The sequence below is a fragment of the Acomys minous genome (assembly GCF_964271855.1).
Source record: "Acomys minous genome assembly, chromosome: 4".
NCBI lineage: Eukaryota > Metazoa > Chordata > Mammalia > Rodentia > Muridae > Acomys > Acomys minous.
Window position 1 is genome coordinate 39883740 of NC_140486.1, and position 143837 is coordinate 40027576.

Here is a 143837-nt window from a genome sequence, read left to right on the forward strand (position 1 = left end):
AAATAGAATAGCACACATAATGATGGATATTGTATAGGTAAGCAGGCTTTTCTGCTGTTTTAAAAAGAGAAAAATGCAGCAGTTGCTTCTCAACCATGCCTGTCTTCACCACAGGTGAGGAGAGCTAAATGAGTCTCGTGTCACCATAGGCTAGTTAGTGACTGACTAGTAGTTCTAGTCACTTAACTGCAAGTTAACACTCACCACTAAGCCATCTTAAAACTCTCTCTTTCTCTCTCTCTCTCTCTCTCTCTCTCTCTCTCTCTCTCTCTCTCTCTCTCTCACACACACACACACACACACACACACACACACACACACACACGAGCAAAATGAATTCAGGTGTCTTGCTTACTAACCTCAGATGTGACAGTGCATAAGGAATAAACACGTCTTCGGCCCTTTAGGATTCTTAAAGGCTAGATCACTACTCCCTAAATAACAAACAGATTAAGAAGAGAAGTTTGAAGATATTGCAGATTTGGCCATTGGAATTCTGGTATTAAAATTCTATCTACTTAGCTGTGAATGTTTTAAGCACCAATGTTAATGGGATTGCTGAGCATGGTACATGTAAAACTCCATGTCTGGTTTCCGGTGGACTCTTTAGATACTTTAACTATAACTAAATGGAGTCAGGTATAGATTTTGCCAGGTTTGGCATAAGTAATGCCCTCACTTATTCTGTGCCTCTCAAAAAGTCATGATAGTAAACTATTACTATAAATCATTTTTAATGAAACTGAGTCAGATTTGAGATAAGCAGTTAGCCATTGTCAGAAGTAGTCAGAATTTAGTCTCCTCTCCCAGTAGCTTGCTAAGTCTTGACAGTTGTCTGTTCAGCTGGTATGATACACATATGAAAACACATACCCGTGCATAAATGCTGGGTGATACTCTTTTCCTCCTGTGACAGGATTCATAGTTTGTCTTTTTTCTGTAATTCTTAGTAAGCTGTTGCAGGAGTTTGAATTCCCCAAATATTTTTGTTTGTGGTCATACAACTTAATACATATTTGAATATCATAATTGTATATAATAAAGTAGAGTAAATAATGGAAAGCAGCTTGATACATGAGTTTATACTCAAATTTCAGCTGTGTAAAGAGATGTTTTAAGGTATTGTTTTGCTAATAATCTAAACATTGTTTTATTCTATTAAAAAAAAACAACAACCATAGTTTGTGGCTCACAACTTTTCCTCCGGGCTCAATAATCACCTTTGAAAATACAGTGGACTGAAAAGCAATTTATTGAAAGGTTTCATTTATATCTCTGTACTATCCATTTTTTTTTTGTTGTTTCAATTTCTAAATGTAACATTTATGGTTAAATAGGATAAAGCTGACTATGACTTGTTTTCAAAAATGAGACAAATTAATATATAAATAAGTCAAAGGATTTTTCTTTACTTTTGAAAAAGAATTTTCTCTAAATTAAAGATGGTTCCACAGGATTGCACCAATCAGTTCCATGTAAAATAAAATAATGATAATAAAAAAACAGAAAACTGACTTCATTTGTTTCTATCAGGATTTAATTCTTTCTGAAACTCCTCAGAAAATACACATCTCTACTACTGTGTTAGACTGGGTAGTGTTAGTAATGTGTTACGTGGTTTCGGAGGACAGAAAAGACGGAGATTAGCCAGTTGTATCATGGTAGTGCACACTTTTAATCCCAGCACTGGGAGGCTAGTCTAGTCTACAGAGTGAGTTCCAAGACAGCCAGAGCTACACAGAGAAACCCTGTCTCAAAAAAACCAAAGAGAAATTTGCAGCTCGTAACAATAGTGTTTATTTTTCATTTCATAAAGATATATGAGGACAAACTGACCAGAACAGTGTAAAAAAGAGGCAAACCACTGCCTCATTTGTTACCTTTATAGTCTTTAATAAAAATGTTGACAGAAGACACCATTAGTTGCTCTAAAAGGTTCCTAATTTTTAAGTCAGTTAACTTAGATTGTTTTAAACCTGTAGGATTTACTCACCGCCCGCCCCCCCCCCCCATAAAGCAGTCAGAAGAGACAGTCTGATTCCTGGCAGAAATCTGCAGAAAGGGAAATAACAGCATACAGACTGGCGTTTCTTGAATATTTACTCTGAGCTGTGTTATATATATGTCCTTTACAATTGCTGCTAGGAATTTTGTTTCTATCTTTAGACAAGGCATGGTGTGATTTGAATAAAACTGGCCCCCAGAGTACTATTAGGAGGTGTGGCCTTGTTGGAGGAAGTGTGTCATTTTGAGGTCGCAGATGCTCAAGCCATCTCAGCTATGTACTGATCTGGATAGAGAACTTGGCTCCTACAGCACCATGTCTGCCAGGGTACTGCCATGCTTCCCACCATGATGCTAATGGACTGAACCTCTGACACTGTAAGCCAGCCCCAATTAAATGTTTTCCTTTCTAGGAGTTGCTGTAGTCACAGCGATAGAAATCCTAATACTAGGCGTGGTGGCACACACCTTTAATCTCAGTACTCAGGGAGGCAGGAGCAGGTAAAGGGGCACAGGGTGGGGAAACTGGGTGGAACGCAAAGTTAATTCATTTTTTTAAAGTGTAGGTTAATTACGGTTCAGTGGTTTAGCTGTGGAACCCTTGAGCTAAATCAAGATTGTATGACCTTGCACAAGTGATTTCATTAAATACACTCATCAGTATTTCTCCTTATCTACCAAAGTAATGATATTTAATGAAGCTATTTATGGCCAGGGTAGCCAAGGTTAACTAGAAAAACTGTATCTCAACACTTTATTTATTTAGTGCCTCATGTATGTTAAGTACTTATCTTTTTATCCACCCCAGTTCTGGTCTTTTGGTCTTCTGTTCCTAAAGCTTTTATTGTGCACGAATAGAATCTGACTCTCACATAGTATGGGACAGACATGAAAGTGTGTGAATGTCATCAGCATAATTACCTGCTAAAAGTTTGAAAAATTAAGATCGTCTGACTGACCTCCAGGAACAAAACTATTGCAGCAGGTGACCTCAGATAGGTGCCACAGAATGAAGAGTGTACACAGAGCAAAAGGTCACTCGTTAAGGAGTTGGACTTTGTTTCGAGCAGTGGACGCCCATTGTCTGTGACTATGCCAGTAACTGAGTAGTTCCATTTCTTGTTCAGGGATATATGGGGTGTCCCAGTCCTTGTTGCTACAGAACTATTTTAGCTTTGCTGAAAATAAAGGCAAAATTTGATCTCCTGAGTGATTTCATCTGGCGGATATGTATATGGGCTAAGAAGCACTCCAAAGTTCAAGCTGACTAAAGCCTGGCTTTATTTCATCTCCATATGCCGCAGTGGCCTTCATTCAGCCAGTGATGCGCAGAGGGCTTGAGCCATCAGTTCTCTTCTGCATGAACATAAGCTTATGACCAGCTAGGAGTGTAGTGATACCTTGAATTCTCTTGTGTCCTGTGTGCTTGCAGGCTTCCTTCCTGTCATGTGGAAATACACGAGTTTCCTGAGATCTTCAGTGGCTCTCATTTCCAAAGTCTCCCAGCTAAGCCCTCAGCCAGTCCATTGATGTGATGCTCACCTTGTGTCAGATGAGTCTTGACTCATATAGCCTTGGGCTGTCCCCATTTATTTCTGTTGTTGCTTTTTGTTGTTGTTTTCTGTTTTTGTTTGTTTTTGAGACAGGGCTTCTCTCTGTATCCTTGGCTGTCCACACACTTTATAGATCAGGCTGGCCTCGAACTCACAGAGATCCATCTGCCCCTGCCTTCCTGAGTGCTGGGATTACATGTGTGCACCCAGCTAAGTTTATAATTTTTTAACATAGTTATCAAACTATACATTGCTATCCAAATCAGGTTAACTTGGCTTCTAACAGAATACTTCCTGTTTTTTATTGTCAGCTGTTGATGCTGTAGTGATGAACAATTTTGATCAGTTTTCTGTGTGATGGTGTCTTAGCTTTACCATCACTAAAAGTCTCATTTACTTGTGGCATTTGTTTTTAACCTTACACTAATAAGTTAGCCTACTTCACAGATGCTTACAAAAAACACAGAAGTCTTAGATCTGAGACAAAGGGCTTTATCTCATGGGGAAACAAGCAGCACGCATCACACATTACCAGCATTATTTTCACTGGTTCCTCTTGCTCACAAGGTCCATCTAAGTGATAGGAGAGTCAGTGACTAGTATACCTGCAGTGGCAGAGGACTCTGCCACCCTTAGAGCAAGCACTAACCTAGTTTTTATTTGTTTGTTTGTTTGTCCTGGAGGAAAATATCAATATCCTCTCTCAAGGTTACTTACATAAACATTAACTCAAGAAAACGGTGGCCAGGGTCTGGCATGTTGACAGCCCCAATGAGACAAGTAGGAACACTAAAGGCCTACAGCAGACAGCATGGTTCTGATGGAGTTAATATCCTCCACTTTTTTTAGACATCTTTTGATCTGCATTGATATCTGCTATTGTTGGGGGAGTGTATTTTTTTTTTTTCAAGACAGGGTTTCTCTGTGTATCCTTGGCTGTCCCGGAACTCACAGAGCTCCACCTGCCTCTGCCTCCAGAGTGCTGGGATTACAGGCATGCGCCACGGTACCACAGTGCCTGGCTATATCTCCTTTTTATATCCAGTATAACTGTGTCTTCTCGTTGTCTCTCTTTTTCTCTTAAGCGTGTCCCCTGGTACTTTATTAGTTTATTCATCTTTTTCAAGTAACTATATTTTGCTCTTTTTTTTTTTTAAAGATTTATTTATTAAGTATACAGTGTTCTGCCTGCATGTACACCAGAAGAGGGCACCAGACCTCACTGTAGATGGTTGTGAGCCACCATGTGGTTGCTGGGAATTGAACTCAGGACCTTTGGAAGAGCAAGCAGTGCTCTTAACCTCTGAGCCATCTCTTCAGCCCCTATATTTTGCTCTTACTGAGCCTATTTTATTTCTTTTTTATTTTCTTTAAATTCTGGTTTTACTTACATTTTTGGTGTTTTCTTTACATATACATTTACATTACTACACATACAAACTACATACAACAAGAAGAACCACAGAACAATCAGGTGTTATATTCATGTTACATTCATAGTGTTTGGCTGATTATATTTGGCTGCCTTGAAGAAAACATTTTCTTGGTGAGTCTAAAATTCTGAATGTAACTCAATATCTATCATATCTCCTCTCTATCAACTTAAAACATCTATCTAGACCCAAAAACATCCTAACCCCCAGACAACCAAGTTTAATTGTGAAACTAAACTATTCGGTCTTCAACCCCATCAGAGACTTGAGAAGGAGCAAAATCAATCACCTGAGTAAACAGGAAGTGTAGGTTAGCAGCTTCCATATTAAAACAAAAAAAACAAAAATGGCAGAGACAGTTTGCTGCCTGGAGAGTTACCCATAACTCTCTAAAACATTAGAGCATCATCTTCAGCCTTCTGGCCCAGTATATCTGACCAACATATTTGTGAGGCAGAAACTATGGAGGACTTGCTTTCCCTGTCTTGGCAGAGTTTGGCCTTCAGCTCTGCCTGCATCCAAGCTTACCAAGTTTTAGGCAGAATTCTGTCAGTGGTGGAAACGAGGACATTTTGCCCAGTAGCTTGTTTGCTGCATTAGAAGCCATCTCCATAAGGAGATTCGCTGATGCTCGTCATCTTCCCTGAGGTAGGCGAGGTGCTGCCAGGAGTCAAACTGTCTTATTGTCAAAGAATCATTAAAATAATGTAAACATCTTTAAATGCCATATTCTGTAGGACTCTGAGGTTTTTGAAGACCTTATCTAAGTATTTTACCTTATCTGTTTATAGAATCATACCTATTGTTACATCTAAGATGTATATTCTTGTGGTAGAAAAGACTAGTTGTTGGCTCCGATTCCTTAATGGTTCTACTTTATTAGGAATTTATTAAAGGCGTGTACCTCCTTTAAACCCGACTACCCTAAATAGGAGGGAAAGGAGATTAAGGAGAGCAAGAATGACACCTTCTGGGTATCAGTTCCGTGGGGCAATTCCCCTGGCGGAATTCTCAGCAGTCTAGCAGATCATCCGTCGGACAGAAGAAGCCACACTGACCGTGGACCGAACTCGGAGGTAACCCCCGAGACCGCTGCCACCGCACATCCTGAAACCCCAGGCAGGGTGAGTAGGAACCTGCAGGTTCCTCTCTGGTTCCCCAATCTTCCTCTCCTCTCTCTCCTCCGCTACCTCCTCCAAATCGATGGTGGCCAGCCCTGTCTTGTGTCTTGGGCTAATCCTTCCTCCCTCTCAGTCTACACTCATATGTTCATCAGTTTGAAGAGACAAAGTCTCAGTGGGGTCAAGCATCCCAAGACTGTTTTCACCTTGGGCCCAGACTTAGGCAAGATTACATTCTCTTCACAACTAGTAATTGAAATGACCATAATTTGATCAATTGACAATTAACTTGTCTACCTTACGTATACTATACAGTCTATCGTAGGATTTTCAAAGAATCGGAGGTTAACTTTGTATTCTACTTGAGTTGTATGGGTACAATACCTCACATTAGAGTAGAAATATATATAATGAGTATGAAGAATAATCTTAAACTTGAATTCTATATCAATGTATCAAAATTAAACTTATTTTGCATCAATATACAAATTTCTATACCAGTGAATTAAAAAATAACCTTGTGAGCATAGTTAAGGCCTTAGGTTGAGGTATTGACTCAATAATCTACTTTTTGTCCTATCATCCCTATATACTTCTATATTCGCATTTTTGTTCTTTATTTGAATCCATGTCCCGTTTATTTTCATGGTGTGAGTGTTTAAGTAGTTAATTCTCAGATTCTCAGACTTCATTTCATTTTTTTTTCTCCTTTTTACAAACTTAAGTTTACATGTATGTATGTGTGGCCTATTTAACTTTTTTTTTTTTTTTTTTTTTTTTTTTTTTTTTTTTTTTGGGCAACACAGTATTTGCCTGAGTGCCAGTTCCCCACGGCGTTTCCCCTCCTCCGCCCTTGACCATCTGCTTCCTCCTGGTGACAGTGCACCCCCGCCCAGTCTGCCCAGGCCAAGCCCCACAGGGCACATAGAGCACGGCCTCTAAAGGTGAAGTACACCACCAAGGGCTCCATGGCCAGCCCTGGACGCCCACTGCAGGCTCAGTGGTGGTTGTGCGGAGCCGAACTGGCTTTGTTTGGGACAAGATCTACAATAGTCACATGCTAATTTTCAGACCTCTGTGGCAAGTGACCTGTCCGCAAGGGCTGACTCAGTAGGAGAGGAAGACTGAAGAGCCTCGTGGCCAAGCGCTTCGCTTCCCAGGCAAGTTTATGGGTGGGCTGGGGAGCAAGGGTGCAATCTGGGTCTGTCTGCATGTCTGCGGGGCAGCCCCAGCGCTTCTCCATCTGAGGGCTGCCTCACTCTGAAGGGAAAACCCGAGCACTTGTTTGCCAGTTGTGTGTTTCATTTTACTAGGAAACTTTTTTTTAAGAGACATGTAGTCGAGGCTAGCCTCCGTGTCGTTCAGTCTGGCCTCAAACTCCAATCCTCCTGCCTTAGCCTCCGGAGTGCTGGGAACGTAATTTTGAAAAACATGCAGAACCACGAATGTCTTAAGTGGCTTTGAAGAGATCTCTGCCTGCTTCATTCAGCCCGCCATGCTGAGCCAGATGCAGGAAGTTTTGTGGGTTTCTTCTTTATTCTTTCTGCTTTTCCAGGGCCAATTTGAATGAAAGTCATTTGTACTGGCAGCTGTGAGCTAGTTTCAGTATTGTATTACTTAGGACTCAAGTTTTCTAGAGCAGTAAGCTTTTAAAAAGTATTTAAAAATAGGTTTTGTTTTTTTTTTTCGGGACATGGTTTCTCTATGTAGCCTTGGCGGTCCTGGATTGCCATTGTGGACCAGATTGGCCTCGAACTCACAGAAATCCGCCTGCCTCTGTTTTCCATGTGCTGGGATTAAAGGCCTGCGCCACCACTGCCCACCTAAAAACAGGATTCTTACTCACCTAACACTTTGTTCAGCAGTGGTGGCACATGCCTTTAATCCCAGCACACGGGAGGCAGAGGCAGGTGGATCTCAAGAGTTCGAGGCCAGCCTAGTCTACAGAGTGAGTTCCAGGACAGCCAAGGCTACACAGAGAAACTCTGTCTCACAAAACAAAAAACCTTCGGTTTAAGGGGCGTGATGGACATAAATGAAGTTAGCTCCATTTATATCATTTCTATCGGAAAACAGATGAGCACAAATAGAAAAATGGTTTATATGTGAGGCAAAGGCAATGTTACTATGTGGGACTTGGGTGTAAAAGCCAGGTTTATATTGTTCAATCACATCTCATTTGCTCCTCATTGGGTGGATTTTTTTTATTCATTAATTTAATAAATGCTAATGTTAAATACCACCTCTAAGTGATACCCCCAGGACAGAACCATTTCTTGATGTCCCATGAAAGTCTTCACTTACCAGGAAACTGGGACAGAGGGGAGGACATCCTATTGGGACTCTAGGTGAGAGAAGCATAGGAGAATAGAGAAATAGAAGGATCCAGAGGGTTCTAGAAACCTACAAGTAGAACATTATGATGGGCAGATCTGGACCCAGGGGTCCTGCTCAAACTATGGCACCAGCCAAGGACAATACATGCAGTAAACTTTGTTTTTTATTAAAAGGCCTCTTTGAAAGACTTGCCTCTGGGCCTCCGTTCCTACTTCTCCTATTTTTCCCCCTCCCTTTCCCCTCACCAGCTCTACGTGTCATCAGGGACAGCCAGTCTTGTGAAATCTGGTGCCTGTCCACAACTCTCGGTTCTCCTCTTTCCCGGCCCGTCTTCCACGTGCTCCCCCTTTGTCTTTCTTCTTCATTTGGCTTGCAGCTTATTGAATTCTTCTGTGCGCTCACCTTGCTGGTCACGTAGGCTTCTCAATCACATTCCTCTAAGATGATTTCTACTCACAACCCTTAGTCCCTGCGATAGGCAACATCTATGAGATGATGGCTTCTGAACTGTAGTCTCTAGCTTTGCTTCTCTTTAAGGTTCGCCAGCATACATCCAGGTCTTTTGACAGGTCCAACCAGCAATCGGATGTTTAAATTAGTATATGCAAACAGCACTGCTGATGCCACACACAGCACACCCCAGTCCTCCCTCTCGGATGCTTTCTTTTAGTAACCTTCCATATCTCAGTAAAAGCTTCCGCCATTCATGTGAAGTCACAATCCAGGAATTGTTACTTTCTAGTGACTGAGCCTTGTGTGTGACTGACAAATGCCCCACCTCTGAGCTGTCTACATAGTGGCTGGCAGGCAAGTAGCGTATACAGTCATCTGATATCTACATAGTGACTGGCAGGCAAGTAGCATATACAGTCATCTGATATCTACATAGTGACTGGCAGACAAGTAGCGTATACAGTCATCTGATATCTAAATGGTGACTGGCAGGCAAGTAGCATATACAGTGTGGATATGCCAGACAGAAGGATGAATCAGCTTCAGGTAGGACACTGCTCAGAACAACAAGAAATTACAACAAGAATTATACATTTCTAGGTTTTTCCATTTAAAAAATTTTAATTGTGGCTGACCCCATGTAACTGAAACTGAAAAAAAACAACCATGAAGAAGCATGGACTGCTGTATTCTGTGAAACGATGATATCTTTTTGTTTTGTTCGTTTTTTGTTTTTTGTTTTTTTAAAGACAGGGTTTCTCTGTGTGCCCCTGCCTGTCCTGGACTCATTTTGTAGAACAGGCTGGCCTCAAACTCACAGAGATCCACCTGCCTCTGCCTCTCAAGTGCTGAGATTAAAGACATCCACCACCATGGCCTGGCTTGTTTTATTTTTATTTTATTTTATTTTTTAAGATTTATTATGTATACAATGCTCTGCTGCATGTACACCTGCAGGCCAGAAGAGGGCATCAGATCACATCATACATGGTTGTGAGCCACCATGTGGTTGTTGGTAATTTAACTTAGGACCTCTGGAAGAGCAGACAGTGCTCTTAACCTCTAAGCCATCTCTCCAGCCCTTGTTTTGTTTTTTGAAACAAGTTTTGTGTGTGTGTGTGTGTGTGTGTGTGTGTGTGTGTGTAGCCTTGCCTATCACAGAACTTGCTTTGTACCAGGCTGGCCTTAAACTTAGAGATCCACTTGACTCTGTGCTGGGATTAAAGATGTGCAAAGCTACCACTTCCTCTCTAAAGTTGTGATATCTTTAAAACATCAACTTTGCTGCTAATGTTAAAACTGTATGGCAGTCCTTCTTTTGAGTATCATTCTGACACTACCTTGCCTTAAAATTCTATTTTTTTAAATAAAGCATCTTGCTTGTTTGGAGATTTTTTTGTATACAAGTTCTCATTTCGTCTTCTAAATACAGAAAATGAAAGAGCTAGAAATGGAGCCACATGTCCCTAACCCCGGGACTTTGAGTTTGGCACCATCATATTTACCAAATAGAATTGGCAATAGTTTGCCAGGGAGTGGGAAGCAAATCTGAGACAGATTTCCAAGATAAAAAAGTAGATGCCCGGATGAAAATCAGCTTTCTGTTTCTGTCCTTGTACTCTGACAGAGGCAGTTTTTACAGTAATTAAGCATTTACTTTCTCTAGGGCCTCCTTGTGCTGATGCTTATGTTCAGGTGACAGAGTGGTGTGTATGGTTGTGGAGGGGACTAGAGAAGCTCTGGGAGCAGGATTGTTGTAGGATTAGCAAGCCCATGCCACTGAAAAATTTACATATATGTAAAAAGATAAAATATAGTTAAATACAAAGATGGCTTAACCAAGCTATATGGGCATTAAATTAACATGACCTGCATTTTAAGACAAAACCTAGAAAATATTTTTAATATATTAAGCCCTTTTTCTTCATATAGTATAATCCTTGTAAAATACACATACTTATGTGTGTTTATGTATGTGAGGAATATTTATGTGTGTTCATATATATATATATATATATATAAAAGCAAAGAAGAGTTACATGTCCTTGTATATATAACAGCCACAGACAATCAGTGCTAATTTTTTGGCATAGTTCTTTCCTTTCTATTTTAATTTGTATTCTGTATAACAAAGCTGGGATCATCCTATATGTAGTATTTTATATCAACTAATTATTATGGGAGGGTTTTATACTTTAACTACATTTATTCATAAGCATTGCTAATGGTTTAATAGGATTCTGCCATAGGAATATATAACATTTTGCATTGCTATTTGCCAGAGTTGGGGTCTTTTTCTTTCTTCAGTACTAGGGATGAGGCCCCAAGCTTTGCATGTGCCAGGCAAGTCACTTAGTTGTTCCCTTAGCCCTCCTTTCATTTTTGACACAGGGTCTTGATTAGTTGCCCAAGTTGGCTATGAAGTCGCTCTGCAGCCCAGGCAGCCTAGAGTTTGGGACCTTCCTCCCAAGTAGCCAGGGTTTAGCTGTGCCCCTATGTTAGTTGCTTTACCAAATATTCGGCAAAAAGCAGCTTAATGGAAAAGGTGTTTCTTTTGTCTCACAGTTCAGAGGCTATCAGTCCCTATTGGCTCAGAAGGCATAGTATAGAGATCCTGCGCAGTTGGTCAGTCTGCCTAGTCAGGAAGGCTGTGCTCCGCTCACCTGCCCACCCACCCATTCAGGAGGTTCCTTCCTCCTCGGAAGTGAATCATCAATCTCAATGGAGTATTGGAAAGCCAATGTACTAGGCTCCTGTTATGAGGACGTAGACTCACATTACTCACACTACAAACATACAATAAAAACGCCCTCACAGTCCTGCTGTAGGAGGAACTAAGCCAGGCAGAGAAGGAAGCACTGCCGGTGAAGCCCCACAGGCTGAAGCACTGAAGGGGTGAGGAAAAGGGTTGTAAGCCGAGAGTGGAGCGGAGGGAGCCGTACAGGACGTTATTGGTCATGCTAGTAAGTACAGTGGGTCGTTTCAGCATTGCAGATGGGGTTAACCTGATCAGGTATGTGTTTGGTTCCGTCTGCCTGCTGGTTGGAGACTGGGCTAGATATTAGGAGAGAGTGAAATATACATACTAAGGGAGATATGTTGATCCAAAACTAAAATAAGGTAGAGAAAGTGTAATGATTTGGGAGGTATTGTGGAAAAAATGGCAATAGGTCCTTTGGAGCTGAAATTACAGGCAATTCTGGGCTTCCAATGGATGCTGGGAACTGAACTCCTCAAGGAGCCCAGTATGAGTCTGTAACTACTGACCCATCGCCCCACATCTCTGCTCGTAATACTTTTAAGTCTCTTTATTTCCCTTACCCATCTCTCCTACCACTGTTTTCCCACCTGTACTCCACATGTGCAGACTTGAACACTATAAATGTCTAGTGCAAAATGATTTTGACATAGTTGGGTCTCTGATTCCTGAGTGCTTCTGGGAATTATGCTCTCCTGGGCCTTGCTGCCATGAACAAGCTGCTCCCTGCTACAGATGGCCCTCCTGAGAGCTCTGCGTAAAGCATGGGTGCAGTGGGTCCTAATTCTCTGTCTGTCCATCCTGGCTTCACGTCCTTCAAACCCAGCAAGTCTAGGTGTAGACTAACTTTCCAATAAAACCTGTAAACAACAATAAAGCATTTATTAATAGCAAAACATTTGTCAGACAAGAACTGGTTGATTTTACATATCTCCACCACAAGATGGTGCAGTTCAGATAGGAAAGAAAAAAAAAAGTCTGGCTCAAGTGTCACAGACATAGTAGGATTTTAAATGCATTACATTTCAAAAGTACTCATTTAAATATTTAATCTTTTCCTGTGAGAAACAGGCAGGAAGGCTGACAGCTTTATGTGTATATGTATTTTTATCAAATTATTACTTATTATTTTACTCCAACCATTTGAGAGCCTCTCTTCCCAGGTGGTCAAAATGTTTTTTGAAAGATGAACATTAAGGTTTAACTGAACGACAGGAAGCTCTTAGGTAAGCATTCTATCAGCTAAGCAACCCCCAGCCTTCCAAGGGAGATTGTTTTACAACAACAGGACCAATATGGCATACATGGAGGCCTGGAAGAAGGATACATTTTAAAGGATTGGTTTGCAGGACTGAGAGGGCTAAGTAGGGCGAACTAGGCTGAGAATTCAGAGAATGCATTTCTAGGGTTGGGAGTGTATCTCAGTAGTAAAGTGCCCCCCCCCAACTCCCCAGCAAGTGTTAGAAACTAGGTTCAATCTTTAGTCCAGAATAACGACAACCAATAATAGCAAGAACGAGTTGCTGCATTATTTGTTTAAAGGCTGTGTTGCTTTCTGCTGGCCTTTTGGGCATCAGCTGGTGTGATGCGGCCCATCACATCAGAGTTCATGGATCCATAGCATTCATCACCTTCGTAGATTGGTATTTCGCCAAACACCCAGCTACCAAGGCCTAGAGAAGCTAACCATCCTGAAGAGCTGAATTGAGAGACTAAGAACTCACAGTACTCACGTTCCAATAATGGGATGGTCACACTGATGTTTCCGTCTTTAGTCATGGGCAGGACTGGATGGCTTGCAGCTGGACCGTCCCAGAGGGAGCTCCTGGGAAATTTCTGTAGAAAGAGAGGCTCTATTGCCCTGGCTGCTCTCCTTCCTAACACAGATGTCCTCTGGGCAGAAAAGGGAGCCCAAGGCTCATCAGCTTTGTGGCTGGGGAGGAATAATAGCATGCAGGCATGTTATTTCTCCCCAACAGGCGCCTCCTGTTACATTTCAAAACAAGATTGGAGACAACTTGCAGAAATGTCTTATTCCTGTCTTACTGGCAACAGTGAAGAAGAGACCTGCAGATACCACCACTATCTACTGCTGAGACACACACACACACACACACACACACACACACACACACACACACACACCCGGCTGAAACCATACCATTAATCCTGCCCATTTACCTAGCAAAGGCTGACTACTCCTTCCTGTCTACCCAGCATACCCTTGCCTGCCCCTTACTTCATGCATGAGTTAATTTACTCCTAAATACCTGCTCTTTGCCACTGATAAGCATCTTTATAGATGGTCCTCTCTAGGTATCCCTTCCCCTCCACCAGCCTTACTTCATTTTTCTACCTTTTTCCTTTGTGATAAAACTTTTCAAATGCCTTTTTAGGGCTCGGGAGATAACTCAGTCAATAAAGTGCTGGCAAGAGGACCTGGTTTTAACCCTCAGAACCCATACCAAAAAAAAAAAAAAAAAAAAAAAAAAGCCGAGGCTGGAGGTGTGCTTTTGTGATCCCAGTAAACTTGGATCACTGGAGCTTGCTGGCCAGCCAGCAACACTCTTAATTGTTGAGCTCCAGGACCCTGTCTCAAAAATGATGCATGTAGCCCCTGAGGACTGACATGTCAGGTTGTTTTTCATCCTACACACACACACACACACACACACACACACACACACACACACACACATACTTTTTTTGCTTTTTCTTTGCCTTGTCTTTGAACTCTCCCTAAATTGCATGTCCCTCTGTGCCAAGTCAACTCATATCAATGGTACGTCTCTTTGTTCTCTGTATTTCTTAGTGCTGGTTCCCTTGGGGGACGCTTCCAATAAGCACTGGAAGACAGCTACTGTACTCTCTCCTTTAAGGATTTCACATGGCCTTTAGGTGTTAAATACAGCATGTATGAAGATAAATTCCAAATGTGCATCTCCCGGGCTAGCCTCTCTCCCAACTCCAGAGTTCCGGGTGCCTACTCAGCATCTGTTCCTTTCAGTTCTGTTTTCATAATGTGTCCTAAAGCCAGCCACTTGCTCTACTGCTGCTCTGTGTTAAGCCACCATTACTTTCTGCTGGGCTTCTCTGACAGACTCTGACTGGGGTTCCTGCATCTGTGCTTACTCTTTCCCTATCTCCCCTGCTCCCTCAGCTCACAGCTCAGTTCATGCTCCACATACCCCCCCCCACCTCCTGTTGCTCCCCAGATGCCAGGCACAGCCCCAGGACCTGTATGCATATTTGCTGTTCTCCACCCAGAATGCTCTCCCTCCAGACACCCACAGATACTTCTTGTCCTCATTATTCTTTCTTTATTCTTTATCCTTTATTCCTCAACAGATGTACTTAGAAACAGAATGCCCACCAGCAGGTTTGTTTGTTTGTTTGTTTTCTTTTGTTTTCTGTTTTGGTTTTTTTCGAGACAGGGTTTCTCTGTTTAGCCCTGGCTGTCCTGGACTCACTTTGTAGACCAGGCTGACCTCGAACTCACAGAGATCTGCCTGCCTCTGCCTCCTGAGTGCTGGGATTACAGGCGTGCGCCACAGCACCTGGGGCCACCAGCAGTTCTTATTCACCTTTTCTGCCCTAATTTTCTACAATTCTTAATATTAAACACATATGGACACACATGATGAAAAGTGACCTCATGAGACCCTCACCAGTAACAAAAGGCAGCAGTGAGTCCTAGCCAGTGAAGATTGGGTGAATCAGTTAGGTTTTTTTATTTGCCCAGTATATGGGCTACATTTTAAAGTGGCACTGTTAGTCGACTAGCACCTTGGAGCCTGGCCTTAAAGTACAAATACCATGACTGACAAGCAGTGGCCATCAATTCCTTCACTAACCAGGGGCGCATATATATATATATATATATATATATATATATATATATATATATATATATATATATATCCTGTATATGCACTAGATTGTGATCCTGGATATGTTTTTCCCAGCACTGTCACCACTTCCAAATCAGAATTAATTATGTATGTATAACTGAACTATTTAGGTTATTGTAGATGTGACTGTATACACCAATACAGTGGTATAATCAGAGAAAGTTAAGAAAGAGAAATATAGCCCCAAGAATGTGTGTAAGCTGGGGAAAGGCATAGGCTTAAAAGCCTAGTTTATTTTTGAATCCAGTCTTTACGCATAGAGAATAAGGAATATAGCTTGTAGCTTACATTAAAAAATATGGAGGCAAGATTTGTCTATCCTGTCTCCTATCTTTTGATAAAAGAATCTCCAGCATCTTCTGACGCTATTTAAGTTCTGTTCATGTGGATTACTTTTCTTTTGTAGCTGATCTAATTCTTCTAATTCAGATCTGAAGTTCTACCATTTCTTTCTGAAGTTCTGGAATTAGAAATGAGTGGAAATGATGTCATTCTTGATTGGCTTCACCGGAGAAAACAGCAGATCTTGATTTCTAGATTCTGATCCAAACTGAGATGTCAACTTTGCTTGGGCAGATATGTTTTCTAATGTTCTTAGGGCTACCTGGAGAAAGATGTTTATATATCCTAATTTCTTCTCTGTCACTTCCAGCACCACAGTAACACAGTGCATCCTGAACACTGACATTTCAGATCTCTTGGTACTGACTCAGTAGAGCAACTGTCAGTCATCTTTGGGATATTTGCATCCTGTTTGTATTTGTGTTTGTGACCAAAAGGTTTCCCTTGTCTCTGGCACCCTTGTAAAACTCAAAAAAGTCTGATAGTTTTGTTTCTTGGTTGTCTGCCATTTCTTTCGTAGGCCCTTATAATATGGTCTTTTTGAGGTTTCTTTTTTTTCCCTTAGTTTGAACAACAGTTTTGTTTTAAATGTTTTGACTAACGATTAATATTCTGCTTTGTTATTTTCTTTTTTTAGACTGAAAAGAAACATTGATACTCAAGTAAACGTTCCCTTTTCTGCTCCACCCGTCTGCCATGGGTGTTGGGAAGTCTAAACTAGATAACTGCCCTCTCTCTTGGCATAAAAGACACAGTGTGAGTGAAGACCATGGGTGCCAGGAGTCAGAAGCCAAGAATTCTGAAGATGTGTCCTTGTGTGGTTTCATGGAGCACAACAATGGAGCAGGGCAGCCAACAGGAAAGCAGGAGGGGGCTGAGGCAAAAGGGGAGATACCTGAGGAGGACGCTGAAGAAGAGTTCCTCAAATTCGTGATACTGCATGCAGAAGATGACACAGATGAGGCCCTCAGGGTCCAAAATCTACTACAAAATGACTTTGGCATCAGGCCTGGAATAATCTTCGCCGAGATGCCGTGTGGAAGACTGCATTTGCAGAATCTCGATGATGCAGTGAATGGGTCTGCATGGACGATCTTGTTACTGACTGAGAACTTTTTAAGAGACACCTGGTGCAACTTCCAGTTCTACACCTCCCTGATGAATTCTGTGAACAGACAACACAAGTACAACTCCGTCATACCCATGCGGCCCCTGAACAGCCCTCTTTCTAGGGAAAGGACTCCCTTGGCGCTACAAACCATCAATGCCTTAGAGGAAGAAAGCCAAGGCTTTTCTACACAAGTGGAGAGAATTTTCCAGGAATCTGTGTATGCGAGGCAGCAAAGTGTATGGAAAGAGACACGAAATGTGACGCGAAGACAGTGTGTTGCCTGAGATGAAGCATCCACCCGCTTGCTCCTGTTTTGTAAACAAAAAGACTCATCTTCACTTAAGAAAGCAGTTTCTAAGAAATGCTCAGATGTAAGTGAATCTGCTTCCAAGAAATCCGTGGAGCACAAGAACGGTACATGTCTACAGGCCTAGGGCTGCGGTACTCTCTGAGGATAAACTCAAGATGGGGAGAGCTTCTAGCACTTTTCCTACAGTTTTCATAGTCCGTGAATATTCTTGACTCATTTCTTGTGTTGAACCATAAACTGGCATGTGGGGACAGATCGCATTTTCAAAATACGATATGGAAAATTCTCAAAAGACATGAAGAAAATGACTCTGACCGCAAGAGGCCAGACCACCTTCCTTCCTGCTTCTCTCATGAATATTAGTTACCACAAAGCATCCTGGCACTGTCACCCAGAAACATGGGTAGCCAGAATGGGACACATGCACTGTCGATGCACACGAGAAGGAGATCAGAAGCAGATGTCAGAGCTGGGCGGTGGAGGTGTACGCCTTTGATTCCAGTACTTAGGAGGCAAAGGCAGGTGGATCTCTCAGAGTTTGGGGTTACTCTGGTCTACAAGGCAAGTTCCACGGTAGCCAGGGCTACACAGAGAAACCTGTCTTAAAAAACAAAAGCAAAAAAGTGGCTGTCAGAATGGTCAGGGTTTTGGAAATAAACCAGCCACATGTGGTTTTGTTTCTGCTGGAATTTGGAACCAGTTCCCACCTCGAAATTGCAATCCTCTTGAAAGTATGGTAGCTAGAGACTCTATGGTGGAGCAAGGGACCTTGTTAGCTGTCTTCTGTGACCAGGGCTTTATTCAAAGAACTTGTGAAAAGTATGTGATTCACCAGCTGTACGCCTTTAAAATCAATAACCTCTCATGTTAGTCTTTAGAAATGTCCCTTGTACAGTGTTTAACTCAGGCAATATTTCTTACCTAGGGTGGTCTGATTGTGTGTGTGTGTGTGTGTGTGTGTTGTGTGTGTGCGCGCGTGCGCATGCACACGTGTTTTTATGGATTGGTTCTGAAAACTTGAGGTAGAAGCAGAGAATGTATTTTTTACCACCTCTTCTTTCAGGGGCTCATGTATATAACAAGCCAGGGAGGCCCACACAGACCTGTCCTTTCCCCTCATAGACCTTAAGCCCATTTGAAGCAGCGTGAACAAGTACAGACTGGGCATGTGGCTAAGGGTGAGTCATGTTAAATAAAGAGAAAGCGCCCATTGGGGGCCAGGAGACCTACTTGCAGTCCAATCTCTGCCACGGAGGATGAATGTGCCAGTGGGCAGCTGTTCTCTTTTGTCTGTGAAATAAAAGGGTTGGATTGATGGAACTCTAAAGCCTTTTGTCCTCTCCTGGAATGGGAAAAAAATGAAGACAAAAAGTAGTAAGCAAAGCCTTACATTTTTATGAGGTGATACATAGTGTAATCATTGCAGAACACATAATGCATGCTTATAATGAACAGATATTTTTGTGTATTTGCATCATCATTGATATTTAATGCAGTCATAGGAAAGAGTTACTAAACATACTTCCTCTGGTTTTTGGGTTTGGTTTTGTATAGGGTCTCACTGTGTAGCCCTGGCTGGCTTGAAACTTGCTCTGTAGACCAGGTTGGCATCAAATTCACAGATCCACCTACCTCTGCCCCGAACAGTGCTAGAATTAAAAGTATGCTCCACCACACCCAGCTACTCAGGTTTTTTAAAGCTATGTATTTTTATAGGAACCTGTGAACAAAGATATTTTTCCTAGTTTGTGTGTCCTCCGATTCTCACTTCTCTGAATCCCAGGCTGCTACTGTTCATTTCCTTACAGCCACAAGCAACTGTGCCCCAAGAGGGTCCCACAAGTCAGTCAGATCTCGTGTTCAAGTCCCAGGGTAGGTAATTGCTTTCATGCTGTTTTCTCAACCTTCTGTGTCATGGTAACTTACTACTTACTTTTTAGTTTTAGTTAGTATCATTATTATTATTATTATTATTATTATTATTATTATTATTATTATTATTATCACCACAGTGTTTTCTATATATCAAGTGTCATGTAATAAGAAAACATTAGCCACCTGCCCTTCACATGGCTGCCAAACTCAAATTAATACTGGATGGCATTTCTTAAATAAATGTTTTTATTCTTTATGGTTAACTAAACATTCTCATTTCCAATGAAGACTATGGAAAAGTGTTCTGAGAAATCTGTGCTTCTTAGCATGGCATGGTGTCCCAGGCAACCTGGAGTTCAGCCTTTTTTTTAATGATGAATAAATAAATGTTGGGTGCTGAGTGATTGTAGGTAATGAAATCAGCAAGAAATGATCATCACAACAACTAATGATAAAAAGAGGTAGGGGCATGGGCCTTCTCTTGGGTCTGTGTTTATGCACATCCATAGCTTTAGATATACACACCAATCATTCTGAGACATTCTGCCACATGCCAATGAGTTGTCACCCACATGGAGCTGCTGTAGAAGGAACTGAGGATGCCTAAGCAAACAATTCCCTGTGATCTAAACAAGTATAGTTTCACTAACTCAACAAGGCATCCCAGAAGGTATGGTGACTTAACCGGGTCACCTAAAGCCCACCTTCTTTCATGCAGTGGGATATTATACAGACTTTAAAAATAATAAAAGTTTGACATATGCTAAAACATGAATGAACATTCTGTTTTTTAAAAAAAATAAATATTGAGCTGGGCACAGTGGCACACACCTGGAATCCTAGCATTCAGGGAGGCAGAGGCTGGAGGATCTCTGTGCGTTGGAGGCTAGCCTGGTCTACAAAGCAAGTCCAGGACAGCCAAGGCTACACAGAGAAACCCTGTCTCTAAAAAAATAAAAAATAAATAAATAAAAACCAGATAAATATTGAATTATTTCACATGTATAAGGTACATTCATAGAGACCGAGTAGCTTGGCAGTGATGGTGCACACCTTTAATCCCAGCACTGGGGACGCAGGACAAGCAAATCTCTCTGAGTTTGGGCCAGCCTGGTCTATAGATTGAGTTCTAGAGTTCCAGGACAGCTAAGATTACATAGAGAAACCTTGTCTCCAAAACCCAAAAAATATAAATATATAGATTAATTAATTTTAATTAAATTAAATAAAGAGAGACAGAGTAATATAAGTTGCTAGGAGCTACAAAGGAAGAAATAGCATGGAAAAATTTCAGCAGCTAAAGAGTTTGATTTGGATAATGAGCAAGTTCTGGAAAAGCCCTGGCTGTATACATTGTGGATATAACTAATGCCCTGAAACTGTACACTTAAAAATGACTAAAACAGTATACTCCCCAGTATGCATTTTGCCATAATAGCTTTAAAAAGTAAAAACAAAAGGGAACAAAACAAACAAACCAAAGACACCTCCCCAAAACCAACCAAGCCAACCAACCATAAGCCCAAGGCCTTCTTATCTTTTTGGCTTGGCAGGTCTCTGTTTTTCTATTGTGTTTCAGTTTCCCTCTGAGGGTTCTGTGGCTGCTCCAAGTAAGACCCACACGTAGACATGACAGGACTGGCCTACTAAGTCCATGGGAGTGATCCACCCAAGGAGAAAGATTGTTTCATTACTGTGTTATTAAAAACTGATAATATGTAGTAATATAGATCTATTCTCACTTCTGGCTAATTTTATTGGTACCTTTAAATTCTTTCAACTTCTCACTGGACAAACTCTTCCTGCTATGTATCTACCTCAGCACACCCTGGGACACTGCCATGAAGTCAAACTCCCTGATCTGAATCCCAGCATGGTCCTCTAGTAAGTTTTTCCCAGAAATAGCTTTATTTTAAAACAACACCTCCCCTAGTATTTTTTAAATAAAATTTGGAACTGAAGGTTAAATGTTTTAAGTGCTAACTCAGTCATTATCAAAATGCTGCAGTTAGCAGAGCTTTGCTACAACTAATATTAAAACATGTGTGAGGGCCAAGAAAGCTACACAGAGGACCACTGTGGGGTCCCTCGGCCACTGAAGCAGGACTCCTCAGACAGGACAGTCTGTACAGAAGGGAGCGCTCACTCTTCTGAAGCCTAAGAAGTCCAAGGTCATGGCACTAACAGATCTGGTGGCTGGTGAGGACCAGTTGGCCAGAGACAGCCCCTTTTCACTGCATCCTCACATGGAGGAAGAGGACACGGGTTCCTGAAAGCATCTTTAGTCAGGGCATGAGTCCTATTCTAGAGGGCAGAGCTCCCTTCCCCAGTACTCTCTCAGGCCTGACCTCCTAACACCATCACACTGTGGGTTAAGCCTCCACATTGGACTTTGGGGTGTGCATACATATAGTCAGCCATCTATAAACCTTGCTCAATCTCAATGTTCTTCTCTAAATGTAAAGATTAAAAAAAAAAAAAAAAAGGTACTCTGAGCATTATGAGTGGCTCACACATTTTCCTCGCTGGCTTTCTGTCGCTGTGATAAAGCACTAACTAAAGCCAACTTGAGTTTATTTCATCTTAGGACTCCAAGTTCAGTGCATCGCTGAGAGACGTTAGGACAGGAATCCAGTGCGGAAACCGAAGCAGAACGGCGGAGGAGCACTGCCTATGCTCTCCAGGCTCCTGTTCAGCTACTTTTCTTAGCTCTCCCAGGACCACATGCCCAGGGGTGGCACCGCCCTGAGTGGGCTGGGCCTCCCACACCAATCATTCACCAAGAAAGTACTCCACAGATTTCCTTACAGGCATTTCTCAGTTGAGATTCCCTCTTCCCATATGACACTATTTGTGTCAAACTGACAAACAAACAAAAAACCCCCCAAACTAACCAACACACACACACACACACACACACACACACACACACACACACACACACACACACATACACCCTTGCTACTAGCACTATCATTATTTAGCACATTTAATCGTCGACACGGGATGGGAAGAAGGAAAGAGTGTGTCTATACCTACCCAGACCCCTCTCTTGGAACCACTGTGCTTGCAGGGAACAGATTTAAAAAGAAAAGGAAGACACAGGCCCTGCTTGCAAGTGAAGTATATACAGCTGCACTAGAAAGAGAGAAACCGGGAGCTGCCAGCAGTGTAGAAGCTGTTCCGGTAATTAGGGGTGGCATTGTGCATGGAGGAAGTTGATGGCAAGGACAGTGCCTCAGCAGGATCCCACATCTCTAACAAATTGGGAAAATTGGCTCATAAACTACACAAGAGGACAAATGGGGTAGGAGTGCCAGCCTGGAGACCCCTGGGGGAAGAGTAGCTCAGTGGGACGCCTTAGCTCTGCCTTGTGGGGTTAATTCTGCATACGTTTGCATTTGGGGAGATGGGCTATCACCTATGTGATTTAGCCTTTTATGGAGCCCAGCCCAGAGGATGTTGTCTGATTTAGGAATGGGCGGAAGTTGGACTGTTTTCTTGCGGGGGTGGGGGATGGGGGGGCCGTGAAGGGGGGTGTCCCAGAGCAAGGCAGTGCTATTTACCTCGGCCCTTGACTTTGTCTTTACAAATCCCAAGGCCTTGGGGTGAAGCTGGACCCCTGACTGCATGGGGCTTGATGCGTCTACTTTTAGAAACAGCTTCCTTGGGCCCTTGCACCGTCTCACTGCAGTTCCAAGCCTAAACTCTGAGCCTGTTTGTTGGTGGTAGTGGTGGCCATTGTTTCAAAGCCTAAAAGAGCACAGTTGTCTCCTAGTAGCAAATTGGGGTAGCTTAATAATGGTTTAAATGGCCATAGTCTTGGCCATTTAAATACTTGGTCCCTTATTGATACCACTGTCTGGGGAGGTTTGGGAGATGTGACCTTGTTGGAGGATGTATGTCTCTGGAAATGGGCTTTGAGAATTTAAAGACTCATACCATTTCCAGCTTGATCTCCACACCCCCTTCTTCTTCTTCTTCTTTTTTTTTTTTTTTTTAGTTTTTCGAGACAGGGTTTCTCTGTGTAGCCTTGGCTGTCTTAGACTCACTTTGTAGACCAGGTTGGCCTCGAACTCAGTGATCTGCCTCTGTCTCCCAAGTGCTGGGATTAAAGGCATGTGCCACCATTGCCCAGCCCACACCCCCTTCTTTATGCTTGTGGCTTGAAGACGTGAGTTGTCAGTTTTCTGCTGCAGCTACCACGCCTCTGCTCTGCCCTTATGAACACTAACTCTCTGGAACCATAAACCAAAATAAGCTCTTTCTTCCGTAAGTTGCCTTTGTTGTGGTGTTTTATCACAGCAACCCAAGAGTAACTAAGACAAATACAGGGCTTACCTGTAGACAGGATCTTGCCGAGCCATCTCCCTGCCTAACAGAGGGCTCTGCAGACAGAGAGTAAACTGATTTGAAGGTACCATTGTGGAGAAGAGACCCAGAGCTGGAGGTAAGAACAATAACATAAAGCTCCGTGTGGTTAATGGAATAGCAAACCACACCACTGATCTAGGCTAACCCAAGTCCAGCTTTGGGTGAAACCAGGTGACCTATGACTGAATGGGGCTTGCCCTGGGGCGTGGAGGGAGCTGTTGCCATGACTTTCTGGGAGGTGGGACCCAGTGTGTTGGCCTTGGCAGTCAATGCAGCTTTTGTGGCTCTCCTCCTCTTCACAGTTGCAGGTCACCTATTGCACTAATACAACACGTGACTACACCTGCCCTGTGGTAGTTCAAAGAGCAAAAAAGAAACTTCAAAGTTGCCAAGTACCTGACGTCCTTAAACCAATGACCAAGGTCATAGCTAATGGTGCCCATGAACCTGCTGTTTCTTTTTATCTTATTTATTTTTTCTTTTTCTCTTCTTTCTTTCTTTTCTTTTCTTTCTTTCTTTTTTCTTTTTAGACAGGGCTAGGATTTCTCTGTGTGTAGCTTTGGTTGTCCTGGAACTCACTCTGTAGACCTGGCTGAACTCGAACTCACAGGGATCCTCCTGCCTCTGCCTCCCAAGTGCTGGGATTAAAGGTATATACCACCCCCACCCAGCAAGCCTGGTGTTTCTTATAAGGGCCAAATAAAAAGTTTATTAGATTTTGACCATTAATTTGACCACTAATTTCTGAGTAAGAACACTGCTTTACATACACACACACACACACACACACACACACACACACACACACACTTACACATGTATACACAGACACAAGTTGTATTTGGCAACCCCCACTGCCAACTAACACATTGAGTTTAAATTCAGGCAAATACCATTTAAAGAAGCCATTAATTAATAATGTGGGTCATGAAAAATCACTGGACTAAACTCCAGTAGGTTATCTTGTGAAAGCACAAAAACAGATTGCTGCTCTCTGCTTTCCTCTGCAGTCTACGGGCTTCCCAGCTGTGTGCTCCCATATCAGACTCCTTCCACCTCCATCCTTTCTGTCATGGGCGAGAACAGCACTTCTGCTCTCTTCAGGTACAGGGAGTTCTAAGCCATTTTACTTCAGAGTATAGGGATGCTTATTAGCAAATAACAGGCATCTGTAGGTTCCTGGACACTTAGCTTGCTTAGCACTGTTGTGAGTGAGCGCATCTAGATGTACAAAACCCTGAGTTTGATTCCCAATACAACATGGACATGGTGTTGCATGCCTGTAATCACACACTTGGGGAGTGGAGGCTGAAGGATAAGACTTTCAAGGTCATCCTTGCCTATACAGCAAGTTCAGGTCCAGCCTGGGGTACAAGAGACCCTGTAGAAAAGGAAGGAAGGAAAAATGTTCATGCAATTTCATATTATTACTTTTATTTTATACATTATGTATGTGACATATGTGTGCGTGTGTGCAGGTATGTGACATGACACACATGTGGGAGTCAGTTGACAACTTTCAGAAGTTGGTTCTCACCTTTCATTGTGGGTTCCAGGGGGATCCATCTGGACTCATCAGGTTTGCATACCAAGTGCCGTCTTGACAGCCCAGTAGTTTCATAATCTACTTAAGACTGCTCCTCCCAGCTATTTATTCAAATTACAGGTTTAAAAACAAGGACATTTCAATAAATCTTCCCCAGAGGATTTTTATGGATATATTGTAAAGACACAAGTCCAACTTTACATCTCTGTCTGTCTGTCTTTTTCTCTGTCTCTCTGTATGTGTATGTGATACAGCATATGCATGTGTGTGTGTGCACGTGTGTGTGGAGGCCAGAGGTTGATGTCTACTCTCTTCTTCTATCTGTTGCTACCTTAACTTTTGAGACAGGGTCTCTCACTGCACCTGAAGCTCACTGATTAGGCAAGACAACCTAGCCAGAAAATTCCAGGAATCTTCCTATCTCTGCCTCCTCAGTGCTAGGCTTACAGATAAACACCATCACGTTTGCCTTTTCACGTGGGTGCTGGGGAGCCAAATACAGGACCCCATGCTTGCAGAGCAAGCAAGCACTTTACTGACTGAGGCAATGGCCTAGCCCTCAGCATTTTATTTGTTTGTGAATAGCACTATGACATGAAAATATTCTAAAATTAGACTGAAGTGAAATCACAACTACACAAATACACCCAAACAATTGAGCTGTCTGCATACACAGTGAATTTTATGCTCATAATTTATATATCAAGACAAAAACCTAAGGCAGAGGATGTATCTCAGTGGTGGAGCATTTGGTTAGCATGCCTGAAGCTATGATTTCAACCATCACTGCCACAAAAATAACATAGATTAATAACTGAGAAGATAAAAACTCCAAAGAGGATATGCTGGGTTATAATATGCATACAGAATTCATATAAATAGTCCATAAATATTGCATCATTTACATTCCTGCCAGCATATTATCACCTATTTCCCCATATTTTTCCAAATGAGAGTCCTCAAACTTTAATTCTTGGTAACCTTAATAGCCAAAAAGCAGTAAGTTAAAAAACATACACATGCACACCATTAGATGTGTGCTTTTCTTGAGACAGACACCGTAACCCAAGATTTCCTGGAATTTACTATGCAATCCAGCCTGGTTTAAAACTCAAGCAGAGCCAGGCATGGTGGTACGCGCCTTTAATCCCAGCACTTGGGAGGCAGAGGCAGGCAGATCTCTGTGAGTTCAAGGCCAGCCTGGTCTACAAAAAGTCCAGGACAACCAGAGCTCTGTGTAACAGAGAAACAAAAACAAAATTAAAAAAAAAAATCAAACTCAAGCAGAGGTGAAATTGTCTCTGCCTCCCGAGTGCTAGCCTCACAGGTATGTGCCCCCATGTCTAGCTTGCCATAAGCCTTCAGTCAGGATGTTTTAAAGTGAGATTGAAGTTTCCATGTGTGTTAGGGCCTTTAACATTATCTTTTCTGTGAACTACTTGTGTATATTCTTTGCTTGGGGTCTGTTTGTTTCTGGTCTGCCTGTTCATACTGAAGAGCAGCAGATATCGTTATTTAAATGTTGGCTATATTGGTCTTAGTTGTTGTGTGATATGAGTTGTAAATATTCTTCTCTGGATAGATTGTGACTTTTCTTACAGTATTTTCCCATGTAGGTATTTTTCATTTTCAATTAGTAGACTTTATCAGTTTATGTTTCTCTTTCTCCCTCCTTTCTTTCCATCTTTCTTTTTTTCTGAGGGTTTCCCCCACACACTTTGTATTTTCAGGGAAGACTCATCCATGTAAAGATTATCCAGAAAGTACTCTCAGGGTTTTTTTTTCTAGTAATTTTGTGACTTTACTGTTTCTATAAACTCACATGAGATTTATTGGGCTTGTGAGCAGAGATAATGATATAAAACTTTATTTTTACTGAATATTCTAAAATCCTTTTGTGATAAAGTGTCTTCCTACTAATTTAAGATTCTCCACTATTATCAGCTAAGTGTTCACAAATCTATTTTGGGTCTGCTTCTGAACTCTATATCTTTTCTATTAATCTGCCAATGTATGCTGGCATCACTCACACACACTGTGGGAATCACTGTCTTTAAGATCTTTAATATCTGAGAAAGCTAATCTTTCCTTATTGCTATTCATTTTCATAATTCTACTCTATTATACTTGTCTTTTTACTATGGCATGTGAATGCCATTAATCTAAATATAGTAATATTAAAATATGCTGATATTGCTACAAAAATACCTATATACAGGAGCTAGAGAGATTGCCTAAGTGGTTAAGAGCTCTTGTTGCTCTTGCAGAGCATTCACAGTACCTATACGAACTATCAATCTGCCTGTGACTCCAGTCCCAACGGATCCAGAACCATCTTCTGGCCTCTGCAGACACTGCACGCACACAATGTACAGACATACATACACACAGGCAAACCATCCACACAATAAAATAAAAATAAATAAAAGCTAAGGAAATAAATTAGAAAGATGTTAGATGGAGTCAGGTTTGGTGGTGCTTTCTCTTAATCCCAACGCTTTGGGAGGCAGAGGCAAGAGGATCTCTGTGAGTTCAAAGCCAGTCTGGTCTACATGGTGATTTCCATACAACAGAGCCTGGCACTGTCATTTAGATGTAACTTGTCTCTTTAATCTGTACCACAGTTCAATAAAATAGGAGGCCCAACATTCCTTTCTAAATAAGGAACCATGTCAAGGATGAAGAGACACAGCTGGGAAAACTGGACTTGGGGTCTGAGCCCTTTGGGTCTGGATTCAACAGAGCTGAATTTCTATAGTGGTCCCTCACAGTCTGTTAGTAAAATGCTGACCCTCTGAAAGTGGCAGCGTTCTTTTTAGTGGGGGAGGGGAATAGAAATATACCTGTGAGTGATGCTGTCTGCTTCTTCCCTGATAGCTGTCCCTCTTTCTTCCTTACTCAAAAAGCCCACCAACTGTTACAGCAGCAGATTCCAGACCCTGATGCTCACAGTTGACCTTGTGGCAACACAAGGCTTAGTCCTGGCCACTGGATCCCAGAGAGAGGAGCATTTCTGTTACAGGGAGAATCAGTAGGAAGAAAGTCTGGAAATCCTTTTCCCTTACACAAGCTGCTCTGACACCTGATGCTATTGATCTGAAAGGACTATGTCCTGGACACTGAGGGTGGCTTCCAGAAGACAGGATTGGCTGAGCCGGGATACATCACAGAATTTGAAATGGTAAATTTTCTTACTTTTTAAAACACTTTTAATCAGCCATGGAGTTACTCCTCTAGAGACCACAGATATATTACTGAGCTTGAAATTAAACTTACGGAGCATTTAGTAAGGTACTAGCTAACAGGAAGTACCTAAAAGTAAGATGTTGTCATCTTCATCAATGATGTCTATGCATTATTTTTTAGTTTGTAGCTTTTTGTCATTAGAAAGGCATAGGGGTTTTCGTTCTTTTTAAAATAATCTCTTCTTGCCAGGTGTGGTGATGCGCGCCTGTAACCCCAGCACTCGGCAGACAGAGGCAGGCAGATCTCTATGAGTTTGAGGCCAGCCTGGTCTAAAAAGTGAGTCCAGGACAGCAAAGGCTACCCTGTCTTGGAAAAAAAAATCTTCTCTTGGGCTAGAGAGTTGGGCCAAGTGTTCAGAGTGCTTGCTGTTCTTAGAGAGGGCTAAAATTTAAGGACCCACATCAGAAGACTCAAAAATGCTTGTAACTTTAGCTAGAGGCCCTCTTCTTGCCTCCCTGGGTACTAGCTGATGGGTGGCAAACATACACATAAGTAAAAACAAGTTACATATAAAATAAAAATAATCTAAATTTACCAAATCAAACCACTTAAGTACAGCCATGGCCCATACACTGTTAAGGGAATTGTTAGGGTCAAAGCCTGGGCCCTGACAGCCCTAAGGAGCCACGTTTAACCACTCATCTTCAACATGCCAACTATAGAGACAAGTGGTAGTGAAATGTGAAGTGATGGGGATTCAGTGCTGCAGCTCTGGGAAGAGGAATAAATAAAGTGGTCCAGTGGCCCTGACACGAGGTCGGTTTTTAGGGTCTAACTTAGCATGAGGGTTAGGTCTCAAGAGATGACAAGATGTATCAATAATTAAGCGGTTCTGGTCAAAGTGTATACACCTGGCTGTCATTGACCCATCATTGTCTCAGCTCTAATCTCTCCTTGTTGACTGGGAAATCTCTTCTAGTTGGCACCAGGCTGCAGAGTTTTCCTTCTTCTAGCATGAGATTTCTGGGAAAATTCCAGTTCCACGGGAACCATTGTTTCAATAGGCTGATAGCTCAAGGGAGGGGTACAGTGTCTCTTTAGAATATCTCCACTCCTATCAGAAAAGTTAAAGAGTAACCTAATTTATCTGGTGACAGTGATCCCAGAGGTTATAACAGAAGGTCAGTGAGAAGGCAAGGCAGGTGAAGGTGCTCGTCGAGCAAGCCTGACAACCTGAGTTCAAGCTCCAGAACCCTTGTGACAGGCAGAAGGAGAAAACTGAGTCCACAGAGTCATATTTCAATCACCATGTTATGTTTGTGTACACACACACACACACACACACACACACACACACACACACACACACACACAATTAGTTAATGCAAAAGATTTGTAGTGGAACTGAAAAATTCTTATTGCCTTGCGGTATGGGTTTTGTTTTTGGTTTTTTGGGTTTTGTTTGTTTTTGTTTTTATTCTTGTTTGGTTTGGTTTGGTTTAGTTTTTCAAGACACGGTCTCTCTGAGTGATGGAGTAAGGTGTGCACCACCATGCCCAGCTTTTCTTAAAGAATATAACTTATTTATTTTATGTACAATGGTGTTTTGCCTGCATCTGTGTAAGGATGTCTGGTCCTCAGGAACTGGAGTTATAGACAGTTGTGAGCCACCATCTGCTTTCTGGGAATTGAAGCTGGGTCCTCTGGAAGAACAGTCAGAGCTCTCAACCACTGAGCCATCTCTCCAGTTTCTGTGGTATGGGGTTTTTTAATACAAAGTGTCTCCCAGAAGCCCATGTGCTTCCCTGGTTAGCATTTTCAGAGATAGGGCTCTGGGGAGGTCATTGGATTGTGAGGGTTCCAATTTCATCACTAGATCAATCCATTAATGGATTCATTGCTGAATTGGCCATAGGATAGTGACAGAAATTTTAAGAAGGAAGGGGCCTGATTAGAGGCAATATGTCATAGTTGGTATGAAGTTAGTCTTGCTTGTCAACTTGATGGGATTTAGGATTACTATGGAAATAAACCTCTGGCCATGTCTGTAAGGAAGTTTCCAGATCAGGTTGGTTGAGGTAAGAAGAGACCTTGAGTAAATGTGGCACCATTCCATGAGGTAGGATCCTGGACTGAGTGAAAAAAAAAAAAAAAAGAAGCAAGCTGAAAGGGAGTGCTATTGCTCTCTGCTTCCCGGTACCTTCAATCATAGCTTCTCCAACACAATGGGTTGGCATGCTTTTGAATAGTCTATTTTATCTTTGGCTCCTGTCTTTATCTCCTGGTCTCCATGAGGTGAGATGTTTTCTCTCTGACATGCCTCTGCCATTACCTACTGCTTGGTCTTAAAGCAACCTGACCAAACAACTATGTACTAAACCTCTAAAACCAGGAGTCAAAATAAGTCTTCGTTGTTTCAAGACTGGGTCTCATTATGTAGCTCTGGCTGTTCTGGAACACACTGTGTATATCAGGCTGGCCTCGAACTTACGGAGCTCCATCTACCTCTGTTTCCTAAATGCTGGGATTAGAGGCATGAACCATTATGCCCTGCTTCATAGATTTTTAACTTTCTTTAAATTGTTCTTCTCTGGCCTCTTGTCACAGTGGTAGAAAGAGAACACACCTAGTGACATTGTGGTCATCATTGTGCAGTAACTTCTCATGCTCAGTGACGACACTGGTGAAGCCACATTTACTCTTGGGCCGGCAGCACACACAGTTACATATGGCACGTGCTGCTTGATGGTAGGAAGCACCCATGCCATGGGGTTTTGTATGCACTTATACTCCACTGTACACTCTGTGATGCTTGCAAGCAGACAAAGTCACCTAATGGTTCATTATCAGACTGTATCTCTATCATTAACAATGTATGGCTGTGATATATAAACCAAAGCATAACTGTTGTTTGACTCTCTAGAAAAGTCAGACATGCCAAGTAACAAAAGCTCTGCTAGCACAGAATTCAATGGTTAGATGAACTGCTGGATAAGGCATTCATTTTCCATGTTCACTCAAGTTATTCAAGCTTTTCCACTTCTATTAAACAATTACGAGCATCTTACATGAAAAAGGTACTCAGTCTTTGACATTGTGCTTGTAACCTGGTAGTGGTGGTGACACACCTATAGGCAGAGGCCTGTCTTCAGAGTGAATTCCAGATTGCCAGGACTACACAGAGAAACCTTGTCTTAAAAAAAAACAAAACAAAACAAAACAGCAGCCAGGTGCAGTGGTGCACACCTGTAAACCCAGCACTCTTGGAGGCAGAGGCAGGGGGATCCCTGTGAGTTTGAGGCCAGCCTGATCTACAAAGCAAGTCCAAGAGAGCCAATGTTACACAGAGAAACCCTGTCTCAAGCAAAACAAAATGAAAACAAAAAACAAAACAAACAAAAGAATATGCCTGTAATGGAACAAAATTGGTTTATAACTCATTGCCAAGAAGGAGCACACAGCATCTCAGAGAAAGGGGATTAGAAAGAGCCTACTACAGGTTTAGATGGGTCTAAAGAGGCTTATTCTAGATCATCCTGGGGCTTCTTCTAGGTCATCCTAGGGCTTGTTCTAGATTATCCTAGGGCTTATTCTAGGTCATCCTAGGGCTTGTTCTAGATCACCCTGGGGCTTATTCTAGGTCATCTGATTTGATCCAGATTGGAAGCAGTAAGATAGCATGGACTGTTCCATGCTTGGATGGCTCAGTAAATATTATCTATAGGGAGAAGAGACTAGAAAGAGAACACATTGTTTACTAGTATACTTAGACAAACTCATGCAAAATCACTCTTCTCTCTCTCTCTCTCTCTCTCTCTCTCTCTCTCTCTCTCTCTCTCTCTTCATGGTCTTGTAATCTCGTGTAAATTGATATTCTCTTAGATAGCCTATGTCTAAAGCGAGACACTACAGCTAGCACAAAATGTGCTGACTACCACTGGCTGCCATCTTGTCTAAGTCCCATGAAGCCCCACTTAAAGCATTCAACTACTTTTCTAGTCCAAAGTCCCAAAGGCTTCCACATTCCTTTAACAAACGACATGCTCAGGCCTGTCACAGCAGTACCTTAGGGGCTGGTATCAAAATTTATCTTAGTCACTGTTTATTGCTGTGAAGAATACCATAACCAAGGCAACTCTCACAAAAGAAAGCATTAAATTGGGGTCTTGCTTACAGTTTCAGAGATTTATTTCATTATTATTATAATGGGAGGACATGGAGGGGCAGGGAGGGATAGAGAGAAAGAGGGAAGGAGGGAGAGAGAGAGAGGGAGGGGGAGAGAGAGAGAGATTGAATTGACTTTTCAATTCAAGCCCACTCCTAGTGACACACTTCTTCCTAATTCTTTTAATTCTTTCATATAGTGCCACTCTCTGTTAACTAAGTATTCAAATATTCAAATTTATGAGCCTATGCAGGCCTTTCTAACCACCACAAAGACCTTGGGTTGAAAGCTTTCATTATTACAACCTTGAATTTTAAGTCTTCAATACAAAACCTCCAATGTAGCCTTTAATCCCAGCACTCGGGAGGCAGAAGGATCTCTGAGTTTGAGGCCAGCCCGGTCTACAAAGTAAGACCAGGACAACCAGGGCTGTTACACAGAGAAACACTATCTTGAAAAACCAAAACCAAACAGACAAATAAAAAACCTCCAATTTCAGTTAAGTCCTCACATTGTTAACTTCTTCATGTTATTTACAGTTGGACTGCTTAAAAATATAATGTAGAAACACAAACAAACAAAAAACCTCAGTAGGATAATGGGAAGAACAGAGCGAGCAAAGCTCTTGCTTCTATTGATAGTTGGTTTGATTTGGTTGCAAAAAATGTTTTCCTCATTCAGAAAATCCACACAAACACCCACCCACATTCTAAACCATTTTGTCTTTCCTCTGAGAGGCATGAATGGCCCCAATGTTCAGGTTAGAATCTCCTGCTTGTTTTTTGTTTGTTTGTTTTTTTTTCTTTCTTTCTTTTGAGTCAGGATTTAGCAAATTGCTTATAATTTATTTTCTCCTCTTCTGGGTCATATTCCACTGGGACTTGCTCCCTCAGTAATACTTTATAATCTATTTTAACCACTAATCTTAAATTCTTATTAATATATGCAACTCAGAAGTGACTTGCTAGGACACTCCTGGGATGAGAGCCAAAGTTTGCTCAAGGCTGTTGCTCTAGTGGCAGATCCTGTTTGGGAAGGCTCCCATGTGGCAATAGAGGAAGCTGGATCTTAGGGAACCTCATGACTATGTGGCTCTCATAATGTTGATTGTCAAGAGGTTAAGTGTGAAAACACAATTTCTGTGGTTCTCAAACACTGCATAGGAAAATGACCAGTGAGGCATGTTAAACAGTTGTTACTAAGCCACACCCTCATGGAGATTTGACACTCTAGGGCTCAGGGAGTTGCCTTCCTAGGCTCCCAAGTGCTGCTGGGACAGCTAGAACTGTAACCACACTTGAGGAACCATTATGTAATAGAAAAGGAATTCTTTCTTTTCTATTTGTTGAAGCCACCCAAGCTGTGTTGTATGATCCTCATCTCAAGGCTGATCTTTGAACACTCTGACACCAGCTTGCGGTGGCTAGCTGCAAGCCCTCTCTTGGTCTGCAGAGAGAGCTGGCTTGCTTCCTTGTCTCTCATCCTGGATCCCAGTACTCTTGGGTCGGCTCCAACAGGCATTTTGCAGGCCCTCTCTGTCTTATTGGGTCTTATCTTGACATTTTTCTTGGCCTTCTTCCTGTATCCATGCATCTTGTCCATACCTCCTCCTCCTCCTGCACCCGCCACCCAGTTCTGTAGTCACTTAACTTCCTCACAAATTAATCATCTATAAAATTCAAATGTAGTTAAATGTCACTGATATAATGGGTAAAATAAGTAAGAATTTTTCTCATAGACAGGAAATAGGTATGATTTATTTGATCAATTTTAATTTTATTTATTTCCAGCATGTGTGTGTGTGTGTGTGTGTGTGTGTGTGTGTGTGTGTGTGTAATTTATTTAATCATTTTACAGCCTGATCCCAGCCTCTTCCCTCCTTCCTCCCAATCCCACCTTCACGCACCCCTCCCACCAGCCTCCTCTCTCAATGGGGTACCAACCCACCCTGACACCTTAAGTTGCAACAGGACTAAGTACATCTTCTCCCACTGAGGCCTGACAAGGCCGCCCACCTAGGGGAAAGGGATCCAGAGGCAGGGAACAGAGTCAGAGACAGCCCCTACTCCCATTGTTAGGGACCCACATGTTGACCAAGCTGCATATCTGCTACATATGTATAGAGGGGCTAAGTCCAGCCCACACTTGCTCTTTGGTTGGTGGTTCAGCCTCTATGAGTCCCCATGGGTCCAGGTTAGTTTACTCTGCAGGTCTTCTTGTGGTGTCCTTAAACCCCTCTTGGTCCAGTTTTAAGGCAGGGCTATGCAAATTAATTGTTAGTGGCTGACTCCTAATAATTAACAGCACAACAAGCCACTGGCAATTTGATTAGTGATTAGCTCATCTATGTTCTTCACAGAAGTTGGTTCCTTGTATCTAGAGGCAGTCCTACCTCCTTGCTGTCAGTTGGACACCAATTTCTACTCCTCCAGGCCATTCCTTTATAGGCCTTATTCCATCACCGTAGTAACAGCATCTTTTGATGCCAGTAGGAGAACCTGCTTCAAGGTCAATTCCTCTCATACTTCTACTGATTGCTGCTGTCTCTCTGACAGAGAAAACTACTTTCAAAGGCTCATTTAATTAGACAAGGTAGAGCCGCCTGACTAATCTCACTATTGACTTAGAACAATAAAAGGATTGATAGCATATTTACAATTATGCTTGTACTTGAAAGGGGGATAACTGTATAAGGCCCAGAGTTACTGGGGTATAATTTTGACTGCTACAGTTTATGCCTAGGCTCCAGTGATCCACATATGTCCACATATAAATTATGAATTTACTCTAAAAGATTCACAGAAACCTTTTCCTGTCATGGCATCACTTCAAAGTCCAAAATCTTATCTAAATATCATCAACTCAGAAATGCAAAACACTGTCTGTATCAGGTCCAAATGAGGTCCCTGGAAGTAATTAATTCCAGGCAGGCTTCCTCTCTATTCATAGACCTGTAAATCTGAAAAGATAAGCTACCTGACCTATACTTTAGACATCCCATAGTGAAAGAGGCTTTAAATAAGTGACAGGCAGCAGGTGTGGTGGCACATTCTTTTAATCCCAGCACTCAGGAGGCAGAGACAGGCGGAACTCTGAGTTCGAAGCCAGCCTGGTCTACAGAGCAACTCCAGGGCAGTCAGGGGTACACAGTGTATCGATCCCCCCCAGAGTGATTGGCATTTCAATTTAAAAACAAATATGGGGCTAAAGAGCTGGCTCCATAATTAAGTGCACTGGCTGCTCTTCCAGAGTACTTATATTCAATAATTCCCAGCACCCAGATGGCAGCTCACAACGGTCTGTAACTCCAATTCCAGGAGATCTGACATCCCCACACAGACATACATGTAGGTAAAACACCAATGCACATAAAATAATAAGTAAGTAAGTAAATAAATCAAAGTTTCATGGGGCTGGAGATTGTCGAAAGGATCTAATGCCTTCCGGCTTTTGAGAGCATCAGATACACAAGTGGTACACAGACAAACAGGCAGGCAGAATACACACAAAATAAGTAAATTACACACACACACACACACACACACACACACACACACACACGCTTTTTCTAAGCCAGCACTTTGTAAGGATGAAGCCATGTTCAGCTTGCGCACCAAGACTGTGAAGCCCAGTGGCTCGAGGCTGGACGAGTTCGAGTCTGGCATCTTTCAGGTGTTTCGGGAGCTGGAGATGAACTCAGGTCTCAAGGCGCAGCTGTGGCCACGGAAACTGAAGTTGGTGGTGGTCGGAAAGCTATCGTGATTTTTGTACCAGTTCCTCTTGCAGAAAATCCAGGTCTGGATAGTTCATGAATTGGGGAACAAGTTCAGTGGGAAGCACGCAGTCTTCAGTGCTCATAGGAAGATTCTGTCTAAGCCAACCTGGAAAAGCCGCACGAAGAATAAGCAGAAGCTCCCCAGAGGCCGCACCCTGACAGCAGAGCACCACGCCATCCTTGAGGACTTGGTCTTCCCAAGTGAGTTGTGGGTGAGAGGAGCCGTGTGAAACTGGATAAGGCCATTTAGACAAAGCACAGCAGAGCAACGTGGAGCACAAGGTGGAAATCTTTTCTGGTGAGTATAAGAAACTCCCAGGCAAGGACGTTAACTCTGAGCTCCCAGAGATTCAGTTGTGAAGAAAATGACTGAAGAAAGTGTCATTCAATAGTAGAAAAACAAAAAAACAAAAACTAAAACAAAAAAAACCCCACCCAAACCAAAACAACAACACTGACAACAACAAAAACAAGGTTACAGATAAGTCTAATGCAAGATGTGCACCCAGCTAGGCCAGATCCATTAGGTTTCAAAGACTGAAACTTTAGTAATTCTCCTTGACTCTGCTTCATTCATGAGACTCATAGAGAGTTGTGGTCTGACCTTGGGAAAGGTCATGGAAAAGAGATGTTCACTGTGCAGCACATATTCAATGTATCTTGAGAATCCATAGCACTCACTCAGGAATACATAATACAGTGAAAAGCATAATATAAACCAACATTTATAAAGTCAATGAAACAGCATCTTGTTTTTTGAGCATGATGTTAGTCACCATATGCCACATTATGAGTAAGTCCGTTGGTCGTTGCCACAGCAGTGCTTTTATACCCATAAGAGATGACTCCCTGAGGTTTGCAACATTGGATGGCGATGATGATCTAATAGATAATTATATCAAGAAACAACTATGAGGAAAATCAGAGAACTGAAAAAAAAATACCTAAAATAAATGTTAACAAATCCTATTGGCATTTCTTTAAATCAGTGTTTCTCTAGAATACGCAATCTCCTCAACAAAAATCTCAATTGCATTACCTGTGAGTTTCTAACAAGAGGAATAAGAGATTCTCCAAGTCCTGATCAAAGCACACTGTCTAGACTGTGTTAGAGTCATCTGGGAGGTGTCAAGTCATTCAGCCTTGGAAAGCACATCTGTGCAAGGCTCTCCTGAGTGGGCCCTGTGGCAAAATCTTGAGCAGACTGACCTGGACGAAACGGGGAAAGGGTCTTTAATGAACTGTGCCAGATGGGCAACCAAAACCTAGGACAAGTTTATGTGTCTGACTCTGATTCAAAGACAGCCTTTCAGACTTCTGAGAGGAGAGAGAAGAAGGTTAAATATTGTTGGAACAGCAAGCCAGATATAACCTTGGCAGTAGAACAGTAAATTGATCAGACCAGGATAATAACAAGAGACAAGGGGAGAAATTACAGAATAATGTGGACATTTTGTTTTTTACACGTTAAAACAATGGTTTTGGCCTGATGTCAGCACAGAGTGTACTCTGGGGGCATTTGTGAATAGCAGTCATGGGTTTGTGCTGACGCGGTCACCATTTCTTGTTCAGACTTGCTCGTAAGCAAGGGCAAAGAATACAGTGCACTATTGTTACAGTTACGGCCTGGACAGGGTTGTGTACAAAGCCGATGTGTGGCAAAAGACGCACACACATTTATTGGGCATATACAGAATAAAAATGCTAGAGTCTGGCCTCATTAGATAATTAGAGAGGTTAAGACATATTGAGTGCCTATTGCATGTTAGACACTGTGCTTTAAGAATGTTATCTCACCTAGTTCTCAAGGCAGTCTTTTGGCAATTTGAACTTTTAACCTCATCTTAAGGTTGAGGAAGTGGGGCATCTGAGAGATGTTGTCTTCCTGAGAGCAATTAGTAGGAAAGATGTGGTAGTCTCTGTAGCACTCTGTACTTCTCTCATGACTTACATATTAAGATTTCTACAAACATCCCTGAAGAGCCCTGAGGCAGCATGGTTAGCTAGGAGTGAGCCCAAGAGAGTCATGTGGGAAAGCCTGACCCTGGAGCAGAATGAAGAGACATGGAGGAGGAGAGAGAGAAAAAAAAAAAAAAACAACAACAAAGTGTAGAGCAGGTTCAACCCATAGCACCACACACAAAAATTTAAAAAGGAGCAAACAAACAAATAAACATACATTTTTCTTAGTGCACTTATCGTAGAAGAACAGGATCTAGGAAAGAGTCAGTTCTCAACAATGCTGGTGATGCAAGTGTCAGGACTGCAGTTCAGGACCCTAGCATCCACATCAAAGTCTGAGCACAGGGCGGCCACCTTGAAATCACAGCCTCCTCCAGGGCACACTAGCCAGCTAGACACTCCTCCAGGGCACACTAGCCAGCTAGACACTCCTCCAGGGCACACTAGCCAGCTAGACACTCCTCCAGGATGTAGCAAGAGACTCTGCCTCAGTGAAATAAAGTAGAGCATAATATTGGAAGACACTTGACATCAACTTCAGGCTTCCATGTGAGCACTTACATCCACCTTCACCCACACACCTACACACACACCCACCTGCACATACACACTTACCTACACCCACACCCACACACAGACACACACAGTGTTACCATCATAATTATTGCCATCGTATTATGTTGGTGATGGGAACATTCGAATCTGAAGATTGTTGACAGGAAGTTGTAAGCAGTAAAAGCAGGGCTTCACCATTGTGCTCTCCAAGGACACGGAAGAGGGGAGCACGATTGTAGATAGTGGGGGGTCCACCGGAGACTCTGGCTCTCAGCTGAAATCTTCTCATGCAAAGGAAGATTTTTGTACTTACTCAACATACCTATCATTTCACTCAGGACTGTAGCAGCTTCTTGCTTTCCCAGGAAGAGTAGGTGGGGATTTCACACTGCAAAACAAAGGGACCCAAGCTGGTGATTTTACTAAATCAAACACACCCTGAGCACTGCTGCTTAGCTCAGTGTCAAGATGAAGGACTGCAGCAGGCAGGGCTCTTCTAGTCAGGACAAACAGGCTGCCACCGCCACTACCTGCTGGATCCACACACTGGATTAGCTGGGTGTGTACAGTATTGCCTTTGTCTCCTTCTTAGCTTTTGAGAGGGAGATTAATAATGGCAAATTACATTTTTTAACTCTGACCAAAGGCAAACTTTAAGATCCAGAGAAGCCTTGTAGATTCCAGCATTGTGTCTGCTCACTGTAGGTAAAGTCAGAAGTTGATTCTTGCCTGGTGTCAACAAGGACAGCAGAAGCCAGGTCTGCCCTGCCCTGTCATTCAGGCTTAGATGAATTCCTAAGATACTTCCTGGCCAACCTGTTTCAAAACTCTGCCTCCAATTCCCACGACTTCCCTGGTACATAGTATTATCCAGACATCTCAGCTCTGGGGCTTCATTTTTGTTGTGGTTATGTATGTGTGTGTGTGTGTGTGTGTGTGTGTGTGTGTGTGCGTGTGCGTGCATTCTTATGCATGCTTGTATGTGTTATATGTAAATGCTCTCATGTGTGCGTGTATGCTTATACCATGTATGTGTTATGTGGTTCTGTACACGTTCATGTATGTATGTATATGTCATGGGAGCATATGCATGTGTGTTATGTGGTACATATACATGTTCATGTGTGTATTTGTATGTGTACGCATATGTGTTATAAGGTATATGTTGGGGGATGGTCTGATGTATTTTGATGCTAATTACAGCTTGCTGTCTCTGTGACCCAACTTTTGCTTAATAAAAAGCCATCCCACCTGGGCAGGGAAGAGATAGGTGGGGCTAAGAGAGGAAGGAATTCTGGGAAGAAGAAGGACTGCCAAGGGGAGAAAGGAGAGAGACCCTAAGTGAAGAGAGGAAGCCACCATGGGTTAGCTGGAGGAGAAGCACATGGCTGGTGGCATGGATGGAAAATCCAGGCCAGATAAAGAACATGAGCAAGTATTTGGGAATATAGATGGGAGGTAGCCTGATAGAAGTTATTGGAAACAGATGGCATGGGATTGAGACAGGGATCCCATGCCTGCCCCACTATGGGAGGTAGTTTAGAGGATTGATATCTGCCCTGTCCCAGGTTAACTAAGGCTATCTTAAAATATAACAAGTGTCAGTGTCTTAATTGATTGCTAACTGGGCCTACAGGTAATACAGATAATTTTATAAACAATAGATTTATGTACATGCTTTCATGTGTGTATGTCTACACTACATGTATATTATGTGGCTTATAAGTATGTTTGTATGTGCGCATGTATGTAGCTCCGAATGATCTCAAACTTAATTATGTAGGTGAGGATGGCCTGGAGGTCCTCATCCCGACTCCACCTCCCAGTGCTGGGCTTGCACATGGGTGCTAATACACATGCTGAGGCTTCTTCAAGTTCTTAACAGCCAGCCCTCTCTTTCCTTGGAGCACCTCCCCTACTTCTTCATATCTCTCCCTTGTCTGTGAAAGCATCCACTTGCCCTTCAGCTTCTGCTTAGTCATCATGCCTCTGGAAGCCGTCCTCCCCTGCCCTTTGCCCAACCCATATGCAATGCTTCGAATGCCCCAGTAGAACATGTGCAACATCATCATCTTGCTCATATACAGTGTATGCCCAGGTCCCTCACTGGGTGATACACAGACTCAGTCATTCTGTCAATATCAATTGACTCAATGAAGTTGGGTGTGGTAGCATAGGGCTGTAATCACAGCTACGCAGGAAGCTGAGGCAAAAGGGTCACAAGTTCAAGGCCTACCTAGAACATAGATTGTTTAATAGGTTTAGTATGGGCAACTTAAATCCTGTCTTAAAATAAATGTGAAAGGAGGACTGGCATTATAGTGCACTAGTAGAATATTTGCCTGCTATGTGCAAAGCACTGGGTTCAACCCTTCACACCACACACACACACACACACACACACACACACACACACACACACACCTGCCTGACTGAATGAGTGAACAGCTAGATGGATGGATACATGGATGCAAGATGCCTGACTTCCACAATGATGCATCAGAGGGCTATTTTTAATAGGGACTCAAAAGAAAAGAGGTATTTCGGCTCATAGATTGGCTATCTAAAGGAAATGGAAAAGTGTTTACTATTTAGAATGGCAAGAATAGTAAGCTAACTTAACCAAAATAAATCATGATAATATGATTGGACCATGTCAAAGTAGGATGTACACACAGCAACCCTCAGATTCAGAGACACATCATTCAGCCTGCTCCTGAGGATGTGATTCAGGCTTCAGGAAGGGAGACCCTTAGGATGGAATATTAGATCTCTGTAATGTCACTCTTTAGATGGCTCCTTGTGGGGCTGCCCAGAGAACTGCACTCACAAGACTGACTCTCCAAATAGGAACTGGGACTTAGACTGGACTGGAAGTATGAGAAGTTACTCTGGGCAAGAAGCAAAGCCAAGCCTCGGCATGAAGCCTATTACTAACCCTGTAGTAGAGAACAGTGGGAGAACCCAACAGAAACCAGAGCCACAGCAGCCTCAGTCTGAAAACAATGGGAAGGGATTTTCCAATCAGAAATCATGGGATTCGAAAGATGTATTCGTGCTTGGCTTTAGCAGAGAATCAAGAGGAAGTTCTATACCATGAGGGTTGAGGTCAGGCCTGGGGTAAGAACAGGAGAAAGAAACCAGAAGCAGGTAGGATTTGGGGTGGGGCTGGAAGTGGGGGAGTGAAAGAGACCCGGATAAGGTCTTATGAGTGGTTAGCAGCAAAGCATGCTGGGTCTATGTAGGAAGAACCTAAGATGGAGTGGGAGGCACAGAGTCAGTGACTATAGTGTCTAGATCAGTGCTTTTCAACCTGTGGGCCATGACTCTCTTAGGGGGGTTGAATAACATTTTCACAAGGGTACCCTACGATCATCAGAAAACACAGATATACAGCTGCACAACAGTAGCAGACGTAGCAACGAAATTAATTTTATGGTTGGGGGTCACCACAACATGAGGAAATGCATTAAAGGGTCGCGGCGTTAGGAAGGCTGAGAGGCACTGGGGTAGATGCTCAGGAGTCAGAGGGATTGGGGATGAGGTGGAGCCCATCCCGGGTTAGAACGATCTCACCGAACTCCACACCAGGGATGCAGTGGATTCCACGGTGAGGATGGATGGCAGGGTGATCCTAGGAGCTGTGAGCGCTGAGGGCACTGCAGTAGCTCTGGAATCTGGGCTAGTCATCTTGTAGAGCACACATTGTCACTAAGGATGCATCCTAACCACATGGTGAGAAGAAGGCTTTGAAGCTGAGTACATGAGGAGGTGGCCAGGAGCTCCTGTGTGGGCATCGCATTAGTGATATGTGGGAAGACAGCTCTGTTTTTTGTCTCTTACTTTTCTGCTTTGCCTGTCTTTGTTTCTTTCAGTGCTTGAGATGGTACCCATGGTTTTGCCCATGGTAGGCAAGTGTTCTCCACACTGAGCATGTCTGCAGTTTGGGTAAGCAGCTTTGAAACTGAGTATAGTATAAACTAGATTGTTGCAAGGCGAGTTGCTCTAGAGGGCTCTGAAAGAAGCACCAGAGGGTCCTCCAAACATTATGGGATAGCAACAGGGCCTCTGCAGCAGGCACTCTCCCCAGGGTCTGAACAAGGCCTAGAGGTGCCCAAGACTTAGGTGGGGGTGAAAGGGAGGCTGTGTAAGAATTCCCTGTTCCATGTACGACCTGATAGACTTCTGCTTATAGGAGACCTGACTCTTCTTTAACAGTCTGCTTGCAACTGATAGTAACCTGGCCCCATCTGACACCATCTGGGTAGTGATAGAAAATGCACTACCAGAGTACTGCATTTAGGGTGTCTCATCAGGCCATAGCTAATAAGCTCACTGTCTTAGCCACTGTTCTACTGTTGTGAAGAGACACGGGGAGGGATGGGGGAGGAGAGACAGAGAGAGAGAGAGAGAGAGAGAGAGAGAGAGAGAGAGAGAGAGACAGACAGAGACAGAGAGAGAGAGAGACAGTTTGTGAACAGCAAAGAGGCGGGCTTTATGTCTCATGCCTTCATCCCCAGCACTGGATGTACTGTTTGGAACCCACTAGGTATGAAGTAAGTGAGTGAGTGGGTGACAGAAGGCCTAGAGCACACCCTGTAGAGTTGGAACACTCTAGAAATAAGAATAAAATTGATTTGGCCACTTAAAAAAAATAAAAATAAAAATAAAAGAGTTTGTGAGAGATGTGGTCAGTCATATATGATTAATACCTACTGAGACTAGACAATTACTTGTTCTGTCTTGCCAGCTAGAATGGAGCTGAGGCTACAGAATTAGCGGTAAGGTTGGGGCTAGCCCTGGCTGATGGGCTAGACTCTCACATAGGCACGGAGGGTGGGTCAGGGTCACAGCAAGAGCTCAGGGTAGGAGGAAGGACTGAAGCTCCAACTGCAGCCAAGGTCATCAACACTCAGAAATCTTTTCCTGCAGCTCTCAGTGTGCTGGCAGAAGTCTGATACTGACAGTAACTTTGTATCTGGGAGTGGCTCCGGCTGGCTGTTTCCCTGGAGCTCTGCTCCTACCCGGCTTCACTAGGCAACTCCGTTAAGCTATGCAGGACCACAAGAACAGATCCCAGCCACCAACTGCACCCTCAGCCCTCAGAAGAGACTTGAGCTCCCACAGCAGAAAGGCTGAACAACCCTGGGGCTGAAGCTGAAGCTGACTTTTAAGACTTTTTAGATCCTTTCTCACTGTTTACCCCTAGCTAGAATTGGGGCTGTGACAGACTGTCAGTAAGACAGCAAAGGAAAGAAGCAGATACTTCTACAATGATTGAAGATTCCTATCCTGTGATAATCAGAAAATGGTAACACCATACCAAAGATAGTCAGTGCCAAGAAAAACTGTCGGAATTTGGTGACAATCCTGTTACCTATTTGTCTTATGTCACTCAGGGAATTAGAGAGAAAACCAAGATATAAAAGGGGAACTCAGATTTCTCACTTTTTTGTTTGTTTGTTTGTTTGTTTGTTTGTTTTTTGGTTTTTCCAGACAGGGTTTCTCTGTGTAGCCTTGGCTGCCCTGAACTTGCTTTGTAGTCCAGGCTGGCCTTGAACTAACAGTGATCCACCTGCCTCTGCCTCCCGAGTGCTGGAATTAAAGGCATGTGCCACCACCGAGCGGCAGATTTCTCACTTTTAAAAAAATTCTGCCCTGTATATTTCTATAATTTTAAGGTAAATTTGGGGTTCATAAGTTCATTAACCAGACTACGTTCTTAAAAGCTACAAGAGACTTTTTCTCGCTGTGGTCTGGTTGTTTGTATTTAACTGCTGCACTGAAATCTTTGTTGGACACAAATATGTGAGCAGCCAAGATACGGGGAGACACAAAGCCTGTGCAGTGTGGGCCGCTGGCCATCAGCACCCCAGGCCTGTGGTGAAGGCTAGCGCACTGGTCATGGCCATGCTAAGACTGTATTTGATTGCGCCATGCTGAGGACTGCCACCCTGGGTTGGACGGTAATGCCTGGATTCATTGCTGCTGTTGGGTGATGGAGATGTGTTAAGGTACTGTTAAAAGTAACAATGGCTGAGATCTTTCCAGACACCTTACAGGAAATCTTCACATTTAAATCTTGGAATCGGTATTGTGATTATTAGAACACCACTGTTTCCAGTACAGTTCTGAGTTTTAGTTCATATAAGTTTTTTTTGTAATAATACCAAATAAAAATTGGTTGGAGTGTAATTTTAAAAAAACCTTCAAGAGCAGCAGCACGGAGAGAACTCGAGTCCCAGTTAAGCTGCAGAGACAAGAGCTAGGTCAATAGGATGCACTTGGAGGAGGGAGTAGGGACTTCAGTACATCAGAAGGGGTACCACTGTATGGAGAGGAAGTAGAGAAGGGGCCGTCTCAGGGCTTCGCTTGCACTCTGCTCTCAGAATTGTGTTTCTTTACTTCTCCTCCTGCCTTGCAGCTGGGTCTGTTCCTGCTGGTCGTTTATGGTTTAGCTTAACCTTCATCTCCTTCCTAGATTTGCCTCAGTATGGTCGGAAGCTTTGTCCTTTGGGCTCTCACTGTTGTTTCTGCACATGTTTTGCACTGAATATTTGTTTTATTTATTTACTCCCCCTCTCACACACACAACAGGGTTTCTCTGTGTGGCCTTGGCGGTCCTGGAACTTACTATGTAGGCCAGGCTGGCCTTGAACTCACAGAGATTCTGTGGATTTTTCCTATGTTCATTTCCTGTCAACTGGTGGCTTGCTCTACCTCTTGATTTAGGCTTAACTTTATTTAACCCTGTTTACAATTCTCAAGCAGAAAAGTCTTAGATTAAAGGTGTGTACTAGGGATGAACCACACCAAAACTAGAAACAGGTTTTTTTTTTCCCCAGCAAACAACACAATCTCAGGTTCACAGTAGGATCAAATATCCTGTAACAGGCATGTGCTACTATGCCTAGCTTGCATCGATTTGTTTACAGCTAGAAATAGCCCACAGTCTTCCCCTCTTTCCCAGCACTGTGGCTCAAAGCCAGGGCCACATGCATGCCAGGCACACTGTTCTAGCCCTAATCTCACCCTTGGAACAATCTCAGCCTTCAAACAACCTCTTTCTTGAAATCAGGAAAGTAGGCTCCTTTTATGTTTTTTTTTTAAAAATTGGTCTGTTGCCCAGTTAGTCACTAAGAACTAAACATATTTTTGATTCATTCTATCCTTTCTTCAAATTATCCCTCCTTAAAAAGTTTACCAAGAGCATGCAGGTTGCTTCATTAAGGTTCGTGGCTCAAACAAAAACTGCTGGGGGACTGAATAAACCCCAGAATAATGTAGAAGGAATTTGCTAGCAATTACAGATCATATAGACAAAAAAAAAAAAAAAAAAAAAAAAAAAAAAAAATCAAAAGGATGATGGGTAAATTTGAGAAACATTGTTGCATCATTTTGTGTATGATGTGATTGTAAGAATTAAAAGAAAACAAAACAAAAACATTAAGTGAAGTTTTGCTGAAGGCAGCATTCCCTTGTTGTGGTATGGCACGCTGGATCTCTCTAAAGAGCAGTGTGAATACCCAGTTCCTGCCGTTTATAGCATATCTTGTTGAAAGCAGTTATTTGTATGTCATTTAGCAAGACAACTTATTACCCAGTGAGGAGGCATTTTCTCAGTTCCGCTCAATATTTTCAATTGATAAAAAGTTGGTATAGTTCCTTGAGCTTCTTGCACTTCAAAATAATGCATCACATTATGATTCTTGGTGAGTAAAAGGTATGCTTGTCCTTTAAAAAAAAAATGAACTGGGAAAGATGAAGCTATTGGAAAAGAGTTGGGACCTGACCTAGCATCATGTTGAATGCATTTCTCCAACAGCACAAAGGTTTTAGGAAAAAGTATAGACATAAGTTGAAGGTTCAGAAATCTGAGCTGGCCTTAAACCAAGAGTCTGCTTTTCTCATAAGAATCCTACAGAGGCTGGGTGGTGGTGGCCCAGCACTCAGGAGGCAGAGGAAGGAGGATCTGAGTTTGAGGCAAGCCTGATCTACATACAGAGTGAGTTCCAGTACAGCCAAAGGTACACAGAGAGACCCTGTTTCAACAAAACAAACCAAAACAAAAGAACCCTATGGAAGATACGAACTCAGCAACTAGGTACATTTTTACCCTTTTGCATCACCCTATTGAATTACATAAGAGAGGCTATTTCAAGTTAACCCTTCATCCGGTGGTTGTACCCAAGACTACAAAACTGTGACCCCTCCTCTTAATTTTTACAGGTGGAGCCTTTGCTTGTCTTCTTAGTAGTATTAACCACACTTGTTTGTTTCTAAGATAAGGTCTCATCTTGTAGCTCTGGCTGGCCAGGGACTTGCAATGGAGACCAGGTTGCAACTCACGGAGATCCACCTGCATCTGCTTCCCCAGCGCTGGGCTTATAGGGCAGCAACACCAAGCTCGGCCAACTTCACACTTGAGGATCTATCTAGTGCTAAGAATCAGATTACATACTGATTCCCTGGGACGATGTGTCCTTCTACAAAATTATAACTAAGACAGCAAAAACAAGACAAGGCATAGAACTGAATGAACTGGGAGTTGTAGGTCATCCTTAGCTACATGGGGAGTATGAGCCTGGGCTACATGAGCTCCAGTCTTACACACACACACACACACACACACACACACACACACACACACACTATACTACCAGGACTTCTTACCTCACCCCTACTCTAAACTTCTCCAGCCCAGGGTCTGAGCTCGCCTTCCCTCAGCCTCTGACACCTATATAACTTACCGCATTTGGGCCACACGCTGTCTTGGCTCTCCTCTCTTGGCTCCCTCTTGGCCTCTTGGTCCTCAGTTCCCCTCTTGGTCTATTTGTCTTCTCTCTTCTTCTCTTCTCTTGTGCCCCTCTCTACCCCCCATAGCCAGGTCCAGTTTGGACTCTTCCAGATGTCTCTAGCTGTGCTCTACCTCATATTGATAATAAAACCACTCTCCCCAACCATACTTAGGTGTGGTTATGTCCTCATTTTCATTCATACACACGTATTAAAAATGTCATGAGGGAGCCAGGTGGCGGTGCCCGCTTTAATCCCAGTGCTTGGGGAGGCAGAGGCAGGCAGATCTCTGTGAGTTCAAGGCCAGCCTGGTGTGCAAAGGGAGTCCAGGACAGCCAAGGCTGTCACAGAGAAACCTCGTCTTGAAAAACCAAAAACCAAACCAAACAAAACAATATGTAAAAGCACGAGAAATGTTTCGAAGATGACAAATGAAAAATGCAGAGTACATTTGTATAAAAATCATGACTGATCATGCGGAGGTACATACATGTCTAGATAGCATAAGTGACTATGTAAAAACTAAATTGACTATCTTTTAAGGATGTTTTTAGTTTTGCATAGTTTGTGATGAAGTTTGCACTGTTGCTGAAGCTCAGTCTTTATACTCTAGTATTTTCTTTCACAGTGGTGCTAAGGAATGTCTGTTTAAAGTCTGCCCAAATAGTGTTCAGGAAGTTGAAAGTCGGTTTCAAACCTGTTTCCTCACGAGTCATTCCTTCTCAAAATAAAGTTGGAACACTTCTCGACCTAGTTTAATGCTACAGATTCCAGGTTTTAACGTCATGAATCCTATACTTTTATTTCCTGCTGTGTGTAGCTGGTAATTTGTTTCATTCACCTAGACGTTTTAGCTTTCACCTTTTGTATTCGAGACCTCCACCTGGTTGGTCTTTGCCAGTCTTCTTACACAGTACTCATGTTTTTCAGGGGCCATTAAACAAACAAACCAACAGATCACGTTTGGCAATCCCCAAAACGAGTTTCATTTTCTGAAACGTTTGTCTGGAGTGTCTGTTTAGACAAGCTCCGTATATTCTTAGGTAATCAACGGAAGGACAGAAGGGATGAGTCTGAGGTTGTCCTGGTGAGGGATTGTAAAACTAGAGCACCGAGGACAGGGTACCCAGAGGATAGACGGCGCGACACAGCCCCTACCCGTAGCACGCAGGCGCGTCCTCCCTTCTGGTCCTCGCCTCTAACCAGGGCGCCCCGCCTCTTCCTCAGTACGCAGGCGCACTCTTCTTGGCGCCCTCTCTGGGCTCCCTAGGCCCCTCCCAATAGTACGCAGGCGCCTCTTCTGAGTGGCACTCTAAGGCCCGCCTCTTCCGTAGCACGCAGGCGTACTTCCCGGGGCGCGCTCTTAGGCCCCCGCCCCCTCCGGCAGCGCCCCTCACGCAGGCGCAGCCTTCTTGGAGCTCACGCAGGCTCCGCCCCCTCCACTCCGCCCCGCCCCCTCCGCCCCGCCCCGCCCGCCCCGCCCCTAGGCGGTTGCTGGTGGCCGCCGCCGCCCTCCCTTGACCCAATGGCGCGACTGCGGCGCCTGTAATGTGAAGCAGTGCACTGGCTTGTCCGGCCCCCGGGCCTGCAGCCCATTACACCATCCGCCGCGGCAGCCGCTGCATCGCGGACAGCCTGGGAGGGCGGGTGCAGGCAGCTCCACGGGGCGGGGCGGAGCGAGCAGCGCGGCCGGATTCATTCCTGTGGGGCGCGGGGCATGGAGGAGCTGTGCGGCCGCAGGCGGAGCGGGCCATCCCGGGCGACGGGGACAACGGTTTCCATTTGAAGGGGCGGCCCGAACCGGAGCAGCGGACGGCGGGAGGGACCAGCCCCGGGGCAGGTAGTGACGGCCGTGGCCTTGGGGAGCCGGCCAGGGGAGGCCTGGGCGGGAGGAGGGCGGCTGGCGGCAGGCGGGGTCGTGTGGGCCGCAGGCCCCGGGGCTGGCGGGCGGCTGGGCGAGGTGGAGGCAAAGGGGACGGAGGGCGGTTGTGGCCGCGGAGCACAGGGCGGCGGGCGAAGTTAAAGGTTCGAAGGCGGCCGGATTTCCTGAGCGCCTCGCGTAGTTTGCAGGGAAGAAAAGCCGTCTTTCCGGCGAGGGTTCAGCGTGAGCGGGCCGAGGGTTGGTGCGTCTGACCTTTTTGTTCCTTATCGAAACCCATCCTGGCCCCAGTGAGGCCTTCCAGCCTCGCGCCCTTGGCGGGTTCTCTGCTCGTACAAGAAAGAAAACATTTCTGAACCTGCCGCGTCTCCTGCCCCTTTTCGGTTACTCGCTGGGCGTGTGCAAAGCAAAACCAGAACAAAGCTGGGCTGGCTGGAGCCGGACACGAGGAAACCAATTGCCCGTTTCATTTCTCGCACATGGGGAGAAACTGCCTCCCACCGAAACATTCTGGTCTGCCTGTGAACCCTTTTGTATTTTTCTTTTGCACCTCTCCTGGGGTGTGTGTGTGGGGGGGGGGAGTCGGTCCTAGTATGGCGTTTTTTTCGTTTCTTTGCACAAAACTAGAAAATAGGGACGCCCAAATCCTGTTTTTGCCTTTACTTGTATGGAAAATGCTAAAACTGCTACTTTTTTTTTTTTTTTTAATTCTCTAGTTTGGTGCTCTCCGATGTTGGAATGCAATAGACTAGGACACACTCTCGGTGGTTTTATGTCCCGTTCTGGGGCGCAGTGACTAACATTGAACTTTGGCTCCTTTGACTTGCCTGCGTGGAGAGTTAAAGCTGGAGCTTTTGCTTTGAAGGATAAATAAAGCTTAGTCTCGACTGGACATAAATGGATCTAAAGACAGCCGTGTTCAACGCAGCGCGCGATGGCAAACTCCGGCTCCTCACCAAGTTGCTGGCAAGCAAATCTAAAGAGGAGGTTTCCTCCTTGATCTCGGAAAAAACAAATGGGGCCACACCGCTCTTGATGGCTGCTAGGTACGGACACCTCGACATGGTGGAATTCCTCCTAGAGCAGTGCAGCGCTTCCATAGAAGTCGGGGGCTCTGTCAATTTCGACGGGGAAACCATCGAGGGGGCCCCTCCTTTATGGGCCGCTTCCGCAGCCGGCCATCTGAAGGTTGTCCAGTCTTTGTTAAATCATGGAGCGTCTGTCAACAACACGACCTTAACCAACTCAACTCCTCTCCGAGCTGCGTGCTTCGATGGCCATTTGGAAATAGTGAAATACCTTGTAGAACACAAAGCCGATTTGGAAGTGTCCAACCGACATGGGCATACGTGCTTGATGATTTCATGCTACAAAGGACACAAAGAGATTGCTCAGTATTTACTTGAAAAGGGGGCAGATGTTAATAGAAAAAGTGTTAAAGGTGAGTTCAGCTTTGATATTTATTTATTTATTTATTTATTTATTTATTGTCTTCTTTTAAGTGACTGCCTCTTATTTTTGGCACTGTTGTTGAGTAGGCCTGCATGGACAGAGCTGTGTTTATTAGGTAACCCCTCCAGGATTACCTTGGCTCTGTCACCTGATAGTGCCTGCATCTGATGTGATAGTCGATCCCAGTCACTGTGTTAAGCAGCATTTTCTCTCCCTTCCCTAAGGATACAGAGCATATTGGTGGCAGATGAGCAGGGCATAGAGTCTGGCTTACAGTCTGGCCTGTTTGGGAGTGTAGTGAAATGCAAGGCATTGTTTTGAACCTTTTTTAGCGTCCCTTGGGAGTGGTGAGTCACTGTCTTATTTATTCTAGGTAGGCATCGTATTTGTTACTCTGTCATAGAAGGCTACACAGTACACTGCCTTGAAAGGATTAAATCTGAAAGGGCCATGTTTTCCCTGATTCCACTTGTGGCCAATAGAAAATCCTTTTATGTAGAACATGTATTAAATGTCGCAGGACAGAAAATGGATTTTAAAGACCTGCTCAGGGCTTAAACAGGGACTAGGTTAAACCAATGTGGATTTGTTGGCAACAATTTAAGGATCTTTGTCAGGAAGAGCTTAGGTTCACTGTTGAGTACAACTTTCACGCTGTAAGAAACCAAAGACAGGGATAGGTTAGGGATCCTTTCAGCCTTTAAAAGAGGCTCTCTCAGCTTCGTTTTGATAACCTGCAGACCTTAAGGAAGTCTGCACAAGAGTAAAATAATTCACTACCGAGTTTTAAGAGTAGCATAAATCAGGTTAAGAATTTTTCAAACAAAATAAAGTGGCTTGTGTTGTTTACGTTAAAAAAATAAGTCTCACCCCTGCATTCTATACTTCTATAGCTGTTCTCCATCATTTATAGTTTGCTTCCTGCCTCTGAGTTGATCTGTACCCTTCTCTTGTTGCTTTGCCTTTGGTGTTGGTTGGCACCCCTGCTCCTCGTGTGTGTGTGTGTGTGTGTGTGTGTGTGTGTGTGTGTGTGTGTGTGTGTGAGATTGTGTGTTTGCGCAGAGGCATATGTGTCTTTTTTTGTTGTTGTTGTTGGCGTATGTGTTTTAATCCTGGGTTTTGTCATTCATTTCCAGCAAACATGGCTATCTGATTCTTGTTTGATGCAATTTTTCATTGAATGTACATAATTAATTGATCTAGGACTGTGCTAATATAAACAAGGCTGCCATGAATATTCTTGAGGAAAATTGTGTATTAGCATACTTCTGTGAGAATAATTGTAGTATGGATGGCTGTATTTGGAATTGCTGAAGCGAAGTGTATACTGTGGTAGAAGATAAACCATGCTGTGGGGCACTGTGTTGTTACTGAGCATGTTTATGACAGCTCTATTTTTTTTCCTAAAAGGGGCTTATGAAAATGATACAAGATCATTGAGGGTTTTTGTTTGTTTGGTTTTTAGAGCAAATGCAAAACTCTTAAAAAATATTGGTACTGAGACAATCAATCTTTCTAAAGATACTTATAAATTTTGTACAGAGGAGTATGCAGTTTTATTTTTAAATTAGTAAGTTATTTTTAAATTCTTAACCATAACTTCTTAATTTCAATAGCTGCATACTTTTTTCTTTTTGTACACTAATGAGATAGATATGCTTGTTCATTTTTACAGAAGTATATCTTGGCTGGATAGTTAATACTACAGGATATACAGTATCTTCAGTATTTTTACTTTAAATTTTTTTTCCTTTTATTGATAGTAAATTTTTTCCTCACATAATGTGTCCTGATTATGGCTTTCCCATCCAGATCCATCCACTTATTAAAGCAAACAGACTTCTAAGGGAATACAGTGCACTATAATGTAATATAAAAAGCTATGGTAAAACAAAAACTAGCACATTGGAATTGAGTAAAAATACACAGAAGGGAAGGAACCCAGGAAAAGACAAACAAAAAACGAAAACAAAACCATAGATAGATCCACTTGCTTGCACGCTTGGGAATCCTAAAAAACCCACTAAACTGAAAGTCATAATATATATATGTAGAGGACCTGGTGAGATTTGTGTGGGTCCTGTGCATGCTCTCTCTGAGTTCACGTGCCTGTCAGTCATGCTGATCTAGAAGGCCTTGTTTTCTTGCTTGTCCTCCAGCCCCTTCTCTCTGCCTACTCTTCCTTGAGGTTCCCTGAGCTCTGAGTGGAAGGATTGGATGGAGCTGTGTGTTCCTAGCAAGGTCTCTCACTCTCAGAATAACGTCTGGCTGTGGGTCTCTGTATTTGTTCCCATCTGCTGCAGGAAGAAGCTTCTCTGATAATGGCTGAGCAAGGCTCTGATCTATTAGTAGACTGTCATGAGGAGTCCTTTTTTTTTTTTTTTTTTTTTTTTTTTGAGACTACAATTTGGTTTTCCCGTAGGTCCCTGGGGCCGTCTAGTCTCAGGTTCTCGGCATCCAAGCAGTGTCGGTTATGGGTTCCATCTCATGGAGTGGGCCTTAAGTCCCACAAACTTTGTGCCATATTGTACTAGTGTATCTTAAAGCAGGTCACCATTGTAGATCAACAGTTAGTGACTGGCTACATTTCTCTTTTGGTAGAGTGCAGAGTACCTTGTACCAAAGATGCTAGAACATAGGAATGGAGGCTCTGTGTGGGCTCCAGCTTGACTTCTCCATATCCAGTGAGTTGTGTAGGTGTTGTCTTTAGCAGTGGGACCTTGCCATTTGTATGTGGAGAGCAACCTATAGTCTGGGCATGTGTTGTTTGGAGATTTCCATGGACTCCCTTTGACCAACAACTCAGAACCTTCGTTTGGTGACAAGCTGGCCAGTTGGGGCTCTCTCTCCCTCGTTATCTGGCTATTCCATTTAGTTCTCCTTTATTTATTTATTTATATACATGGCCCTTCGTTTTAGCAGTCTCTTCCCCATATTCCTCATCCCCCTCTCCTCTCTCCCCCCACTTGACCCTTCTGCTCTCCCATCCATCCATGGCTATCTATTCTCTTTCCCTCTCTTTCCAACATTTATTGGTTCCCCCTAGTCCTTCACTTTATACCTAACTTTTGTGGTTGTATGGAGAGTAGCTTCCTTATCACGGAGTTAACAGCCAATACCCACAGATAAGTGAATATGGACTACGCTTGTCTTTCTGGGTCTAGGTTACCTCTCTGGAGATTTATCTATCTTCCAGTTCTGTCCATTTACTTACAAATTTCATGATTTGATTTAACCACTGAGTAATACTCCATTGTGTAAATGTGCCACGTTTTCTTTATCCATTCTTCTGTTGAGGGACATCTAGGTTGTTTACAAGTTCTGGCTATTATGAACAGAGCAGCACATGAACATCTCTGTGTAGGATTAAGCATTCTTTGGGTACATACCCAAGAGTGGTATATAGGTGGATCTTTCAGTAGGCGGTGAGGAACCGCCACACTGATTTCTACTGTGGCTCTACCAGGAATGGATTAGCATTCCCCTTGCCCTGTTTCCTCATGAGCTATCACTTGTTTTATTGATCTTAGCAAATCTGATGGGTCTAAGATGAAATCTCAGAGTAGTTTTGATTTAAGAACTGTATATATGCTGGCTGCTAGTGGTGCACACCTTAATCCCAGCACTGGGGAGGCAGAAGCAGGTGGATCTCGTGAGTTTTGAGGCCAGCCTGATCTACAGAGCAAGTTCCAGGACAGCCAAGGCTACATAGAGAAACCCTGTTTTGAAAAGCCCAAACCAAAACAAAACAAAACAAAAAAACCTTCAAAACAAAACAAAACAAAAAAAAGGACTACATATTTTTCTAATGAGGCTTTACACTGATTTCAATGAAAAACAGTTTGATAATGATAAACAATGTTTTTGTAAGCAGTGTGCAGTATTTTGTTTGTTCCTGGTTGTCTATATAGATATGTTGATGAAATAGGCTTTTTAATAAATCCTCTAAAGAGTGTTTATTTAAATTACTGTTTAATCATTTCAATAGTGGGAGTGCTTCAAGATAACTAAAAGAAATGGGGGATGGCTAAAAGTTGTGATCCCGTGTTGAAGCTTTTTGATGTTTTGTTTCTTTGATTAGGGCTCTTTTTACTTATCAGTGTAATAATGTCCATATTAGTGATATAGCCAGGTGTTGAAATCAAACTGGGGTATGTTTTACATTCTTAAGTCAATGGAGAGTATTTGCCTTATATTTTCTAAAGCTTGATTTAGATACTGTATATGCTGTATGAGAGAAATATAATTCAGATAGCCCATATTTTTGTCAACTCTTTGTCCTAGTGTGTGATTTTTAAATTTTTTAAAAGATTGATTGCCGGGCGGTGGTGGCGCACGCCTTTAATCCCAGCACTTGGGAGGCAGAGGCAGGCGGATCGCTGTGAGTTTGAGGCCAGCCTGGACTACAAAGTGAGTCTAGGACAGCCAAGGCTACACAGAGAAACCCTGTCTCGAAAAACCAAAAAAAAAAAACAAAAAAAACAAAAAAAAGATTGATTGATTGATTGATTGGTTTTCGAGACAGGGTTTCTCTGTGTAGCCTTGGCTGTCCTGCCTCTGCCTCCCTGAACACTGAGATTAAAGGCATGCACCAGCATGCTCTACTGATAATTGATTGAACCTTAGGTTCCTGAGTGAGGGCATGAAGGAAGGGGAAGTCAGCGGAAACAAAAAGGAGGCACTACTTAAATCTGATGTGCGGGTGAGAGTATTTTCCAGCAGTGAAGACTAAGGGTAGAATCCAGCAGTTTTATATAGTGGTTGTGGGGAACCCAGAGTCTCATGCATGCTAGGCGAGTGCTCTGCTTCTGAGCCACACCTTCAGTCTAGTTCCTTAGAACATATTATATGTCATGTATTGGAAAATGTTCTGAAAAAGATAATACCAAGGGGTTATTCTTGGTCTGTCTTTAAAATGTGTATGAGTCCTTCATTCCTTTGCTCTTTAACAAGTAGCTGACAATTGCCTGCTACTGAAGTTTTCCCCTTTACTTTTTAATAGGCTGTTGGCATTTTTTTTTTGGAGTATGTTTATAAAGAAGATAGAAATTATTCATTAGTTGAGAGGGCACAATCAGTGAGACAAGGTATCTAGTTCTTAATGTTTTGATCTCAGAGAAAAGTTCATAAGCAGATAGATACTATTATATGTATGGAAAAAATTTATCCCTAACAACAAACTCCCTAAGGGGGCAGTGGGTTCATTCTTTTCTATCACATTCCATAATGGGAGAAAATTCTTCAATACTCAGGAATATCTCTCTAGTTTAACATTACAACTGATTTTTAAACAATTTTTATTTTTATCTTATGCGTGTTTTGTCTGCATGTGTGCCTCTGCAACATGTATATGCAGTGCATGTGTAGACCAGAAGGGGCTGGAGTTAGAGTTGCGAGCTATCATGCGTGTGCTGGGGATCGAACCCAGGTCCTGTGGGAGGGCAGCCAGTGCTCTCAACCACTAAGCCATCTCTCCAGCCCTGTAACAATTGATTTTTGAGACAAGTTGGTTCCTGTTTAAACTAATGACCTTCAGATCTGAAGAGATTATATTAATCTCCCAAACTACCTCATTTGTCTTAGCATTTCACATTTACAGTCCTCTTTAGCTTTTTTGTTCTGTTTCTCTTTTTTCTTTCTTTTTTTGAGATTGTTTTTCTTTATGCTTGGGTTTTTGTTTAAGATTTTTAAAATTTATTATGTATACAGTATTCTGCCCCCATGTGTGTCTGCATGCCAGAAGAGGACACCAGATCTCATTGATGGTTATGAGCCACCATGTGGTTGCTGGGAATTGAACTCAGGACTTTTGGAAAACAAATAGTGCTCTTAGTCTGAGACATTTCTCCAGCCCTCTGCTTGTGTTTTTTATCTTGCTGTTCTCAAATGAAGTTACTTGAGCCCTTCATGTTTGCTTTTACATCCAAACTGTTGGGAATTTAGCACTCACCTTTGTGTATTTTCAGACACATACTCTACAATATGGTCTTTGTTCCTATTGGCCAAAACTGTTTACCAGAAAAACAAATATTTTGATTGTTATTGGATTGTCTGACAACTTTACAGAGATCTGATTCATATATCATTCACTTACTTAAAACATACAATTCAATGGGAGGGTTTTGTTTTTTTTTAGTGTGTTTAATGAGTTGGATGGCTGTTACTTAAATTATTTTCATCATCCTGCCCCAGACTTCATGTTCATTGTCTACTGTATTAGCTTTAGGTGATTACTAAGTTTTTTTCTGTCTCTGTAAATATACCTGTTCTAGACTTGTTGTATAAGTCCAGGTGGAACACACAGTCTCTCATGACTTGCTTCTTTCACTTTGCATAATGTGTTCAAGGTTCATTCACTTGTAACACGTCAGTTCCATTTTTATTACCAAATAATAACACCTTTGAATAGATCAGTGGTTCTTAGTCTGTGGGTCATGACCCCTTTGGGGTCAAAGGACACTTTGACAGGGTAAAACCATGGGACAACACAGGTATTTATTTGCATTGTGATTCCTAGCAGGATCAAGATTACAGTGATGAAATAGCAGTGAAAGTAACTTTGTGGTTGGACTATATGGAAGGGTCAAAAGCAGTGTTAGGAAGGCTGAGAATCACCTTCACCCATGCAGCCAATTGATGAGTGCTTGATTGTTTCTTTTTCAGCATTATGAGGAGTGTTTCTCTGGGCATTTGTATAAAACTTCTGTGGGTATATATTTTCATTTATCTCAGGCGTATGTGTTCCTAGGAATAGAAATAGGGTTACAGTGGTTACTGTTTAACTTTTGAGGAAGTTTTTCAGAGTAGGTTCATGGTTTATAATCCTTAGAATATAGGAGGGGCCTAATTTTTCTGCACTCACCAGCACTCACTCTTTTTAAATACTGCATTCACTAGCATTCACTCTTTTTAAAAATACCTATCCTAGGATTGTGATTTTGGCTCATATATTCCCATGTATAATAATATTTAGTATCTAGTTTTATGCTTAATTTATATATTTGTTTGCCATTTATGTATCTTAGTGTCTTCATATTTTTATGTTTTATAATTGAGCTATTTATCATTTTATTTACTTCATTTTAAGAGTTGTTTATCTATTTGTTATACAAGTCTTTTACCAGATAAATATTTACAAGTATTTTTTACTTTGTTTGTTTGTTTGTTTTTTGAGACAAAATTTATCTGTATAGCCTTGCCTGGTGTAGACTCGCTTTGTAGACCAGGCTGGCCTTGAACACACAGAGATGTGCCTGCCTCTGCCTCCCTGAGTTCTGGGATTACAGGCATGCACCACCGTGCCCAGCTTTTCCCCCCATTCTATAGATCATTTTTGATGGTATTTGAATTTATAGCAATTTGAATTATTTTGCAGGTTTAAAAAATTTGCATTGTAGATCAGTTGCATAATATCTGACTTAAACAAGATAATTGTTTCTTATATTTTTATTTATTTTGCCTTAGTGTGTATGTATATAGGCACACATAAGCCATACTACACATGTGGTGGTCAGAGATACAAATGTTGATGGCTTAAGAACTTTTCCAAGGATGAAAATTGTGACCTAATTGTAATATATACTATATTCTTACTCTGGGTCATTCAGATTTTGAGTAAATAGCAGAGCATAGTGGGACACACATGTCTATATCCCATTATTTTGATTTAGGATGTTTGATAGCATTTATGCTTAAACATTGTATTCTATTCAAGTAGGGAAATTAAAGGTCTGTACTACCAGTCACAACTGAATACAGAGAATTATTGAGCCTCCAACTAGTTCTTGCTCAGATATGGGTATATTTTGGGTTACTGACTTTAAGAAATACACTGAATTCATTGTTTGGCTCAAACTTTCATACATCAGCATGAATTCTTTTATGTTCTTCCTACAAAGAACGTATAAGAGTTTTTAACATTGCTATCAGTGAAAATGCTCCCTCCAAGTACTTGTTAAGAAATATTATCATTCTTCAATACTGGAGCACAGTGTAGGTTCCTACTCTTAATTAATATCTATCCCAGCAGCATTCCACTGAAGATGGCTGCTATTCATTCTGGTACATTTTCTTCGCTCTGTGTTTGAAGTTACATAGCTGGCGATTAACATAGTCACACTATATTAACTTTCTACAGAAAGTCTTAGCGTTGATATTTAATGTGCCATTAGCTAGCTAGCTTGAATTTTAAATGGATGCCCACTTAATAGAAATCTTTTGAGAAATCATAAAAGTTTCCATTATGAATTTGGTACAGGAAAGTTGTTTTTCTTAAATGAACTTGTTCAGGCATTGAAAGGTATGTAATACAAAGTGGTTTTTTTTTTTCTTTAAAGGTAAATTTGTGAGTTTTCACTGTCAAACAACTTTATTTTGATTTAGGATGCTTGCTTGGTAGCATTTATGTTTAAGCATTGCATTCTATTTTTCATTGTTTACTTTGAAAGTAGAAGGTGTTATAAAGTAACCCTGCTAAATCTTTTGGAAGTACAACCATTGTATTGTGAGAGTGTTTTAAGAGCCATAAAGCTGCAGTAAATTCTTTAGCTGAATGGTCGTAATTGGCATATAAATCAGTGATGATAGCTTTCAATAACATGGTCTTTGGCATATAATTTAACACAGATGACTAGAAAGAACATACCTATTTTCCAGCATGTAAGATGACTTTTTAACCCTGAAAAATCCATGCAAAAGTCAGAGGTTATCTTATATGCTGGGTACTTACCTTCATATGTTTGGCACATATAGTGGTGGTAGGGGGGTGGGGGGGGTGGTGGTGGTGGTGCCACTGCTGATTCCCTGCTCTGTGCAGGGAAGTATGAACCAAGGAGGAGCAAGCCGCACACATCTTCCTGTACCTCGAGGAGGAGGAGAACGTGAGTGTGCATTGGCTGTCCACCAGAACCCACCCATTTGACTCAGAAGGCTGCTGTCTTTGGATTGAGTGTGGAGTACGCACGCCTTAAAGGGGCAGTGTAGGCTGGTACTGGCTGTCTCCTGGCATTCAATAAAGCGCCTGGCTGTCTGCCCTGGCTGCAAATAGACACAGGCCTGAGTCGGGTGCACAGGGTGTGCGTTGGAAGGATAGTCTTATACGGCGAGTATATTCCAAACATATATTTTACCTAGAAAAGTTAGAGGTCGTCTTACATGTCCAGTCATCTTATACACTGGGAAATATGGTAATTCTTTCAAATATTTACCAGTATACTTAACACTTAAATGACTGGTAGTAAATGTAAGAAGCAGTTGTCTATTATATTATGATGAGCTTATGTGTAGACCAGTCTTAGTCTGAAAGAGATTTTCTTTCTTTCTTTTCTTTGGCAGGGCACTGTGTAGCTCTGGCTGTCCTGGAACTCACTATGGAGACCAGGGAGTCCTCAAACTCACAGAAATCTACCTGCCTTTGCCTCCAGAGTGCTAGGATTAAAGGCATGAGCCACTACTCTGGTTTTCATTATTTTTTGAAAAGTTTGTAAGTAGGGAGAAAATGTTCATTAATTAGGAATTGAAATCATAAATTAAAAATGATTCTAATACACTACAAAAGTGGAACTTACTATTATTTCCTTTCTCTTCCAAATTTTAGTCTTTTTATACAATATATTTTGATCATATCTATCCTACTTCTTCGGCAACCCCTAACAGTCCCCTTCATCCTTTCACGTCTTTTTTCTCTTCCTCTCTCCATAACAACTGAGTTTAGTTTAGTTAGTGCTGTCTGCTGGAGTGTTTTGTTGAATTGGTCTTGTGCAAGTAATCGGAACTGTGCTGAGTTCATGAGTGTAACGGCCGTGCTGTGTCCAGACTGCGGTGAGTTCATGAGTGTAACGGCCGTGCCGTGTCCAGACTGTGCTGAATTCATGAGTGTAACGGCCGTGCCGTGTCCAGACTGTGCTGAGTTCATGAGTGTAACGGCCGTGCCGTGTCCAGACTGCGGTGAGTTCATGAGTGTAATGGCCGTGCCATGTCCAGACTGCGGTGAGTTCATGAGTGTAACGGCCGTGCCGTGTCCAGACTGCGGTGAGTTCATGAGTGTAACGGCCGTGCCGTGTCCAGCCTGTGCTGAGTTCATGAGTGTAACGGCCATGCCCTGTCCAGCCTGTGCTGAGTTCATGAGTGTAACGGCCATGCCGTGTCCAGACTGTGCTGAGTTCATGAGTGTAATGGCCGTGCCGTGTCCAGACTGTGTTGAGTTCATGAGTGTAACGGCCATGCCGTGTCCAGAAATCAGCATTTTTCAACACTCCTTCCCCATCCTCTGGCTCAGATGTTTTCTGAACCTTGTGAAGTTATAGATTTCTCATTTAGGGCTGAGCACCCAATTTGACCAGTAGTTAAATTTCTGTGTTAAGTGCTGACTACTGCAGAGAGAAGCTTCTCTGGCCAAGGGTCAGGGCAACACTAATCTGTGTGTATAAACATACTTCGTCGCCTTCTTTGTTTGTTTGTTTGTTTTTTGTTGTTTTTGTTTTTCAACACAGGGTTTCTCTGTGTAGCCTTGGCCATCCTAGACTCACTTTGTAGACCAGGCTGGCCTTGAACTCACAGGAAACCGCCTGCCTCTGCCTCCCAAGGGCTGGGATTAAGGGTGTGTGCTACCACCACCCGGCTAAACATATGTCTTTAGAAGGCAGTTTGACAACATTTAATGAAACAACAGTAGTAGGTTCCCCCCAGGCCATATGTATGACCTCATGAGTAATGGGCATTTGACCAGCTTTGCAGTATGTAGCATAAATTCCCTCCTGTAGAGCAGGTTTCATATCTAAACAGAAAGCAATTGGTTATACCCATAAGAGTGATGCCACTGTTGCACCAGTGTGCACATTTGCCTGGCAAGTCAGTGTTGTAACATGCAGGTTACACTGCTGGATAAGTTAGTCCATTGATGACTTTTCTCTCCCAGTAGGCTTCATGGTACTTTCTGGCACTCAGAAAGCTAGCCACTAGGGAGAAAGTTTTCAAGTCAGTTCCAGCTTTATTTCTCTGTGTCTTGAGCAGCAGGGTCGTACTATCTAGCTATTGTGGGCAGCTGAGAGCAATGGCAATTGTCTGTATTGTTTGGGAGTCCTCGAACCTCCTTAACTTGTAAGGAAGATACCAGCTTGCTAGAGATTTCCATTTACTAGCCTGTGTCTTGTAGGAGAAACATTGTCAATACATGCAGGATATCTATCTTTAAAAGTTTTTTTTTTTAAACTTAAGTTTTTAGCTTATGAAGTGTTAAGTGTCCATAGTTGTTTGCCTGTATCTTTAGGTTTAGTTAACCCAGTTCCCCACTACCTCTCTTCTGTCCCCTCTAATTCATTCCCTGCTTAAATCTTTTTTCCCCCCAAGACAGGGTTTCTCTGTGTAGCCTTTGCTGTTCTAGACCCGCTTTGTAGACCAGGCTGGCCTCAAAAACTCACAGAGATCCACCTGCCTCTGCTTCTGTAGTGCTGGGATTAAAGGCGTGCACTACCATGTCCGGCTCCTGCTTAAATCTTTTTTTTTTTTTTCTGGTACCAATTTATTTTTATTTCACACTTGCTTCAGAAATGGACATCTGTAATTGATTATCTCCTATTTTTCTTTGAGATGCTGTGTAAATCTTTAACCCCCCAGTATTCCACCCCTTTTTACTTTGATTTCATGCGTTCTACTATCCCCTTAACCCTTAAGAAGATACTAAATTTTTGTGTGTGTGTTTCTTTTTTAAAAAATTTTTTTACTTCTTAAAATTTTTTTTATTAATTTATTCTTGTTACATCTTAATGGTTATCCCATCCCTTGTATCCTCCCACTCTTCCCTCCCTCCCATTTTCCCCTTATTCCCCTCCCCTATGACTGTTCCTGAGGGGGATTACCTCCCCCTGTATATGCTCATAGGGTATCAAGTCTCTTCTCGGTAACCTGCTGTCCTTCCTCTGAGAGCCACCAGGTCTCCCCCTCCAGGGGACATGGTCAAATGTGAGGCACCAGAGTACGTGAGAAAGTCATATCCCACTCTCCACTCAAGTGTGGAGACTGTTCTGACCATTGGCTAGATCTGGGTAGGGGTTTAAAGTTTACCACCTGTATTGTCCTTGGCTGGTGCCTTAGTTTGAGCAGGACCCCTGGGCCCAAATCTGCCTACCATAATGTTCTACTTGTAGGTTTCTAGGAACCTCTGGATCCTTCTACTTTGCTATTCTCCCATGCTTCTCTCATCCAGAGTCTCAATGGGATGTCCTCCCCTCTGTCCCAGTTTCCTGGTAAGTGAAGGCTTTCATGGGACATGCCCCTTGGGCTAGTATGCAGATATAAGTGAGTATATACCATTTGAGTATTTCTGCTCTGGCTTAACTCACTCATTATGATCATTTCTAGCTCAATCCATTTGTCCACAAATTTCGGGAATTCCTTGTTTTTAATAGCTGAGTAGTATTCCATAGTGTATGTATGTACCACAGTTTCTTCATCCATTCTTCTACTGAGGGACACTTAGGCTGTTTCCATGATCTGGCTATTATGAATAAGGCTGCTATGAACATGGTTGAGCAAATTTTCTTGTTGTGTGCTGGAGCATCTTCTGGGTATATTCCAAGGAGTGGAATAGCTAGGTCTTGAGGAAGCCCTATTCCCAGTTTTCTGAGATAGCACCAGATAGATTTCCAAAGTAGCTGTAGTAGTTTGCATTCCCACCAGCATTGAAGGAGTGTTCCTCTCTCCCCACATCCTCGCCAGCATGTGGGAGGATGCTAATTTTTGGCACTTGTTTATTGAGGTATAATTTATATAAAATAAAGTTGATCTAGCCGGGCGTGGTGGCGCACACTTTTTTAATCCCAGCACTTGGGAGGCAGAGGCAGGTGGATCGTTTGTGAGTTCGAGGCTTGCTGGTCTACAAAGTGAGTCCAGGACAGCCAAGGCTACACAGAGAAACCCTGTCTCGGAAAACCAAAAAATAAATAAAAAGGTCATCTTTTCCAGTATATGTTTCTGTAATTTTTGGCAGGCATTGTTAAATGCCATATAAATGTAAGAACAGAAGGTTTTTCTCTTTTCCCTCTGTAGTTCATTGTTTCAGACCCCAGCCTCTCTCAGTCATTGTTCTGCTACCTGCCATTACTGTGGTTTAGGCACTATCTTAGTAAATAAAAAATGTAAAGCAGATGCCTACTGATAAGGAAATTTTTTTTTTTTTTTTCGGGACAGGGTCTCTTTGTGTAGCCTTGGCCGTCCTGGACTCACTTTTAGACCAGGCTGGCCTCGAACTCACAGCGATCCGCCTGCCTCTGCCTCCCGAGTGCTGGGATTAAAGGCGTGCGCCACCACAATTACAGCAATATCAATGTTATCTATAGAGACTATGTAGATTTGAAACTTGGACAGATACAGGTGAGCAGCTTGACTAGCCGTTATGCATACCAACTATGACTGTCAGTCTCTATATAAAAAGCTTTATGGAAACAGTACAAAACTTATAGTTGCTTTCAATACATCTTTACATCTTCAGTAGTTGAGGAAAATCAAATAAAATCTTTTAGGCCTTTTTATTTGCTTTGTGTACATTTAAAAACATGCATTACTCTGAGCACAGTTTTGGCTGTAGCCCTAAGATTATTATTTAGTACTTTCGTTGCCAGTCAATTGCCTTTCAACTACCTTTTAACTTTCTTCCTTGACCCAGGAATTATTTGTTAAGATGAGTTTTAAAATTTGAAATATATAGAATTTTTAAAGTTACTGATTTTGCTTTTGTATTTTGTTTTTTGAGATGGTGTTTCTCTGGGTATCCCTGGGTGTTTTGGAACTCTCTGTGTAGCCAGGCTGGCTTCAAACTCAGTCCACCTGCCTCTGCCTCCTGAGTGCTGGCATTAAAGGCATGAGCTAACACTACCTGGCTTTGTCTGTCTTTTGGTCCTCTTTAAAACTTACTTTATGGCCTATATTATGATCAGTATTTGTATACTCCATGTATCTTTGGGGAAAATATTTTCTCCCATTGTTCCTACCTTTATGTTTAGGTTGTATATTCTATGATACAGCTTGTCTTGGATTTTTATTTACTTTTTTTGTCAGGTTTTTTTTTATTCTAGTAGGATCATTTAATTTATTTCCACTTAATAGAATATGTTCTTATAGTTGGATTTTCATCTGGTTCCCTTTAGGTTCTACCAGTTTGTGTTTGTTTCTTGTTTCTTTGTTTTTTGTTTTTGTTTTGTGTTTGTTTTTTGTTTTTGTGAGAATTTTCTTTTTTTGGATGTGGTTTTTGTCCTTTGGGTTATCCATCCATCCATCCATCCTTCATTCCTTCCATCCATCCTTTCTTCTTTCCTTTTTTAGGTTTTTTGAAACAAGGTTTCACTGTGTAGCCTTAGCTGACTAACTTTGTAGACCAGAATGTCCTTGAACTCACAAAGATCCACTTGCCTCTGCCTCCCCAAGTGCTGGGATTACAGGGGAAGCAGGCTATCCTGATGAGACCTGATAGGCTGTGGCCATATGATCAGGGAGGGGCTCCCCTTCTGTCACTGGTCTAGGGGAGGGGAATAGGGTGAAAGAGAGAGGAAGGTGGGAACAGGAAGATACAAGTGAGGGGAAAACAATCAGGATGTAATCTGAATAAATTATAGATAATTCTTAAAAAAATACTGCAAGATATTTAGGCTTTCCCTACTAATAAATATGTTAGTTTTCTTTTTTATCTGACAATGTTTGTTATTTTTATTTATCTATGATGCGAGTCTGGAATTCCAACCTGGGAGTCCTTTTCTGTTAAGGTTTTCACTGAGATTCCATGTCTCGGCTTCTGTTCATAGTGACTCTTTGCTGCTGCTGCCCCTGTTGCTTTCTAATGGAGAATGGATGGGAACCTTTCTGTAGTTTAATGCTTTTCTCTTACACACATTCTCTCTCTCTCTCTCTCTCTCTCTCTCTCTCCCTCCCTCCCTCCCTCCCTCCCTCCCTCCCTCCCTCCCTTCCTTATTGGACCCAGTACAGGTACCTTCCACTTATTTTTGGAGATAAGGTCTCTCCTTAGCTTTGATGATGCCAAGTAGGCTAGGCTGGCTGTCTCCCTAGTGCTGGCTTTGCAAGTGAGCGCCACCACACCCAGCCTTCTCTATGTAAGGTTCTGGAATCAAACTTATTTCCTTGCTTGCAAGGCAAGAACTTTACCAACTGAGCATTCTTCCTAGCTCCCTCAGATCATTGTTTGAAGTCATCGTATAATACACAGAAGAGAAAACAGAACATACAAACTAGGAGAGCCAGTGAAAAAGCCCAGTAAGACATTCAATGAGTACAGTTATTGACACAAATTTCCAAGTTAGGTTTAGCATATTCAGAGTTTTTTAAAAAATTGAATATTCAAGGGAAAGCCGAAAACTACAAAAAAAAAAAAAAACCAAATAGACATTATAGAACTAAAAAAATACAGTGGGTGGCTTTTAAAAGTGGATTACTCATAGCAGACTAGAGAATTCATGAACTAGAAGGTGGGTCAGATGAAAATAGAGAAATCACAGATGGAAAGGGACTACAAGAGAAAGGGGAAACACTGCCAAAAGGTCAGCATGCGGAAAGCCGTAATTCCAAAGCAGGAAAATGAGCCACAAGCAGTATTTGGAGACATTTCTCAAGCTAAGAAAGATCATCCTATAACATAAAAACACCTTACAAAAGCCAAGAAGGATAAAGAAAGAAAACCACATAAAGGGTGCTGACTCATCAGATTGGCTTACACAGCACAGCCTGGGTAGCTCAACAGTGGCTGCCTTAGTGTGAAGAGCAGTAAGCAGCTGCTCAGTCTGGGAAGCTGCATTGCCTCTGGAGTTCTCTTCTGGGAGTGAAAACCTGGAGAATTCCTGGAGAGCCGCTGGTCTTCAGTCCATAAGAAACTAGGTTCTGGTATCAGCGCAGGCTGACAATAGCAGTGGTAGTAACAAGATAGATGTACTCATGGGCAAGGAGTGGAAGTAAGCAGCAAAAATAGCCTGCTCTGCCCTGCCCCCTCTTATAGTTGGGGAGTCCCCAGAAGGTGCTCTCCACTCAGAGGTGGTGTGGGGATCCCGGCTCCTTCATGTAGACCTTCCAGAATACTTAGAGAGACATGCCCAGAGGCAAGTTGATTCCAGGTCAGCCAAAGTGACAAACAAGATTAGCCATCACAGTACCTGAAGGATGGCCCCTCTGGCTTCCACAACCCCCCCCCCCCCACACACACACACTTGTACACTGAACACACATGATCTGAGCTGTATTACAACAGTCTCATCCACCAAGTAGTACCCATATTTGGTACAGATATATTTCAGTACAGGTAGTAGCTTCCTCAGTTACTTTATTAAATTTGATTTCTCTTTCTGTGATGGCTTGGTTATTTGTAGTTCACCTTTGCCCTGTGGAAATGTAACTGGAGTTTCCAAAGTTCCCTTCCCAATAGATCGTGGCTGCCATTTTCTCCAGTCTGCAGTACAAGGCTGTTGAGAAGCCTGCTTCACCTGTTGTTGTCTTCTCCTTTTTGTTTTTCAAGACATGGTTTCTCTAACAGCCCTGGCTGTCCTAGGCTCGCTTCTGTAGACCAGGCCAGTCTCAGACTCACAGAGATATACCTGCCTCTGCCTCCCCGAGTGCCAGGATTAAAGGTGTGCACCACCACGCCCACTTCTTAAGTCAGTGAAGACCATTGGGAAAGTTGTGTTCAATTCTAAACTTTTCTAATTTTCTTTCTTATCGTGGATCACTTTGTTGGCTCTTAAGTGCTTTCAAGCAAAATTTTAGATTTATATTTATTTGTTGCTAGGTATGATGGCAGTACATGCCTATAACCCCCAAACTCAGGAAGAACAGTCAGAAGAGATCAACAGTTTGAGAAAAGCCCTGGCCTGTATAAAAAACAGAAACAAAGCTGAAGGAATGATAGATGGACCGGAGACAGTGAAAAAAAGTTTGTTGGTTTGTTTGTTTGGTTATTTTGAGATAGTATGTTGTCTTTTCACCTCTACCTTCCAAGTGGTGATTAGAGGTGTGCAGTGATGCCTGACTCTGAGATCTTAGTCTTTAGTGATAGGACTGCTTAGTCACTGCCATTGCTAGTTAAAAAGCCTCCTTTTTTTCTTTCTTTAAGGCAGATTTTTCTTTTTGGCCTGTACATATATGTATTCAGATTATACATATTCTAATTTTTCAATACATAGAGAATTTTAGTTAATTTAAAACTGACTTGATATATCCCTGTTTTTTGATTTTACATTACTTTAATGTTAAGAATGGCATCTAAGACTTTTCTTTTGGTTCAGATTTTTGTTTTGTTTTGTTTTAACTTATCTAGATTTTTAACTATTTTGGGGGAAAGGAAAGTAGAGATTCTCACTTCAGAATAATTTGAAGTGTTTTTGAATGTACTGGGCATAGTAGTCATACTTAGCTGAAATTTGAAACAAATGACAGGCGTAACCAGAACCTCTTGAGTCCCTGGGTGCTTGGCCATACTTTGTTGTACATCACTGATATCTGGGGTAGAATAAGCAGATGCTAAATAGTCGTATAGTACTTAGGAAGTGTTTCAAAGTCCCTGTGTATAACAGCGTTTTAAAAATCGGTTTAAATGACACTTATGTGGTGGACTGTGTGTGCATGACATATGTAGAGGTGAGAGGACACCTAGGAAGCCAGTTCTCTCCTTCCACCCTGTAGGACTTAGGGACAAAACTCATCAGGATTGACGGCAAGTACCCATTACTTGCAAAGCCATCTTTTTGTGTTTTTTTGAGACAAGGTTTTTCTGTAACAGTCCTGGCTGTCCTGGAACATGTTCTGTAGACCAAGCTGGCCTCTAACTCACAGAGATCCACCATCCTCTGCCTCCTGAATACTGGGATTAAGGGCACATGTGCCACCACACCTGGTGCAAAGCCCTAGTGATGGCCCATGTTGTTTCTTCTGTGTGTGTATATCATGGCTCATGTGTTTGCAGGGTCTCTGTGGTATTGGTGTGTGTGTGTGTGTATGTGTGCGTGCGTGCGTGTCTGCTGTATATGCCAGGGTGGTTGGTCTACAAGCTTTTTGGAATTCTGTTTCTACCTTCCATCTTGATGTAGAAATACCGGATTTCAGGCTTAGACTACTGTGCCCAGATATATGTGGTTTCTGAGAATTCAAACTCAGATCTTTATGCATATATGGGAAGCACTTTACTTACTGAGCCACCTCTATGGCTTTCCTCCTCAACCTCCAATTTTAATTCTAAAGTAGATTTGTTATTTAAAGTATCAATCTTCAAACCACTTCCTGGTGTACACACTATGTTGGAGGTACCCAAAAGCACTCTGATGTTTGAAGACAACTCATTGTACAATAGTACTCACAGGTAAGGTTTATCAAAGTGCTACCATAGGAGACACCACGAGATTGTGAAGGCAAAGTCAAGGTGAGGTCTAGAGGAGCATGGGCAGGCTTCTTTATGCTTTTTCCTTTTCATGAACAGCATTCTTCTTCAATAATGAAAAAACACACAGTATTGTGGCATGGGGAAACTCATGACGGATTCAGTACTCAGAGTTGTTACTGAGGACTGGGTCACAGAGACACCCTTTGCCTAACCATATCCCAAATTTCAGATTCCTAAACAGAAACTAATTGTTTAACATAAACTTTATAAACTATGGTTTGTCCAGTTTGGCACACTGTCATTTAGGGAAAGTTTTATGCTGGTGTAGAGAGCAAGTTTCTAGATGCCAATCTGAGGCTAACTGTGTGGGTAGTTCTTCCTAAGAGTGGCACTTTTAGCTTGCTGGTTAATTTTCTATAGATGCCCAGAGTGATGCACTGTGAACACTTTGTGCAAACAGTGTATCTACATATGGAAGAGCTGAGTGATGCCTTTGCTTCTGATCATCAATGAAAGTTACTTTTACCCTTAGATATACATCTGATGTCTGTGTCATACTGTTCCAATAGGCTGTAAGTGCCAGTGCCTTTTCTCAGTTTTAATCCCTTTGTAGGTTGAGAAAACAAAGTTAGGATAGTTAGTGCATTTAAAAAGATTTAAAGACTTAAATTATAACAGGAAATAACTCATTATGAAAGGGTTTTGTATATCTTCTTTGAAAGTTTATATTGAACTACCCACTTATTTTTCAGGTCTTAGTGGACTTATTTTTCCTCTGAGAGCCATGTTTTGAAGAGTGTGTAACAAATTTTGGCTTTAACAATTAAAACTCTCAGGAACTTTGAAAATATTTTGCCCACTACTCAAGTCAAGCGGAAGAATCTTAGATCTTATACTAGATTCTCCATTTATAAATAGAGAAACTGACCCAGAAAGCTACAAACGGCTTTTGAACTTTATTTCACCCATTTTTGTTCAGAGAATATGCTTTAGAGTCACAGGATATTTATTACTTTCATTTGAATATGATTGAAAAGTGCATTGATTAAGGAGCTTTATCGGTGACTTTGGATGTTGCTTTGTTTTTCTTTTTGTACTTGTCAAGTTATTTGTTTAAGAAGTTTAATAAGTATTTTGGCACCTGCTGTGTGTGCATCAGGCACTAATATTAGCTGCTTATGATACTTGTTTTATCCCTTGTAATTATGTCGTGCTTATAGTTGGCTTGGAGTTGCCTGCAGTTTTTCTAGGTTATATTGTATCCTGGCCCTGGTTTTCAAAATGTGTTCTTTCTCCTCTCTTTAAGGCAATACTGCATTGCATGATTGTGCAGAGTCTGGAAGCTTGGACATCATGAAGATGCTTCTTATGTATTGTGCCAAGATGGAAAAAGATGGCTACGGAATGACTCCTCTTCTCTCAGCAAGTGTGACTGGTCACACCAATATTGTGGATTTTCTTACACACCATGCTCAGACCAGCAAGACAGAACGTATTAATGCTCTAGAGCTTCTGGGAGCTACGTTTGTAGATAAAAAAAGAGACTTACTTGGGGCTCTGAAATATTGGAAAAAGGCAATGAATATGAGGTACAGTGATAGGACTAATATAATCAGTAAACCAGTTCCACAGACACTAATAATGGCTTATGATTATGCCAAGGAGGTAAACAGTGCAGAAGAGTTAGAAGGTCTTATTGCTGATCCCGATGAGATGCGAATGCAAGCACTGTTAATTAGAGAGCGTATTCTTGGTCCTTCTCATCCTGATACTTCTTACTACATTAGATATAGGGGTGCTGTCTACGCTGACTCTGGGAATTTTAAGCGATGCATCAACCTATGGAAGTATGCTTTGGATATGCAGCAGAGCAATTTGGACCCTTTAAGCCCAATGACTGCCAGCAGCTTACTGTCTTTTGCAGAACTGTTCTCCTTTATGCTACAGGACAGGGCCAAAGGCTTGCTGGGTACTACTGTTACATTTGATGATCTCATGGGCATACTGTGCAAAAGTGTCCTTGAAATTGAGCGAGCTATCAAACAAACTCAGTGTCCAGCTGACCCATTGCAGTTAAATAAGGCTCTTTCCATCATTTTGCACTTAATTTGCTTATTAGAAAAAGTTCCTTGTACTCTAGAACAAGACCATTTCAAAAAGCAGACCATCTACAGGTTTCTTAAGCTGCATCCAAGAGGAAAGAATAACTTCAGCCCTCTGCATCTGGCTGTGGACAAGAATACTACATGTGTGGGGCGGTACCCTGTTTGTAAGTTTCCATCTCTGCAAGTCACTGCGATACTGATAGAATGTGGTGCTGATGTGAACGTCAGAGACTCTGATGACAATGGTCCCCTACATATCGCTGCTCTGAACAACCATCCAGACATCATGAATCTCCTTATTAAATCAGGTGCACATTTTGATGCCACAAATTTACACAAACAAACTGCTAGTGACTTGCTGGATGAGAAGGAGATAGCTAAAAATTTGATCCAGCCCATAAATCATACCACACTGCAGTGTCTTGCTGCTCGTGTCATTGTGAATCATAGAATATATTATAAAGGGAATATCCCAGAAAAGCTAGAGACCTTTGTTTCACTTCATAGATGATAGAGCGACTATTCCAGCACAGTTAAAGCACGAATTGGTAACAGTTGTTTGATAAATGAGCACTGCTGTGATAACACCAGCATTCATTTAGCTTGATATCATCGTGCTCTCATTGGCTGAAGCGTTGTAAGCATCAGATCTGCAGGATTGGTTTCCCAGTATTTAATATAAATATACCGTATAATATATTGTTTGTGAATTATTGAGAAATGTAATGTCATATTCAAATTTCTAAAATTGTCTGCCAAAGGCCATTCTGATTTTGTTTGCTGTTGGGTGTTTGGGACAGAGTTAACTGTTTTTCAGTGATATCTTTATACTTTACTAGTTTGTGAATTTTATACAATTGAAAGTCATCCTCCCTTGGCTCCCACTTCTTCCGTCTTCTAGTTTTGCCCATTTCCACTTTTTTTCTCCCTAGCCATTTCTGCTACAGTGTTCCCTGAACCTTTGGATCCATGCTAGGTCATAAACCTTATGGACTTGTTCACCATTTGCAGTTACCATAAGTGCTTTATCTTCTCTATGCACCGGCTTAAACTGGACTGTGTGTTGGCATATTCTCTATGCAGCAGTTGGTCAGCTTCAACCCCGAACTGTTTCCTTAGGTTATGAAGTTCATTTCACAGAAGTGCTCATAGCGGACATCACTTCCTAGGGCTGCCGGTGAGCTGCTTGAGCTCAAGCTTTTTAGTCTTACGTTTTGTTTGTTTTTGCTTTGTTTCTTCACATCTGAGATTTTTCTTCATCCACAGAAAGTTTTGTATGCTAAATTTGGGAAACAAATCTATTACAACTCATTAACCCAGTTGAAATTTAGGTCTGTCATCTTAGTATATCATGCAGTAAAGGAAGACCTTTCTAGAGTGACCTGCCTTTCATGCCGCTCCAGCGTTGTCCTGCTTGTGCTGATGGTGTGACTAGGTGTAGAGAATTTGCTTCTAATTAACCTCAGAATTTATCACACAGCTTAATGAGTCACATCGAGCTCTTCAGTCATTGAACTGCAGACCACTTTTAGTTACAAAAGGCTAAAGCATGTCAGTGGCATGATGCTTGCCAAGCCAGATCTAGGCATCTAAGATAATTAAGGTATTTTTAGTATGCAATTTACTGCCATAGTATCAAAGGTCAATAACAGTGTTCTTTCTTTCTTCAAGTTTATGTATATCTTTTAAAGATAGCGTGCATGAATTACTTTGATCTCAATTATTTGTCACCCTATTAAACACAAAAGATTGCAGTGATTTCTGTCACCTTAATGAAAGCGCCTCCCTCCCTTCCTCTTTTCCCTCCCTGCCATCTCCCCTCTCCCAGCTCTTTCTCCCTGCTCCTCTTATTATTATTATTATTATTATTATTATTATTATTATTATTATTTTTACCTATCATAGATTTGTTAATGACGCAGAAAGGGCTCTTTTGATTTAAGAAAAGATAAGTGAAAATTAAAAAGATTCAGGTAATCACTCAGCACTTTACCATTACTCAGTAGAACTTACAAGGAATGGTACATTGCCCTGCAAATGCCATAAAGAAATTGTTGTGAATGAAACGCTTCTTATTGATTCTAGAAAAAAGTCAGTTGTGTGTGAACTTCATGATCTAGGTCACTTGGATTTCGGGGATGACATTTTATTCTGAGGGTTGATGTAATGCTATTTAAAGAATTGTCATTGCAAACAATCACCTTTATCTTTATTCAGTAAAAAATTGTAATGGGTAGTAAATAAAGAACATAAGACTTTGTCATTAAACAATTGAGGTTTAATTTTTTAAAAGGTATCCTTACTCATTTTACTACATCTTAAATTATATTTTACAATTGGAAAATGGATTAATTATCAATGGGCTCTGTAAACCCTTCAATGAAGAGGTTTTACTGTCTTACTATGGACAAGTCTGATAAAATATTCAAGCTGCTACAGATAAGAATAATGTCACTTAGATGGATATTCTGGAAGTATCAGACAGTATTTGGAAACCATCTTCCTGTCACTTGGTGGTAGGAGAATTATATATGCATGAGCCTTTTTTTTTTTTTTTTAAGAAAAGAAAACTTGCCGTTTTTGGTGAATCATCATTGGTTGATCTCACTTTTTGTGTAAAATATGGCAATTTGGTTTTAAGGGATTTAATATGTGCCTCCCCACTTTTCCCAGAAGAGTCTGGCTTACATGTTCTAAGAGCAAGGCACATCTTGACCCTGTTCTATGGGTGGGCTATGAAACAAGGGTATTTTTAATAGTGGTTTCCTTCACTAAGAAAAAAAAAAGCAACTTTAGAATTGGTCTTTAGTCTTGAAAACCGCAGTGTTGTATTGCAGCCAGGATGCAGCTCTCCCTTTCTCTTTGCCCTCTCCAGAAAGGCCACTGGGAGCTCTTGAAAAAGCAGTTAAGTAGCTCAGAATTAGCCATGATTTTATTTTAGCATAAGTTGGTTCAGGAGTGCAACCTCAGATAACAGAGCCTTCATCAGAAGATCGTGAGACTGAGTACAATAAAATTCTTAAGTTCGTGGGTTGGTTTTTGTCCACAGTGGAGAAATGATCAAATCATACTTATTTGAATCAGACTAAATTGGACACTGTAGCATGGTAGTACTGGCTGGGATTAATGTGCAGTGTTTCTCCAGAAAGGCTTCTGAATTTCAGATGTTCTATAATCAAATGGTTATTTTATGCAGATACCAGTCTCCTTTCCAAAGGCAAATGAATTAGTAGGTTTTAAAATGTCATCCCCGCTCCCCCTGCCCCTTCCTTGAATCTGACAAGCATTAGCCTGGGTCAGCAAGATAACTTGGTATTCTTTATGATTTTGAAGTCAAGTGATTGCTCACTTGTATCTTTTAAAACCCCACATACTGTAAGTTGAGAAATTGAGTTATTTTTGGAAATCTAGCTTCTTAAAATCAAATTGCCCAGCAAATCCCTCAGCTGAAAGCATAGGTGCGCTAATCCCTGTAAGTAGTTCCCAGCAGGGCCTGCGGGAGGAATAATGCTCTGAACCCTGTGTAGCAGCACCGTTGCTTGGAACTTGAACCACTTTAAAGTAAGATACTAAAGAAACTTGAATTGCTTGTCGCCTCCCCCCCACCCCCCTTGTGTATCGCTAAACAACTAGTTCCTCTTCCTTTTGTTGGTTCCCATTGTCTATTTTTTTTTAAAGAAGTACTGTATTCAGATGCCAGCCAATAATTGTCTCACAATGGAAAAACGATATGCCGCAGCATTGTAAGGTTTAATAAAATTAAATTTGCACCAAACTAAAGTGTGCTTTTATTAACTCTTCGGGATGGGTGTTACCTTGAAATATATTTCAGTGGGTTCTTTTCTGATAGAACACCTACTTGATAACTTACAGCCAGTCAGAACTTATGCATGCTATTTATTACTGATTCTGTTGTGTAAATAAGATGACTTGTATGCAGTTTATTGTCGGGTTTTTTTCTAGTAAATACCATATGCACTAAAGACTGGCAAGACTTGATGAAAACCACAGAAAGGCTGCTTTTAACTTGCTCTTGTCTTTAATGTTTGGTATTATTAGAAGCATGTGCAGCAATACGCATATAATGAAGGTAAGTATTCCATACTTATATTATAAGCAATAAAAGACAAGTTCCATTCCCTATGTCTTAAGTTATCTTATACAAGATTTTAACTGACCCAGAAGGTTGGACATAATTCTAAACTCGTGTGTATAAACAATAATCCAGTGTCCTAGCTTTTCCCCTTTAGGCCATTGGTGTGCCTTATCCATGACAGATGAGCATCCGTTTTTGGTGGTCTGTCTTCATTCCCAGCTGTGTGTTGATTGTGGTTGTCCCCAGCACCACCACACATATTTAGAAGAAAATCTTACCAAGCTTACAAGGAAAAGAATATTCTTTTTCTACGTGCTTGAAGAAGAACAAAATGGACATGTCAAGATGCGCTGCTACCTCACAGTGCCATTTTTCATGATTTTACCTCTGCACTGTTGGGTAGAATAGTAATGTTGAAGTTTGGGTTTGGGGAGTTAAGAGGAGTAATTGGTTCCTAGGTGCCATGTTCCTTTATATTATAAAGGGTCCATTAAATAAGATTTCCTCTTTAAATTGCAGCTTTATATTATTAGTACGCGAGTTTAATGGTTTTCTTTATAAGTTCCTTTAAAGAAGGATTTGATGACAATGGTTCTGTTAGTGCAGTTGGGGTGTCCTGCACTATTTTGTATGCAGTGGATGTAAACCGAGAGGTACCCAGGATTTACATAATGCTAAAACTAAGAATGGAAAGATCAGATACTTATGAATCATAAAATTTCTCTGTTACCAATCTTTGGTGAGGAGAGTTCTACTAATACAAGACCTTAGAGTTAGTTTCTTGTGTACCTGTTTTCCTTTTTCCAGTGCTGGGATTGCAGAAATGAACCCTATTAAGTCTACTACCTTCACTACACAATTTCTGTTTATCTTTTTGGTAGCTCTTAAAATACATGTGGATTATGTGCCTTTAGCTTTGTAAAGACGTTGTAGATACTTACAAAATACAAACTTTTAACTTGTCTAGGATCGTAAATTAACAACTGGAGTGTTTTAGTATTTAGTAGAAGATAAACCTTACACTGGACATTTCCATTAATTAAATTATGAGCACTCAGATTTCACCACTTTTCCATTAATGTCGTTGTATCTGGCCCCATTCTAAGATCATTTGAATGTAGTCATCTTGTTGTCTTAACCAGTCTCTCAGTCTTTCCTTTTTTTCTATAATAGTGGTTTAATATTTTAATTTTTTTGAGACAGGGTTTCTCTGTGTAGCTTTGCCTGTCCTAGACTCACTTTGTAGACCAGGCTGGCCTTGAACTCACAGAAATCCGAGTGCCTCTACCTCCCTCAGGGGTGCGCTACTGCGCTTAGCTGACTTAAAATATTTTATAGAGCATTCCTTAATTCAGGTTTATTTGGTATTGCACCAGGACTGGAGTTGTCTAGGGAGCTGTGAGTTACCCTCCTTGTTTTCTCGTGTATATACACTTTCATCCTGACATCACTGATGATGTGAACATTGAACATTTAGCCTGTCTACCAGGTCTCTGTATACTTTAAAGTTATTGGTTTTTTTTGTTTGGTTGGTTTGTTTTTGTTTTTTTTCCCACATTCTGTTCTCTGGAAGCAAGTCACTAAGTTCAAACAGTGCTCAAGGGAAAAAGTTAACTCTTAGTTTCTAGAAAGGGCCATTTCACATGTTTCTTGGAATTCTAATGTAAAGATTTGAGCCTCATTTATTCAGCCATGTTTCCATGTAAGTTATTAGTACTTTTTGTTGTAACTCAACTCAAAAGCAGTATTTTATTGCATAAATTGTCCCAGCTTTTGCTAAAATGAGGCAGTATAAGATGCTCGAGGCTGGGGTTGTGCTCAATGGTAGAATACATATTTAACCCTGGGTTCAAGCCCTCCCCTCCTTTAATACCAGACAGTGGGGTCTCATGGTGTGGAGGCATTAGAAATGAAACCAAGCCATATACTGAGAACCAGAGAGGCAGGGATTCACCTTTCTTACAGAAAGGGGCCTGCTCCTTTTGTTCAAGTTTTTACTGGGGATAAGGGCTGGGGATTAAGGTTTGGTAAATTTTCATTATCCACAGGCAGCTTGAAAGGATGTTTTCCTTTCTCTATAAGTGTTCTGGCCTTGCACTTTGTAGACTAAACGGTGGCTGACAACCTGAGTTACCCTTACAGCCATATCACCATCTTGCATAAGCACCTTAGCCTTTGTTTGGTCTAGGTACATTGTATTTGTGATTGGTTTGTTGTGAGTGTGCTTGTGTATGTGCCACCATGTGCATGTGGCAGTCAGGATACCTTGGTAGAAGTTGGTTCTCTCATTCCATCAGGTGGGTCAAGGAATACAGCTTGCCTGCGAGTACCTTGACTCACTGAGCCGTTTTGCTGACTTTTGTTAATGACTTAAAAAAAATATTTTTTATTATTATGTATACTTTGCTCTGCCTGCACATACACCTGCAGGTCAGAAGAGGGCATCATATTTCATTAAAGATGGTTGTGAGCCGCCATCTAGTTGCTGGGAATTGAACCCAGGACCTCTGGAAGAGCAGTCAGTGCTCTTAACCTCCAAGCCATCTCTCCAGCCCTAATGACTGATTTTAAATAGGCACCACAGGAATCAAAGTAACTTAAGTGATGTAAGATTCTCACTACCAGCTATACCTCATCATAAGAAACAAGGAAGCATGTTACAGACAGCTGAAATAGAAGCCTGTTTCTTAAAAATGGTTCTCTTTCTCAGCTGGGTCTCATGTGTCCCAGATTGTCTTCCAACTTCTGTGAACAGTGCATAGTCTATTTACTGGCTTCTGTTCCTTTTTCAGACATTATCATTATGCTTAATGATGCTTTATGTTTTATTTTGCAACTTGTATTTTGTCTTAGGTAAAATTGTAAGCCAGGCTTGATGGTATGTGCCTGTAATGACAGCAATTAAGAGATGAGAGCCGGAGGGTTAGAGTTAAAGGGCATCCTCCATTACACAGCAAGTTCAAGGCCAGCCTGAACTACATGAAACCTTGTTTCAAAAACCAACAGAATCATAGAGCTATCCTTTGTATGCATATATGTTTGCAAATGACTTTTTAAAAAAATCAACTCATTAAAACGGGTCCATCCTGTGTTCACCAAGACAGTTGAAAACTCAGATCTGTTTTTTGCAGTCAGGGATTTCAAGGAATTTATTATTAAGGTGTGGAACTGGCTAAAGAATAAAGATGAGATAAAAAAACAAATCTTAAAGTTTTAAAGTTTTGTTAATCTTTTTTTTTTTTTTTTTGGTTTTTCGAGACAGGGTTTCTCTGTGTAGCCTAGACTCACTTTGTAGACCAGGCTGGCCTCGAACTCACAGCGATCCGCTTGCCTCTGCCTCCCGAGTGCTGGGATTAAAGGCGTGTGCCACCACGCCCGGCCCCATTAATCTTTTATACCATCTAGAAGTAGTTGAAACTTTTTTTAATCTTTGAAATTCCACAGGAAGAAAGAGCTCTCTAGCCACTGCTTATAAAAGATTTTAGCTTCAAAAAGAATGTTTCCTTTTGTAAAAATTAATTCTAAACTTTTATTCTGTAATCTCTATATAGTCTGGTCTCAATATTGTCACACATTGTGTTACTTCTGCCATTTGAAGGATGTGTTTGGGCTCTTGATTTGAGGGCACAGTCTAGTGAGCGAGGTATAAAGAGAGGCTGCCGGCTCGCCTCACTAGCAGGGCAGACCCCGAAGCAGAGAGCAGGGACTGCTGGCATTCAGCGAGTTCTTCCTTTTCCTCTAAGTATTCAGTTGGAGCCTTTTCAGTTGATCATTCTTCTGAACAGAGGTGTACACTTTAGTCTGAGGCCATCATACAGGAAGGTGATTTGAGTGCCTTTGTCAGTACATTACAGCCAGGGCATTGGGGGAGGGATTAAAGAGATTGAGACCAAAGCCTGTGACTATTGAAAGTAGCATGTGCATTATTTTGCTTTGTTTTTAATCTAATCTGACACTGTCTTTCAATAATCGTATCTTAACATTTCAAGCAATTTTTAATTTGTTTATAATCACCGCCACTATTACCTGCCTTAACTTAGTTTTCATTTCCTCTTTTCTACCTTTAAGGAGATTGCTTTCTGTGGATATTTTTCCTCCATTTACTTAGAACTTACACATTCTACTGTTTAGGTTTCTTACCTGGCTACCTTTATATTTTTAACATGAGTACTGGGTTGAATTGTGTTTGGACCCCAAAGATTTGTCCACCTAGAACTTCAGAGCATGAATGTATTTGGAGCAAGGTTCTCTGCAGACATAGTTAAGGTAAAGATCCCAAGATGGCATCATTTGGACTAGGATGATCCTAAATGCAGCACCATGTTCTTAAGAGAAGATGCAAGGAGAGAAGGACACAAGAAGGTGGTGACATAGCTACCAGCCACCAAAACCTAAGAGAGGAGTGGCTTCTTGAGAGCCTCTGGGAGAAACCAGTGTCTACAACTGAATTTCCTATTTCTGATCTCCATGACAGATAATAAGTTTCTAGAGCTTTAAGCTCTGAGGATGTTACAGGACCCTTAGGGAACAAGAAGTGTGTAAGGGGCTCATTGTTGTAAGTTTCTCTAATCTCACTTTCCCATTTTAAAATAACAAAGTTATTTTAGTGTTTTATATTCCAAGACCAATGAAACATGGGCTCCGCTGGTGTAGAGAAACTTACATACAGGTTTACTAGCATACATACACACTGACACTGTTATAATCCAACTGGGAACACCCAGATATGAATATTTGTCATAAACAAGGACATAACATGAAAGTGACAGTGGGCAGATTCTGATACACAAGGCAGTTTATGGCAGTGTCAAATATTGAAAAGAAGCCTGACCAAAAAGAAGCCATACTGAATACAAAGTGCCAAAGTGTACCAAAAATACAAAGGTAGTGAAGCTGTCCCCTCACCGCCCCCCCTCCCCCACCTTGGTTTGGGACTTCGGGCTTCATGACTATGGGAAAGCATTGCTGTTGTGTTAACCGTAGAGGTTGTTACAATGGTCCTTGGGACTTGGCACCAAGCATACTGGCCTAGCAAAGCTATGCACTGCACCAAAAATGGCTTGACCTAGTCGTGCCACACTCACTTTTCAAGTGGTTATAAGTCTAAGATGTTTGCCTACCCTGTTCAACCTCCCGCCCCAGGAAGGGTCTTGTTGAGGTTTGTTGGTTTGCAATTTGTTTTGGCCTCTTTGTAGCTGCTTTTCCTCAGCACTTTCAAGTTGTGAATCCATTGTCTTTCAGCCTCTTTGTTTCATTGGGGGTGGTTCTTTTTTCTCATTTCATCTTAAGTTGTCTCCATCTTGGGCGTTTTGTGGTTGTGTTGTGATATGACCAGGGTTAGGTTTATTTCTCCTGCTTGTCACCTCTGGGTATTTTTCTTTGGTTTTAGATAACAGCACTTATCTCTTTGGTCTCTTTACTCTGCCTGTCTGCAACTCCTACCAGACACATTGCTAGACATCCTAGTCTTAGCTTTTTTCATGTCTTCTACATTTGTTTACTGGACTTGTGATTTTCTATAGTCTGTTGTACTTTTCACAAATTCTAATGTATCCTATCTAGACTACTGTCTGACATACTATGTTTCTACATTTCATTGCTTTTGTTTTTATTTCCGGAAGTTTTGCTTCCTCCCCAATTTACCTATTCTTTTTTGCAGCTTCTAAGTATCTCGTTTTAAACACCCCACTGCATGGCCTCTGCCCAGCTCAGCTGCTCAGGGTCCTTCTGTTAACTCCATGCTCAGTGTGATAGGGAACAGGAGGATGCTGGGAAGGTCTTGTACTGGTTATATACTTTTCTCACTGTATTCAGTTAATTTTCCCCAGGTAGAAATATGTTCTGTGTTCACAGGGATTTGGGAGTGGACATACAAATCCACCAGAGCTTAGGGGCTCCTAGAATCAAAGCCTATGGTTTGTGAGTTGGTTTTGCTTTGTTTTTGAGATAGAGTCTCAGGTTGCCAAGCCTGGTCTGAAATTTGATACATAGCCAAGGGATGACCTTCAAGTCTTGTCTCTTCCTCCTGAGTGCTGGTTTATTGGTACTGGGCATTGAATGCAGGGCTTCCTGCATGCTAGGAAGCACTCTAGCAACTGAACTATAGTGCCAATCCCCAGGTTTTCAAGAAAGTGTCCATCTTGTATCCTGTATCAAGCAAGGAAAAAACCAAAACCAAAACCAAACCAAACCAAAAAACAAAACAAAAACAAAAACCCAAAACAACAACAACAAAAAACCATTTGGATTCTATCAAAATGCAGGCGCCCATAGTCCCAGTTTGCCATGGGAACATTTTTGGTTTTGACATAGCCTGGGTAGCCAGCTTGGGTTACTGCTCTCTCACTAGAAGGCCAAAGTGTTCTTGGCATCCTTTGCTGAGTCTCTTTCCTAATATGGTATGTAGATTTCCACTTCAGCTTCTTGTCAAATGGACTCAAGGAGGTTCCTCTTGTAAACAGTAAACCAACAACCCTGCCTTCCACTTGCTTTTCCTCTGGTCCTGTTGGTGAGTCTGTTAGTATATGTACTTAGGTCCCTAGCTTTGAATTCTTTTCAAATTCTATAAGACTTTTTCTTTCAAGATTAGTTACATGATTAAACTTTTTTGTGTATTTATTGAGTATTTTTATACCTGCTTATCTGTGATTCTCAAACTCTGGTGGGTTATTACTATTGAAGTCATTAAGGCATTTACCATACTATAAATCAGAGCTGACTCAAAGCCATTCTTATACTCGCACTGATATTCTTGCTAGAATTTGATTCTATCTTGTGAACATAAAACTGTAAAATGGGGGCTGGAGAGATGGCTCAGTGGTTAAGAGCACTGCCTGCTCTTCCAAAGGACCTGGGTTCAACTCCCAGCTACCCACATGGTAGCTCACAACTGTCTGTAACTCCAAGACCTGACACTTTCACACTAATGCACATAGATTAAAATTAAATAAAATATTTTTTAAAAAAGTGTGAAATGACAATTCTGCTCAGAATCAGTGCATACCTTGGGATATACCCATGGCATTTGGTCCGGACTGTAATCATTGTATTTCCTCTGCCATAACAAAACAGAGTTGCTTGGAGCAGCCCATATTGAAGCCAGTATTTGGTACGAAACTTTTTGAAACATAGAAACCTGTCTGCATTTTGTGGTCACAAATGTAGGCCCAGCTCAGCTAGACCTTCCCATGCAATGTCCAGGGTAAGAGGGAGAGTGGGGAGAATTTGCACAATGCTTTTCCTTTAATTTGCTAGGAAACCTCATACCTATTTTCAGGTACAGAGTGTATCTTTATTCTTTTTTTTTTTTTTAACAGATTTATTAATTATACAGTGTTCTGCCTGCATGTATACCTGTAGGCCAGAAGAGGGCATTAGATCATATTATAGATGGTTGTGATTCACCATGTGGTTGCTGGGAATTGAACTCAGGACGTCTGGAGGAGCAGCCAGTGCTCTTAACCTCTGAGCCATCTCTCCAGCCCGTATCTTTATTCTTGACTTGCTTGGGAAGGTGAAAATACTTAAGGTAATGCTCTCTTTCTAGTGGTGAGTTAATGTTGCAATGCAAGTGAAAGAAGAGGCAGGCCTTAAGAATGCCCTGCCTTAACTGTCCAATACATCGACCCCTAATCCATTCCATGTATGTATAATCAAATACAAGTATATGTGCACATATATTTACCCTATATACAGATATACCTTCTGAAGGCACCATTTTATATAGATCAAATGGTAATGTTGGTTGAGCCAACAGCATCACTGACAGTGCATTTGCTGGGGTACTCATATTGTTGTTAATTCATAATGGCAAGACTTCTTCTAGTCATAGAAAGTGTAAGCAATTGAGTGACAGGTGTCTAGGAAATTTGGATCCCTCAGATGGGAACACACTTTAAATAATTGTGGCCACATTTTTTTTTTTCTAGTCACCTAGTAACCCACAGGGAGGGCACAACAGAGTTGCAGTCATGGAGAAGGTATGATCAATTACTCTGATTATCAAATAGCTGGAAAAAAATAGATTGGCCCTGGTTGGTAAGAAATAGCTTACAGCTCAGAGGCTCATTTTTACTTGATTGAATTCTTTCAATCTATCTTTGAAAACTAAAGGATTAAGTGTTAATTCTGTGTATTGGATACTGTTAAAGGATGTATTTTCTAGAAGCTCAAACTTATGTAACTTGAGCTATTTGTTTAAGTAGAATCAACAAATAAAGTCAAAGGCAGTTACAAGTTGAATGCAGCACCAAAATGTTAAGCTAACTAATGAATAATGTATGAGAAACCTTGTCTACTAGCTGTATGACCTTGAAGTCTCAATTTCATGTTGATGAGAATTAATGTTTTTTGAAGTATAAATAACATAGCTAAGCTGAGTACCTGGCACATAAAATCTTAAGTGTAGTAGCCAGCAGGAGAATAGATCATTTTTTTTGGCTTTTAACCTTTAAATCGACCTTGCACTTATAATGAGCTCATTTTATATTAGGAAAAACATAAAATTCTTTATGTAGTTTAGAATATCAGACTGAAGAGCACAGCTGGTATTTGAAACAAGTGACTGATATGCTTTCTTTGAAAGATGAAGTAGGGAGGTGGTGGGAGGAAAGAGCTTAGAATTAGAAAAGCTTCATTCTTAATTTTGAGTTATGACAGTCAAGGCCATGAGACATCGAGATTCTGCAGTATCTGTTAAAAAATGTCTCTTGAAACAGCATAACCTGCAATGGGAATGAGTTAAATTCTTCAAAGGCTTGCACTGGAAGGGTCTTAATTGTGGTCTCTTTTATAGGTAGAGAACTGATTTCTCATTCTGGATCCAAGGGAAAACGGGCACATTTTCAGTATTATGAGCAGATTTTTAATGCCCAAAGGGAATTATGTTCTGTCTTCTATTGCCTGTGGGAATGGTGTTGCTAAGAAACAGGATTCCTGATCCATTCTGAGGAAAGCAGCTTGTCATTTATCAGAGCACAGACAATGAAATGCCGCAAAGGCAGTGTGTTTTCGAAAAGTAAGGCTTAGTGGCCAGGACATTCTTGTTGGTTAGACATAGCTCATCTGACCATGAGCCTGTGTGTTACGCAAATGTAGCATGCAAACCGTTAATTAGTGTTTGGGAACTCCAAGGAAAAGAAGGCTGGAAGGAGATGTGCCGCGGACCCAACCCCAAGGACCTATACCCGACTGAGATGGTCCAAGGCAGTAATGCATAAGCTATGAGTGTTTCTTTATAAGCCCTGGGCCAAGCCCTACAACAGCCACATCTTGAGGACTGTCCACTTTAACCCATGAAGTAGGTGTGTGATTCAGATGACCAAATGAGTTCATCAGAAACCTAACCAAAGTTATAGGACTAGGAGTGCCAGACATCATAAATTCAAGCCTGTATTTTCTGAACCCAAATGCTGACTTCTAAACCCTTCACTTAGCAGGCATCTAAACAGGCATCTACTTCTGATATCAGAGGTCAGATGAGGGGCCAAGTAAGATCACCGCTGCCAGGAGATGAAGCAGATTCCATAACATCCAGACACAGGCCTAGAGTACTCCTATTTCTGCTTTCTTGTTTTCCAAAGAACAGGAATTTGTTTCTGTTTTGTTGTTTGTTTTTGTTTAGACATAAAGATACTATATGTTCAATTGAATAAGCAATATTGCTTAAGATCTGTAAGATACCAAATGTGGGGGTGGTGGTGCAGTCTGGCATCATGGTGGGGGCTGCCTCCAGAAACTGGGGTTCCAGAGTTCTTATTTTGCTGCTCTGCTACCCGCTTTGTTCTGCCTTCATGGTCATATCAACTCTCCATTATGGTAACTGGCTTTATAAATAACGTGGGAATCAGTGTTGTATTCAAAAGTAGTAAGATTCACTCATTTATTGGTTTTTTTTGAGAGAGGGTTTGTGTGTGTGTGTGTGTGTGTGTGTAGCCTTGGCTGTCCTGTACTCGCTTTGTAGACCAGGCTGGTCTTGAACTCACAGCAGTCACCAGCCTTTGCCTCCCTGAGTGCTGAGATTAAAGGTGTGTACCACCACACCCAGCTAGATTCATTTTTCAAAAACAAACAAACAAACAAACAAACAAGAATCAGTTGAGAGGGTATTATGTGATAGACAGCATTGTAGGAGATGAAAACTCAGCAGCAACTAAGACATGCCTGTTCTGATGGAGCTTGTTCTCCCATGGGACAGAGACACAAGACACATTTAGCTTGGTGCTCTGTAGTTGGTTTCATGTGCAGTGGAAAGGGATGGAGAGAGTAGGAAAGGGTTTGTAGAAATGGTGATGAGTCACCGAAGGCCCTCTAGAGACATAACACTTAAGCTGAGACCTGAAGGAGGTAGGAAGAAGCAAGCTGTACAGCCTTGTGTAGGCTGAGAGTGGGCAGCAGAAGCAGGAGAAGGGCCCTGAGGCAGGCTCCAGTCAGCTGGTCCAGGAATGGGAAGAGCATAGCTCAAAGAGGGGGAGAGGTTGACGGCATTAGCAGGCTTTGCTGGCTGTGTGCATTTTATTGTGGGTGTGTCAGGGAGCCATGAGCCCTGACCTGAAAGGGGCATGTTCTGTATTACTGAAAGATACGGCTGACTGCAGGCTGAAGATTGCATGGTTGTGGATGAAAGCTGGGAAATCTCAGGAGAGGCTCATACTGTGTCCTGTATAGAAGATGAAGGAGGCCGAGGTTAGGGATGCTGACAAGAGTAAAAGGATGTACAGGGCATAGGCTGACTTTTAGCAGGGACTCCTGAAAGCTGTCTGGAGGATGGAGGAATCAGGGATGCTGGACAAATGTCACTTTTTAAAGATTTGTTTTTATTTTATTTTATGAGTATTTAGTTGAATGTCTGTCTGTGCAGCACTGGCCAAAGGAGGCCATTAAGGTGTCATCAAATCCTCTAAAACTGGAGCTACTGACTGTTGTTTGCTGCCATGTGGGTGCTGGGAACTGAACCCAAGTCCTCTGCAAGAGCAGCAAGTGCTCTTAACCGCTGAGTTGTCTTTCTAGCCCCTAGATGTCATTTTATTAATAGAGGAAAATGTGCTTCTCTGGAACACAGTAGCCATGACCAGCACTATAGACAAACAAAGGGTGCTAAGAGTTACATTTCATTTAATTTTGAATTTCATTTTAGTTTTTCCTTAAAAAGCAAATACCATAAATCATAAGGTGAAGGATTAAAAAAAAAAAAAGCTTCAGTGAGTGAGCTCTGTGTGATTGTTGGCTCACATGGAACATGGAAGTCAGCCTCATGATGAAAGATGGAGACATTCAGGCACCCGCAGGTGCACATGCTCCTCCCCAGAGCTCTGGGGAAGATGATAGCGGAACAGAGGCTACGTGTTAAAGTGTAGCATAAAGTATGGGCTGATGACTACAAAAGAACTATATGGCTTGTGCATTGAGAAACTGCTGTAAATGAAGGGGACAGAATTTACCATGGTGAATGCACTGTAGTGGACAGTGTTTCTCCTATCCCTATGCTGCGCTATTTTGTCAACATAATTAATTTTGTGTTGATTACATAATTATGTACTATCAGTGTTATGACATTAATATATAAGATACATAGTGAAGATGGGAACCGCCTTTCTCAGCAAGTCACCTGATAATGAGGATGGGCATCTATCCACAACCCTGACCATCACCCAGGATCATTTGCTTTGTGATAACAGCTTCCTGATTCTGTCTGGGAGATGGTGGCTACAGCCCTAGTTGGATTGTCTTGCCCACATTGGCAGTGGTAAAGCAATTAAAAGCAATTAGATATACAATCCTTAGGATTTGAACCTGAATTTAACATGAACATTAATAAATGGTCAGAGCACCCAAAATCTGGCATTAATAATTTTAGGAGACTACTGTGGGTTCTCCTACCTCAGATGCCAGAGCAGCCTGATTCCTGGGCTTCTTTATTCCTCAGCCATTTCCCAGCAAATTATCACTGACTGTACTCTCCTAATAACGCCTGCCTCCTCTTTCCTGGTAAATTGGCAGGCGTTAGTTTCTGTTGCTTACAAATGGAGAGCAGAATTAAATTATCTCTTTTTCATTAAAATCCTGTTCTTAATCAAAAGCTGTGTGTAAGCAGATGGATGTCAAAGCGCTTTTGTGTGCTCTTTGAGTATCTAATTCTAGCTATGACTTCAGGGTGATTGTGTCAAGCATCTGTGTATTTGTAGGTTGCACATCAGTTCTCATAACTTTCACGGAGAGACTTTCTGTGGAGTTGCTGCTCACTTAAAGCAGTGCTGTTCTCATGCTCCAGGCTGCCTGTATGTAGGCATCTAAAGCAGCGGCTGTAGGTCGTAACCTGTTTCTTAAACGTCCATGTGCAGCTTGCGCTGTCCTTATGGCTTTGCGTTTGCTCCTGATTCACTGTCATTCTGTTCTCTATGTCTCTGTTAAGAGAATTTATGATATCCTAGATCAGACTTACAAGGCACGTGGAGAGGAATAGGACATACAGATGTGGTTATTTGGCAGGGCATGAATAGGGCTTGTCCTAGCATCCAACATGTGGGGAATGAGGCGGGCTTATTCTGAAAGGTGGGGGAAAGGAAAGAGTTTTTAAGCTCTTTCATTTTTAAAGTGTGTCACTCTGCAAGGTAAGCCTGTTACTTCCGTGATGCTGTCTTGATTGGAACAAAGGATCTAGATGCAATTTAAGGACGGTAGTCACCAGAGGTGGACAGAAAATAACACCATCAAACGGAAGAACAACTTAATCTGTAAATGACATGAAAGACAGGAGAAGTAGGAAGATAATTTACTTATGCAGCCTAGCTCATGCAGAACAGGTGTTGGGGAGTCAATGTGTACTTGACACATCATAAGCAAGGTACTAGTAAGGTGTGAGAAGTCTTCTAGATGAAAAGTGAGGTGTCGGATGTGGTTGCTGAGACAGCATTGACTTGTGCTTGGAAGACAGTCCTTGAGGAAGATACCAGTCAATCCTTGTACCTCAGGCAATTGTCTCAAACTTTTTTTTGTAATGGCAGATAGAGGGATCATGCTACCTTGACTAGTCTCTTTTACCAAGGATCTCCACTGTCAGCCCCTTCTGCATGCTTTAAATTGAAGGACTGTCTGATTGCAGAGGATGGAGATCTTGCCCACATTTTCCCCTGGTCTGGCAGCTTTCAGAATAGATACACCCTCCATCCATTGTGCCTGCATACAGTGTGCATTGCTGTTTCAGGCCTAGATCCCACAGGTACTCCAAAGAGGCCTGTGTCTCTTTGTCCTTGCTCTCTGGGCTAACCAGGACTGATGGGTAACAGGTCTAGACCTACAAAATCAGTGGTAGAATTCCATTGGGAGGCAACTTGGCTCAAGCCAGCAGTGAACATTGTGCAGAAATCAAAGAAACATTAGCAGATGGAAGGGAAGGGGTTAAAGGAATAGACCGTATAGTTAGGAGAGCCTCTCAGAGGAGATGACATTGAAACTGAGATGACCTTGGTTGGATTTAAGGGCAACTCCATGAGATAGAACCCATACCTGACATAGCTGAAGTGTCTAAGAACCTGAGACTAGATAGGTTATAGACCCAAGGGGAAACCTGTTACCATTATTCAGCTAAAGGACATAGCAATGAAATGAACCCCAATGACATTTGCTCTACCCGTAGATGAGTAAGTACATCTCTCAACCCTCGTCAGAGAAGCAGCTTCTTGTAGCCAATAATAATTTACTGAGACCATAACAGGCTAGTGTGCAGACGGTGAGAGACTTTGGAGTACTCAGCCCTAGATGACTATCAAACCCCTCCTCTCAGGGCTCAGGGAGCTATGCAAGAGGAGGCAGGAAGATTCCAAGAGCCAGAGGTGGTAGGTAGATGACTTCAGGGAAACTGTCTTCAGAACAAAAGAGGGCTGGTGTGTATATATAAACTCACAGAGACGGTGACAGAACATGCAAGGCCTGCACAAGCTCAGACCAGACAGAGTGCCAGCATGGAGGCAGGGGGAGTATTGTTCAGTCTCTGCCTCCATACTTCCAGTTGTAGAGGACTTACTGGTTTTTATAATTATATAATTCTAGTACTCAGGAAGTGGAGATAGGAGGATTAGGAGTTCAGGGCCACCCTCCTCTACATAGTGAATTCAAGGCCAGTCTGAGATATATGAGACCCTGTCTCAAAAAAAAGTTATGTATGTATGACTTTCTATCTCCTGGGAGGAGAGAGGGTGAGGAGAGGGAGGGAGAGAAGGGAAGGAGGGAGCGAGGGAGGAAAGGAAGGAAGTAGCGAATGAGTGTCTCATCATCCTTTCTGGACTATAAAGTAAGAATAAGTCCCATTGGTGATTTAGGTCAGTGGTAAAGTGCTCACCAAGCATATTCAAGGTCCCAATAACATATCAAGCAATAAATATAAATGAATAAAAAAAATTTCATTAATATGGATTCTGGATCATTGCAACTTGGGGGCAGCTTTATCAGCCCTACACCTAAAGGGTACAGTTTGTTCAGGATGGATTTAAATATTAATCTGAAACCAGTTAGACAAGGAAGCCTTGCTACAGCTCTACCAGGTTGTTCCCAAATAATGCTAGAAGTCCCATGAGCCCGTTACCTGGCTTCTGTCAGAAGCTTGAAGATTGCCAGCCTGTGCATGGCTGAATCTGACTTCTGATGCATTCCTGTCCTGCCTCCATTTAGGTCAATAGACATAAATAGATACGAGGAGAGAAGGCTGTGGCCCAATTCCAAATACCTATGCAAATATCAGCTTCACTCTGCCCTGGAACACTTAATTTGGGATGACCACACACGTTGGTTCTAATTCTATCCCTTGGTGACACCTCCCTTATTACACTATAACTACTAAACCCAGCTTTGTCCTAATACTAACATTTTTATGAAATTGTGATTAAGCTACCACTAGACATTGATGAACAAGACTGCTTAAAAAATGAGTTTCTGAATAAAATTTACATCTTGGAGGTCTACACATAGTGTCTTTAATGTTGGTGGAGAAGGTCTCAGGACACTATAGAGGAGGCACTAAAGAAATTAATTGGCAGCTGAGGTTGGTGTCTTAACCCCATTACTTCGGAGACAAAGGCACCCAGCCATTCCTAAAAGTCATGATTTGAAACCTGGTCCTAGTAGGATGGTAATGGGAGGTGGGGCTATGTTTTTGTTTTTGTTTTTTGGTGGGGCTGATGAGAGTGGCCTATTATGAGTGGTATTAGTTTCCTTTTGCAACACCCCAGAGAACTCCCCTGATCCACATATGAGGACACAATAAGAAGACAGTAGCTATGAGCTAAGTCATGGGTCCTCAGGACTTACCATTTCATCAGTGCCTCGACCTCCAGGCTGCAGAACACATGAGAAATATATTTTGTTTGCCCAGGCTATCTGGCCTATGGTATTTTTGTTAGCATTGACAGTGGACACCGACATTTAACATTGCAAGTGCTTGAATGTAACCTCTTTTGTTCTGATTTATTTTGTTAGAAAATTCAATGGCCATGACTTTTAAATTTATTTTTAGCCAAGGAAAGAACTGGTTACATAAACATACCCAGATGATATTTTTGGTCATTTGGGTTTTATTGAGAAATGGGAGACACAGCTGAACTGGGATTTTCAGCAAACACTAGCCACTGTGTGCATGTGTGTTTTCCTTCTCTGTAAGACGGTGAATTCCCTTTAGCTTTCACCGATTCCTGCTTCTCCCTCACAGAAAACCAAGCATCATTGTACACAGTGGCCACATCTCTTCAGAGAATGAGCATGTTTTATTCTTAAGTATTTCCAAGAATCCTTGGGCTTTTGGGAGTATTTATAGCATCGTTGGTTAGTAAGTATTGTGCACTAAGTACTGTGGTCAACTTCATGAGAAGTATATCAAATAGACTCATTTTAAAAACTACCCTGTACTTAATTAACTATAAATATACAATTAAGGGGTAATAATAAATGAATTCTATCTATATGTGGGCATATTGTTTGGAAGTAAGTTGTTCTCTTTTTAAAAGGGGTTATCATAGACATAGTAGACACACTCATGTGTACGTGTGTGTGTGTGTGTGTGTGTGTGTGTGTGTGTGTGTGTATGCATATGTGTATATATGAGAAGAATCAGCACCATTTCAATCCTATTATTTTGACGTGGCCACTGCTGAAATGTTGTTTCCTCACTCTCTGATGATGGAAACTTCACAGTCAACAACTCTCAGAATAAGGTAGAATTCTGGTACAATTGTGTTTACAGCTTTTATCTCACAGAAATGACACTCAATAGATAAGAAGTGGATGTGGTTTATTTAAAGAGAATCTTTGGGAACTGGGGCAAGTGGCTACATTGCCATTCCTCAGATTTCCAGGGTACATGGAGCCTCATCTCTTAAAATGATCTTGCCATACTCTATTGAATTTTGGAGTTTAAGGATCTGTTTGAAAGTGGACAAAATAATGACTTCTCAGTTATTTGAATGATGCCTGTTTATTTCTTAGTACGTGACTTGATCAGGAAGGCTTTCTGAACTGCATGTTTATCACAGTTTCTTCTCTGTTTTCTCTAATTGGCTGCAACTGTTCATCTTTTCAGATAGTGCTTTTTCTAAAAAAAAAAGGGGGGGGGAGGGTGGCACTAGTTAAGCTGCAAAGCCTAAGGCTGAGGTTCTCTTGCCCCAGAGCTGAAGCTCAAGGGGCCTCAGCTCTTTCTAGAAGATGCTGCATATGTGTTTCTGAGCACTTGCTTTTCCGCTCCTCTGCAGGCAGGTTCTGTCCAGGTCTCAGGTATGCAGACAGGTCTGTGGAGGAGGAATGACCTTGAGGTCAGGGAAGCATCAGCTGCGGAGGTGGGGGGGTGGGGGGTGGGGGGTGGGGGAGGTGGGGGGAACATGGGGTACATCAGGCAAGGCAGAGAATCTTCATTCTTCTCCTAGACAGAAAAGGTTCCCTTGATGGCACGAGTAACCGCCTGCAGTATGCTGGCGCTCAGCTGTTCAAATTTTGCAAAAGTTAATGTTTTGCTTCTCCAAAGAAGGCATCACAAGACAGTGTTTCTCCTGTAGCCCTGCCTCTCCTGGACTCACTTTATAGACCAGGCTGGCCTCAAACTCAAAGAGATCCACCTGTCTCTGCCTCCGGAGTGCTGGGATTAAAGGCGTGTGCCACCACACCAGGCTGGAAGCATTTTCTTAATTTAGGTTCTCTCCTCTCAGGGGAGGACATATGTCAAGTTGACATAAAACTAGCCATCACAGTGTCATACAGCTGCATCAAGAAGGCAGGCTCAGATTATCTCAGTAAGAGCAATCTCTAAAGCAGCTGTCTTCAAGCTGTAAATACCCTGGAGGAGAAGGCTATGACAGATGTTTTCTACACACACTGTCAACATCTGTACACAAACCAGAGGAAGGGTTTGCTGTCCCTCTGAGCCAAATGGAGGGTGGGGGAGGCTTTGCCATCTTCCCATGGGTATAAGGGTATCGCCCTTAAATATGGCTGGCTCATATCACCAGCGTACACACGCGCGCGCGCGCGCGCGCACACACACACACACACACACACACACACACACACACACACACACACCTTAACACACTCAGGGCTTCCACTCTCTACACTAAGGAAATATTCTCAAGTGAAGTGTGGTAGCACAGACCTTGAATCCCAGAAGTAGACAGGTCTATGCATGTTGGGGGCCAGCCTTGTCTTTGTGGAGTTTTAGGTCAGCCAGGACTGCATAGTGAGACTTTGTCTCAAAACAACAGTACATTACAAACAAACAAACAAACAAACAAAACAGGGACACACACATACAGAAAAGGAGGGAGAGGGTGGTTTTTAAATAGAAAAATATTAACTTTATTTGAAACCTCAGTAAATTATATTTTGTTTCCTTTGATCGCCCTTGGTAAAACTTCTTTGTGTGGAAGTGGCCAACAGACTAGCTCACATGGTCATTTCTGTGGCTCTATAGCCATGTCATTCATGTACCTGTTGTCTGCGGTGGCTTCCACAGTACAGCAGTGACTTCAGTAGTTCTGGTGGTCACCATGTGGTCTCCAAGCCTGGGCAATCTACCACCTACTGCCTATAGGAGTCTTTCCTTCTAGAAGAGTCTAAAATTTTTAGAGATCCAGTTTATTTGTTTTTTCTTAATGATATGGAGAAGTTTATTATAGAAGTATGGGGAGAGCAGGAAAGGGGAGGGGTGCCCCAGAGAGAAGGAGAGAGGGAGGGGAGGGAGAAGGAGAGAGAGCAAGAGGAAAAGGAAAGAGATCCAGGATTTTTACACTCCCAAAAGTCATTAGTCATGCATTTAGGGAATCCCTTTTACATTGACTTAGATATTCCCTCAGCAATACACAAACCAATGAACAAGTGTATCTTACACAGCGTGGAGCCCACCTGGGTGCTGTAATGATGAGAAGCCTGGGTTAAGTATACCTGGATGCACATTTAGGATGGATGCTAAAGGGTCTGTACCGCTATCCATTGCTCCTCATGCCAAGTGGGTTGATGGTGGCATTACTTGTTTTAGAGATTATGTGTAAGTATCCATGCCAGGACCCATTGATGATACTGAGTGGACCAATAACAGAAGACACAGAATTACCCAGAGAGCGCGATAATAGGTATGAAAGCATTGAACTTGAGGATAACAGAATGCAGAGTAGAAAGGTACAAGACTAAATTGTGGTTGTAGGATGTAGAGTTTTTACAACAGCGTAACATAAAAATAAGCTGAAGGGAACAACATGATGTCCACCGAGGTTACAGGAGAAATGGTTTTGTTGGTGTTATTGCTTTGGATTGTTGTTGTTTGTTTTCCAAAACAGAGCTTTGTGTGTGTGTGTGTGTGTGTGTGTGTGTGTGTGTGTGTGTATGTGTGTGTGTGTAGCCCTGGCTGTCCTGGAGCTAGCTAGCACTGTAGACCAGGTTGGCCTCGAACTCACATTGATCCGCGTGCCCTTGCTTCTGTGCTGGGATTACAGATGTGCACCATGCCCGGCTGAGATAAGTTTTCTTAATAGTTGGAAGCAGCACATATTTTTGTACATTTTATTCCCTTTGTAAAAAGTCACTGTGTTGGGGATGGAGAAATACTCTGATTAGGCCGAGAAACCATGAGAGAACTTTAAGGTAGTGCTGAGTCAGCGGAGAGGAATATGGGCCCAGCCCTGTTCTCACAGGATAACAAGGCCTTACTATGAACATTCCTCATTTAAACATAAAGCATGCTTTACCCTATTTTAGAAAATCTATGACACAAAATAAACAATAATGTAGACTCATCATCTACTCCTGTCTACGTCTCTGGCAAAAAAAAAAAAAAAAGAAAAGAAAAAGAAAAAACCCAAACCCCAAAACAAACAGAAGCAAAAATACTCTTCAGTCTGAACTTTAGCATCAGTATAATTTTGTGGCTTTTCAGGGAAGAAAAAAAAATTCAAAAACAAAACCTGCCTGAATCATTAGCCGGATACTAAAATGCTGCCGACAGTAGAAGTGCCCGGTGTTTTGCTTGTTTTTAAGACAATAAGCTCCGGTGTTGTAAAAGACGGCAGAGTTCTCACGGTCCCTGGGGGGAGCAGCGCTAATTCCTGATCTGTGGGAGCCTGTTTGTATTGCAATGATCTTAATTTAGTCATAAATAAATTATTCTCCTCCAAGGCCCATATAAATATAGTTTTAATTGCATGCCAACTGTTAGACCCAAAATTAGACAGCTCTGGTCCTTTTCTGCCAAGGGGAGGAGGTATTTTGGAAGAGTTGAGATTTTTGTGGCTCGGGGACACTTTGGGAGAGGGAAGAGAAAGCCTTGTTTTAGATGAGTGAGCACATTTTGCTTGTGGAAACCTTGTTTCTGGGTCAGACAGGATCCATGTTCAGATGTTTCCCAACAAGCCCAACAGCGATGCCAGCCTTTTTTATCTTCTTTCTTCCTTTGAAGCCCCGTGGTCCATTTGCAGAGATGAAACCACAGAGTGAGTCAGAGTCTGCCCTCCTGGCTTCTTCCTGCATCCCATCTTCCTTAATTAGCAGAAACAGGCCTCGCTTAGAAAAGATGTTTGTGCCCTGATGACGAGGTGTCTTCAAATAGTTGCCCTCTAAAGGAAATGTAGGGCAATCTTACAAATTAACTTGAGCACCAGGGTATATAGGCCATGTGTGAAATTAGGTTGACCCCGATAGAAGCGAGGTTAGAAGCCAGTCTGGGATTTGAACACCCTCCCCACCGACAGCACCCCTCCCGCATGTCATCCCAACATAGCAACGGAGGGCTTGAGGCAGGAGCTTCCTGTTTTCATACTGGGGAGACAGAATAATGACAAGCGACTCACTGAGTTGCTGTTCCTGCTAAATTGGATGCCATTTAGAAAGGGGTTGGTAAATACAGTTGCTGCCCATTCTCAAGTTCCTCGTAAGGAAAGCCCGCTCCTAACTTCATCTCTACTTTCCCCCTGTTCTTACTTTCCTTCTGTGGAATGAATGATGAAGGCAGATGTACCAAGGTAGGCTTCTCTTGAAAGAAGGGCATAACGCTGAACTCAGTACTTATTTCTTAGCATGACAGTTGCTAGAAACCACAGCAAATAGCCAGCCCCCTGGGGATTGGGTGTGGTGATGGACATCAGGCATCCATGACTGTTAGCACCATGACTTTCAGGAAGTATTCTTTATGCCCTAGTTCTGAGCACCAAGTGCCTTTTAATCTTCACTTCATGTTTTGTTTTGTTTTGTTTTTCGAGACAGGGTTTCTCTGTGTAGCCTTGGCTGTCCTAGACTCACCTTTGTAGATCAGGCTGGCCTCGAACTCACCACGATTCACCTGCCTCTGCCTCCCGAGTGCTGGGATTAAAGGCGTGTGCCACCACGCCCAGCATCACTTCATATTGTTAACAAGTTAAAAAGCCAATCTTTTAAAAGGATTAGTCAAGCAGGCTCGAAGGATTTTGTGTTTTCTTGAAACATGGGTATTATTCTTCCTGCTGACTAGTTAAAAATGTATTTGGAGCTAGGGGTGTCAGTCGGTGGTAGAGCATGTGGTTACCGTGTGCAAAGCTCTAGGTTCAATTCCTAGCACCAAAACAAAGGATCTACCCGGATAAATCTAGGATATCAATAATTACCTGCAATTCTTCTCTTTTTAATGATTTATTTTTTTTGCTTTAGGTGCATTGATGTTTTGTTTGCATGCATGTGAGTGTACCAAATCCCCTGGAGCTGGAGTTTACAGTTATGAGCTGCCGTGTGAATGCTGGGAATCAAACCTGGGTCCTTTGTAAAAGCAGTCAATGCTCTGAACCACTGAGCCATCTCTCCAGCTCTACCTACAATTCTTTTTTTTTTTTTTTTTTTGGTTTTTCCAGACAAGGTCTCTCTGTGTAGCCTTGGCTGTCCTGGACTCACTTCGTAGACCAGGCTGGCCTCGAACTCACAGCAATCCGCCTGTCTCTGCCTCCCGAGTGCTGGGATTACTGGCTTGCGCCACCACGCCCGGCTCTACCTACAATTCTTAATTTTGCTGTTATGGTAGTATTCGGTTACTAGGATAATAATTTGAATTTTTCTTTGGGAGTGCATAATTTTTATTTCTCTTTTGTATGGTCCCTATTCACATTTACTGTGCCTTGAATTTTCCTTTTCCCTGGCAGATCTGTTCTTCCATGTTTTTGAGCAATTTCACCAAATTGACTAAAGCTCCTTCCTGTGACTTGCCCAGCATTGCTGTACCAAAAAGCACATGACACCATTTTGCCTCTTGGCCACTTTGATCTTCTAACTCCATGGTCAGTTATATCTCAGAATCAGAAAGTGGTGTTGGTTCTAACAGGAGGAATGAACGAGAAGCCTGAGAAACAAAGTCAATTTTTGAACTGATCCAGACTTTAATAAGTATTGATTTCCCAGTGATTTCTTTAAAACAATTCTGTCTGCTCAAAACTGTTCTTCTAGGAATGGATTGCACACAGGTCCTAGCTGGGCTCAGCCATTTTGTACTGCAGTGCTGGGCTCAGTCATGCAGTGCTGCAGTAGTGCATTCAGCCATGCAGTACTGCAATGATGGGCTCAGCCATTTTGTACTGCAGTGCTGGGCTCAGCCATGCAGTGCTGCAGTAGTGCATCCAGCCATGCAGTGCTGTGGTGGTGGGCTCAGTCATGCAGGACTGCAATGCTGGGCCCAGTTATGCAGTACTGCAGTAGAACATCCAGCCATGCAGTACTGCAATGATGGGCTCAGCCATGCAGGACTGCAGTGCTGGGCCCAGTTATGCAGTACTGCAGTAGTACATCCAGCCATGCAGTACTGCAATGACGGGCTCAGCTGTGCAGTACTGCAGTGATGGGGTCAGCCATGCAGTACTGCAGTGATGGGGTCAGCCATGCAGTGCTACAGTAGTGCATTCAGCCACACAGTGCTGTGGTGGTGGGCTCAGCCATGCAGTACTGCAGTGATGGGGTCAGTCATGCAGTGCTACAGTAGTGCATCCAGCCATGCAGTGCTGTGGTGGTGGGCTCATCCAGCCATGAGCCCAGCTATGAGCTGCAGCTATGAGTTTATCAACAAAAAATGTTTCTCTTTGTCTTTCTGGGTAGAAAATATATGTACATGTAGCTCTTTTATATCTTCCCGGGGCAACCTCCATACTCCTTTCCTCGTGTTCACACATGCTCTTTCTTTCAAGAGGAATTGCAGCAGAGAAGGTTGTCAGAAGTGCCCACCATTCTCAGTGCCAAACTACCAGGCCCTGCCACCACTCTGATCAGTTTGCCCACATGTTCCTTCCTGACACTTCAAACACATGCATGTGTGGATGCATATGTAATTCCTCCTGATTGACACACATGGTTCATTACAGTGGTCAACCACTTGCCTGTTCCACTGAGCAGTACAGTCTTGGTCCTTATTACAAGTCAGTGCATCAGCTTGCTTCTTCTCAAGGATGGGTTTTTCTTCCTCTGCTTGCTAGATGTGTATGTGAATTTTCACTTGATATGCTCTCATTATCATATATTATATATAATGAGGGAAGTTATTTTCATACATGTAAGTAATGTTTATTATTCATATTCACCCCTCTCTTATCTTCCTCCCCACTCAGTCATTCTGATCTCTTTCTTCCCAAAACAGCCCCCCTTTCATTTTCATGATTTTTGTTTTTGGATCCAGTTTCATTAGGGTATCCTAGAGGCTTATGGGTGGAGTCTCGCTTATAAGCCCTACCAGTGGCTACGACACTGAAGAAAGTGTCTCCCCGATGTAAACCCCTAGTAGTGTATGAATTTTCAAATAGGCATATGTTATGACGTATTTGATTATTGCACATAGAAAACCTAATTGTTAGCAAAATATAAGAGTCTAAAATAGATATTGCCAGATGCAGTTAGGTGTGTCCTGAAGAGATGCAGTTTGGGTGTGCCTCTGAAAACCTCTCTAGACAGGAATGCTAAAAAAAAAGGAAAGTTCCTGCCTATTTTAAAGCAAGTTTCTTGTATGGAGGTCTTGTGGTCTTTGCTCTATGACCTGAGGCAAAGTCAGCTAGGTGGCCTCCAGCGGCCCCACAGTGAAAGTGAAATGGGTCGGCTCCTACTGCCCGCCAAGATGGTGACAGGCTTCAACCTATCAAGGGTGTAGGGAAGGGGCAGTCGGACCTTGGGTAGAGCGCTCTCTTTTGGCTTGGAGTAGAGCCCTATGGAGGGAGCTCTGGTGAGGGATGGGCATTTGGTCTCTGGGCTTGCAGGGACAACAGAGGAACAGCTGGCAGGACACAGGGCAAGAGAGGGAAGGGGCCTTCTTGGGTTTGGAGGAGCTCAAGACAAAGGGAGACTAGCTGGGTAGAATGACAGAAACAGAGATTTCTAAAGAGCTAGTGGTTTAGTTGTGGAATCAGGCTTGTAAATAGATATTCTGTATATAGTTCAGAAAATAAACTTACCTTGCTGTGCAAGCAGGTTTTTTTTTAAACCTGTTTATACCTCCTGTGATTTTATTAGTATAAATATTAGACAAAAGGCAAAATATTACAGGTATAAAATGTGTATATATAAATATATATAGGTAGATATAGATAATTTTTCCAGTGTTTGAATCTTATTTAAATAGAAAACAAAGAATCCTTAAGATCACTGACTCTTAGCTGGGTGTAGCACCATACACCTTTACTCTCAGCACTCAGGAGGGAGAATCAGGAATCAGGCAGATCTTTGTGAGTTCGAGGCCAGCCTGGTTTACAGAGTGATTCCAGGACAGCCAGTGCTACACAGAGAAGCCCTGTCTCCAAAACAAAAGAAAACAAAACCAAAAGATCATTGACTCTTGAGCTATAGGCTGAACAGTTCTGCCCACCAACACCCAAAACTTCCTAGGTTGAAGTTCCCAACCCCTGGTAAGACTGCACTTGGAAATGGGGCCAATATGGAAGGAATTATTATAAAATGAGGTCATAAGGATGGGGCCTAGATCCATTTGGGTTAGTATCCTATAAGATGAGGCATCGAAAAACCCCCTTCATTATGAAGCTTATGTGAGCATCAAGTGGAAAGTAGGCAGGAGGAATGCGCCCATCAGAAGCTCAGCCAGCTGACTGCTGACTTGATTCTTTTTTAGCCTTCAGAAATGTGAGAAAGGGAAGCTCTGTTGTTTAAGCCTCCCAGACTGGGATTTCATTACAGCAACTGGTCAGACTAAGACAGGGTAAATTCTTTGATGTTCCAGCTTCCTTGCCTATTGTTTCCCTTCCTGCTCTGGCTCTTAGATACATGTATAAAACAAAAAGGAGGAGAAAGAGGGAAGGAGAAGAAAGAGGAAAGAAAAGGGGGAAATACATTGTCTAGAGATTGGTTTTCTTTTCAGCATGTTTGACCAAAGTATCTTTCCAGACCTAGCATGAATAAACATTGGTTAAGGGTAAGACAGTCTTAATAACTGTTGCTATGAAGCTCGGAAGCTATCTATCGGCTCTGGCTCCCAGCAAGCTAATTGTCCTTTGCAGAATCCTTTGTTACTTCTGTCTTCATGGATGCAGGAAAGAAAGCAAAAGCCAGGATGGGTCCTTTCCTGTTGGGGACAGCCTCTGGGAAGGCAGATGGCTTGAGCGTGGCCATTGGGTGGCATCGCCCAGACACGACCCCTGTAAGTGATGTTTGCATTTGGGGCCCTCAGGTAGGCGCTGAACACAGGTTTTGGAGGAAGCATGGTGAGGAGAAAGAACCTGTGGGGGTTCTCAACAGTGCTCAGGAAACTCCCTGTAGTTTAACAACAAGGTTAGGGCTGGGGCTCAGCTGAGGAAGTGTTGGTAGCTCAGTGTTCTGCTCTAGCAAATGTATTTTATAATAAGTGCTTTTCAACAGTCTATACTTGTTTAGCATCTGACCTTTGCCAGTTCAGTGCCAGATCCCATGAGCTGCGTGAAACCTTGTGAAGAAAACCCCTTGCATGCTTACCACAGCTTTATGGTAGAAATTTGAAGCACTCGTCAGAGATTATTAACAGTGGTGCCTAAAAGTTTCTGGGAAAAACAGATCATAGAGATTAAGGTGAGGCGAGACAGGATGGGGGAAAGTTCTGGGCAGAAAGCCAAGGAGAGGCTCAGGAAGTGGGAGGCCAGGCACAGAGAGTCTGGGTCATAGGAGATGGTGAGTGTAACAGCTTGGCAATATGGACTGCATTTGGGCCTTCAGAACCTTGTGTGTGGAGCCTCTCATCCCTGGAGGGAATCGTGGGAACATTCATGTTACTGAAGGGAAATGTGGCTCCCAAGGGATGGACCATGACCTGTCCTCAGGTTTTTATTTTGCTGTTGGTCTAGTGGTTAAGAGCGGAAGAGAGCTACTGCATCTCTATGATGAAAACAGGAAGCTGTCAACAGTTGCTGACCTTGACTCACAGGGGTACCAGGGACAGTGTGCACCTACTGAGCGCTTACTCTTGTGTCTTCATTTTGTTTGTTTTCAGGTATACTTTAGATGGCCTTGCACTTGGTGGAAATCAAGGCTGAGGAAATCATCTGCAGAGCTCACACAGTTAGGGGCAGAGCCACAACTCAGTTTGATGCTTTGTGATCCCATGGCCTCCCTATAAATTTATTATTACACAAATTAATTAATTAATCTTATGTGTGCATATGTGCATGCATGTGTGCACATACAGAGTCCAGAAGACAACCTGTGGAAGTCAGTTCTCTCCTGCCATATTGGTTCCAGGGTTTGGACCCAGATGATTAAGCCTGACAACAAGCTCCCTTTCCACTGAGCCGTCTTACTGGCCCCATAGATTGTTCTCTTAAGAACACCACTGTACTCATTTTTCTCATTCCTGGGACAAAATCACTTGCAAGAGCAACTTAGGGAAGATGGGTTTATTTTGGCCCACAGTTAAAGATGCAGACTGTCACTGAAGTGCCTCTGCCTCCCAAGTGCTTTCTCAGTGTGTAGCTCTGGCTGGCCTAGAACTTTCTAAGTAGACAAGCGTGGCCTTGAACTCACTAAGATCCATTTGACTTGAACTCTCAAGTGCATGGGTTAATGTACGCCTCATAATGTCCAACTTGATGGTTGGTTTTGAAACAGCACATGTCCTACTCTGAAGACTCTTGTCTTATGGATTCTCGCCACAAGAAAAACAGCCTCTTCGCCTTCCTGTGTCATTTCTTCTTGGCCTACATGCCACACAGACAGTAGCAGCATAACCAATCCATTTACTGCCGTCAATATGCCATTGTGCCATTAAAACCTGTTGACTGTTCACTCTTGCCAGACATTGTTGACCTTCTTTGTGCATTGTCTAACCCGGTTCTCACCACGCCCTGTAATCTGGGTGCTTTTTCACCATTTCTGTTTTAGATACAATGAAATTATGGTTCAATAGAGTTAATCTGTCAAAAGGCCCACAGTGGAAAGTCACTGAGAAATATCTGAAGTCCCAGGGACTTAACTTTTCTACTAATACTTGAAATACAACAAAAGCTTTGCTATCTTTGTTCTGTTGGTGAAGAAATTGCAGTTTAAAGAGATTAAGGTCGGCACTGTAACTGGGGACTAGGGTGGGTGGGGGCACAAACTGAGGCCTTTCTTGCTGCAGGCCTGTGTGTCTAGGCTCTCCCTAGACCTATGTACTTTCTTGCTCTCAGCCTTCTCTTTAGCTCTTCCTTCTCTACTGCCTATCTGTCCTGTCCCTCTACCCAGGCTTTGCTCTCTTCTCAGTGAGCGCTGATACACAGCTCTACACACAAGTTACACGACTTCACCACTGTATCACCTAGAAATAGGGAATTGTGCTCGATAGTTTTATATCAGTTTGCCACAAGCTAGAATCATCAGAGAAGAAGACACCTCAATTGAGAAAATGCCTCTATAAGATCAGGCTGCGTGCAAACCTGTAGGGCATTTTAATTAGTGATGGATGGGGGAGGGCCCAATTCATTGTGGGTGGGGCCATCCCTGGGCTGGTGGACCTGGTTTCTATTAAAAAAACAAAAAACAAAAAACAGGCTGAGCTGGGGGCTGGAGATGGCTCAGTGGTTAAGAACTCTGCCTGCACTTCCAGAGGTCTTGAGATCAATTTCCAGCAACCACCTGGTGGCTCACAACCACCTATAATGTGATCTGATGCCCTCTTCTGCAGATAAAGCACTCATATACAATAAATAAATAAATATTTAAAAAAGGGAAAACAGGCTGAGCAAACCATGAGGAGCAAGACAGTAAGCAGCAGTCCTCCATGGCCTCTGCATCAGCTCCTGCCTCTAGGTTCCTGCCCTGTTTGAGGTCCTGTCCTGGCTTCCTTCAGTGAGGAACAGTGTGATATGAAAGCGTAAGCTGAATAAACTCTTTTCCTTCCCAAGTTGTTTTGGTCATGGTGTTTCATCACAGCAATAATAATCCTACCTTTTGGCAGTCCTAAACCTCTGATGAAAAGATGCGGACCTGAGATCTATGGCAACCACAAAACAGAGAAAAAAAAATCCCTCAGCTCCTTTCCAGTGTGCTTCAGTCCTCTGTGCCAGTGCACTGACAGGAATGCTTTCCTGCACAGAGCTCATGGGCTCATCTAGCTCAAACTCTGCTCCTGGGTATAAATCATATTGAGCGGAGGATGGAGGAGGAGGAGGAGGCAGAGAAGAGCGGAGGAAACCTCTGCCGTATTTAGGCCAAGGCAGAATTTAATACTGACAACGTTAGTTTTGTTAGATACTTACATTGTATTTTATGTGTCTGAGCATTTGGTCTGCATACATATCTGTGTACAGCATGAGTGCCTGATTCACGGAGTTCAGGAGATTCTTGAATTCTCTGTAATTAGAGTAACAGATAGCTGTGGGTCACCATATCACTGTGCTGGGAAGTGAATACAGGCCAACTAGGAAAGGGTTCTTAACTGCGGAGCCATCTCTCCAGACCCAGGATATTGATGATGTTAACACACTATCTACAGATCAGAACAGTATGGGGAAAGAAGGATGACGTTGTGCTCATAGTGGAGGACAGTTAATGTTTTGTCTGACTGCCATCCTTTCCTCATGCCCCTGGAGACATCACCCCAAATCTTCCTTTGAGTAGCTGGAGAAGGGCTTCTGACTAACCCTAGGCAAGCAGTGTATTTCATCTCTCAAGTCATGTGATTTGCTCAAAGAGAACTTATTCTTAGAGTATATCATAAGTCCCAACATGAGCCACCATGGGACGGACATGGGGCTTCAAAAGAAGAAACGCAAATGGGAAAGATAGAAATACATAGATTTCTGTTTGCAGAAGGCATGATCTTATCTCTAGAAAATGAACTGCACCACCAAAGTACAAACTTAAATAAACTAATGGGGGTCTGGGGTGGGCGTGGGGTGGGTGGGTGAGAGTGAAGTATGTTTTTATGAACTAAAACTGAACTCTTCACAAAAGGAACAAACAAAATACAAAAACGAATGCTATTTTAGCACACTTGGAAAAGGAAACAGAAAAACAGCAACAACGAAGACCTTAAGACTGAATTTAACCAAGGATATAAACAATCTATAAACCCACACAATAAAACTTTGAAATGATGAAACTCAGGATGCAAATAAATGGAATAATACAGCACATTTGTTACATGTGCTTACACAACTCAAAGCCACCTAGATAATTAGTGCAATCTCTATAACATTTTAATGAGATTTCCACAGAAAAAAGGAACCAATCCTAAAATTCATATAGAACCCAAAAGAACCTGAATATTCAAGACAAATCGACAAAAGAAGAAAGTGAAAGTATCACACTGCCTAATTCAAAGACCCGCTAGAAATCAACAGCAATCGAAGCAGTATGGTACCAGCATAAAATTAGACATATAGACCAATGGAGCAGAATAGGGAGCCGGGAAATAAATCTGTGAATTTACCATTAGCTGATCTTTAACACAAGTGCCACAGGTGTCAGGGACGTGCAGTGAAGAAAGGATAGTCCCCAAGAGGCCGGAGAGATGGCTCAGCAGTTAAGAACATGCACTGCTCTGGCGGAGGGCATGAGTTCAGTTCCCAGCAGTTACACTGGGTAGTTCACGATATTCGAACTTCAGCTCCAGAGGTATCAGACGCCTCTGGCCTTCTGCTCAGGCACTGCCCCCGTGTGCATGCGCATAACCTCACACAGATGAACACATGTGCAGAATCAAAGATAAAAAAGGAGAAAAGGCAGGCTCCTTATTAGGAAAGTAGCTATGCACAGAGGGAAACTAGACATCACCGCATGTGCAAAAGTCAACTCTTATGCAATAAATGTGTCTCTATGTAAAGCCTGTAAAATTGTAAAATGATTAGAATACAGGGAAAGCCTCCTTGGCACTGACAGTGTTTTATTGGCAAGATTTAAGTGCAAGGGCAGAAAAAGTAGAAAGAGATGTGTGAGAGACTACATTTAACTTAAAATCTAAAGGCATTACAAGCTGGGGTGGGCAGCACACACTTGTAGGGAATGTGAGTGTAAGGCTGGCCTGGGCTCCATAGCAAGAATCCATCTTCACAGAAAGTTTTTAAAACATCACAAAATATGTGATGAGTTAATTAATTGGTCTGACTCAACAACTTTACAATATATACATACATGAAAACTTTGTGTGCCATAATGTACACACTTTTCATTGGTCAATAATACTATAATAAAGCTGTAGGGGTCAAAAAGACTCACCCTACACCCCTTGGGAGACAAGATTCCACCAGTGTTCTGAGAACAGAGCCAATATAGCCGACATTCGATGAAGATTCAGCAAGCGAGAAATGGGTCAAGTCCTAATATCATTTGATCTCAATTATAGATCCACCTGTTCACCCTTGAAACTTTCATTTCCTTTAGATAAAACATTTCTCTGCTTTTTTTCTTTTTCTTTTCTTTTCCTTTTTATTTCATTTTATTTTTTTTGCTTATAGTGGAAGTTTTATCAACTTGAAACCAAAACCTCAACAAGCGAAGTTTCTCAATCACTATTATTAAATGTGTGCTTTAAGCTCATGCCTACCAGGAAGAGGACACCTGCAGTCAATGTTTTACCTCCTTACTTCTCCCTTAAGAACAGAGCGTGAAGGGGAACCCAGCCTGTGACCTTGCCAGCCTAGGCTTTGCTTGGGATCCAGCCGGTTTTGATTCCCTCTGATGGGACTGAGGGGATTCAGAGGGAGTGACAGTGCACCAGGCTGTTAGAAGGCCACACGTTTCCAGATAAAAGAAGCCTATGATGAATTTCTAATTTTGTGGCTGTGCCGTGGGCTTTTGCGTGGATTTATGTACTCTACATGGAAGGCGTGGGGAGCCCCCGTCAAGTAGGAGAGGCGAGAGACAGGTAAGGAAGAATGCATTAAGAGAATGAAGCAATTGTCAGCCAGAAGATGTAGCAATTTTGAAAAGTGGAAATGGTACTTCTGCATGCTTCTCCTTTCTTTGTTTCTTTGCTTGCTTCTTTGTTTGCTTGTTTCCTTATTGTCTTGGGGTTTGTTCTGGTTTGGAGGCAGGATCTCTAGTAGCTTAGGCTGTCCTCAAACTAGCTAGGTGACGGAGAATGACCTTGAACTCCTAATTCTTCTGCCCTTGGCTCCCAAGTGCTGGGATTTACAGGCATGCTCCGCCCACATCTGGCTGTTCGGCTCTGCACTGTGCTCCCTTTCTCCTTGCTCTATAGAGTCCTCAGCTTGTGCAGCAGTCACTCTTGGCTGAGCCGCTGTACCTTGCTCCTGGTTTGGCGGGAACTGGTTGTCAGTGTTGCCTGGCAGTGCCTCCTGCCTTACTGTTTACTCTGGGAGGACGAAGTACAGTAGCTTTAGTCTTAAACTTAACCTAGTGAGGCTTCGGCTGGCTGCTGAGGGATGGTAGTGTCAGCCTGTAACGCAGGCTGGGGAAGGAAGCTCAAAACAGACACGTGTTTTCATTTGCCCTAATCAAAGTACAAAAATGAGAGGGAACTCTGGCTCTGGTTAGGCTCACCCTGGTTTTGGGGTTCAGATCCTGTCTTCTCCCCCACCCCCAACCTACCACGCTGGCCATCATATTCTTGAATGGTTTGTGTGTGTGTGTGTGTGTGTGTGTGTGTGTGTGTGTGTGTGTGTGTGTGTCTGTGTGTGTGTGTGACTTCCTTAAACCAAAATTGGGATTTTGTGTGAAATCATGGTGCTTTTAAGGGTTTGGTGCACTCTGCCACACTGTTCTCTGCAAGTGCCACTTTGTGAACGGCAGAACCTGAGCTGTGGTCATGTGCCAATGTGGAGAATAATTCCCGCCCCCCCCCCACACCCCCACCCCCGCCAGGCTTAGCAGCGTGTGTCAGGCCACATAGACTTGCCTTTGTTTTCTATTTGCTTTTGCTTTGCTGTTTCCCTTCTCCACTCGAATACGTTAAGCTCCTTCTCCTGGGCTGGGGCTCAGTGGGAGAGCTCTCGTCTAACCGTGTGATGCCCTGGGTTTGATACATAACACCACACAACAAATGAACAAAAACGTCTTGTAAAATGGTGGCGTCTCCTCCCTCGGCACATTAACGAATATTGGCTGATTGCCAATGGCCGCTCCATTCTAGATACCCCTGAGCTGTAGACAAGAGCCAGACCTTACCATCTAGGAGACTGTAGCCTGCTGGCCAGGACTGCACACGGCTAACAAGTGTGGGTGTGCAGCGTAAAGGCCTTCTCCTTGTGTAGCACTTCTCGTAGCCCTCGCAACACTGTCGCCAGCGTGTCTGTCATCTGCTTTGCACATGAGGAAGTGAAGGCTGAAGGGGCTGGCTGAGTTCCCCTGCAGACCACACTCAGCCAAAGGGCAGGTCTGTCCTGCTTCTTCCATCCCCCAGGAGTGCAGGGCGGGGACTGAAAGGACTCCTGGGCTGCTCCAGAGGTCCACGTATCTCACGTCTGAAAACTGATAGATTCCTGTAGTCTCAATGCCTCCGCCCCCTGAGAGGACCCTGGTTTTAAGTGGAAAATGTATATAAAGCTCCAAGAACATACAATTAATAAGGGCTGTATAGACGGGATTCTAATTTGATTTCTGTTGCTGTAATAAACACTCTGACCAGAAACAATTTAAGAGGAAAGGGCTTTTTTTCAGCTTACACTTCTAGGTCTGGTGTCCATTATTGAGGAATCTCCAGGCAGGTGCCATTGGGGGAATATTGCTCAGTCGTTTAGCTGGCTTTCTTATAAGCCAGGGCCCATCTGCCTGGGACATCTCCCATCAGTGGTGTCAGTGGTGACAATCTCGCACAGACATGATCATAGGCCAATCACTCGAGGCTCTTTGCAGGACTCTGTTATGCCAAGTTGATGTCAAAACTAACTAGCATGGAGATCTAGGGCAGAGGTGACCTTGCAATAGTGGAAGGGCGGGCAAATGTACTTATTGCCACCGAATCAGATGCCTAAAAAATACTGAGAATCGTTACTTTTCAATTCGGTGTGTTATTTTTTCCACATTTAAAAACAAATTTCAGATTTTTTTCAAAAAGGTCGTTATCATCACTGTGTGTAGAGTAGGGTCGGGGTAGGAAGGTAGAATTTCACAAGCGCTTCACTTACCCCATGTTTAATACGTACGAACCCTCCTTTCCCCAAGTTGTCGGGGCTCAGATAAAGTAGATACTCATTACAAGGGATGTTACGTTGTTACAGTCCTTAGGCTGGTCAAGCTCAACAACCCATGTTTATCTCCGCAGCACGATCTTATAAATCGCATATTACCACACAGCTGTGTTAAAATCCAGGACCCAAGGATGCCCAGGATGGAGACGCGCGTGGCCAAGGCGGTTGTGACGCGTGCGGAGAGCTGGAGTCGCGAACCGCCGCTCGTTCCCGGTCCCCATGGCGTCGGCCACCCGCGCCCCCGCGAAGCCTCCGCAGATCCTAGTCCTCGACCCGCCCGCAGTCCTCAAGTTCAAAGGCCCCTTCACCACGGTGGTCAGGACTCACCTTAAATTGCACAACCCGTCAGAGAGGAAAGTGTGCTTTAAGGTGAAGAGCACGAACCCTCACCTCTACTGCGTGCGGCCCAACATCGGCGTCATCGAGCCGGGCAGCACAGTGACGGTCGAGGCCATGCTGCAGCCTTTCAACTACGACGCCAGCCAGGAGGTCAAGCACAAGTTCATGGTGCAGACAGTGTTTGCTCCCCCGGACACCTCGGATCTGGAGGCTGTGTGGAAGGCGGCAAAGCCCGGTGAACTAATGGATTCGAAACTGAGGTGTGTATTTGAAATGGAAAGCGACAAACAGGAAACAGGCTTGAGACTCAGAAAGGCAGCGCATCCCGACAAGCCGGAGCCTACCTCTTGCACAAACTTGAAGCACCGTCGCACCATGTCCCTTCCTGTTGTACTGCTGGTGATTGGAGCAGGTTTCATTGGATTCCTTTTAGGGAAATACGTCTTGTAGAGTGAGGTGTGCACAACATCAATTCTCCCTACCCTACCCCAACTTAGACCAGGAAAAACCAAACAAAACCCACATTTCTCTACTCATCATCTCATTGGAAGTATATGGCCCACGGTGACCAACTTTGCATATGGTATCACATGAGCTTCGCCCCTAATGATCTCTCGTGGTTGGAGGATGCAGTAAACAAGCAAATCAAATAAAAAAACAATTGGGCTACTAGACAGATTGCATGTTATCACTTCATCACAAGCCAGTTGCCCATTCTGTGCGTGGTGAAATTCACCAAGTGTTCTTTTGGTTTTAATAAGAGTTTAGGAATTGTTCGGTCTTGTAAATATGTATTTTGTGAGTCCCTTTAGTTTTTACCTGCTGAGTTACCTCTTGAAATATGATTTATTGAAATCTGCTAACCGGCCGTTTCAGGAAGTGCCAAGAGGCGTTCAAGTTGGGGGAAAATGTTATCTTTCACTGCTTATGCTAATATGACAAAACTTCCGCTGTCCCTTCTTGGGAATTGATGACTGAGTTTTTCCACTCCTACAAATCTGCCCCATGGTATTTAACTTTTGTTTTCTTTTAAAATATGTTAACAGATTCTTTTTTGGCAGCTTGCTGTGTCTGTTGTATCACTGGGGCGGTTAGAAGAAAAGCGGGAAATGAAAATTTGTACTGCATGATTTTTTTTGTTTGTATTGAAGCCCTCCCATATACTTCAAGATTTGTAATAAAACTCCTTAATTTATCAGAAAGGAAAGGGGGTTGATAGAATCTCAAACTACCCTGATAGTTTGGATAACTGTTACTGATTTGTTTTTACAGAAATCCAAAACAATCAAATCCGAGAATTCTGCTGCAGTTGTGTTGAGTTTGTGTGTGCGCCACACAGTGAGTTTGTGTGTGCCATGCAGTGAGTTTGTGTGTGTGCCATGCAATGATCTTGTGTATGTGCCACACAGTGAGTTTGTGTGTGCCATGCAGTGAGTTTGTGTGTGTGCCATACAGTGAGTTTGTGTGTGTGTCATGCAGTGAGTTTGTATGTGTGCCATGCAATGATCTTGTGTGTGTGTGCCACACAGTGAGTTTGTGTGTGCCATGCAGTGAGTTTGTGTGTGCCATACAGTGAGTTTGTGTGTGTGTCATGCAGTGAGTTTGTATGTGTGCCATGCAGTGAGTTTGTGTGTGTGTCATGCAGTGAGTTTGTGTGTGTGTCATGCAGTGAGTTTGTATGTGTGCCATCCAGTTAGTTTGTGTGTGTGCCATGCAGTGAGTTTGTGTGTGTGCCATGCAGTTAGTTTGTATGTGTGCCATGCAGTGAGTTTGTGTGTATGCCATGCAGTGAGTTTGTATGTGTGCCATGCAGTTAGTTTGTGTGTGTGCCATGCAGTGAGTTTGTGTGTGTGCCATGCAGTGAGTTTGTGTGTGCCATGCAGTGAGTTTGTGTGTGCCATGCAGCCTTGGCTTTAAATTACTCTGGTTTTGGCAGGTTTTTTTTGGTTTGTTTGTTTTTGTTTTGTTTTGTTTTTCCATTGTCTTTTCCAGGAAGACTCGTTCTCCTGGGTTTTGAAGTACCTATTAGCCAGCCGAATACTTCTTATTACTTTATAATATATTTCATCACAATCACAATTAAAAATAGGGTGTTTCCCCCGCGACTTAACATTCAAAACAAATTTCCACGAAAGAAAAGGACTTTTTCTTCACATCTCAAACTGTTAGTCATGTAAAACACCATTCACTATAAATGCTTTCTCTGCATTCTGATATTTTCTTGCATTTGGCCTTATGTCTTCATTTATTTTATCCATACCAAGAAAAATTTAAACAGGCTGGCCTAATACCAGTGCCTTTTTCATTCTTGAATTTTAGATGTTTTGTAGATGATGTGCTGCACGTCAGAAGGGGGACTGACTGGCTCTTGAGCTTTGATGTGGTACAATGAACAGACCAGGCCCGTGACCACATTTGATTGAAGAGTGAAATGTTTCCAAGCGTTTTGCTTTTCTTCTCATTTCAAATACATTTTTTGAGTCTGTCAGATTATATGTGTTGCTATTGTATGCTGTGGTATCTATTATAGACACTCTTGCTGGTGTGTGGAAGTTGCCACTGAGGGTGCTGTTGCTGTTACTTATGCTGGCTGTTTCTGGTTGATTGAAACAGTCTAAAGTTTCTATCTCATAAGTACTGGTTCTACACTTACCACTTAAGGCATCCCTAGAGATAAGTATCACGTTTGGTATTTTGTGTCTTTAAAAAAAAATATTAGCCAGGTATGATGGCGCACGCCTTTAATCCCAGCACTTGGGAGGCAGAGGCAGGTGGATCACTGTGAGTTCGAGGCCAGCCTGGTCTACAAAATGAGTTGAGGACTGCCAAGATAACACAGAGAAACCCTGTCTCAAAAAACCAAAACCCAAAAATCCAGATAATATATAAATCTTCAAAAACTTAGAAAAATCTCCCAGAGTACACCTTATTTAGCTCCTTTATTTTACAGCTTGGGGGTTTGGGGGTGGGGTGGGGGGAGGGTCTGAGTCCTTATCAGAATAGAAGAAACCTTTTTGTGTGTTTTACAGATAGGGAGGCACAGAACTGGAAATAGAAATCTGATCTCTTGGTCTTTTGTCTGCTCTGGTAGAAAAACATTACTGATTTGATAAATGGCTGAAATAATGAATAAAGCTATTTACTAAGAGTATATGAGGGAGTCCCCCTTGCTGGGCATGGTGCTGCTTGACTGATATCCCAGTACTTGGAAGGTAGAGACTAGATGATCACGAGTTCAAGATCATCCTCAATTACATAGTGAGTTGAGGTCAGTGTTGGGTGAGACCACAGAGAGAGAGAGAGAGAGAGAGAGAGAGAGAGAGAGAGAGAGAGAAGAGCACCAAGTTGGCGTGTAGATGTTAATGTTGAGGTATATTTCTTATATTGATTATTATCAAATGCTATCAAAAAATCATTGTTTTTAGGTAGACTTTTTATAAAGTACACTACGAAAAAAATAAGACATAGCTTTTAACTGCCCTACAGGTAACAAACAGTATCAGTTTCTAGTTCCTAGAATAGTGACATATTTTTCCTGTCAGTCAGACTGAAAAATCTCAATATAAGGAGTAGCTAAGAGTTTAGAGGTGGGAGTATTTTTGCTTGTAATAATGAAATGATCTTATCCCAACACACACAGACACACACACACACACACACACACACACACACACACACACTTTATGCCATGATTATCAGGAGCACCTGACTAGTTTGGGAGACAGCTATCCCTGCTCCTGGCTTGACAGTTCATATCTTGATGCCATCATGTTTTTTATAACAGGACTCCCACCATTCCATCAAACCCCAGAGAATGAGGCGGAGCTGCAGACTCTCTCTGAGAGATCAACCGTGTTTTTCTGGCTACTCCATGGGCCATCTGCTGAGATCACAGCAATGATACAGTTTGGGTTGGGGGGCTGTATTTTAAGACTGGTATTGATAAACAAAGGAGCAGGCAGCACAAGGCATAAAAGATGGTGAAATGCCTGGAAATGATTTACATAGAATACAAGGAAGACAAAAGGTTTAACTTGGGCAACTGCAGCCGGGTCGCTGTCTTTAAATGGTTTAGAGAGCTGTCACTGGACTGGAAGCTCTGTGACAGGGGGAGGAAATCCCCCTCAGACACAGTCATAGGGGAGGGGAATAAGGGGAAAATGGGAGGGAGGGAAGAATGAGAGGATACAAGGGATGGGATAATCATTGAGATGTAACAAGAATAAATTAATTAAAAAAAAATAGAGAGCTGTCACATGGCCAGGTAAGCACTCTGAATTGTTCTGGTGCCTAGACTAAGGGCCGTAGGAAGACTATACTTTGGGAAATTCCAAGACAAGAAATCAAGCCCTGAGAGGTGAGCTCTCTGGAAGCAGAGTCCCTGATCTCTTTCCTGCCTGATCTAAGGGGGCATGCTTATGCTAAGACAGTAGGAGAAATCTCACTGAGTTAAGGAGAGCTTTAATCCACACATTCACCTCTTGAAAATTAAGAGACAGAAGTCATCTCAGAAATTATTACTGAAGCTCAGGAAACTGAGGTCCAGAGTAGCAATTCGATGTATCCAGTTCACACTAATTCCTTGCAGGCTGGGTGGCAGAGCCCACACTTCCAGTCCACAGGCAGTCATGCGCCCTTCACCACAGGCTGCTCTTCCCCTCTAATGGCTCACATTCTGTTCAGCCTCTTTGACATTACACCTCCCCCAGGGCCATCAGCTGAGTTAATGGGGAGAGGAAGAGACCCGCTGCTGAGCTTTGAAGGAGTTGCTCCCTGGAAACCACTTACAGGAAATGAATACTATTTACAATCTTCTTTCTACCAATCAAATGAATCCTTCCCTCTGATGAAAGAGGGGCATCTTTCACAGCCTGTCGGAAGACCGCTCAGGGGCGCTCTACGTAGGCTCACTTCATTTGCTAACCATCCTTGATACTCAAGTTAGAAATTCACTTGTGTGCTGAGTCAGATGGAATGAGAAAAGGATTGATAAAAGTAGCAGAGGCATTCAGGAGAGAGAGAGAGAGAGAGAGAGAGAGAGAGAGAGAGAGAGAGAGAGAGAGAGAGAGAAAGAGAGAGAGAGAGAGAGGGAGAGAGAGAGGGAGGGAGGGAGGAAAATCCTTCAGTCGTATTCTGAGAGCCAAAACAAACTTGGTTCAAAAGAGCGGGAGGATTCTGTGTTTGTTGTAGTCCTTGAGACCCTTGGGAGTCACTTCTACACACGGCCTGACACATCTTTACTGACACATCTCTCTCTCTCTCTTTTTTTTTTCTCCTTCTTTTGGTGGCAGCTGGATAGATTGGTCCTTGTAGGCCATCTGTGAAACAGGAGTGACTCCATCACTGTCCTTTCTGATGTCTCCAGGTGTACTTTAGGGACCATGAACGAGAGCACACCAAGACTTAAAGTGTGATGAGTCGAATCATTGGATCTAGCACTTAGGTTGGGAGAGGTAACTCAGTGCTAGAGAGAGTGCTTGCTTAAGGCCCCGGGGTTATGATCACTACATAAAAATAAACTTCTTGTTGGACCTGGTAAATTTTATTAGGATGCCTAGATAGTAGAAATAATCTATTTGCAATGATAGTACAGGGATTTTTTTTACTACTTTTTAAAAGTAAATGAGTTTTTCCTCTGAAATTAATTTTCTCCTTAAAAAAAATTAACTAATTTTTGTTAGTATGTAAAGTACTGGCCTTCCTTATAGTGTTTTTATTCATAAAGCATTTTAAAGGTAGCACTGCCAATCCAATTAATCAGCAATAATATGTCATTGATCATGAAATTATGATGGTACCTCTTACTGCTTTCTTTTCCTTCTCTGTTGCCATATTTTTCTTCTTTCATACTAAATCTCCCTTATCTCACCACTTCCTTTCTGATTTCTTTCTTTCTAACCCTGTTTTGCTATCATATCATACCCTGCTGTTCCAGGCACGTGAAGATGCAATTTGACAACATGGGCACAGGGAACGGTAAGACGTCCAGCAGCGAGAGCCTTCTATGTTTGGCACTTCTATTAAAAAATGCTTTGTGGAGACCCCAGCACGTTGGTGCAGAACCATAATGCCAGCTCTCAGGATGCAAAAGCAGACAGATTTCTGAGTTCCAGGCCAGCCTGGTATACAGAGTGAGTTCCAGGACAGCCAATGCTATACAGAGAAACCCTGTCTTGAAAAACAAGCAAGCAAGCAAGCAAACAAACAAACAAACAAAACCAGAACAACAAAAGCTTTGTAGAGACCTCAGCATGTTGGTGCAAACCCATAATCCCAGCTCTTGGAAGGCTAAGTAGGATGTTGCTGTGAGTTCAAGACCAGACTAGACTACATAGTAAGTGCCAGGCCAACTGCAGGTACAAGATCCAACCCTCACCTCCGCCCAATACTTTAGAGAATCTATAAAGGACAAAGCACTAGGCTATTCAAGGGAAGGAAGGAAGATGCACAAGTATGCCCTGTGTCCTCTTGGTGTTTCAAGTATAATGGGGGGGAGGGGCTTAGTGCCTTAAACGTGACTGAATTCAGGCGCATCCAGTGAAGTCTGTAGAATTAGGCCCCCGGCTAACGTGTGCCAGCAGTTCATTTGCTGGCCATTTGTTCCACACATGTTTGTGTGTGTGTCTGTCTGTGTCAGGCTCTGGGCTTGGAACTGGGAGTTTGACAATGAAAAAAAGACAAAATGGCTCCAGTGAAATACATAGACTTTCAAGGGATAAACATATTCATATGTGAATAACATTTTTTTTCTTTAATTGTAGATTTAGTTTTCATACAATCTGTTCTGTTGACAGTTTCCCTTCCCCTAACTCCTCCCAGATCCTTCCTACCTCCCTGCTCACCCAAGCCCACATTCTTTTTTTTTTTTTTTCCTTTATTTGAGACACGGTTTCTCTGTGTAGCCTGGGCTGTCCTGGACTCACTTTGTAAACCAGGCTGGCCTCGAACTCACAGCCATCCTCCTGCCTATGCCTCCCAAGTGCTGAGATTAAAAGCATGCACCACCACCACCCGGCCAAACCCACATTCTTTCCTTCTCTTTCTCTCATTAGAAAGCAAACAGGAATCTGAAAATACATAAAAATAATAAAATAAAAACAAACAAAACAGAACAGGGTAAAACAAAGAAACAGAATAAAAAGAAGATCCAATCCAAAGGGGGGTGGGTTAAAAAACAAACAAACAAACAAACAACAAAAAAAACAGGCAAAGCCTTAAAATAAAAAAAAAGTCATTTTGTGTTAAACATATGCTGGGTATGCTGGGCATGGCCCTGTCCTTAAGCCTTTTTATTTATTATTATTATTATTATTATTATTATTATTATTATTATTATTATTATTATTATTATTTTGTTTTATTTTATTTATTTTATTTTTTTGGTACAGCCAATGAGATTTCATCGGAGAAAACTAAGTTTTCCTTTGTGAGCAGTTATCAACTGGAACTAGCTTATGGGTTAGGGACGGGGGCTAGTACCCTTTTCCCCCCTCAGCTCTGGGACCCTATCTAGCTTAGACCTGTGCAGGCCCTGTGCGTGCTGCCACAGCCCCTGAGGTCTTGTTGTGTGTAGAAAGACTTGTTTTCTTGGTGTCTTCTATCCCCATTGACTCTTAACATATATATTTTTTTAAGGTGCAGGGTTCCAGAAGGTCCAATAGCATGAGGAGCTTATTTAAATTGGGAGGGGGCATGACAGAGAACTCTAAGACCTCAGTGACAACAGGAGGTGACATGTGGGCGAATGAAGCAGGTTCTCCAGGCAGCAGGAACAGCAGGGACTACAAAGTCTTGAGGCATTTTCTTGGTATCAAGAAACTAAAAGTAGACCTTGCCCTGAGCTCAGTGGAAAATAAAGGGGTGACAGATTATTTCTTTCTCTAGGCTGTGACCAAAATTGTGACAGAAATGAGGAAGAAAGGGAAGGCTTATTTTGGTTTTTGGTTCCAAAGAGATTTCAGTGAACCCTAGTGAAGAAGAGGGCGGCTCTTTCTGTGGCAACAGGATTGTGTGGCAAAAACACAGTGAACTCAAGGCTAAGCTGGGCTGCTGAAAGGGGCCAGCCTTGTCTCAAACCTAACCAAGCCAAGAAACAAACAAAAAGGTCAAACTGAAGAAAGCAAGACAAAATTAGCCTCTGGCAGCCATGGAAAGACTGCATTTGGTGCATAAGAGTGGGTCTTAGATTAGCCTAAACCATGGTAGCTACCATAGACTTTGGTGCGGTAATGATACAGAGGCCTATTTTAATGTCTATGTTGGGATTAAGGAACAAAATGACATTTTAATTAGTATACATTTTGTCCAGCTAAACTAGATTTTTGGTTCCTCCACTTGAGTGTTGAAGACTCTGTAATTTGCTTTCCAGGAACTTTCTCTTATACCATTGTCCACGTTCGCTCAGTCGTGTCATCAACCCACTCAAGTGTCACTGGGCCCGCTCTTTACTCCACAGCTGGCGGTGGTTCTAGAAACGCCATGCTGCGTCTTACTGCCTTCTGTCCTCTTAGGCACTTCCTCTCCTTATCTACTTCCTCTAGTGCTCCCAGTGAGGTAGTTCAAAAGGAGGAAGTCACTGGGTACCGGTCAGAGGGGAAGGGAAAGACTGTGGGGTGAGGCAGCTTGAGTGGGGATGGGGGGGGGGTCCCAAACTTTACTGACTTCTTTTAATTTTGCCACAGCCTTTTCTCATTTTAGTCATCTCTGATGAGGAAAGAAGAAGCTGTAGGGAAATGCCCTTTCATTTCCCCCCTCTCATGCCCCATTAGTAGGAATGATGAACACAAAGCCGGTATGAGCAGAAGTAACCACCTCCCAGGCTGGATTTCAAAATGGCGACCAAGACGGCAGGAGGAGGAGCCACTGAGCACTTCACTGATGCCTATGTCTCTCCGAGGGAAGTCATGGTGTACCACAGGGATGCATACTGTACACCCAGCATCCTTGAAGATAGCTGCCTGAGGCCTTCCTGGACCTCATAAATCTGTTGGACTCTTGGCCATAAGCACTGCATTCTTGAGAGAACAGGCAAGCTTCCTGGTAAGGATGGCACATAAAAGAACTGACCTATCAACTCCATATCCTTCGTGGAATTAGGGACCAGAGGGGCAGCAAGAACCTCCAGTGTTTTTTGTCCTAATGGGCTATCATTTGAGCATTTAAAAAGAAGGTCTAGCTGGGCAGTGGTGGTGCACGCTTTTAATCCCAGCACTTGGGAGGCAGAGGCAGGTGGATCACTGTGAGTTCAAGGCCAGCCTGGCCTACAAAGTGAGTCCAGGACAGTCAAGGCAACCAAAAAAAAAAAAAAAAATGGGTAGGCATGGCAGAACAATCTTGTAGTCCTAGCATTCAGGATGCTTATAAGTCTGATGCAGGAGGATCACAAATCTGAGGCATCCTGGAAAGCCTGTCAAAAACAAACAAGAAAATAGAACAACCCCAATCTGCCCCCCCCCAAAAAAAACACACCACCACCACCACCACCACCACCACCACCACCAAAAAACCCTAGAGTTACAATACACCTTTAGTTACAGTTTTTGTTTGTTTCCCCCATTTTGGGTTCTTGGCACAAAGTTTTTAAAAACCTTTGAACTTTCCTAATGACAGGAATCCATCTTGCTATTCACAGAGTCCCTTTCAGTCAAGTTATGGTAGTTAGGTATGAAACAAAGGAGACACACTCATTATCTTAGCCTTATGAACACCCCTCAAAAGAGGAGCAGTGATGGTGTTCCCTGCCTTCACTGTGCCAGGCACAAGGCCAGATGGCAGAGTACACTCACAACTCATCTTTATGACCGTCCTGTGAGATAGGTAGGTTGTGGGTGGTCACAGCACCCGTGTATGTCCTGGTTTGGGAAAGTTGTCCAATAAATAAAAGCTCCCCGGGATACATGGCACGTCTAGTTCCCATGAGCTGTCATCTGGGGCCTTGAACCCTACAGCAATCAATGTTCTCCCTGGTCTTAACTGTGTAAGGTAGGATTCTTGGACATGGCATTTGAAAGAGTCCTGTGACCAGAAAACTGACATATTCCAGGGATCAGAGTTAAGCAGGCTCTTGACCAGGGTCACCCAGTAAGCCTACAGCTGACCCAGAAGCAGGCTGTGTGATTAGATATATACAGCGAAGACTTTGGGGGCCTGGCATTTATTTATTAGCCACACCAAAGTGGGCTCGGGGCTTTGGGCATGGATGTTGATGTGGAGCTGTGATAATGCCTGCACAGTGAAATGGAAGTGATAGAACCCAGGAAGGCCTTCTCGGTGTGCTCTGGAAAGTGTCCTCTACTGTGTCAGTGTTTGAGATCTTCCTGTAATAAATGTTAGAAAAACAGCCCATTTATCGAGCCTGGATTTCTGCCCAGGAGTTTTGCCTCTGAAGCCAGCCTCTTGTGTCTTCTTCCCTGGGGACCCGAGAAAACCCAGTGTCTCAGGGGCCAAGGGCTCCTTCTTCCACAGGACTGCTATGGCAATGCAGGCAGTTCCAGGTGGTTCCCCTTCTAGACAGAAAAAGCTCACCTTGTCTCATAACAAGACAAGCAAAATTCCCCTAGCAACTTCCTCTTGTTTTAGCAAGAGCCCCTAGCACTCTTTAGGTTTAGTATGCAGTTCTGAACTGACCCGTAGCTGCAGCTGTCACCACCTCTTCTCCCAGCTGCTCCCTTGCTCTTGAAGGCTTCCTTACACTTGCAGCCCTGTCCCCTGCGACCCTTTCTCCTGGGTTCTAGGCCCATCCGATCCTTGACAAAAATCTGAGGTTCCTCTGAGACAGAGCCAGTGGCTAAGCATACTTCTCTTTGGCTGTTACCTTTTTAATAAATAGCCAGGCATCTACAATCTGCTCCATCAAACTGACCGTTTTTTTTTTCAGAAGAATTAGTGATGGCATTATGTTTTTCTCAATTCCAAGCACTTCCCATCTCTTTGTATTACTCTGCACTTACCCCAATCCACCCCCATTTTTCCAGACAGGAGCTCTCCACAAAGCCCGGGCTGGTCTTGAATGCACAATCCACCTGCTTCAGTCTTCTGAACACAGCACCTTCATCACACACACACACACACACACACACACACACACACACACACACACACACACACACATATATTTCTTGGCCCCCCCCCCTCAGGCTGGATTAGCAAGAACCCTTCCTCTTTTTACAAATGCAACATCTGGTCCACGTCACAAACGTCACAAATGATCATATATTGAGTGCCTCCTGTGTACACTTCCCAAGCCACATGCTTCTGGGGGATGTAGGCCACCAACAGCTAACACAGCTTCCTTTGTGGTGCCTAGGGTGTGGATGGGCCCTTTGCAAATGAGGAAACCGAAGCTCAGAGAGAACATTTACCCGGGTAGAACCACCAGGTAGTGACTGCCACCGGCAGCAGCAGTGCCCCTCCAGATGCTAGAGTGGGTTTACCACGAGTGGCTTCACAGCTAGGCGCGGCAGCATCCAGGTGAAGACCGGGAGGTCTGGAGAGTCGAAGGGAGCTGTGTAGAAGGCAAGCTAGGATTAGAACTTAGGTCTGCATTTTCTACTTGGCCTAGTGCCGTCAATGAAAAGCTTCTCATAGCTCGAGCCACAGAGGGAAAGTGGGACCGTCTCACACCCTTAGAATATCCATATGCCACCCTGGCTGCCACAGCAGTTTGTAAATATGGGGCAAACTGAGTGCCCACTTGTCTCGAGAATGTAGCTACTTAGTCATCACCCACGGAGGCCTTGGGCTGCCCGGATGTAACTAGTCTCTTGTGCGATGCTTGCCTACGGTGCTGGGTGTTACAGCTTAAACACAAAGAGGAGAAGTGGATGGGGCCATGCAGGGCGCCTACGGTGAGCAGAACCCAGGCCTACTGCATACCTGAGCCGTGTTCCAGCTCTCGTCTACACCGACCCAGTGTCCGTCCCAATGTGGTCTGATGGCCTTTGAGGATGGATGGCCAGTTTCCTCCCTGACCCTATTCACACTGCTTCCATGTAAATAGCATGAACTTGGTTATTGGGTAGCTTTTAGATGTGGTTCTTCAGCAACCAATAGGAAAGATCCTTCTGAGGCAGGCACAGAGGAGGCAGGCACGGAAAAGCAGCACTCTGAAGGTGGAGGCAGGAGGATCGGAAGTTTAAGGTCACCTTTGGTTCCATAGAAAATTTGAGGCCAGCCCGAGTTCCCGCCTTGACTTCCTGGAATGATTGAAGCATAAGCCGAATAAAACCCTTTTTCCTTCAAGCTGCTTGTCAGGACATCTTACCACAGCGACAGAAACGAAACTAGAACGGTTTGCTAACATCGATCCTTCTCTAATATGTGAGGCTGCTGCTGTTGAGGGCAAGCGTCCCCGTAGATTGTCCTAAGGCCAAGTAGCTCATATGTCCAAATGGCATGTGACAAGGGGCATTCTGGGTAAAGCCAGATTTTTGTTTTTTGTTTTGTTTTGTTTTTGGTCCTGTAACTCTGTATTTATTTATTTATTAAATTTTATTATTCAGATTACATCCCGATTGTTACCCACTCACTTGTATCTTCCCGTCCCCCTTCCCTCCCTCTTTCACCCTACTCCCCTCCCCCAGAGTGATGACAGAAGGGAATCTCCTCCCCCATCATATGGCCACAGTCTATCAGGTCTCATCCGGCTAGCTTGCTTCCTCTTCCTCTGAGTGCCACCAGGCTTCCCCACCAAGGGGAAGTGGTCAAATATGGGGCACCAGAGTTCATGTCAGAGGCAGTCTCCACTCTCCACACAACTGTGGAAAATGTGCTGTCCATTGGCTAGATCTGAACAGGGGATCTAGGTTTACTGCATGCATTGTCCTTGGTCGGTACAGCAGTTTGAGCTGACCCCCCTGGGTCCAGATCCGCCAGCCTTGATGGTCTCCTTGTGGGGTTCATGGACCCTCTCTGTCCTTCTGTGTCCCCATTCTCCCATACCACTCTCACCTGGAGTCCCAATAGCAAGTCCTAGCATCTGTCCCAATCCCTCGCTGAGTGAAGACTCTCAGAGATTTTAACACCACTCGGATTCCCAATGAATAAAGGACAGGAAGTGACTAAAAGGGGCAGTACTGCTCCTATCTCAAAGCCACCCGGATTGAATTGCTGAAGTCCCACACATGATATCATGTAAGACCGAATGAGTCAGAGGAATAAATGTGTCGGGACTGCTTTCAGACTATCGCTGTCTGACTATTGTTGGATTCTGTGGGGCTAGCCGCAGTTCCTTGACATTGGGGATGTGAATTCTCTGAAAAAAAAAAAAAGGATTATTATTGTTAATCACATCAGTTCTTATACAAGGAAACCATAAATTTTACCCAAACTGGGCCTGTCTGCACTGTGGAGACCCACGTTTACTGAAAATACACTGGTACACGAAGTGTACACCAAGACAGTGGCCTCTCTTGGAGCACCAAGAATTGAGGAAAAGGGAAATACTGTCTCCTTGAGGACTGAGGCAAGAGACTACTGGAGTACTTCTGTGCCACCATGGTGGCAGGCTGGTCATAGACAGGAAAAGGATATGGGGGACCCTGAGATTGGGGCTGGCTCGGACATTTGCTAAAAGCTATTCCCTGAATTGTGAAATTGTCCAGTGGTAAAAATCGGACACTTGTTGAAGGTAGAGAGTGAACGGAAGGGCTGGGCTGGGCATTGAAGACTTTATGCCCCTTGCCTCTCAGAAGTCCGTAGGACAAAGGCCTTGGGACAGCAGTGATGCCAGGGAGCTGGCGAGGTGAGGCAGAGATCGAGGGCACAGAGCCGCCTGGCTCCGTCATCGTGCGGGCAGCGCTGGCTTTGTGCTTTTACTCGCCTCCCAAGGCCGGTTCAGCATCTTCCTGTCTAAGTGACATGGCCAGGGCATTTCTTTCCTTGCAGCCCACAGGAAAGCATGCGTCTCGCCGCCTGCTGCTCAGATGTCTGCGGAAGGGTTCAGGCTCCGAGCTCTCCTGCTCTCTCCGTCACACACATCCGGAATGGCTTCTCTTCCAAACTCCCAAACTGTGCTGCTGTCACACTCTGTCCTTCCTTCCGCTAACAGCAACTGGCTTCTACACAATGCCTGGTAAGAAGAGGGAGCTGGAGAGACAGTCAGGTGAAGACAGTCAGCGCCTGGGAGGCAGAAGCCGGAGGATCAGTTCAGGGCCAACCCGTGAGCTACATGGCTGCTTCAAGAACAGCCTGAGCTACACAAGACCTTGTGTCAAAACAAACAAACAAACAAACATTATAGGGAAATGGGGGTGACCCTGAAGGGGGTGCAAGGAGATCAGTTCTTCTATAGTCTGAGAGGTCCCAAAAACCATGGGCTTTGCCAAGATGATACCAAGCCTTTATGCCCACTTGTACCAATTGCTTTCTACTTGATTTTTTTTTCATGATTTTAAAATTGTGTGTATGTGTGTGTGGGTCCACATGTGGATGCAGGCGCATCACAAGGTCAAGGCCAGCCTGAGCAACATGAGAGTCTGTCTGAAACAACAACCACAGCAAGAAACCAAATAAAAATGATTAATATAGTCTGTATGCATATATGCAGGTTTTACATGTGCATAGACTTAGAGGACAAAACTTAAAAGGTTAAAACAGTAACTTATTTATTTATTATTATATAAACAGTACTCTGCATGACAGAAAGGGGCATTAGATCACATTATAGATGGTTGTGAGCCACCAGGTGGTTGCTGGGAATTGAACTCATGACCTCTGGAAGAGCAGTCAGTGCTATTAACCTCTGAGCCATCTCTCTAGCCCCATAGTTTAACTTCTTTTTAACATATTATTATTTGGAAGAAAAAAACACGTGAAGAAGGGGAGAAATGCGAGTAGAAATTACCTTGAATGTTTTTGCCATTTGGAGAATGGTAACTGTTGCCATCACTAGCACACCGACGTTTCTAGTCACGGTGTAACAACGTGGTGGGTGTTCTAGCATCTTTTCCCACCCACACCCATATACACAAACACACATCTATTTTCCTTTCTGTTGTGCTTTTTTTTTTTTCCAAGAGAGGGTTTCTCTGTATAGCCCTGGCTGGCCTGGGACTCACTCAGGACGCAGAGGCAGGTGGATCTTTGTGAGTTTGAGGCCAGCTTGGTCTACAAAGAGAGTCTAGACCAACCAAGCTACAGAGAGAAACCACCTCTCAAAAAAAAAATAAATAAATAAACAAAAAACAAAAACCAAAAATAAAAAGCAAACAAGCAAATAAGACATGTCCCACTGATGTAGAAGATAGGAGGTCCTCATGCTCATGCGTAGCGCTAGGGAAACCAGAAATGTAAAACATGCAGGGTTTCTCCTCAATGGAAGGGCTTTATACCTGTTTCGTCTGGAAAGCTGGGATGGATGGATGTACCAACCTAGTGATCTTTGCTCTCTGTAGGTCCAGGAGTCACTGGAAAGCAGGAATTTTACCCAAACTGGGCCTGTCTGGAGTGTGGAAAGGAAAAGACTCGTGTTTACTGAAAATACACTAGTACACAAACTTTCCCCAAAGTTTTACTGTGCTTAAATATGTCAAAAAATAAACCGCTCAGGGCCAGACTCTAGAAGTTGGAACCAACACCAGCTGAGTGGAGTTGAGTTGGGTTTCCTTCTTGCCTCACTCAGATCTCTCCTCTGCCTGCCAGGCTGTTTTGGGGCCGTTTTATGTTGCCCTCATTTTTGGTGGTATATATTTGCTGATTGTTGAATTTTAGGCAGACGTTTTATTTTTAGACTCCTAAATCCCTTTCTCTGCATCCTGGCTTCATTAAGACATCTTTTACATTGATTGATTAATTGATTGATTGATTGATTGGCTGATTGATTGTGTTGGGAGTGTGTGTGTGTAGAAGCCAGGACAACGTGCAGGAGTCAGATCTTTCTTACAGCTCTCTTCCAGGTCACACTTGGTAGTGAGCATCCTTATCCACGGAGTCATCTCGGCGTTACTGGCTATTAATAATAATAATAATAATAATAATAATAATAATAATAATATTATTATTATTATTATTATTACTATTACTATTATTATTTTAGTTGAGAATTCAGTTGACATTCTGTCATCTTGTAAATTAATCTTTTTCCTCTAGCTTAGAGTTTCTCCTTTTCTCTGATTTTTCTTGCAAACCAGAGTGTGAATTTTTTTTTTACATTTATTCCACTAGGGCTTAACTAGGTTCCCGAATTTGTAGGTGGTACACACCTATAATCTTAGCATTTGAAAGCTGAGGCAGGGGGATGCCAAGCTCAAGGAAGCATGAGCCATGTAGCAACACCCTGCTTTTAAAAAAATCTAGAGAAAACTCAGTGTGTTTTCTTCATTTGTCACTTAGAAGACCATGTTCCTTTCTCCTTCCCCTCTGTGACTAACTGGAGACATCTGTCTGCAAGATATAACATTATGTTAAGTGTTGACAAACTGGCTCATGAAGCAGACAACTGTTTTTGTAAATAAAACCTTGAATATTGCTTGCTACCTATAGATTTTTGTTTTGCTTTTGTTTCTTGAACTACATGGAAAAATTGAGTTGTTACAATAGAAAAAGTGTGGGTAGAAAGGGTTTGGGGATTAAAAATGTTAATTCTGGCTGGGTGTGGTGGCGCATGCCTTTAATCCCAGCATTTGGGAGACAGAGGCAGGCAGATCTCTGTGAGTTTGAGGCCAGCCTGGTCTACAAAGCAAGCCCAGGACAGCCAAGACTACAAGAGAAACCATGTCTAGAAAAAAAAAAATTAACTCTGGTGCGGGAGAGATGGCTCAGAGGTTAAGAGCACTGATTGTTCTTCCAAAGGTCCTGAGTTCAGCAACCACATGGTGGCTCAGAACCATCTATAATGTGATCTGATGCCCTCTTCTGGCCTACAGGTGCACATGCAGGCGGAGCACTCTACACATAATAATAAATAAATAAATCTTTTTTTTTAAAAACCAAACAATTAACTCTGGCCCTTCAGGAACATTTTACCAATCCAAACTGTATGCTTCTGCATTCTACTTTTCTTCTTTCCTTCCTAGTTTTTTTTCTGAACATTATCTCCTGATTTATGTCACAGTTCTGTAGTATACTTTTTAGCTACATCTGATCTATTAATTCAAAAAGGGTTTTTTTTTTTCAGTGTTGGGAATTAAAGCCAGGGCCTTGTGAATGTTAGGCTAGCCCTCTGCCACTTAGCAGACTTCTTATTTCTTAATTTCTTAATTGTGACTCTCCCATGTTGTAGTTTAGAATTTCCACCCTGTTCCTTTTCAAACCAATCTCTTTGTAGAGAGTCTACCTTCCTGATGAAATGTCCAGCATGTCATTTTATCTTTGAATACAGTAGACACTGGCTCTAAATTCTCTACCCAACATTTTCAGTATCTGAATTTTTTTCTTCTCAGGGTCTCACCATATAGCCCAGACTGCCCTTGAGCAATTTGGTTGTACACTGCTGGGATTACAGCCACTACATCTGACAGGATCAGTTGTTGGTGTTTGTTTGTTTTGTCTTGGTTGTCACTTACAAGGACCCTATTCTGCTAGTGTTTTATTTGCAGAAATCACCTGAGCCTCAACTCAAACCATCTGCCTGCACAGAGCATTTGAATTTGCTGCGACACTGCCTTAACTAATGAGGTCTCTGCTTGGGACTCTCAGGATGGCACACCCGAGGACACTGTTGTTTCTGATTCACGTTCCTTCACAGTGGTAGTTTCTAGGCTTCTCACTGACCTTACCTAGGAAGCTCTACCATCTACTGATGCCCCTGCCCTGTCACAGTGACTGTCTTAGACTGGACTGCATTGTGGCCTGGCTCTGGGAGTTCTAGCATTCTCCAAGCATTCTAGCACATGGACAGACTTCAAATGCCCTGCTCAAGAGCAAAGCCCTTTGGTACCTCAACTTTATGTGTCATATTGATCAGTCCCGCCCCCCCCCCCCCATATCTGTTTTGTCCAGTGAAGCCACCAAGCTCCAGAGTGCAGCTGTTTTTCCTTATCAAGACACACTTAACTTCTTGCCCCTCATAAGACCCAAGGTTTTGGCATTATTAGGGTTTATTTCACCCATTTCCCTGTGGACTTTCATTGTTCCTGCTAAGAAAATTTACTGCCACGTTGCTTTTAGACTTCCTCTTCCCACCCCAACCCCACCCAATACCATTTTGGTTGCATGTGGCTTTCTTAGAATTCTCCTCCTCCCTAATTTTCAGAACAACTTCTTCTGTGCTAGTGCCTATAACAGTAGTTCTTGACTTATCTAATGCTGCGACCCTTTAATACAGTTTCTCGTGTTGTGAGGCCCCCCCAACCATAAGGTTATTTTTCTTGATACTTCATAACTGTAATTTTGCTATGGTTATGATTGTAATATAAATATCTGACATGCAGGATATCTGATATGTGGCCTCTGTGAAAGAATCATTCAATCCTCAAGGGGTCACTGCCCACAGATTGAGAAGCCTCAGTCTAGAAGATTTATTCAACTCTGTACTTCACCTTTACTGAATTTCTTATTTTTTTACTAAATTTTCATTTCCAGAAGAAAATATTATTTCTCAGTGTTTTTTTACCCATCTACATACCTTCGGTGTCTGGTCCTACGGGTTGTGGTCTTCTTCTATCCTGTGCTATCTGTCCCCTCTGGATATTTTTCCCCTTTCTGGCGTTCATCTTTTCTCTTCCATGCCAGAGATTTTCCTTAGTCACCTGAGGAACCTTGACCCTGTGACTAAGAGTAGATCCTTTAAAAGATGGTTATGAGCCTGGATGACTTATGGACTCCATTGAAGTGTCTCAGTTCCTGCCTCCAGGTTCCTGCTGGAGTTCCTTCCCTAATATCCTTTATGACACACTGTCATAGGAAGTGTGAGCCAAATGCACCCTTTCCTCCCCAAGACGCTTTTGGTCATGGTGTTTTTATTGCACCTGGAGAAAGCAAACTGGGACAACCATGTAGCTCAGTTATTTCTTTTGCAAACACCCTGCACCATCCCTGGGCTGCCACCACCTGGGGAACCCTGAGTCTAAGCTGTCCCCAACCGAACTGTCAGGAAAAGAAGTCACTAGTCTAACCACACATCCTGTATCCATGTGACTCCAGCCATGCCATTGTTACCTCCTCCTCTTGACCCAGCCTCACCTGGGGCTTGCTGACTCCAAACCCAAGAAGCTCAGGGTTTGCTTGGGGCCTCAGCTAGTGTTTTCCTCCACACTGACTCTCTTTCTGTGAGTCACATCATTACTTCCTCTGCCCTGCCAATGATGTTCCTCCATCTAGTCCTGTCTCCCCAAATTTTGTTGAATTCTCTGTCAGCCTGTCTTCTCTATTCACTTTGTCTTTTATGAGTTTCCAGTTCCTTTTGTTGTATCATAGTTCATCTTCCTTTAAATGGGGCCTCCGGTAAGAGGAGAGACAAAACTCTCTGTCTGAAAATGTACCCATATTCTCTTTAGACTTGTCTGTTACAAACGATGTTTTAAAGGTGGCTTTAGATTTGTAGATTAAATTTAAGAGTTGTCAAGTCAGTGGTTACTGTGTGTTCTGATTGGAGGGCATGGGAAACCTCTTCATTTCTTTTGATGACTGTGACCTTCTTTGAGTTTTTACCATCTCTTCATACAAGACTTGTCACTAACGCATTCCTCTGCTGATAAGTCATGAGACATACTTTGACCAGAAATTTGTGAGCCTGAAGGATGGTCTAAGGAGGCTCACCTGGACCACAGTGTGAAAGGACAGAGAGAAAAGTATGACAGATGATTAAGAAGCTGGCGGATCTGGAAACTCTGCTGCCCTTATAGCAAGAGGCACGGAAAGATAGAAAAGAAAGAATGGTTGGGAGGTCCTATCATTGTTATTGTTTTTATTTAGTTTTATTTTTAGTTTCCTAACATTTTAGAGTAAGGGGGGAAACCCCATATATCCTCCTCACACACATGCCTTAATCTACCTTGTGCCAAAATTCCAGAAAATTCTAAAAGATTCAAGACAGAAAGTTACATTAATAATGCCCCGCTTCCCCAGTTAGCAATATGAGCAGCAAGTGAGAGATGCAAACACGAGTTGCTTAGGGCAGGCCTCTCCTGTCCTGAGCGCCAAGACGAGAGCCGGAGAAATCATGTCACCATTGAATTTTCATGTGTGTTGTCACCGGCCACTGGCCAGGCAGGTGCCTCCTCTGTCTTCCCAACTGTTTTGATGTCTTTAGACTTCCCTGCCCTCCATTTTAGAGAAACATCCTCCTCCTCCTCCTGACTCTTTCAAAACCTATGATTGTACCTGTGCTGCCAAAGCTGGAACATGGAGGGCAGGAACTCAAGGTCTCCATCCCACTGGAATGAAGGAGTGGGGAGAATTAGCAGGCATGTGTGCATCCCTGTATTTGTGCCGCCTGCGGGGAGGGATTGAGTTAACAATGGCGATCTGATGCCAGGCATGGCTGTGCACACCTGCAACCCAGGCATCTGGGAGCTGGCTTATAGGAGAGTGGTGAGTTCACATGTCTCGCTCATCTACATGTTGAGCTGAGGCTGGCTGCAGCCATATAAGACTGTGCCTCAAAAATTTAAACAGAAAAAATTTCAAAAGATTAAAAATTTTTTTCTCTGTCTTTCTTCAAGTGTGTGTGCGTGTGTGTGTGTGTGTGTGTGTGTGTGTGTGTGTGTGGTGTGGGCGTGTGTGTGTGTGTGTGTGTGTGTATGTGTGTGTGTGTGTATGTGTGTGTGTGTATGTGCGTGTGGGTGTGGGTGTGGTGTGTTGTATGCCATGGCTCACACACATATGGAGGCCAGAGGACAATTTGTTCTTTCTTGCTCTTTTCTTCCCCTATGTAGGGCTTGGGGATCTTGGTTTATCAGGCTTAAGTGCCTTTCCCTGCTAAGCCCCTTGAATAAAATTGTTTTTAAGGGCAGCCTGGCAAGCGTGAAAAGAAGACTGCCACTTGCAGTCAGGCACTTGTATGATAGCTGATAATCTGTCCTTGTATAAACTGTTGGCCTCCTCCTTGCGGTCTTTCTATGGCCGTGCCTTACTGTCCATCCTTACAGGCTTCTGGTTGCCCAGAAAGCACGAAGACCACAGCCATTTTCTTGTCACATCAGGAAACCCATCTTATTCAATCTCCTTTGGGAGGCAATTGGAGTCTTCCTCTATGTCATGATGCCTCGTGCCTCATCCTAGGAAGGGTTGGTATGCCTGGGTCTATGTGACATGCTGTGTGTGGATGTATTCAAATTTAGCTGAAAGTGTAATCTCAGCACTCAGGGAAGCAGAGGCAGGTGGATCGCTGTGAGTTCGAGGCCAGTCTGGTCTACAAAGCAAGTCCAGGACAGCCAGGGCTACACAGAAAAACCCTGTCTTCCAGAGGTCCTGAATTAACATTGAATTCAAACTCAAATGTGACTTCCATTTGCCACCAGGATGAGCAGCCTCTGCTTCTTGGTGGTGGGTAGCCCTCAAGTGCCTTTCCCTGTCATCTCTCTTCTCTGTCCTTCCTGGTGCTGCAGAGCCAACCCAGGTTTTTGCATATGCAAATCAAGGGCCCTGGTGCTGAGCTACCTAACCCTTCATTCATATACAAAGATCTTTGCATGTGGTCACTTATTGAATCCTCATGATAATCCTATGTCAGTCCCACATAATAGGAGAGAAAGCTGGGGACTCAGATTGGTTAACAAATTACTAAACTTCACAGCTACTGAATAAGAGAGCTGGGATCTGACCCCAGGAAGCCCATATCTTCCGCAAGCCAAGGTGTCATATTGTCATCTTCTCTCTTAAATCAGTTTTGCTGAACTATCCTGGCATTGAAAGTGCTTAGTATTGACTTGACATCCCATGCTTTTTTGATGACGTAAGTAAAAGGAATTCTGAGGTTCCACCTTTAAGATTATACGTCTTTTTTGTTCAGTAACACAGACAAATGACGCTGATATTAGTGCGTGAGTAGTAAGGCTGACGTCTGGTAGAACTGTATGGGACTGTCAACCCTGGGCCGTTTCTGACTTTTTCAAATGTGTTTCAAATGGTCAGCCTAATGTTTGCTGAGTCCAGGATTGGCTCCTGGCATTTTCCTAATGTTATCTCCTTCAATGGTCACAGAAATCCTTTGAAGTATATTCACCTCTATTTTCCTTTCAGCTGATTCACCAGCTGATAATCGGACTCCAGTTGGGGTGGTAGTGCCAGGCACAGGCCCCTTTCTACCACACAGGAGGTGAGGAAGCAGGGTTACATCAAGCAGCAGACTGAAATTACGTCAATTTTGACAGGAAACGAGAGTCAAAAGGGGAAGTGGTATGACTTCTAGAAGATACTCAGGGCTGACGCAACGGGACAGTCAGCTTGGGAAAACTGAGTCATACCCACGGACTCTCATTCAGTCTTGTCACAACCACCAGGGTCTGCCAGCTTGAGTGTGTTTGCTGCAGCTTTAAAGAGACTTGCTAGTGACTTGCCTAATTGGAGAGTGCAGCTGAGAGGGAGCCCAGGCAGGAGTAGCAGATGAAGGAAAGGCTGGAGAGAATTGGGATCTCCTTGAGGCAAAAGCAGCTAGGGAGCCTAGGAGTAGTATGGGAGGAGCCTAGGAGTAGAATGGGAGGAGCCTAGGAGTAGTATGGGAGGAGCCTAGGAGTAGAATGGGAGGAGCCTAGGAGTAGTATGGGAGGAGCCTGCCGGGAGTCAGTGGTGGACTTAATAGAAAAGAATACTTGAAGGCTTCCCAGTCTCTCCTGCTCACCAGGGACTTGGGGCTCTGGAGCCCAGTGGAACCTTCTGGAAGCCTTTTGGGATGGCTATATTACGGAAGCTGTAGACACTGGTCTGGGAAGGGAAGGAGGAGTGTTATAGGGCACGAAGACCCTGAGATGTGTTCCACCGAGGGATGTTATTCAGGGATGGATGTGGAAATAGTTGAAGTGGCTCAAAGGCATTCATTTTAATGTTCCGATTTTTCTCTGTGGGGAACTACTTTCAATCGGCTCCTTTCAATTCAGATCCAATCATGGTCTTTTCATCTGCCGCAAGCGTTTATTTGTCATTAGTCTTTTAAAGCATTATACAACTGGAGCACGCTTGCTGAGTCGCTGACTCTCCAAGCCTAGGCATTTGAGATTAATTTCTAACCACTGGCCCAAAACTATTAGAAGAAAACAAGAGTCAATGTTGTTGTTGCTCAACAGATTAAAAAAATAATAATAACTCTTTTCTGAGAAGCCTAGCAGACATTGTAGAGTAGATAGGGTTGGCACTGTCTTCTGTGAGCTTACATACACACAGGATATTCTTTCATTGGGGAAGCTGGCGTTGCAGTAGGCTAATGAGGTCCATGACTCTGGAGAGGGTGGGTGTCAATTGACCACTAAATGAGTATTCAGAGGTGCCAGGAAGGAAGAGCAAAGCACTGGAGGCAGAGGAAGGGGTGTGGACAAAGAGGCTTAGACACGACGGAGCACACATTTGCTTGGAGGCCGAACAGAGAGGATCTTGTTGGGAGGCTGTGTAAGTGCCCTTCCTTTTCCCCATCCATGTGACCCCCTAGGTGATTGTGTTTCACTTTATGTCTCTATGTTTATGACTCCTGCACTTAGAACTCTAGAAAAGTCATTTGCTCAGCACCTTTCTTGGTTTTCAGCCCCCTCCCAGTTTGTCCCTGTCTCCCCTGTCATTTTCCCTCTTGGTAGATGGCACCCTGGTTCACCCAGGTGATCAAGCCATGCTCCCAGAGATAACAACCCTCCGCAGAGGTGATCTCAGATCTGTCCAAGTTTCTTTGACCCCTATTACTGCTACACTGATCCAAGGTTTCAAACTCCGTTTGCCTCTCCATCATAGTCCTGAATCCAACCCTTCCATATGTAGCCCTGTCCCTAGCCTGTTGTCAGAGTATTAATGACTTGCCATCAGGTCACTTTCATACTTAGAATCCTTGGATGGCTTCTTAGTTCTGAGGATAGAATCTCACCCAATTCCTCAATTCCTTACCACAGTCTATATAGTCCTGCTTTGTGGGCACCTCTAATGCCAGTCTTTCATCTATGTGCTTTCTTATGTTGGCTACTTCTCCACTATTTTTTGGTGGGAATTACCCCAACACACACACACACACACACACACACACACACGCACACGCACACACACACACAGAGACACATACACACACATAGACACACACAGACTCTCTCTCTCTCTCTCTCTCTCTCTCTCTCTCTCTCTCTGAGAGTGGGCTGATTCCAACCTTCCCTTATGGGGAATATGGACTGTGTGATCGAGGAAACCAGCATGTAGCTAGAGTGAGGTCAAGACATGTCTAAACCCCCAAAATCTCAATCTTGAGACCAGCTGGAGTAAGGATTGATGCCTCTCTGTTCTGTGCCTGCAATGCCCTGGTGCACAGAGTCTTGTGACCTCTCTACCCTCTCAATTCTTGAAGTAGTCAAGTAGCCTAGCACCTGGAATTCCTCTCGGTGCAGATGAAGCATTCCCAGCACCTCAGCCCCAGCCAATGATGTTCATTCACCTCAGAATCCCTACCCACTCCTCCAAGGTGTATATAGTCCTCCCCCACCCCTATAAAGAGAGCTATGTCACTGGACGAGATACGCCACTGTATCACTGGGAGAGCTATGTCACTAAAGGAGTTGTTAACACTGAGAGAGCTGTATCAAGGCTTTTTTTCCTCTGGACAGTCACCTCCAGACTGGGATCCTGCAAGCCCACCCATCTGGCTAAGCTTCGTTCCCTTGGGTCCAGCATCTGGACTCCCTAAAGGGAAGACGTGGATCCTGGGCTCTGGACTGGCATATTCCCTGTTTCGGATATTAGTAACTCTGGCCCGGACAATCAATATTCTTTCTCCACATCACAGCGGCTGGCTGAGAGATGAACACATGCTAAACCAATCCACTAGGACCCCGGCTGAGGTCTTTCATGCTAACGCCAAGGATAGGAGCTGTAAAATGATTTGCACCTAGAGCTATAGGAACCCATGCATGAAAAATGGCTTCCTGACACGGACGGCTGCTCAAAACCAGAGACTGGGAACAGGGAAAGGCAGCCTTCTTCTGACAGCCCAGCGTGATTCCATTCCCCCGAAACACCTCTATTTATTTTTATTTATTAAATTTTTTTTTTTACAGTTTATGAGTACTATATCTAAACCTCTATCTAAATGTACCGTTTAAAGAACTGCACAAACTTCCCAGCAGCCTCCCTGGTTGTCTTGTTCCACGTCTTACCAGTCGGCCTTGATTGACATGTCTACAAACCAACCCTCACAGGGTTAGTCTGTGTCACTAGGGCCTGGATCCTTGGAGTTACAAAGGAGTCCGTAAGTGATCCTGTCTTGTTTTCCAGGGTTTGCCAGCTAACGAGAAAGGAGCGTGAAGCCAAGAAGAAGAGAAGCTGTTCAGTGGAGTAGCAGTTGCATATCCTAACTGGCCTCTAACTTTATTCATGATCTGGGGCAAGCCCCACTCTTTGTCTGGGTCGAGAGGCTCCACGGAAGACAGTTAAGAGCCATACAGACCACCTTAGAAAATCACATTTTTAAAGAAGTTACATGAGAGTTTCAACCTTTGAAGTATAAGACTTTACATTTTCCCAATAGTTTTTAATGTGTGCTTTCTTTATTTTTTGAGACAGGGTCTCGTGTACCAGAGGATGGCCTTGAACTCCTATTCCTCCTGTTTCTACCTCCCAAGTGCTGGAGTTATAGGTATGTGCCACCACACACATGGCTTAAGGGGAAGTTTGGAAGGATTTATGGGGGAATTCCAGGGTTGGGGAATGCTTGGAGGCTACAAGCCCAGAACAGCACAGCCCACTGTGTGCTTGTGCTATTAAGTAATGTCACGGAGGTAGCAGAGATGGCTCTGAAGTCAAGAAAGCAAGCAAACTGCTCCTGCAGGAGAGCCTAGCTTTGTTACCAGCACTCACGCCACCTGCTTGTAACTCCTACTCCTGGGGCGGGGGGGCATCTGACAACCTTATTTTGGGCCTCCATGAGCACTTCCACTCATGTGCACACAACCTACACCCATACCCATACCCACCCCCACCCACCCAAATATACGTAATTAAAAATACAAAAATAAAAATCAAGAGATGGTCACCAGGATGGTGTCATGCCAGGAGCGCTCGCCACCCACTTTAGAATCTGGGGCCAGGCCTGGGTTCAAAAATGACCCCGCAGGGATTGTGCTGAAGCTGAATCAGCAAGTGGAAGGTGTAACTTGGTACAGGAAGAGTCTCCACAAGATCTTTGTTCTTACAAAGCTGATCCACCTGGCTTGTTTGCTTTATGAGGAAGTACACGTGTAGCCCAGGCTGGCTGATTGTCCTTTGTTGTTGTTGTTGTTGTTGTTTTGAGGCAGGGTTTCTCTGTGTAGCCTTGGCTGTCCTGGACTGTCTTTGTAGACCAGGCTGGCCTCAAACTCACAGAGATCTACCTGCCTCTGCCTCCCTAAGTGCTGGGATTACAGGCGTGCGCCACGACACCCAGCTTTGGCCGATTGTCCTTTATTGACTCATCCTCCTTGACTCAGCTCAGGCCTTGCTTCCTGCCTGCACAGAGTGGCCTTTATGATCCCCTCCCCCCACCCCCAAGTGGGATAGATATATATGCCCCAATGGGATGTGGGGCAAGAAGATCAGGAGTTCAAGTCTACTCTTAGCTACATAGCAAATTTGAGGGCAGCCAGGACTACATGAGAAATCCTGTCTGAAAAGAACAAAACAAAGTTTTACGATAAAAATAAGTAACAATAATAAATAACAGTAACAAAACTCTTTATTAAAACATCCCAATAGCACAGACAGACATGGCAAGCTGGCAAGGTAAGTAACCACTCCCTTATTCCAGGGTCTCACAAGCAGTTGGTTCATTGATGTAGAAGAATGAAACATCCTGTAAAACAAAGCAGAGAGGAGCAGGAGGCTCTGAAGTAGTCTGTCAGGATGAGAGTAGCCCAACAAAGGGCGGGAAGAGGGTTCAAGTAGATGCCTTCAGACTGGGATCTACCTTCATAGAAAATGTGAATCTAAAAGCTATTCCCTCCAAGAAACAGTATTTCACTGATTTGGGACAGCTGTGCTCCAAAGAGTCTGTTCTTTTTTCTTTTTTTCTTCGTTTCTTCCCTCTGTTTTCTTTTCTCAGGAGAATCGAAGGCAGCTTCACTGAGAAGCCCACACATCTGCAGGCTTTCTCTTTGTAAACCAGTTCCCTATGACAACCGCTACATGCGTTCTGGGGTAGGAGACAGCTGAGTAAGGGATTAATCAAACCCTTTTATGCCTATTCTCATCATCTGAAAAAGGGTATTTACACAGCGCATTGCTAAAGGCACAGTGGATGGAATATTCATAGATAGATTTCCCCTGACTGACACACCGGAAGCGCAGCGCTCTCAGGGCTGTTTTGTTTGCCGTTTCCCGGGAGGGTGGACAGGCTTCGGCTGTCATGCTTTGTTACAGAGGGAAGTGAATCAGCTTCCAGTGCTGAAGACAGAGTGTCCTTCTGTCTATGAGAAACGTGTCAAAGTCCAAGGGGTGCTGGGAAAAGAGAATGTGGATTTCTCATGGTCCAGCTTGTCCGCAGTGTGTGGAGCAGGCTGGCACGTGTACCACCACAAGCCGCCGGGTTACCCTGTCTGGCGTTCGCGACTCACTTTCTCATAACCCGCTTTTCACTTCATCTCTTGCTACAAGCACAGTCCACAGCGTGCCTGCTGACCACACGTGCCCTTCTATACCAGCAACTCCAACATTTGAATAACAGAACAGCTCACAGTGTGTGAAGGGCTTCCATCAAAGGAATATGCCACAGTGGTGGCATGTATTCATCAGGTGCAGAGAAGAGGGTAGATGTGATAATGACGGGAGGGTTAGGATTCTCAGTCGGCACTTTCTATACCGTTTGCATTTAGAACCGTGTTTGTGAAGTAAATGCTTCAATTCAATCCAATCAGGTCGCCCCTGCCAGGCAGCCAGGGTGTGCTGACATTTCTACCACAGGAGCTTCCAAGAGATGTGTGCATTTGACTGGAATTCACTGTCCATCCTGAGGGAACATGTCACCCTGAATGGAGAGAGAGAGAGAGAGAGAGAGAGAGAGAGAGAGAGAGAGAGAGAGAGAGAGAGAGAGAAAGTGAGGGACGGCCCTGGGAGGCTAGCCAGGACAGAGTGATTGCTTAGCATATGGAGAAGTAGCCCAATGTTTCAGTCAATGACTTTTGGAGTTTGTGAAAATCAAGGTCACTCCCTTTGGAGTTGAGGTGAATTCCTGGGCCATTGCTGAAAGGCCCTGGCTTGCCCTGGTCCCACAGAACTGAGATTTGCCACTCTAAGAATCAGTGCACACTCTACTGCTAGACTTGACGTCACCTGGCATGAGGCCTGGGGTGAGCTGGCCTCTAGGAGTGAAATCTTGGTACCAACTGTTCCACCCCACGATCAGGTTGTGGAGACCTCAGAACACCCAAGGGCAGAGGGCCATTCCCACTCAACAGCTACCTGATGCTTGGGCTCCCTTCAGAAGAGGTTAAACTTCTTCCCGAACCTTCTCGCAGCCTCACCCTTTTCCCAGCTACATCTCCCTTTGATGTTTACATAGCCAGTTGGAGAAATGTTATATTTTTTCTTTCATGGGACATAATAAAAGTGAGTCATACCTCCACCAGCCGAGCTGACAGGAAGCCCTGGTTGTCACCACTTCACGTGTTCCACTCCACTTCCGTACTAGAATGATGTCTTCTACAATGTCCCTAGAGCTGTGGCTCTCAGCCTTCCTAACGCTGCGACCCTTTGATACAGTTCCTCACGTGGGTGTGCTGGCACAAGCCTTTGATCCCAGTACTCAGGGAGGCAGAGGCAGGTAGATTGCTGTGAGTTTGAGGCCAGCCTGGTCTACAAAGAAAGTCCAGGGTAGCCAAGGCTACACGGAGAAACTCTGTCTCAAAACAAAATAAACAAACAAATAAAAAAAATAGTTCCTCAGGTTGTGGTAACCCCCAACCATACAATTGTTTGTGTTGCTACTTCATAATTGTGGGTCTCCCTGACACCCTTCCCCCCCATCCCAACCCCTGGACCATGGCCATGGGTCCCCAAGGACAAAGGAAGCAGAGGCAGGGTGGTGGTGGTAGTGGTAGTGATAGTGGGATTCAAATGGCTGTGAGTACCATAGATTGACCTCCAGGAACTACTTCAGCAAGTTAGCTCAACTTTATTCAGGGTGAACAAAGGTTATATAGTTCTTGGGGAGTGGGTGGAGGATTCCCAGGGTGGGTCGGCACCATTGACTGGGCCTAGGAGTGCCAGGAATGTTTTATTTACATTTGGCAGCACGGTCCTATCATATGAACAGGAACACAGTACCTAATTATCCTATGGGCAGCAGGGGGAGAGGTTTGCAGAGAACTGTGTCAAAGGTCATATTCCAGATGTTGTTAGAGGTCTCTGTGCTTAGAGACACTCTCCAGATGATGTCAGGAGGCCCCGCAGGCAAAGGGAGTCCTTTCATTTAGCGAGGAACTCAGAAAGGCTATCTGGTCACAGTGAACTGCAACCTTAGCAGCAGGGTTTTCCGACAATAACTGTAATTTTGCTACTATTATGGATTATAATGTAGAGATCTGTGTTTTCTCATAGTCTCAGGCAATACCTGTGAAAGGGTGTTTGACCTCCAAGGGGGTGTGGACCCACAGGTTGAGAACCACTTCCCTAGAGCAATGCGATCAAAGCCACACATTCTTCCTTCAAAGCAAAGACAGGTTAGTGTTTCACAGCTCACCCCAAGTTGGCTGCATTTGTTAAGGGATTTTGAACCTTGCCTTAGGAGAGACCCAACTACCATCATTACTTTAAGGGCTTAGGGACAAGGGGGACTCAGGAAACTCTAGACCTGGCAGCAGAAGCAGGAGGCACAGTTCCATGTTGTCATGTCCAGCAGGCCGAAGCATTCTTTCTAGAACTTTCTACTCGATGAAGCTGAATAGACGTGAATTTCAGGCTGAGTCCAAGGGAGGCATTCTTGGGGTTTAAGAGAATGATTTTTTGGGGGGTGGTCATTTTCATAAACACATGCCATTATGAAGAAAATAACTTTAGTATGTTTAAGCATTGAGAGAAAGGTGCTTGGCAAAAGAACAGAATTGTGGGTAAGGGTTTTCAAAAGAACACATTGAAGGCTGATAGATAGAAATACAATATAAGTTTGGTGGCTTCTGAAGCTACACTGTCTAAAGGGATGAATTTGATGTATTTTGGTGTATTTATTCTTAATTTTTTTTGTTCAGAAATATAGTTTTATTTTGAAGATTCTGTCACGAACTTTTAGTGGGTACCAATAGTCACCTGCCACACCCATACCAGGCTGTCTGTATAGCCAGCAAACAGAGTCTGGCCACCAGCAGACTTATTCTTATCCAAGAAATTTTCCTTTAAGGAAATAAGAACATAATAATTTCTGAGGTGCATTTTTTAGGTTTCCAGGTCAATAAGATCTGAACAGAGGTCAAAAGGTCAGAGGAATCCTTAGTGTAGTAAGTGCACGTAAGTTATAAGGAAGTCAAGCTGTGTCCTGACTATAAACTTTTTATAATCTTGTTTGTGAGATTCTCATAAGGTTCCAGGCTTACAGATGAGAAAGGAATGAGGTTAAATTCACAGGTCACAGACATCTTTAGATTTAAGCATGGGTCCTTGTTACTTGAACATACATAACCGAAATATCTCTATAAAAAAAAAGAAAATTGGGGCTAGCGAAGTGACTCAGGGAGCTTAGACATTGCTGAGTCTCCTGACCTGAGCTGGATTCCTAGGACTCATTTGGTGAAATACAAGAACCTACTCCTTCACATGGTCTGCTGACCTCTACATCTGTGAGGTGGCATACGCGGGTACGCACGCGCACAAACACACAGATGTAATTTGAATAAAAAAGAATATATTGGAGCTGGAAATATGGCTCAGAGGTTAAGCGCACTGACTGCTCCTCCAGAGGTCCTGAGTTCAATTCCCAGCAACCACGTGGTGGCTCACAACCATCTACAATGTGATCTGGAGCCCTCTTCTGGCTTGCAGGCATACATGCAGACAGAGCACTGTATACATAATAATAAATAAACAAATCTTTAAAAAATATGCTGAATTTAGGCAATCTTTGTAGCATTTTTTAACTTGCTTCATTGTTTTCTCTCTTTACTTGGATGGAATGAACTGTGACGTGAAAGTCCGGGCTGTTGCGCAAGCCCAACCATGGAAGATCTGGAGTTGATTCCACCAGTGTGCTGGCCTCAGTGTGTTGTCTGTAGAAGGGGTAATTACACGTCTTCTATCTGAAAGAGTGCTGTGGAAAAAAGCGAGCTGGAATCTCACAACTGCTATCTTTTCCCTTTCTTCCCACAAAATTCACTTTTTCCATGACATCATAAAGCCCCTCAGAAAATGCCTTGTATACAAATACTCCAGTTCATGTCTGAGGAACTCATTGTTAGCCAACAGAAAGGACCTAAAAACGTACATTGCTAAATACTACCGAGAACACACACACATTGTACTGCCACGGAGAAGTGTGTAAGAGGGCAACAAACACCTGTGCCAAGGCTTGTGGAGAGGGGTCTGTGGGAGTGGTATCTGGAGGGCATGCTCTCAGCAGGCACCGGGTGTTGCAAGTTGAGGGGCCGCACCCACAGAAACAAGAGAACGTTCAGTGGGAAGGGCACAGGCCCTGAGTTGAGGCCCTACAATAGTTAACCTTAACCATCGACTGGATTTACATTGATAATCACCATAGAAACAGACCTCTGGACGCATGTGCGAGAGACTTTCTAGCTTAGGCTAATTGTTGTGGGAAGAGCCATCTCTCTCTATCCCAGATCTGCAATTGCATGGGCGGGGGGAGGGGGGGCCCAAAAGCTGACCCTTAAAAATTTAAGGAGAAAGAAGGCCGAATGAATGCCAGCATGCATCTCTCTCTCCGTTTCCTCCCTGTGGCTGCAACGTGACTAGCTATTTCACCTTCTTGCTGTCAGTGAACTGTAACTTCAGGTAGTAAGGGAATGCAAACCCTGCCTTAGATTGCATTTATCGGGAATTTTGTTTCAACAACAAGCACAGTCAGTAAGGGAGGCCATAACAGTGGCTTTCAGGGAGGAAGGAAACAAATGACCCTTTCCTGGGTGAGGAAAACCCTCCCACAGCAGCTGTTGGCCCTTAGCACGGAATAGGATGTCTCGGCTAGTAGGGTTCGGTGAGGCACGGTGAGGTAGGAAGAGCAAATATCAGAACCAGGACGCCCCAGGTAAGAAGCGGGAACTCTCAGAAGGAGGGGGTCAGTGCTGAGCGCTTCTCTCAGGGCTGCCAATCAGCCTCTGACCCAAGAAAGACCACTAAGAAATGCACTGAGTACCTCAGAAATGTGGAACCACATGTAGATGCTAATATTAGTTTACGTTATTGTCATTGCTGTCCCAGGTAACTGTGTAGGACAAGTTCTTCGTCCGGGTCTGTCTGAGCCTACTCCTTCTCCATCTCCAGGATCACTTGCCTCATACGTGTGGTCCCTGGGATGGACCTGATCACGTGTCCACGTTCACACTGGGCAGAGATACAGCACTGGGTGTGGGCTCCACCTGCCTGGTGGAGGTGCACATGAGTAAGATAATTAGCCTTTACTTCCTGTGGTGCCTACTGCACAGCTTGTAGCTCCTCATGATCACACATACATCCACATGTACATACATGTGCCTAGGAGAAAATATTATTATATAAATCTCTGGACCCAAGTAGACTACGGAGATAGTTTTGAGCAGAGAAGCTCTGGGTTGCTTAAAAGTTGTGGCTTCTTAAAAGGTGAGAGTGCCCCACCCCTTATTAATATTAAAAACAATATGGGAAGCTTCTTCCTTACCCTAGTCACCTTTCTGTTACTGTGATAAGCACCATGACCAAGAGAAAACTTAAGAGGAGGAAATAGCTTACTTCACCTGCAGCTCACAGTCCATCATTAAGGCAAATCAGGGCAGGAAGCTGGGGGCAGGAACCGAAGTAGAAACCGTGGAGGAATGATGCTTACTAGCTTGCCCTCATGCCTTGCTTAGGCTGCTTTCTTCTACCACCCAGGAACACCTGCCCAGGGATGGTATCACCCACCGTAGCCTGGACCCTCCCCACATCCATCATTAAGCGAGGAGATGTTCCACAGACATGCCCACTGGCCAATCTGATAGAAATCCTTCATCAGTTAAATTCTCCTCTTCCCAGGTTACTGTAGTTTATATCTCAAGGGTTAATGGCCTAAAAACATCAGTCGGACTGAGACGCTCTGGGCAGGAAGGTTGACTTGACTGATCACACCTGTGGAACCCTGATCAGGAGAGGCATACACCAAACATGTTGGCACATGCTGCCTCCAGACTGCAGGGAAGCTGGGGATGAACTCCCTTTCCATCCTATAAAACCCCAACCCCTGCCCCCCTCCCCCCATACCACATACACAGTCTCCACTTCTGCAGAGAGAGAGAGAGAGCAGCCCTGAAGTTGTTCTTTTAAGCAATTCTGCTTCTGGAGATGCTGGTCTGCTTTCATTTCCACCTCGCCTCATCCATTTCCTACTTAACAGTGTCAAGTTGACAAGAAAATTAACCAGCACACGTCTGATGCATTAACTGTGTTCCTCCAACATTCTAGAAGAAAAGCATAGTCACGTGTTAATGTATGTTCGGTTATATTCTCTGAAAAATTTTCTCAGATATGACTGACTGAAGAGACGAATTGGCTTTCACGAAAACCTAAATAATTCACTGGCATATTAGTTGGATTTGTTTCTCTTGAAGAATGGCTTCATTTCACGTCATATCTTAGCTCAAAACCGGCCCCACAATTTACACTTCGTATTCCCCACTGACAACTTCTGCTATGCTGAAGGGCCAAGGTGAGTCCACTCTCAGGCTATACTGTCTTGTGGAAAGTAAGTCATACTCTTGATGCCCAGGAAGATCCCTTGCTGTCCCCAAGTATCTGCTTTACTATCTCCCCAAGAAAGATGCAGAAACTTTGATGTTTTATCTAAGAAAACTTTGGGACCAGTAGTGCTGCAGTGCCCTCTGTTTCTGGATCATAGGGCCTTTGCTGCTGTTTGTTTTGAGGAGATCCTACTGCCACATCCCCTTGAGGCAAGCTGGCCACAGTTGCCTTCAGGAATTCAGCTCCCATTTGTCCTCTAAGGAGAGTGAGGGGGAACTTGTCTTTGTTTAGGGTCTTGACTCGCTTGCCTGTAAACAGAGCAAAGACAGAGGAAAGGATGAGGTTGTAGGCAAAATGGGTTTGGGACTTCCTTACCCATCTGGGAGACAGAGGTCAGTGCCAGAGAGGGAAATGTTCCTCGGCTTACCATTGGATAAACCCAGGCAGGCAGGGTGGGCACAAAGGGAAGTGATGGTTGTTAAAGGCTTAGGTTCAAGGTTCTAGGCTCCAGTGACTGTAAGGATTTGTGGGGTCATTTAAATAGTGTGGAGAGGACTGGCAGCCAATCAGAGAAATTATCTAAAACCGTAAGATCCTTAGAGTGTGTCAGGTAGCATGCGTCACAGTGACAAACATTCAATCAGTGTAGATGGAAGGAAGGTTTGTTCTGTCCTGCAGCTTGAGAGGTGTCCGTCTACAGTTGCTTGGCTGTACCACTTTGAGCCTGTGGTAGCTCAGGACGTCGTGGTTGGGGAATGGAGCAGATCAGACTGTTGTGGCAGCCAGGAAGCAAAGAGAGAAAAAGAGAACAACAGAGGGCCCCAGCCCCCTTCAAGAGCCTCTCTGACATGGGTCTTGTGTATCGTTCAGAGGCCAAAGGATAAGCAAGTTCCTCCAAGACAGCAGCTATCTAGGCATGCTGTTTGAGTTTCTAGTCTGAGGACACACGGCTCAAAGGTCACCTCTTACCTGACATGCTAGCCTGCCAGATTCTGCTAATGCTGTACAGATGTTTGCCTTACCAGTTTTCA

The 143837-nt window shown here is 43.1% G+C and overlaps 4 protein-coding genes, 5 long non-coding RNA genes and 1 pseudogene across 11 annotated transcripts in view; 5 read left to right on the forward strand and 5 right to left on the reverse strand.

The window, feature by feature from the left end:
- The window catches only part of TMED7 (transmembrane p24 trafficking protein 7), a 9428-nt gene extending 7914 nt beyond the window's left edge, over positions 1 to 1514 (forward strand). The window contains exon 3 of the mRNA XM_084778055.1: positions 1 to 1514. This exon is cut by the window's left edge and continues 1346 nt beyond it. The gene's annotated coding sequence lies outside the window, so the exon portion shown is untranslated.
- A 5466-nt stretch (positions 1515 to 6980) lies between these two features.
- On the forward strand, positions 6981 to 19462 carry TICAM2 (TIR domain containing adaptor molecule 2). The gene is made up of 2 exons (XM_084778054.1): positions 6981 to 7271; positions 16550 to 19462. Exon 2 carries the CDS (start codon positions 16609 to 16611, stop codon positions 17305 to 17307), a length of 699 nt encoding a protein of 232 aa, XP_084634180.1. The 5' UTR covers positions 6981 to 7271; positions 16550 to 16608; the 3' UTR covers positions 17308 to 19462.
- On the reverse strand, positions 12105 to 16939 carry LOC311595409. Its single transcript, XR_014778429.1, has 2 exons — positions 16808 to 16939; positions 12105 to 13495 (listed from the first exon to the last, which is right to left on the reverse strand). It is a non-coding gene; the product is annotated as an uncharacterized lncRNA (long non-coding RNA).
- LOC311595407 lies at positions 18600 to 48976 on the reverse strand. Its single transcript, XR_014778428.1, has 3 exons — positions 48726 to 48976; positions 39094 to 39159; positions 18600 to 18675 (listed from the first exon to the last, which is right to left on the reverse strand). It is a non-coding gene; the product is annotated as an uncharacterized lncRNA (long non-coding RNA).
- On the forward strand, positions 35488 to 37160 carry LOC311595405 (small ribosomal subunit protein eS7-like; annotated as a pseudogene). Its single transcript has one exon. The product of its transcript is annotated as a small ribosomal subunit protein eS7-like (transcript).
- A 112-nt stretch (positions 48977 to 49088) lies between the features above and the next one.
- Positions 49089 to 75147, forward strand: FEM1C (fem-1 homolog C). The gene is made up of 3 exons (XM_084778053.1): positions 49089 to 49407; positions 50163 to 50887; positions 70569 to 75147. Exons 2-3 carry the CDS (start codon positions 50344 to 50346, stop codon positions 71876 to 71878), a joined length of 1854 nt encoding a protein of 617 aa, XP_084634179.1. The 5' UTR covers positions 49089 to 49407; positions 50163 to 50343; the 3' UTR covers positions 71879 to 75147.
- A 16561-nt stretch (positions 75148 to 91708) lies between these two features.
- Positions 91709 to 108603, reverse strand: LOC311595406. Of its 2 annotated transcripts, none has more exons than XR_014778426.1 (3): positions 108463 to 108603; positions 103633 to 103726; positions 91709 to 92039 (listed from the first exon to the last, which is right to left on the reverse strand). It is a non-coding gene; the product is annotated as an uncharacterized lncRNA (long non-coding RNA). The 2 variants fall into 2 exon arrangements; XR_014778427.1 differs by lacking the exon at positions 91709 to 92039 and adding an exon at positions 92852 to 95541.
- A 128-nt stretch (positions 108604 to 108731) lies between these two features.
- Positions 108732 to 110148, forward strand: LOC311595404 (vesicle-associated membrane protein-associated protein A-like). Its single transcript, XM_084778056.1, has one exon. It carries the CDS (start codon positions 108745 to 108747, stop codon positions 109312 to 109314), a length of 570 nt encoding a protein of 189 aa, XP_084634182.1. The 5' UTR covers positions 108732 to 108744; the 3' UTR covers positions 109315 to 110148.
- An 11838-nt stretch (positions 110149 to 121986) lies between these two features.
- Positions 121987 to 127659, reverse strand: LOC311596902. The gene is made up of 3 exons (XR_014779027.1): positions 127427 to 127659; positions 124194 to 124303; positions 121987 to 122887 (listed from the first exon to the last, which is right to left on the reverse strand). It is a non-coding gene; the product is annotated as an uncharacterized lncRNA (long non-coding RNA).
- A 7950-nt stretch (positions 127660 to 135609) lies between these two features.
- LOC311595577 lies at positions 135610 to 137862 on the reverse strand. The gene is made up of 2 exons (XR_014778498.1): positions 137511 to 137862; positions 135610 to 136918 (listed from the first exon to the last, which is right to left on the reverse strand). It is a non-coding gene; the product is annotated as an uncharacterized lncRNA (long non-coding RNA).
- Positions 137863 to 143837: the final 5975 nt, after the last annotated feature.

Excerpts from the sequence above, each read along its gene's own strand:
- TICAM2 (XM_084778054.1), top strand. The coding sequence starts at position 16,609 with ATGGGTGTTGGGAAGTCTAAACTAGATAACTGCCCTCTCTCTTGGCAT.
- FEM1C (XM_084778053.1), top strand. The coding sequence starts at position 50,344 with ATGGATCTAAAGACAGCCGTGTTCAACGCAGCGCGCGATGGCAAACTC. Across the intron at positions 50,888-70,568 it reads TAATAGAAAAAGTGTTAAAG|GCAATACTGCATTGCATGAT; the intron begins GTGAGTTCAGCT and ends CCTCTCTTTAAG.
- LOC311595404 (XM_084778056.1), top strand. The coding sequence starts at position 108,745 with ATGGCGTCGGCCACCCGCGCCCCCGCGAAGCCTCCGCAGATCCTAGTC.